The sequence below is a fragment of the Sphaerodactylus townsendi genome, linkage group LG02, assembly GCF_021028975.2.
Source record: "Sphaerodactylus townsendi isolate TG3544 linkage group LG02, MPM_Stown_v2.3, whole genome shotgun sequence".
Classification (NCBI taxonomy): Eukaryota; Metazoa; Chordata; class Lepidosauria; order Squamata; family Sphaerodactylidae; genus Sphaerodactylus; species Sphaerodactylus townsendi.
In genome coordinates, this window is record NC_059426.1 from 132,429,197 (window position 1) to 132,573,375 (window position 144,179).

Below are 144,179 nucleotides of genomic sequence, written 5' to 3' on the forward strand. Positions count from 1 at the left end.
GATCTTCCTGCTTTCTAAGCAGAAAATCATTTATGAAGTGTTCAGTTTGGATCAGAGATACAAAACTTGGGAGTGAACATTAACGCTGTGCTCTTGTAGTGTTTCTTGGTGCAAATATCTCTCTCTCTCTCTCTCTCTCTCTCTCTCTCTCTCTCTCTCTCTCTCACACACACACACACACACACACACACACATACACACACATACACACACATACACAAACAAACATATTTTTGTATCTTTTTGGAAAAACAGACAACAAACAGGTACTTATATGGTTTTACCCTTCATGGGGTAAATAGCAATACTAGATTGTGTGTGATGTAAGTTGGGAACATGTTATTGGAGGGGAGGACACACTCTGCTCTCCTATACTGTTTCCATTCAAAATTGAGAACCTGCAAAGCTAGTTCTGATCATTCATGTGTATATATACAGTGGTGGGATTCACAGGTTTGCACCACTTCGGCAGAACTGGTTGTTAAAATGGTGCTTGTAAACAACCAGTTGTTAAATTATTTGAATCCCACCACCAGAATCAGTTGTTAAATTATTTGAATCCCACCCCTCTGTGTGTGTATGTATGTGTGTGTGTGTGTGTGTGTGTGTGTATACACACACACACACACCATTTCCTGCTGTTGTCCTCCCAGTTCTTCAAATTGAATAAAAATTCCAGTGGCTGCCTTTGGCTACTGTCAGTGATTGATGTGGTTCATTTATATCCTGACACTATGAAATGTACGTACCTTCTAACTGAAGCTCCGTTGTAATCCCCTTTATGTTAAAAGCAAATATTGTTTTCTCTCACTGGTTTTCTCACATCCTACCACTGGTCATCCCTTCATATATGTAGAATGAAGCATGCACATTCAATGTATACATGTACCTCATGTGCTTTACAAATGAAGACTGCAGAAGGACTTAGCAAGATGATTTATAAACAGGCAAAGAAATAGGATCTGCTTATCTGAGTCTTCTGAATTAGTGGGCTTACATGATCAGAACTGTTTTCCTAATTTAGAAAACAAAGCAAAGGTTAAGTCTCTTCGTTCTTCCCCACATAGCCCCAAGGCAAACTGGGGCTAAAATTTGCATTTTATATATCAGTGATATTCAGTGACTCAGGAACTGTCTTTGGCTCTTTCCTGATGTAGCACCTGTGGCATGTTCAAGAAAAGTGAGCATGAGTGGTGCAACTTGTGGTTGGCAGGGGTTGTTTCCGCATAGCAAAATTATACCTGTGTACCACCAGTTTTTTTTTAACCTGGGTCTATTTTATCCCGGGGTGTCCATTCACATGGCTGCCCATTTTTTGAAGGAATCCAGTGAAGACTGGGAAGAAATACTCCAGCTTGTTTCGCACGAACCTAATGCTCCTCTTGGGAACCTAATGATCCACCTAGTTCTGCCCCCAAGGCACTAGGACCCAAATGGGGCATTCTAGAACAAAAAAGTTCTAGGAAATGGTGGATTAATTCACAAATGTCCTATCATCTTTCAGTAAGAAAGAGTATATCAGATTGTTTCCTACTAAGAACAGTTATAATTCTGAGATGAAACAACCTGATACAAGTTTTTAATTTTTTAAAAACTGAATCTCCCCCTTTTTTTGCAGATCCTTAGTATCTCTCCATGTACACACATACACCCTTCCAATATTCTATAGGTATACTCATAATGTCTCTGTCCCTCTCTTAGGCTGATTCCGCATGGGCCAAAAACAGTGGTGTGAAAATAGTGTGAAAACAGTATAAACCCTTTTACACCCTTTTACACCGTTTTACACCATTTTCACACCATTTTCACACTGCTGTTTTTGGCCCATGCAGAATCAGCCTTAGAGTCTTTAAAGACAATATGGTTCTAAAATATTCATTCAAAAATGTCTTGTCAAAAGGATCTTTTTTTTCACATGCTCATTCAGAACCTATGGCAATTGCACATTTTAGGGAAATGTGTTTCAATTGTCTGTCTCTGAGCCAATACAGTGGAATAGCTGCTGAAGCAGGGTAATTATGTTAAAAGTATGGTAAGAGAATGAAAGCCTTTCATGACAGCTAATCAGCATCTTGAATGTGTCTATGGATACAGAATGGTCAAGAACAATCTGCTGAACTCCTGGCCTTTAATTATCATTATCTTAGCTTCTTAGCTAAGTATATAGAGCTCTTTTAGTGTAGTCACCTTACACTGTCTAGATTGCTGTAAAACTTAACTGCATTGAAATGTGTTATTTCAGTTTATTTTTATTCTAGTCACAGAAGTGAAACAATCAATGCAATATTCTATCATTTCTGTCCCCCTCCTCCTTGGAAAAAATAAGGTGAAAATAAACATAACCCTTGTTAGAACTGATTTCCAAAATATATCTATCTCCTACAGGGTCAAGCTCTGGAAAAACAGGTTCTATAACATATGGAATGACTGGCTAGAACTTGAGAGTACCAAGAAAATTCCTCCTTAAACTCAAAGGAGTTTTCCACAGAAAATATATATTCTTAAAAGCTATTTATAAAGAAATATATTTTATTCATTTGAAATAAATATGTATAGCCAGCTGAAAGAAAAAAACTCAGCAGCTGACAACAAAAGGAAAAGCATTAAATTATAATAACAATAGATATGGTCAGTAAAACAGAAAGCCAGAACAAGTAGGGAAATGTTACCACTATTAGCAACTAAATACATGAAAGGACACAAAGTTGTTTAAAAATATAAAAAGTCAGTACATTTGAAACATGAGGTGAGGACAAGAGTGATGGCTCATCCACTGTTCCATTTGCTGATACTAGTAATACTCTTGCTGGTTCAGGTCACTTGCTGGTTCAAGTCACATCCTTTTCACTGGTCATGAACCAGTTTTCTGTGATCAGTTTGTTGATCACATCCCATCAACTAACTATAGTCAACCAATTTAAGTTGCATCATAACTTTTTCATTCAAATTCCATTTTCTTGTTAACAAGAAAATCCACGTCTAATATTGCTATGCTTCAAAAGTCTTGGACTCGAGTACCCATGTCAGTGGATGGATTCTCCACATATGAACTATTTGGCTCTGCTGCAGGGAGAAAAGGCAGACCAAGGGCCACAGTAGAAGAATTAGAACCAAATGCTCAATATTCACAGACTGCAGCCATACAGTTCAACATATTTGGTCTTTTGGTTATTAATGTATACATAGCCCCTCTTGATAAACTCAGGTTGCAGGAAATTCTGGGCAGTCTTGAAGTATCGAACTAGTCTTCCAACAAAAGTTTCCTGGTGCTTTTCTTTTAGTAGCTGGCAGTTTTAATGCCAAAGCTGACCTCTTGGATGTGTTATTGCATTTAAACAACTCTGCTGCCCCTCACCCCAGTGGATATCAGCATTTCTTTTGCCTCCTAGACAATTCAAAACCGCTATATTAAACTGTAAAAAGGGTTTCATTTGTCAGCTAGCAGATTAGATTTGTTTATTTTGAATGATTCAGTCAAGGGTGAAATTCCTGATGAGTATACATTTTGGTCAAACTGAGGAGCTAGCATTATTGATGATGATGTGAGTGTTACTGCTACCGTGTTTCCCTGAAAATAAGACCTACCCTGAAAATAAGCCCCATCATGATTTTTCATGATTTTTGGAGGAGGCTTAAAATATAAGCCCTACTTTAAAAATAAGCCCTACTGGTAGTCACAGATCAGGATGGTGTGATCCAGCAGGGGGCTCCCTGCCAATGAGGATGGGGCTGCCGAGAGCCCGACTTAATTAATTGTGAAGGTACCATATTTCCCCTAAAATAAGCCCTACCCCAAAAATAAGCCCTAATGTATCTTTTGGTGCAAAAATTAATATACGACCCCATCTTATTTTAGGGAAAACATGGTATGTGGGTAGGAGAGGACATGGTGCTTTTTTGAAATATAAGATCACTTTGCACATAGCAGTAACACAAAAAAAATGCACTGGCAAATTTGAGTAGTCAAAGAATTTGTACAAGTTTTCCAGTACTCTGGATGGCAGTTGTATGACTTTTAATTAACAATCAAAACATTAGGATTATAGCATCCTTGTACCGAGGCCTTGGTTTTAGCCTAAATACATGTGTGTTTGTTCCCTGTAAAGGGACACTTTTGCACTTTACAGTCCTGTATGTATTGATTTCGGTAACATTGCTGGAATCAACAAAGCCTGAAATATCCTTCTTGGAGAAATTCATGGAAGGTCTCAGGACTGTTTACAGCATAGGAATACATCAGAAAAAATGTATTCTGATTCAACCAATTCTGAAAACAAGGTTTGATCTGATAACTCCATGCCATTAACAGTAGTTCTTCTGGGGCAAGGAGACTTCTATTGGTTCTACTATTGTTGTGTTGGTGGACATCTCCTTGCACTGGAGGAAAGTACTGGCATTAGTGGAATGAAGTTGCAGGATTCTGTTGAATTTCCCCCCCCTTTTTAAATAGAACTGTTAGTGCCAACTTATTAAACCTTACACCCACCCTTTAAACCATGCCATTTAAACATCAGTGGAGGACTATCATAGGTACCTGTATTACATTTTCAACTCTAGTTCTTTGGAGGAATTGTGAGAACAAATTCTCCCAGAGGGAAGAAAAGAAGCCAAAGCAATGTTTTTGAAATCTTCCGAAGGAAAAGTATTGTGCAGTTTCTTTCTACTTGACTAGGTTTTTTTCTTAATTAATATCACTGACAATTGTTCAGGATGAAACATGTCTCTTTGCGAAAACTCCTGGGAGAAGAAAAGTGGGAAAAATTGTTCACCTGATATAATCTTCCCTGAAACATCCCTGAGCTGAGTTAATTATCTTTAATGTTGAGTTTAGAAACTTTATTGAAATTCCTTTCAACTCTGAAAACTGAAAGCCAGCAGCCTGAGTCCCATCTCCATGAGCCATCAAGCTGTTCCTGTGGTTTCAAAGCCACTTAAGACCTAACTTTTGATCCGTTATGTAATGAGCTCAGTGATATAGATCTGAAATGAAACTGGACAAAGAAACTACCAAAAATAAGTAATCAATTAGCAAGGCTTTACTTCAATAATATTTCCAAACCATCACAAACTTAATGTTTTTAATTCGGTTATTAAAATTAAGGGTGCTTCTGAGGCCCTTTCTGCACGGGCCATTTACAGTGCTTAGGGATGGCAAAAATGCAGTCCCTAGGGAGCTGTTCGCATGGGGGGCGCAGCTGCATCGCAGCCGCGCCACCCTCGCTCCCCCCCAGCGGTGCGAAGCCGCCATTTTCCCATCTCGCTTCCCGAGCGAGGTTTTTGGAAAACAGTGGCTGCCGTGCAAATGGCAGCGGCTGGAAGGCGCCATCCCCCCTTTCCCGATTGACTACCTTCTGTGCGACCTTCCGGCACATCGCCCTGGCCTGGGGACACGCCTTCCCTGCCCTGCGACACCAGAGTGGTCGCGCAGGGCAGGGGGGCGTGTCCCCTGGCCTGGGCGACGTGCCGGAAGGTCGCAGGGAAGATACGCTGATCGGGCGACGGTGCAGCACTGCTCTGTCTTCCCTGCCTTTACCGGGACCGTTCATGCGAACGGTCGTATACGCCGATGCACCCCCCAGCATGGCTGTGCGGAAGCGGCCTGAGTTCCACACAGCAGAGTGTATGGAATACTATGTGGGGAGGAGGCCTGGAACTATGATGGGTGAGGTGATGGGATTTGCTCCACCGCATGGGTTTCATTTATATTAGCATAGTAAGATTAGTATATTACTACGTTGTATATGCTTTACCAAGGTAAGTTTTGTTGCTCAGGTAAAGAGGACTATTAAGGCAGCTTGTGGTAATTTCCATATTTAGCAAAGGTGCTATTGGAATGAGCACTGAAAGATAGTCTAAAGCAGGATTGTCTAGCTAAAAGAATAAGAGAGGGTGGATTGAGAAGCACTGAAGGCAGTCTTCTCTGAAGGCCAAAGCTTGCTTTACAAGCCTTGGAGCTGAAAAAGGACAGAGCACAAAATGAAAGTTGTTAGGTGGAAGAACTGAACTATCTTTTTGTGAACTGCAGTACCTGGGAAGAGCTGAGTGATCCTTCTTCAGAGCAGCAGTAACTGGAAAGAGGAAGGAACAACACAGTTTTATTAACCACTATTGTATAGTAGAGCCCTTTTCACAATCTCTTGCAGACAACACTATGGCCGTTTCCGCATGGCGACAATCGGGCTTGGGTCGGCGTATTCCACGCCGACCCAACCCCCCCTGGGACCGTTCGCACGAACGGTCCCAGAAACAGCCGGGAAGACGGCGTCGCGGAGCGCCGTCGCCCGGCCAATCCCAGCCGTAGTAGAAAGACCAGGAAGCCGCTGGTGTCTGGGGATATGCCTCCTACCGGCTATGCGACGGCTCCACCATCGCAGGGCAGGGGGCGTGTCCCCAGGCCTCGGCAACGCGCCGGACGGCCACAGATACAGTAGGTGAACAGTGGAGAGGGGCGAGGGAGGGCGCCTTGGAGCCGCTCCAAGCCGCCATTTTCCGAAAACCTCACTTCCCAAGCGAGGTCGGAAAACGGCGGCTTCGCGCCAGTCGGGCGGAGCGAGGGCGGCGCGGCTGCGAATGGCTCCCTGGGGACGGCGTTTTTGCCATCCCCAGGGCGCCATATTCCGCCCGTGCGGAAGGGGCCTATGTTCTTCCTGAGACTGGAGCAGAATCACACAAAAAATTATTCTTGCTACAGCAGGAACTCTTTCTGGAAAGACACCGGACAAGACTTCCAGCTTGGTAGTTGCCCTAGGAGCAGGTTTTTTTTCTCCTGGCAGGACAAAGTGGGGCAGCTGTGTACTAGAATACTTTAGCGTAGTTCTTCAAGAGTCAGCTATGGCAAGTCCAGATATCTTTGGGAATGTTTTCATTGTTGGGAATGTTTTTGTTGTAGTTTAATAAATTGGATTTTTATTTTGAGTTCATTAGAATTACTCTAAACTTTGAACCTGGACCTTGAGGATTCAAAGTGTTGCAGATGAGTATTAAGGCATATATATGTAGATTAACATGAAAGCCCCATGAACTCATGCAAATATCCTTCTGAGTTAACATGCACAGGATTGTGTTGCCTATTTTTTAGACCTGGTTTGCATTACAATTTTTATTGGTATTATGCTTTTCATGCATGCTGCATTTAGCATTAAATCCCAGCCTAGAATTTCCAGCAATAAAAATAAAAGTAGGACACGATTTAAACATTTGAACTTAAAGATTCATACAACTTTAATATCAGGTCTGTATTTCTATAGGCATAATGGAAAAACTGGCAGACAACAATTTTCAGACTGAATCTAAAAATTTTCCTCCCCACAAAATATGTTTACCTTTTAAAATATGGCAATCCAGTGCGGCAAATATGACAAATAACAAATCAGAATCAAACCTGATTTAAGGAGGCAGCTGTTGGCCACCAGATTTAATTGCAGATAGAATAAGAAGATATGGTTTTTATACCACCCTTTTCTCTACGTTTAAGGAGTCTTCAAGCAGCTTACAATCACTGGGGTGTTGTGTGGTTTCTGGGCTGTATGGTCATGTTCTAGTAGCATTTTCTCCTGATGTTTTGCCTGCATCTGTGGCTGGCATCTTCAGAGGATCAATCAGCTTCCCTTCCCCCAAAAGACACCTTGTGAGGTAGGAGATGCTGAGAGAAATTCAAGAAAACCATGACTAGCCTAAGGTGGCCCAGGATGTTTCACGTATAAAAGTGGGAAAACAAACCTGGTTCTCCAGACTGGAGTCCACCACTCATATCAAGGAGTAGAAATCAAACCAGGTTCTCCAGATTCTCCCACTGCTCCTAACCACTATACCATGCCACCAGGTATGGGTGAAATCTGTATATTTATTATTTAATTTAATTTATTTTTAAATTTATATCCTGCCCTATCCTTGCAGGGTGGGTCTTAACATAATATCATTATACAATCCTTAAAACATTAAAAAAATATAAATAACAGTACAATATTAAAAGCAATGACATTTCAATGTCAAAACAGATGGTAAAAACAGATGGCAGTAGACAAAAGAAGTAAAGATCCTCTCCACCACATGCCCGCCTTTTATTTGTGACTTAAGTGACATTCAATTATAATTGTGTATATTTAATAGGTAGCAGTGCCTTAAACTTTAGGAACCTTTGACCTAGCATGTTATCTGTGAAATCAACTGGGCTGGGAGATGGACAGCGATAATATGACTGTTAATTCTCCTGGACCTTTCAAAGGCTTTCAAATCATCAATCATGGAATCCTTCTGGACAAGTGCTAGACCTCGGAGGGATTATTTAGTTGTGGTTTTGGTCCTGTCTTGAAGATAGATTTCAGAATGTTGAGGAACTGTTGCTCAGTCCCTTGCCCTGTGGCATGAGTCCTACAAGGTTCCAGCTAGTTCCCATGGTTTTCATCATTTACGTGACATTTCTGGGAGAGGTCATCTAGGGATTTGAGTTGAGTTGCCAACAATACATGGTTGACATTGAGCTCTGTTTTGTGCTTGAAAACCCATAAATAGATGCCTAGAGGCAATTTTGGGATTGATGAGGGCTACCAAGCAGAAGTTTAATCCTATAAAAACAGAATTACTATTGGGGATAGGATGGTTTGACCCAGGAACTGGAATGTCTCCTGTTCTGGCAGAGGCATATCAGGGGAAAATGGCACCCAGGGACAACACTATGCCCCCTGACCCCCCCTGATTGATCTATCTATCTATCTATCTATCTATCTATCTATCTATCTATCTATCTATCTATCTATCTATCTATCTATCTATCTATCTATCTATCTATCTATCTGTCTGTCTGTCTGTCTGTCTGTCTGTCTGTCTGTCTGTCTGTCTGTCTGTCTGTCTGTCGGTCGATCATCTGAAGCTTGGCCCAGAGACTTATAGTTTTTAGTTTCTTCTGCACTTAAGATTACTTTGATCAATTTAGCTTAGATATTAGTTTCACAGATGGTTCACAGTTTGCACACTTCCTTTGCTTAGATGTTTTGGCTTATGGTTATTCACATACAAAGTCCTAACACTGGCTTGGTGCTTTTTCACTGTACACTCACACAGCCCTCTGTTAGGTAAAACCATCAAAACAAACGATAAACTCTCTACTGAGGTAAACTTAAAGAAAATGCCCATGTCCCAGACCTACTAGTACACTAGAACTCTCCCCTCAGAATTTAGTTTATCACAGTTAAGGCAGGCAGCACTTAACATCAGCCACACAGAATGTACTAACAAGGGAGGTAGCCTCCTCTCCCCTCTGTATCATGAAGTTACTTGCCCAATCAGAGTGCAGAAGGCCACAGCCAATCAGTTAGGCCTTTTAGTGCCTCATTCTAGAGATAAACAATATTATGCTTTGACAAAACTGCACTTTAAAAATACACATTTCTCTGCAGTCTGTTACAAAGGACTTCCCAGCAGTGGGGAGTCTTTTTTTGTACATATGCCTAGAAGCCTTCCTGGAGGTGGTGGGGCAGTGCCAAGCAGTGTTGTGGCATGCCACCACAGGCTCTGGATTGGGCTGAAAGAAAGTCTATAAGAGAGGAGTGGCACAAGTGAGACAATTTGCCCACAAGTGAGACAATTTGCCCACCAATTGCTTTGGCTTCTTTAGCTGATGAAAACAGGTTTGAGTTGCTCAACAATCAGCAATGATCTCAAAACACAGCTGTGTGCATCTCCTGCTCACATTGTATGAAGAGCTACTAATTTTCAGTGTCAGTCATAGTGACATGAGTAATGTTACTGCATGGAACCATGAAGAAGCATAATCAAGAATAATGTGACATACACTTGAAGCTGCTGTCACTGATGATTGCTTTAAAAATCTGATCAGAGCTGTTGATTCTGATGTTGTAGTCTTCACCAAATTGTTGTTTCTATAGTTTCCACAGGTGGATGGAATTGGATACTAGGCAGAACTTTAAAGAAGGAATTTAAAGAAGGGACTAAGTTTCAGAAAGTAATGACATGAAACTTTGGACACTGCAGCTCTTTTCTTCTTTCACTGGTTATTGTGTCACCATTTGTTCAAAAAGGGAACATATATTTAAAATCTTCCAAGGCTCCATACACACTCATGTTCCTTACTGAAAAGGAACTCTAGCAGTGTTTACACAACATGGAATTCCAGTGTATGACATCAATGATGGACACATGTCAAAATGAAAAGTGGGAAATGGCTTTTTCTTTTCTAAAACAGATCAACTGAAAATTTCCTTTAACAAAAGCTGCATTGTGATGCCATACTATATATGCCATCTACTAGGCTGCAGGGAAAATCAACAGTGAATAAGAAGATACTTCCACATCCATCAGCATTTCAATCAAAGTAACTTGGTGGAAACCATGTTGGATTATTGTTTAAAGTTTCAGTTTTCTTGCAATAAACTGATTAATAACAATCTATTCTGGAAATATCTTTTCAGAAGAATAACTTGCAATTCACATGTCTGTTTTCATGTACATACTAATTAGAGATGCTATCATGTTTCTCATACTTGTTGACTGGATTCAGATATCTGCATTTGCATTTCACTTTTCTCTTGCATACATTGAAACTGAGTTTTAAATATCATGTCATGTTCAATTCTTGAATTTTCCTGCTAAAATTGTTCACTTACTCCAGTCAACAACCAGGCTATAGCATTCTGTACCAAATGAAGTTTTTTAAAAAATTAATGGGCAGCCCACTATAAAGTATTTTGGAGACATTTAATCTGAGTGTTATCAGGGAATGTATCAAAGTGACCAGATTTTTCCTATCCAGGAAAGTCTGCAGTTGGCTAAGCGGTCGAAGCTGATAAAAAGCACACCTGGCCACAGTTGCCTGCTTATTGAACAATGAGCTTGAGTCCAGAACCTCACCGAAAAATAACTTGTGCTTTCAACAGGAGTGCAACCTCATTGAGAACAAGTGACATCCTAAATCACAGAAACTGAGTACAGTGTATGAACACAACCAGTTAACAAGCCATCGTACCAGGCTGCTGCCAATATACAGACAAGATCAAAACCTTAGTGAAAGTGTTTTAATAAAACAAAAAAGTGCAAATTGGTGCAATAAACTGGAACCGTGCAGAACATTGTATACAAACAGCACTAAATTTAAGGGAAAACCTAATAAATATCACTAAAAAAACTCAATGTAAATATCCAGTTCTGCAGTCCAGAAAATACACGTTCCTTTTAAATTCAATGATGTTCTAAGGACCCTAGTTTTTATTAAGTTTTCCTCTGAATTTAGGGCTATTCAGAGGTGGGATCCAGCAGGTTCTCACAGGTTCCTGAGAGTAGGTTACTAATTATTTGTGTGTGCCGAGAGGGGGTTACTAATTGGTGATTTTGCCACGTGATTTTTTCCTTAGTTACGGCCCTCCTCTCAGCAGTAGCGCACAGAACTTGAAGCAGTCTATCAGGAGGTGCACCGGCGTGCATGGCAGCCTGCACCTGCGTGCATTCGTTTCCCACCCAAGGACTGGCGCAGCAGCTGCATCCTTGCCACAGCCCCATCCAGGAATGCCCCGCCCCAGGAATGCCCGGCAACGCCCCTGTCATGCCCTGCCCAGCCCCATTGGCGCTATGCCACAGTTTGAATCCCGCCACCATGGGAACCTGTTACTAAAATTTTTGGATCCCACCACTGGGGCTATTTGCTGTTTGAATATAATATGCTGTGCATTTTGCACTTTATTGCACTAGTTTGCACTTTTTTGCTTTATTAAACCACTTGCACTAATGTTTTGATCTTGTCTGTATATCCTAAACCACAGTTCAGATCTTCTGCTCACCAATAGCACTTCCCTCAGGATAAATCTTCAGTTAATTAACCCACATCCACCTCAAAACAGCCTCCATGTACCAGTTCAGAGTTCTACAGTCTCCCTGGTTCTGCTGAAAGTGTGAAATAGAACTGAGTGCATATAGGTGCATTTGTAATCTATTTTCCTACAGCTTAATAAAACACTTTCCAGCATATTAGAACTACTCATTCTGTTTCACACTTTCTACTTCTGGTGATTACTATAAGAAATCATTCAAAATCTGTCCCCCACACATGCAATCATTTTAATAAATGTCTGATACCATTAAACAAAACTGAATTAAAGTTGGCCTCAAGTTCTCTTCTGAGTTGCTTGAAAAACTTTGTATTTTAACTCAATTTCATGCTTCTACTACTATATTGTAATTATTTTGGAAGAGACATTTCCAAGTATTTTGGAGACTGCAGCCTAAAAGTATGGATACCTGGTTCTAGTTCATAATAAAAGGAGCTTCTAAATGGAATTCTCTGTCATTTTCTTGTAGATATGTGCTTTAATGAGGGGCTTATGTGACAAAAAGATAGATCAATTTTTTTGACAGATTCCAGCAGGCTACAGTTTTGGACTTACCTTATTGTCGATCTAACTTCTAAGAATGTTCACAGTAAATGTAGCTTTTCTAGTGTAACAGTTGAACAGATATTGTAGAATAGAATGTCAATAGCTTTTGGAAACAACTGAACCATTTCAAGGTGACCATTGCTTAACACTGATACTGAACTAAGTGAGTTGGGCAAGGAAAGTGCCTAAATAACTTTTTTAAGGCCTTTCTTCTTCATAGGCTTTGTAGAACAGAAATATCTAATATATTATTTTCCTTGCTGGGTCATATCACTGTGGGAACACATTATTGACAAATATGTTCTACACTGTTCAGCTACGATAAAGGCTGTGCCCTTTGTATCATATCTCTGAAATATTTAGTCTGCATTATGCAAATATCCTTTACAACATCAGGATGTCATTACTCTCTACTTGAATTTTGAAACTGAAAAAGTCTAGCTTTACTACGTAACAGTTGAATGAATAAGCTGCAGGGTAGAATCACAATGGCTTTTGAAGACACAGTTGAGAGGACTTCTATCTTGCAAGTGTTTGCATTTTATTTTTTCAGCCCTTCAACTGGAATCTGCCCAAATGAGATTTCGATTGTATCAGGCCTCTTGGCATTTCTAAACTTTCTGTTTCATAAGGTGCATGAAGGCTGATTTTTCACTGTAAAAATACTCTGTTGTTAGCACGGAGAATACTCCGGTGCAGCTGATATTTGTCACGGCTCCAGGTGCTGCAGCGTGTCTGTCATGCTGGGCCTTTCCCCACTTCCCTTAAGCCCCGCACTACTCGAGGAGAGTAGCGCGGGGTTCCTCAACACTCCCCACTGAGAGGGGCGGCGACAGCGCAGCCGCCCCGAAGCTGCTGCTGTCGTGCCCCTCAACGCGCAGCATCCCAGGCGCTCTTCTCAACGGCGCCTTTTGATGACCCTGCACAGAGCACGGGGTCGTGGGGACGGCCAGGCGCGCGCCTGGGATGCTGCGCGCTGAGAGCAGCGCGCAGCATAGAGGGGAAGGACGAAAATGGGGAAAGGCCCGCTGTTGCCCTGGTGCCGCTCTGCAGCATTGGCTTTGCACTGCAAATTTCCAAAACCGCCAAATTTGAGGTTCTTTTGAAATGCCCCTTTGTTGTTTCGGTGGCTTCCACTGCCATGAAAAACTCTACAGCAGCAGAACTGGGGCTATTTTCCCCACCTTGCCACTCTGGCCCGCCTCACTAATGAACAGGCTGAGAATTGCCACCTTTCCCTTGCAGTGGAAAAAAAGCCCGGCAGGAGAAACCTTGGTTTTTAGACAGAAAAGTGGCATGTGCAGGCACCACAAACGAGAGGGCAGCAATTCTCTCAGACACGCAAGAATTAGACAGAGGGTGTGGAGGATGGTGATTCTCTTGCAAACACAAGGATTTTAGACAGGGGGGCCGAGGGTGCCAATACTTAGTGCCTGTTTTGTGTTCAGAGTAATTTAAAACTAAAATAGTGAAAGTGAGTGGGTGGAGATTCAGCCAATAAGAATGTGGGAAAGGGAGGTTATCCGCCCATGTGTGGAAGACATTTTGGAAGAGCTCGTGGTGCAAATGGAGAAGCAGCGGGCTTGTGAAGAAACAGTTGAGGCATAATGCACTGACTCTCCCTTGAATCCCAGGACGAACTGGGGAGCAGTGAAGAGTCTGAAGCAGGGCAAAAGGTGCTGCAGCAAGTACACTCCAGGATCAACCATGGGGCATTTTGAATGTGAAAAATCAGCCGAAATCAACTCCAGGAAATAAAGGGTGAAATCTGGAAATTACGAAATGATAATGATACAAATTGCAAAAAGAAAAAGAAATAAAGTTATTTGTAGTTGTCCTTGACAAGTGTGGCAGCCTTAAGACCAACCCCCCCCAGTAATTACTATATTACTATTATGCAAATATCCTTGCATATATCATTGCACCTGCATACCTGCAGGACCATGTCTCTCCATATTGCCCCTCCAGGGCCCTCTGCTCTTTAGAGGAGTACCTGCTGGAAGTCCCCAGCCCCAGACACATCTGGCTGGCCTCTACAAGGGCCAGGGCTTTTACAACCTTGGCCCCCAAGTGGTGGAACAGGCTACCTAGGGAGGTTAGGGCCCTGCAGGACCTACAGGAATTTTGCAGGGCCTATAAGACAACCTTGTTCCATCAAGTGTTACCACCTGACCAGCTGGGAAGATAAATAAGATCGCCTCGGCTTTCCTATGGGTTCGGAGGGGAGGGGGTGGGTTTTGTTGCCATCTGTTTTACTAATTAGAATGTTTTACTGGTTTTATGATTTTATGCTGTTTAAAATGTTGTACGTTACCCTGAGCCCTTCGGGGGAGGGCAGGTTATAAATATGAAGAATCTATATATATAAAAAGCTAACAGTGACTTTGTTAGTCACGCCCTAACGCCGAAATGGCTGGACAGATTGCCCCCAAATTTTCACATGACGTTCCTCCCTGTTCTGGGCAGGTAATCAGACCTTCAAAATGCCCAAAGTCCATACCTGAGCAGGTAAAACATCTTTTTCCTGGCACACCAGGCCATGAAGCTGGCTGTGTTTAACTGTCACCCTTAGAATGTTCGTGCAGCATGTTTGTGGCCTGAAGGCTTGGTATGAGAGCTTAGAATGTTTGTGCAGATAGGCAGAGATGAGCAGTGAAAACAGTAAATAGGTAATACTGTTAGGAAGTGGAAGTGAAATACATACACACTTTGCCATGTGTGACGTCAGGTGGGGTTCCCCCCTCACACACAGGTAACTTTCACTCTCTGTGCCTCACCCACTGCTACCACACAATACACATCCAGCTCATCCTCACACACCTCACTCTGCCCTCCCTCACAACCAACCACCACTTACTCACTTCCTCACCCATATTTGACACAGCTCTCTTTTACTAAAAGCGAGCTGGAGTTTGCCTTTTTCTTCTAAGAAAATCCACAGGGTGGGGGCGAACCAACACTACTGGCTCCGCTTCTTTTGCACATGGCCCTTTAAGAACCCAGAGAGCTGGCCTCGATCTGAGCGCCTCACCACCCTGCCTCTGCTGCCTGACTGGGATAGCCTCCTTGCCCCAGTTCTGCCTTACCCAAGCCAGGACTCTGCGTGTCAACCAGCCTCATGGACAGCGGGATTCGCACTCTGGACAGTTCGGTTGTGGAATGGAAAGGGTTACATTATACTAAAAAACAAGACAGCACCATATAACAATGTGAATTGAAAAGGGAAAGAGGGATTCCATTTGACCACCCCAAAAGGCTATGCTGTGGATCATTGGACTTGCATGGACATCTGTGTGGGTTGTGGACTGTGATGAGAAGGACAATTGCCACAGCAACGCGTGGCCAGGCCCCGCTAGTAAATAAAAATAAAATAAAATATGCAAGCAGTAATACATTAAGCATGAAAGGAACACCAAAACTTCTGATATAAAGTTTGTGATGAGTCTATTCCCACACTTGTTGACCAAAAAAACTAGGGCCAACAGATCCAAGATTTATCATCACAAATAAACATTTTGTATCACGTGCTCTTTATTAAAACAGAAGACACAAATCTGGAGTCATTAAGAATTAACTGATTACAGACCAAGTAGTATACTTGCTTTATTTGAACAAGTATAAAAATTCTCAGTAGCATGAACAAAACATATGGTTTAATCAATCAGGTTTACACATCTCAACCATTAACTACTTGCATTTCATAATTTGCTCCTGAACTGACATTAGACATGTCCATCTGGTAGCAAAACTCAGAAGCACTCTCTTTCTTGGGGGATAAATTTCCCTTGTCACAGTTCCACTGTATAACTTATGTGATTTTAATCCACATATCATTTTTTTCAGTTTTCTGCCCATCCTTAATTTCTGGCTATACATTTAATATGAAAGAAGAGTTCACTTTATCTAATTTACCTTTTTATCTCACAGTTCAAAAACTCTTTCAAATTCTATTAATCATTTTGTGTGATTTATCATTTTTATTTAATCAAAGCCATAATGGTACATAAATTATCTATCTGATCTTTTAATCCAATACATTTTTGGCCCTGAATTGTCCTACTTACAGCCAATTTGAACAAAATAGATTTTAAGTCCTGACTTTATGTTGTTTGTCATCAGAAATTGTGACTTCTGCTGAGACTGCGGTGATACAGTACCACAAGTAATATCTAATAGCAAGTTTCTGTAAACACTCTGGAAGTCCCTTTTAATACTGACAGATAACTTTCTTAAAGGGAGGGTCTTGTTTGTAGCATGTGTAAATGGGTTTTAACAACATAAGACCCCTTACAGGAGCTCAGTTGTATTCTAGCTTTTTTACTGTGTTTTGCGAGATTGTTTCTGTAACTTTAGGACAATTTGTGGATTCAGCAGAAGGATCCCAAAACTGGTGTGTCAACTGGAGCATTAACTTTGCCAACTGAGTTAAGATAAACAACTGCTGAGATGCCATAAGTGCCAGATTTTACAGGACTGGATTCTATGCAAATGGGGGACAGAACTCTCCCCCCAACTGTTGTCACAATCATAGTATAGAAGAATACCTTTCCTTAAATCTCTAACATGAAACTTGTCATTGGAAGTCCCCAGGATGCACTGCCAGTTGCTGAAGAAGCAAAAAAGTTCCCAGGACACAGATGTACATATGCTACTCTGACAAACAGGACCTGTCTCATGATCTGAAACAAAAGCTAAGAGCAGTATATTGTTTTGGAACAATGGAAAGATGTTTCAGGTATGGGGTTTTCTAGTTTGCAGGTGCAAAAGTAAATAATTAATAAAGAGAAAATCAAGTCCATTCCTCTTGCTCTACCTCTGAAGGATGGGGTGCTGTCAAGGAAATTGCAGAAAAGTCTAGGAGAAATTCAGGCTTGGAAGCAAATTCTCTTTTTATGCAGAAGTGTTACCTAGCTTAACAGTTAGAATATATTTTTAAAGTAGCAATGGGGAATAACTCAGCTTGGCAGTGGAAGAGGCAGGCTAGGTGGGATTTTTTAGACAGCTATACCAGAATTGGCTTTTGAAACATTCCACAGAGAATACAAAAAGACCAAATTGAATTTAAATATTTTTATAAGTTTTTGGTGCAAACATTCATACATGGAGACATAGAAAAGCATATACACAATTCCTAAGTGATATAAGCAGGGAGGAAAAATAGGTTTGGATGATAGATTGGGAAGAGGAGGAATGGGGACTAAACGTTACCTAAGTTCAGCTGAAGAAGTCTTGAAGAAGGCAAGGATTCCTATGCCAGCATCTAGAGCGGGGGCCAGCAGCAGCTGAAGCCAGCAGCAGCTGGAGTCAATCTGGAGAGACAGCTTGGAGAGACAGCCTGAAGAGCTTGGAGAGACAGCTTGTAGAGCCAGCATTGAGAACCTAGAGAGCTTGGGGTGTGCTGTATTTTTATACCCTTTAGCATAGTTTGGGGCGGGAGTAAGTAAATTTCTATTCCTGGATTTTTAAGTAAGTTTCTATTCCTGGAATTTCTGGGTTTCCAGGCTGGGATTACTGGGCTGAGCTGATTAGTAGCTCATTGATTGTTTTTCTAAATACCAGGATAATAGAGCCAATTTACTTTTGATTGTATCAGGGAAGCCTTGAATGGCTTTGAGCAGAGTGTCTTCTAAAAGTCTCTGCCCAGGTATTCAGATTTGTCTGAGGCTTTGAGTGGATCAGGGAAGGATCAGTTAAGGAAATGGTTCTAAAAGGCAGAGGAAATGTAAAGTCTGGTATCAGGGAGTTCTCAAGGTTCTTTGTGTTAGCGAACTTCTTTGGCGGGGTGTGGTAATCAAGATACAGTCCATGAGACTTCCAGCCTTAGTTATCTGGAATAACTCAATCAGTGTTTTAATTCTTCCAGGAGGCATTTCTGCACTTGGTCTGTTTTTGGTTTGGACTTCTGCTACACATACACACAAATATGAGAGTTAGCATCTGCCAGTACATATTGCAGGAATAATAATATGAAATCCATATTTCAATAAAGTGGGGTATGAAGGGTAGGGCAACAGAAGCAACCTTTTCTGGTATAGCTTTTCTTTTGGGACAGCAGTAGTCTTTTCTGTTTAGAGTCTGCCTGCTTTGAGGATGTCTGGGGGCCAATGAAGGTCTCCCCTCCCCCTCCCTTCCTCTTATGAGTCTAAGGGCTGAGAGGCACACAAGCCTGTGAGCGTTCTGCCTCTTCCAAGATCTTGGATAGATAGCTATGAAACTGCATCAGTCTGCTTGCTGGGACTCTAAGCTATAACTAGAAATGTGGTAAAGTAGCAATTAATGGTTTAATGTTTAGATTTAGATTAACGAATATGTGTTAAGTTTGCTGTTATGTTTGCAACTTTTTATTCCAGCTATATTACAATGCTTAGTGGTATATGATTCATCTCTGCAATCTAGTGTGTCCTATATTGGAGACTGGTTTAGAATGATGCTATAGATTCATGTCTTACCTACTCATGCTTATCTATTTCATATTATTTGCTGTAGCCACTGATACAGTTTTCAGTTTGCAATTGCTTTCGTAGTGCATTGTGCAGTAATGCCTTCCAATAAACCACATAATTCATATTAACACTTTGGAGTCTATGTCTTCCTATTAATGGTTACCCATTGGGTAATAAAAATTGGTAAAAATAGTGGACTTCTGCTTACATGGTCTGAATCAACATGTTCCCCTGCCAAATAGGACTTCCCCTGATATTCTAATTCATTAGTCTATCAGAATGCTCATGGTAGAGGCATGATATTACCTTACAATAATTGCCATGCAGTCTGGTATCTGCAAAGTTTTGGACTTTATACAGGGTTATTTATGACTCCAGATAATCTTGTTACACATTTTAAATTATTTCTCTATTTTTTTTTTAAAAAAAATTAAATCCTGCCTCTCCAAACACTTGGCTGAAGTATTTCACAAATTAAATGTAATACAGATAAAATAGCAAAAATTATCTTTAAGGTCGATTCCACATGGTACAAATAAAATGGGTTGATGAAGAGAAATATCCCAGTTTGGGCAAGAACTTTGTATGGGTCCCTTTCTCAAAGTGGGATTGACCCATGAGTTTCCCTCAACCTGGTTTTTCAAAAAAATGCCAACATTGTGATCTTTTTTTTAAAAAAAATCCCAGGTTGAACCCACTTCTGTGGGAGCAGCATGGGCGCCAAACCACTTTATTTTTTCCCACCCAGCCACCTGCTCTCTTGCTTTACATCATGTCTGTTTCATTTCTTCTGAGCTGCAAACTGGTGTGTTAGCCCACCATTTCAGAAATGTTCCCCAAGCTGGTTTTCTCCCCTTGGCAGTAAGAACATAAGAACATAAGAACAAGCCAGCTGGATCAGACCACAGTCCATCTAGTCCAGCTCTCTGCTACTCACAGTGGCCCACCAGGTGCCATTGGGAGCTCATATGCAGGATGTGAAACCAATGGCCTTCTGCGGCTGTTGCTCCCAAGCACCTGGACTGTTAAGGCATTTGCAATCTCAGATCAAAGAGGATCAAGATTGGTAGCCATAAATTGACTTCTCCTCCATAAATCTGTCCAAGCCCCTTTTAAAGCTATCCAGATTAGTGGCCATCACCACCTCCTGTGGCGGCATATTCCAAACACCAATCACACGTTGCGTGAAGAAATGTTTCCTTTTATTAGTCCTAATTCTTCCCCCCAGCATTTTCAATGGATGCCCCCTGGTTCTAGTATTGTGAGAAAGAGAGAAAAATTTCTCTCTGTCAACATTTTCTACCCCATGCATAATTTTATAGACTTCAATCATATCCCCCCTCAGACGTCTCCTCTCCAAACTAAAGAGTCTCAAACGCTGCAGCCTCTCCTCATAAGGAAGGTGCTCCAGTCCCTCAATCATCCTCGTTGCTCTTCTCTGCACTTTTTCTATCTCTTCAATATCTTTTTTGAGATGTGGCAGTGACTGTGAGCACCATTTCACCCAAATGTGTTACAGCCATTGCAAGCAATGGCCCTGTTTTCTTTCCTTTTTTATTTTGTTGAGTGCTCAGAGCACGTAGCTAGGCAGATGCACACCTTTGGATATGGATGGGATGTATTGCTTTGCTCCCTTTTGGGACATATTTTATTATTTTGTATGTCACAATGTTAAGGGAGGGGGTTGCATGCTTCATGTTTACATGTTTCATGGTTTCAAAGCCCAAAACTTTTTTTGCATGCTTGAGAAATGGGCTCCTGCTTGGGCTGCTGGGGTTACTGTAGATTCTCCGCCAATCAGAAGCATTCCCCTAGCAGAGGGTGGGAGCAGGTGGAAGGGTGGCTTTGGTGGTGAAACAGCCAATCAGAATGCAGGAAAAATGGGATGGTCATGCCAGCATATTTGCATTGAAAAAAAAGCAGGTTTGTGCAAAGGGGCAGAAAGAAAATGGATTGTTTCCTTTGCAGAAAATGAGAATCCATGAGAAGGACAAAAATGAAATAAAATAGACCCAGATTAAAAAATAATGGATGTAACCTGTTATTATGTAACAGTGAATGGATATGAGTTGTTCAAGATAAAATAAAATCATCAAAGATGAGGTGGAATAGCACTGTATGACTGGAGGAAGACATCAGACGTGGTTTAGCTAGTAGAAGCCATAAAACAAGGAAAATTAAATAAATCTCTGGGGCCAGATGGATTGCCAGCCATTTTCTATAGAGTTTTTGCAGATGCATTGATGGAACTACTTCTAGCAATGATGAATGGGATTTTACAATCTGGGCAACTTTTGGAATCCTGGAGAGAGGCAAATATTGCATTAATCTCAAAGGAAGACCAGGATACAACTAAGGTTACAAATTACAGACCAATTTCACTACTAAATAATGGTTACAAATTATTTGCAGCTATTTTAGCAAGAAGATTAAAGAGGATCCTAAGAACATTTATTCATGAAGACCAAAGCAGATTCCTGCCTAAAAGACACTTAAGAGAAAATGTTAGAACAATACTAGATGTTGGGGAGTATTATGAGAACAACACGACAAGCAAGTTGCATTGTTTTGGATGCAGAGAAGGCATTCGATAATGTTTCTTGGAGGTTTATGTTAAAGTTATTAAAGTGGATTTGGGAACAACTTTTCAAAAGGGATAGAGGCTATATTTATACTAAACAAAATGCCAAAATAATTGTAAATGGAGAAATGTCTGGAAAATGTGATATTTTTAAAGAAACAAGACAAGGTTGTCCACTTTCACCATTGCTTTTTATACTTACATTAGAAATCTTAAACAGAATTATTAGAAGCAATGACCAAATCAGAAGTTTGAATGTAGGTAAACGATCCTATAAAGTGAGAGCTTTTGCAGAATAATATTAGAAGATCCAGTGCAAAATGTGGAAAAATTGTTAAATAAAATACAAGAATTTAGTGAATTAGCAGGATTCAAGTTAAATAAGAGTAAAACAAAAATCTTAACAAAAACATGTCCGAAGAATTACAGAACAAACCATCTTAGCTGTTGGGATTCACAGTGGTTAAAAACGTTAAATATTTCAGAGTGTGGTTGAAGTAAAGAAAGATCCATTGAGATGGAATAGAATGAATTTATCTTTGCTGGGGAGAATATCTGTGATAAAAATTAATGAGCTTCCAAGAATGTTATTTCTCTTCCATGTGTTCCAATAATTAATACCACAACATGCTTTACATAATGGCAAAAAGATGTAAGCAATTTTGTTTGGCAAGGAAAGAAATCAAGAATAAAATATTTAAAAATTGCAAGATGCAAAAGAGAGAAAAGGTTTAGCATTGCAAATCTAAAATTGTATTTTGAAGCAACTGGATTTTGAAAGTCACAGAATATGCAGAGATGGCAAGACTGACAGCATTTATAAGAGAAAAGAATATGGCTAATTTTCTTTAAGACTGGAAATCCTTTGCAGACTACTTATTGAAAACATATATAAATACAGAAATAATGGCAGGATTCGAGACTTAAATGAAAACAGTGTCTTGGTCTAAAGTAGTTTTACCAGAAAGACTAAAAGTGAAAAAATGCAGATATTAACTATAAGCATGGAACTAGATTCGCATTTGGATCCATAGTGAGGTAGATGGAAGTCACCATATATATGTTTAGGTGTGTGTGTGTGTGTGTGTGTGTGTGTGTGTGTGTGTGTGTGTGTGTGTTTTCTTTTATTATTATTACTGTAGGGAGTGAGGGGAACCAGATTTGGACTTTTTTCTTTTTCTGTACTTGTTTTCCATATGTGCAAAAAAACAACAACCAAAACCTAGCATATTTTCAGACACTCTGAGAAAACGTTCAGAAGTGGAAAAGTATTGGAAAGATGTTTGTCAGCACTTCACAACAATCCAGTGATAGTTTGTGTGCTTATACAGCATCTCATTGCTGAATGCTAGACCTGATAGACCTGATACAATTGAAGCAGAACTTATTTTGCCAGCAGAGAGAGGAGTGCTGCACACAGTTTTACATGTCATCTGAACCAATTATCAAAGTTACTCCTCTCAGCAGGGGTGGAGTGAGGTGGAACTGTTCCCAGGGCATGCATGCTCACCTCAGGGAGCAGCCGTCGGGTAGTGGTTAAGAGCAGGTGTACTCTAATCTGGAGGAACGGGGTTTGATTCTCCGCTCTGCCGCCTGAGCTGTGGAGGCTTATCTGGGGAATTCAGATTAGCTTGTATACTCCAAAACACACAAGCTGGGTGACCTTGGGCTAGTCACAGCTCTTCTGAGCTCTCTCAGCCCCACCTACCTTGTTGTGAGGGGGGAAAGGGAAGGAGTTTGTAAGCCCCTTTGAGGCCCCCTTAGGAGAGAAAGGGAGGATATAAATTCAACTCTTCTTCTTCTTCTTCTTCTTCTTCTTCTTCTTCTTCTTCTTCTTCTTCTTCTTCTTCTTCTTCTTCTTCTTCTTCTTCTTCTTCTCATATTGTGCAAAATTTTAGATGGATGATTGGTCAGTCCAAGGAAGTGTTTTGACTGACTGAAAGACAGCCTCTATGAATGTAGAAAAATCATGGAACACAGCTTTTGGGATTCATCTATGAGAGATGCAGTCATCATCACCCACCCCAACCATAAGATTCAGCATAGCAGTTTCATGCAGCACTTCATTTTCTTATGAAAGGATGACTGATTGATTTCAGAGGGATCACTGAATGAGATAAAAGCTGTAAAACCGGGACTCCTCTAAAATCGATATATTATACAGCTGAAGGAATGCACTGTATCTTTTATTAAACATGCAACTGAAATCAGTTATGGCTTTGGAGAATTACTAACATTTGGCAAATTTCCCAGATCTTGTTATAACTATATTTAAACAATCAGCATTGCTAGGCTGTTTGAGTATAACATCATTAACTTTGACTGTCTAGTAAGTTTTATTTATGGTATTCATTTAATTTTTCCAATTCTGGGAATAGAATTGCACTGCCCGTCTAAATATATAGTTATACTGCTATGCTTGCTGTGTTTGGTAGTTTTGCATCCACCTTTATTGCAAGCAAAGCAAATCACAGCTCAAGTAACAGCATGGTCTAATGCATGAAAACACTCATTAATGGATAGTGTAGATCACGTTTTGACAATAGTATGCACATTTGTCATTAGGGGTTTTTGACACTTTGGGAACAGAGAACTGGAATATTAACAGCAACCTTGCTGAGTTTGGTGTGAAGGCAAAATGCTTTAAGTATAGATTCCTCACCAAAGCAACCACTAAACAAAAGCCATATGAAATGCACACACAAAATGAAGCAAATGTAGCTCACACAGAGGTACACAACTTCACTATAGGTGCTTCACCAGAAAATAATATAACATATTGTACAATTGAAGAAGTTCACCTAATGAAAATCAGTGAAATGGACTGAGAATGTTCTGTTAAAAATAAAGATCAAAAGGCAAGAACAGCTGAAAGTGGAGCAATTATTGCTTTCAGTCATTAAAGGGTCTGACAATTCTTTAAACTAAACTTGTAACAGCTGTAGGCCATAGGATTTGCAGGGTCCGGTGGTAGGTCCCAGGTATCTGTTCATCTATTGTATGCATTGAATATTGTTTTTTCTACTTCAGGCTATTCAAGGTCATATTGTTACTCTATATTTTTTGTTGTTAGTCGTTCTGCAAGGCTAATCTGTCTTGGATTTCTTTATTTTATAAAAGTTCTGTTCACATATTACAGATATCACATATCACATATTCTATAAAAGTTCTGTTCACATATTACAGAGAACACATGTACATCCTGCCTATACGTGCATACATCATGTGGAAGAAAGAGACCATGCATATTTAAATGAAACCGAGGACTAGTACCTGGATAATTGTGGAGTTTGTATCATATATTCAGTTGGACATTGCTTGACTGTGATCTTTTCAGTCAAGACCAGCAACTGGTCCCCTATATTTCTTACCATATCTTGACAGTAACCCAACATGTTTGAGCATCTCACGCTTGAGCTGCCTGATTAAAAAAAACAACTGAGTTGTAGCTTATAACCACTGAACAGAACATGAGCTGAACTTGTGGATGCTTGAGCATCCCTAGACTTCATCTGTCAAAAATGGACAAGGCTGGAATATGATAGGGACGAGGCACAAAGTTTCCCTATCCTTTCCCAACAGAAGATTCAACACAGCTATGGAAAACACCTCTTTTGTCAGTTAATAATATTTTCATTCTGATGGGATTGGCAGACAGTGGGGATAGCCTCTGAAAAGTAGTTTGAGAATGAGAATTTTCCACTCATTTGTAGTACAACTGCAAGTGTTCAATTACAAGTGACCCTTTTTAAATAGTGCTTTGGGTGTTGCTTGCAATTTGTCATAAAACAAATTCTGACATCATGTTGCAAATGCACAAAAGTATTCACCATTCTGTGATATTTTGGTTGGTCCAAGGCAATATGTCTCTTCCTTTTTTTAAAAAAAACCCCCTGCAGTGTCATTCAAGGTGGAGGAACAAATGAAACTGATGACCAGTACAATATGCATTGGTGAACACAGACACATTTCCTGCTTTCCTCCTTAACTCAGCAACTCTTTGCAACCTCTCAAAAGCTACTGCTGGGACATTTTAGATGAAAGGCTGTGCAGCCAAGGGGGATACAATCAGGAGAGGGCATTGATGGACACTACTCTTGCACCAATGTGATTGAATGTGTAACCCTGGGTCCACTAGTTGGGGGTTAAGCAACCCACATCGCCGTCAGGGCATTCACATGCCTCTAAACAGGCAGGAAATGGACCCTGTGGATGCAATGCAGGTTCCCATTGCGCCTTCGGATGGAGACACATTTTTTTCACTCACCTCCCTCTACTGCATAACTACGAAGCCAGGCAGGCATGAACCTCCACAGCTATGCTGCCATCCCTCTGCCCTTCTGACTCATCAGCTATGCAGCTCCACAACCCTCTGCTCCTGTGCCTCCACAGCTATGCAGCAGAGAGGTGGGGACTGAAACAAAGGTGAGCACAGGCAAGTAACGTGCTTCCTGGGGCAACTGTTCACTCAGCTGCAGCTGCAATTCACCTTAAAACTAAAGAACCACTGATTCTTGAAAAACCCAGGTTATGGGGGGGGGTAGTGTGGAGCAGACTTACAATAGGACCAGGATCCATGTGAAGTTTCCCCCAACACAGGTTTTATACCATGGTTAGCCTGTGTTTATTGGCCCATGTGGGAGGAGCCTTAAGCTTTATAATAAGAGAAATCTAATTAGTAATTAGTGTCTTCTGAAAAATCAAAGTTGTAAAATTAACAAATTGCATTTTTCTTTTTTCCACAACAGAATGGACCGTACACTGAGATAAGATTGCTATATCTCTGTAACTTCTTAGTGTATAGTTTTTTTTAAAAAATGACAAAAATGAAGCCATTCCTACTATATTCCATTTTAGTGTGAGACACCTAATTTATATTCTACTTAGTACTTCACAGCGGTGTTTAAAATCATATTGAACTTTAAAATGTGTAGCATGTATAATGAAGGACTTACAGCCCAGTCCAGATGAGGAGGCCAAATTGTCCTGTCCTGTGGTGGTGGTGTGGGCTGTACTGGCAGATTTGCCCTTCCTTGGGCAATTCTAGGCAGAGGGGCAGAGGGGCAAACACACCAGTGAGTGTCCACTGTGCCCCTCTAGGATGTGCAGATAAAGGGCTGAGCACTGCATCAGTGATCCTGCATCACCGCCAGTCCCTTTGGCACAGAGGGGGCATGTCAGGAACATTCCTGGTGGTGGAGCCAACATGTTGGGTTCCACCCTGGCTTTGTGGGGAAGCCAACAGTGGCCCAGGCCTTGGACATATGCCACACTTTTGGGTGGCAGAAGTCCATTGAGCTCTATGGAGGGTTTCCTGGCAGTGGGCAGGTTTTTGGGGTTTTACTCTCTCCTTGTGCTGCTGGAAAGCCCTCTGGACAAGGTGGGGTGGTGCCACAGTGGCACTGTCCCCAGTCACCCAGGGCTCTGGAATGGTCTTCCAGTAAGAAATTGTATCTCTGGATTTTAAGTCCAGTTCTCTTGTAAAACTGACTGCATCCTCTGAATTGGATTCACTTGGATGACCCAGTATTTGAAACATATTTTTTTTACTTGCATTAAAATTACTTTAGTTTGTTTTTCTGTTTTCTGTGTCAAAAAGAAGAGAATAAGTGGGCTCCATCATAAATCTGATTTTCTTAAAAGCAATATGTAGCCTCCAGGAATCAAAGCTCAGAGTTCCATCTATGCTTACTTGGATTCATCTCCCACTAAACCTATTTACTTTGTACTGTTACTTTGGATTTATATTTGTGAATAAAAATGCACAGCATTGAACAGCATGTTAATATGGACATTTATTGTCTTCCTTAGATTTCAGGTTATTATATTAATTTTCTCAGGGAATATTTATTTAAACTATTTATATGCATGCCTTCTCCCAGGCATCCCAGGAGTAAAGGTGATAACAACAATGCAAAAACAACAGAACAATTTAATTAAAAATAGTTTTAAATAGAAAAGGTAAAGGTAGTCCCCAGTGAAGCACTGGATCATTACTGGCCCAACACATTAAAAACACAGTGTAAATCTTACAAATTGTAAACGTTTCATATCTAGCAAAGGATTTTTTGAAACTAATGGGGAAAGTGTGTGTGTGTGTATGTTTAAAAGCTGCTTCTTATGCCCTTTTACTTGCACTGTTTTTCCATTGAACCTTCAAGAACTTCAGCTGTCTCAACAAGCTTCCCATCCCTCTCATCAATCACTAAGGATGAAAGAAAAAAAATTCAAAGGATTGGGTTATAAATCCTGCAGTTCCATCATCTTTCAAAACTCTTCTCTAACAATCAAGCCTGTGCATTCCACTTTGATGTTTTTTACTTGTTTGCTACTAAATGCAATATAAGGCTCTTCTCATACAGAGTCCTAGGTCTGCATTCTGGGCTTTTTTCTTTCTTTTAGTAGCTGCCACTTTTTTTTTCTGATGACGAGAAACAGTTAAAAAATATGTGTGTGAAAGTAAAGACAATTACTATTCAAGCTGCTTTTGCACAGGTTGAAAGGCATCCAAGAAGATTCTAAATGTCACTGAAATTTCCATTTGTATAATAATAGTGTCAAAAAGAAATGCATTTATAATATTATTCAATTGCTTTGGTACATTACATTGTCACAAGTAATAGAATTTCACAGGGATAAATGGATTAGTGCTTTTTGGATTGAAGCCGTACTAAAATGGGTTGTGCCCATCATATTGCTCAGCTGCCTTTCTCTGGAGCAAGCAGCCTTCCTCTGATGGAAAAGACAAACTTTTGTTTAGTGGCTCTTACTTCAGAGAAAAGCACTGTCACTAGCTGAGTAGACCAGTAGAATACAACCCGACTTTCCCCTTAAATAGCCTTACTAAAATCCCTCAGAAATATTTTAATTCATTTCTAACCGATCTTCTATGACATTATTTTTATCTTCTCAAAAGTATGAAAGATCTATTTAAGGAAGATCCCTAAAATACAGGTCTGCTGCTATTGTTCTCTTAAAATTGACTTCTAAAAATATTTCCTAGCATATGGCATAATAATCTTTTACACATGAGACAGGAGCAGCCCAATCCACAGGGCTGAGGCAGTTGGGGCTGATGCTGCCTGCACACCACCTTCAGAGGGTTTTCAGGCAGCATGGAGAGGCAGCAACAAAGAAAAATCCCCTGGCCTCCCCGAAAGCCCTCCATAGTCTGAAATGGAGGTATGCCACCTTTTTGTGTGGCATAACTCCAAGTGCTGTGCTGTGGTGTTCCCAGCTGTAAAGCCAGGGCAGAAGCTGACTAAAGCTGGCTCTACCCCCAGGAATGCTCTGACGTGCCCCCCTGCAGCAGTGTCCACTTAGATGCTCTGTGGCAGTGCCCACTTTCAGGTTTCACCACTGCCGAGCTGTGGAGTGCCCATTTGCTATTACCTGTGCCCTTTCCATCGGTGAGGGTGCCCCTTACACAAAGAGGGGGCAAAGACTCTGGTGCAGCCCTCTGCCACTCCCTGAAGCTTCAGCTTCCCCCTGGACTGAGCTGTAAGGTCCCTTTCTAATGAATCTGTGGAAATGAAGCAATAGGTAGGCCCAAACAAAAAAAAAATAAGGCATGGGAGTCAATTTAGCTGAAGAAGGTTTCCCTTCAGTGAAAGACAAGGGAAATGATACATTGTCTTCTGTAGTGGGTAGAATGTGGCTAGTTTGAGCAAGGAGTGAATTCTCTCTTGACAGGAAGTATAGCAGACAGTCATAATGGATTGTATTGAAGAACAGTCAACTTTGAATTGTAATTCAGTTTCTATTTTGGGAACAAAAGGTGTTTTAAAGAGTGACAAAACATCAAATATGTAGTAAAAGAGAAAGGCTTGGATTCAGACTAGAATGAACACAGCCCAGCAAGAGGATCAGACTTTTTCTCCTCACCCTCTCCTCCTGTAGTCTGCAGATCCCTATGAATTGCTTCTCCCAAGAATCAGTGAACAACAACATGGGAGATGTGTGTGCAGTGGTGTACCAGGCCTAAATAGTGCCTGGGGGCATGACCGGCTCCCTGCGCCCCCCCCTATGCACCTGGCTCCCCGCACCCCACTTATGGGAGCCTGCAGGGAGGCTGGGAGGGAGGCTCAAATGGACACCGCAGTGGCAGGCTGGCTCTAGGGCTCCCAGGAGCTGGCCTGCCATAGCAATGCCCACCTGACCTGCTTGACCAGGCAACCCATCAGGGTCGCCCCCCCTTGGCCATGCCCCTGGCCTCCCTGCAGGCTGACTTCTGCCCTCCCCAGGCCCTGGGCTTCCCCCAGAGGCCTGGGGAGGACAGGAACCAGCCTTCAGGGAGGCCAGAGAGGATGGAGCTTGCAGGGAGGATGGGGGGATGGGGCTAAGCAGACTCCTGCCCTCCCCAGCCTCTGGGGGGGAGCCAGGCTGTGATGAGCAGCATCCCGGCATGGGGGGAGCTGCCAGGTGCCAGCCAGGTTGCCATGCTGCAGGAGAGGCTGGGCACAGTGACCCAGCCAGTGCCCAGCGCCTCCCCACATGATGAAATGGCATGCACCCAGGGACATGGGATATCTCATGTCCTCATGGGCAGTATGCCCTTCTCTCTCTCTGTGTGTGTGGGTGGATGGGTCCATAGTGGGAAGAACCATTAGTAAAAACACTGCTTTCTTTGTTGGTTTCAGTGTATTTCTGACAGCAAAACTAAGGTCTGAATGCAAGTCAATATCTTTTCATCTCAATAAACTCTTTACTATATGCTATCACCTATGTGATATATATGTGTGGGGCTTCCCCTTCCCATCTGGGGCTCTCGGGCTGTGGTGCCTTCCCTCCCTCCCTGTCCTGGGGGTTGGTCTCCCCAGAGATGGTCTTTTCCAATTGGCCTGAGGGGCCAAGAACAGTGTAGCCCACAGGGTGCCTGTTGGCGTTGGCAGCCCGTCCCAGGCCTCGCAGCCTTCTCTTCCCGCCCCTGTTACTGAACCGGTTGGGCTGCAGGGCTAGGGTCTGCCGCAGTTGCCTCACTGATGGTGGGACCCAGGGCTCAAAGAGGTGGCGCACCCTGCCCAGTTGCTTCACTGGGGTGAGAGCCAGCTACCTGGGGTGCTTAGCTTTCTCCCCCCTTCCCTCCTTGACTGTAGAAATGCCTGTCCACCCCCTGCAGCACTTTGCCCTTCTCTCTCTCCTGTTCCGTCGTTCCCCCTTCCAGATCCCCACTGCAGTGGCAGCTCCCGAATGCTGTTACTTCCCCCATATGTCCCTTTCCGACCTCTATATTCCTCCCCCTCCCCAGCTGAATCCTCTTCGCGTCCTCTCGTCCTTGCCCAGCTGAGACCCAAGCGCAGCCGAGCCTATGGCTCTGCCCCGCCTCCCCCGATCAGTCAGGTCTCCTCCCGATCCTGCCGATGCTGCTTCAACCGGGATGCACCGTGTCCCGTCCCATGATCCACCCCTGACCGCAGTGATGTCCGTGCCAGCCGGCGAGATCCCCGGCAGACGGTCCAAATGTGTAAGTCTGGGCTCGGTGGCGGGAGCCACAGCCGTGCCCGGACAATATGACTCTTTTTTCCTTTTATTTCCCATCCCTCTTTCTCAAATGTGACTTGGTTTTAAAATCATTTTTTTGTGTTCTATTTTTTAAATGTGTATAATGTATAATAATTTTAAGTACAATCATAATATATCTGCATAATTAGATATAAACAATACTAACAACAAAATAAATATAAACTGAATGCAATAAATCAAGAACTTATTTATATCTTCGCTGATAATTATCTAGCAGCCCCATCCATGGGGTAGATGGGGGTAGATGGGCAGCGGATGGGGATTGTATAACTGCGCTGCCTCCTAAGAAGAATGCAGAGAAGTGGCAAAGTTAAAAAAAAAGAAAGAAAAATTACTAACTGACCTGAATGCCAGCAAAAAAAGGTCATTCCCAGGTTGAAAGGCCTGAGGAAGCTGACAAAGGTCAGCTCCATCCCAGGAACACCAGCATAAGTGTGTTCCAACACCAGACTTCAACACCATAGTAGCGCTGGTGCAGTGGCATCATAGGTCCCCATGAGACATAAGGTTGAATGGTTCCCCAGTGCTGGCATAAGTGCCCCCTGCACTAATGTGGATGCCACTTATGTCATGTGGACTGGTAATGACGTCAAGGTCAGGCCAGCTACACAGCCCTTTTGCCCCCTGTAGATTGCATTGCCAGATTCTCAAGTATGACTAATTTACAGCAAATGATAAAATACTTTTCTAAAACATATTGGACTACATAACTGACATGTAAGGTGTACATGTATAATATTCAAAACAGTTCAAATTTACAAAAGGATCTCAGCACACACACTTTTTTTTACCCTTTTGTTGACTCTGATCCTCTGAATCTTCAAGACTGGACTAAAATATCATGTTCATTTTCATAACTGGGAGATAGGACCAGGACCCAAAGGTCATGCATGGGTCTTTAGACTTATGATTTTTGAAGAGCAGCCATACATCATTATGCTTTGGAACCTTACGACAGGTTTTACTATAATCTACTTTGAATGGGTTAAAATCTAAACAAGTGAACAAACCACTTAAGAGTGTATATATCAGTAATTATCTTCTCTCATCTAAATTTCTGAGGACAGACAGAAGAACAAACCTCTGACAAATGAGCATGGCTAATGAAATCTCTCTGTAGTCCCTCCCATGAGTTGGGTTTTTCTGCTGATCCTTTGCAATGGCTGACCTTTGAAACTGACAGAACATTCACCAGTGATGCTTTTTTAAAAAGACATCTATCTTGACTGTGCAGGGGGGGGGGGGGCAGACATCCAAGACCCACTTATATTTATATGTGAATCAAACTGTCATTTTTGTTCTGCTAGTGTCTGTTATCACATCTGGACAAGCAATCATTTTCTAGGTTAGCTTAAAACAACCTTGAATTTTTAGGAAAGTCCTTGAGAGCTAATGCAGCTGCTTTATGTAGACTGTTCATGAACGTAAGAACGCTTATTCAGAAATCTTGGCACATAGGACTGCTAATAAACATTTAATTTACAACCCATAGAATTCTTTTAGCTTAGCAAAGTACTTCATGCATCCATCTGTTTCTTCTGATTTATTAAAATCCCTGTTTATCTCTTTATTGCTGGGAGGCAGGAAAGTAGGCATAATCATAGACAAGCCAGGGTTAGTGTATAAATATGTTCATGATTCAACAGTGGGAAATCCAAATTTTCATTATACTCTTATTTTAGGATTATAGATTGATTCAGTAAGTACAGAAAGAAGCAATTGCCTTCCTCTAATTTATTGCACATAATGAATAAGAAGCAGGAAGTCATTCCATTACTGTGTGCAGAAGAGATTTAAAAAGACCATTTCTACCTGAAGCACTGGGCCAAGGCAGAAAAGGCCAGGCTAAAAAACCTACATGGCATTAAATACATTAAAGGCATAATTCATAACAAAGGGGCCACTGCATATCACAATTAACTCTGAGTGCAATGTATTCTTGTGAATGCCTTAGGTTGAAAGCCAGAAAACAATCCCAGAACCACTTTAATAAGGCATAGGGAACCTAGTCCTATAATATCTTATGCTGGTTAAAACAGCAAACAATATTAAACTCCTTTTGGAGTTAAAGCTGGTGAACATAGTAATGGGGGTAATTAAATGATGCTGTCATATAATATATATTGCTTATCATATATGGCTGTTTATATGATAATGGAATTCAAAAGTTTGGTCATGGAAGCTTTAGTGGTCTAAAGTGGAATATTTACTCTGGAATGTATCAAGCTAGTTTTTCTACTGATGAAAAAGGGAGAAAGGGTCTCCTCTGATGTCCTGACGGGTTGTCCAGATGAGGTTGTGGCAGTCTTGGTTGCTTTTGGGAAGCCCTCTACGAGATAGTCCTATTCAGCCAAATAGGCTAGATGTGTTGGTAGGGTGGAATCTCATGGCCTAAATCCCTACTTCTGCCTTCCTGACAAGGTGTTTTTTTAATACCTACTGTCCCTAAAAAGCATTGGCTTAGCTAACTCTTCTGTTAAAGTATATTTCACAACAATATCTACTTTTCATGATGGGGTGGCATCTGCTCACTATTTTCTCTATCTCTCTCAAAGAGGTTTCTTGGGGGGCTCAATAACATGTACCAAACAGTTAAACCCCCTGTGACTAAGTGGAGGTTTACACTAGAATTAAACCATCTCACTCCATTTAAACCCACAGCTTTATGCCTATTAAGGTTTTGCCTTACAAAATAGCCTTCCTGGTTGTTATTAATTCTTTGCACAGAGTCAACAACTTAAGGGTCCCATGCTGCAACCATCCAGTCGCACAGTTTTTCCTGGACAAAGTAGTCCTAAGGCCTAGCCTTGAACATTTACCTAAGAGGGTACGTGTTCTCCAGCAAAGTGAACATGTCAGTCACTGGGAACTTGTTGATCACTCTTGGAACACCTTCTCCAAATAAAATGGGTGCAGGGACCATTTCAACTGGGTCAAAATCCTGACTGAGGGTGTCTGCCAGTGTATTCTTGAGATCCACAATATGGATAGCTGACAGTTGTACATTGCAAGTGATGGCCCAAGTCCGGATGATGGAAGCTTGCAGGCACAATCGGAGGGAGGATATGCCTTCCTGCTTCAGGATATAGTATTTTGCAGTAGAGTTGTCCATGTGTATCAGAACTTTACAACCTCTTAGGTGATCTGTAAAGGAAATAAGAGCATTCCTTATAGCCCTTAATTTTAGCAAGTTAACATAAGAAGACTGTTCAAATTGCGACCAGGGACCTTGCATGTATAAATGCTCACATTGGGGAGTAGCTCCTTTGGTTCTTGCTTTGGGAGACAAGCATTGGGGCTTGACTCTGTGCCCTAGGAGGTCTTTATCTAGCCCGTCTTCTGTTGGGGATATCCCTGGGGACTCTGACCTTCCCCAGTGACAACATTGGGGTTCCTATGGCCATCTCTCCATCAAATGACCTGCATCTGTTTTATTTTTTATTTTTATTTATATCTCGCCCTCCCTAGCAGGGCTCAGGGTGGCAACAACACAGAATTCATATACAGTAGTAAATAACAATAATATAGTGATTAAAACAGCAAAACCAACCACAGATGGCTAAAATATTCCTCCCTTACTGCACCCATGCGAGCCTGCAGTTTAAAGCTGGACCCAGCTAGCTGAGGCCAGCAGCAAATGGCCACTCCAAACTCCACATGGAGATCAGGGCAGGGCACCAAAATCCCAATGGCATTTGGGGATGGGGCCAGTCAGGCTGGCCTCGCTGGCCAACTGCACCCCACAGGTGCAGCTGGAGGGAGGTGCAGTGCCCAGGGTGAGCCTGGGCACTGGTTTAGTAAGCTACACCCCTGCATTCAGTCCTCTGGAAGAGCATTTTAGTCTCAATAGATATTCTGATGCCAACCCACAAAATTTCCACTCTTATTTATTTGTTTATTACATTTATATCTCACTTTTTGATCATGAGGATCTCAAAGTGGCTTGCAACATTTTAAAAATGCAATGTTAATTACTTCATCTACTCTCCTCATTCCCAACGTATTAGATCCCTACAATTTTGCCTTAAGTTCTGTTTCATTAGTGGGTTCAGAATTGCTGTAGCTTGTGTGTGTTCTGATCACTTTGTGACAGGGCCAGAGATTTTTAACAACCAAGGAGCCAAGCAGAGAGAAGCAAAGGAACTCCAATATTAAATCACTGAATTAAAATGTATCAGGAAGTTGAACAGATTTACAAATGCTTGAATGAAGACAAAATATTTCTCACACATGATGAGTGTTAAATGAGCTTAGAAAAACTAGAGCGATTATATTATCACAGGTTACTACTGTTGTGGACTGACATGGTGCTTAAATATCACAGTTCCAAAGACATGTCACAGCCAGTATCACTTTCAATTTAGTGGCCTCTTAACCCTACTGTTCAAAATTCTCTACATCTCTGTGTATATGTTTATTTGTCAATCTTTCACCGTTATTAAGGTTACATTGTAGTTACTCAAAAGGAAAACCAATTTTTCCTAGGTCTGTTGTATTTGCATTAAAGTCACAGTTAAATGCAGTATTAAAAACCTTTTGTAAATAACATATATTGGGGGATCATCTTACATTCAAAGTAATCTCTTCAAAACAATATGGTACATTAAGTGGGTTTTAGTTCTTGAAGGGTTCCTATGGTAACTCTGTCACAATGCCATTTTGAGCAGTTTCACCTTTCTACATCCACTGAATTCAATGGATTTAGAAAGGTGCTGTTCTGCCCCACTTTCCTGGAATGAAGCCCCAGTCAGAAGCGTAGCTAGGGAAAATGGAGCCCAGTGCAAAATCTGACTTTTGTGCCCCCACCCCCATCCATGGGCGGCTGCAGTGCTGCTGAAATCCACCCCCAAAACAGCATCACTTTCAATGGTGTTTAAACTAGGGAGCCCAGATTTTACTTTTAAATCCACCTTAAAGGGAGAATCTGGGGTTCCCAGTTTAAACATTGAAAGTGAGGCTGTTTTGGGGTGCATTATCCCCCAACATGAAACAGCATCACTTTCAGTGTTTAAACTGGGGACCTCAGATTCTCCCTTTAAATCCATGCCAAAGGGGTGGATTTTAAAGGAGAATCTGGGGAAATTGGGGGGGGGGGTGTCTGCTGTCAGGGGTGCAATTGTTAAGCTAGCAGCACCAAACTTTCAGGGTATCTTGTCTGTGAAGCTACTTTTGAAGATGGTTTGGAAGCTTCAGTTAGAGCAGAATGCCACTGCTAAATTGCTGATTGACAGTAGTTACAGAGAGGACATCTTACCAGTTCTACACATCTGTGCTGGCTGCTTATCCAGTTCTGGGGCCAATTCAAAGTGCTTTAGGATATCTAAATGACCATTGCATACCATATATACAATTAAGATTTTCGTCAGAAGCCCTTTCCACATACCTCTTTTTTTAGAGGTGAAATAAACTATTATAAAAGACAGATCCTCTGAATTTTTTGAGTCTGATCAAAACATTTATTTTCCCAGATTTTTTGTCATTTTTTTCTCACACCTCTTAAAAAAAATTATCTGTGGGTTTCTTTGCTTTTCTTTGATCTTACAGTGCCTAACCTGATGGGTTTTCTCTGTCACATTTTAAGGAGACAACACTGCAATGTATGGAGAACCCATGCTGTTGGTGTGTGTGTGTGTGTGTGTGTGTGTGTGTGTGTGTGTAAACATTATAGACATTGTTAAATTGAGCACTATTCCAGACTCCATGCAATTATTTCATTTTAGGAGTGCACACACCAGCAAGGAATGGCAGGGAGCTAAGATGAAGGTGGTATCCACTCCGTGTTGTTTGCAAAAGAAATGAAATTAAGTTTGGGCATAAATAAACAGGAAAAATAACTGGTTGCATCTTACCAATTAAAAATAAACAAATAATTCACAAAGAATAACGTATTCCACAAATTTCTGTGGAAACGCCGTCCCTGGGAGAGCGTTCGGACAGGATGTGTTGCTACTGCACAACAGCGCTGTCCTGGCTTTCCCTGGGCAGCATGAATCTGCCCCTGAAAACCTCGCTCAATGAGCGAGGTTATTGATAAACAGCGTCTTTTCGGTGGCGCGGTGTGAACTGCACCGCCAGGAAGCTGCTGCTTTCCCTGTTGGCTCCACTCACCTTCTTATGCAGCGTTCCTCTGGAGGGCTGCAGAGACCCACCCACACTGCCCTGCGACCTCTGGAGGTTGCAGAGCAGCGTGGGCAGGTCCCTGCAGTCCTCCAGAGGGACACTGCACAAGAAGGTGAGTGGAGGGGGACCACTGAGAGGTGGCTCTGCGCAGCTCCGCCTCTCCAGCTGCAGGGGTAGTCAGGGCTGTGTGCACACTAGCGTGTGAATGGTTCCTGACCCTCCACCGGCATACTTCATGCCGGTGGAGGTGCGTTTCCACGTGTGTGCGGAAAGGGCCCTGGATTCAAGTTCAGCAACTGCTTAGAGAGGGCATTGGATCTCAAAAGCACACTGTGGCTTTTTCAGAGCAGAAAATATCAGGCCACTGTAGTGCATGCTCTGGTTACATTTAAAATAGATTACTACAGTACGTTCTTGAAAAGTGTACAAAGAGTTAGCTGGATACAGAATGTTGCAGCCAAGATGCCAACTGGAATGAATCATAGGGACTATATCACTTCAGTCCTGGGCCATGTTTCCCAGTTTTTTCTAGGCCCAGTTCAAGGTGCTAGTGTTGAATTTCAAAGCCCTACATGGTTTGGGACTAAGATACCTGAAGGATTGCCTAACCCTCTATAAACCTGTCCAACCACTATGATCATTGTCAGAGAATCTGGTTTGCATGCCTCCTCTTTCTCAGATTAGTTGGGTGGCAAGCTGATAGAAGCCCTTCCACCAAAGTTCTGGAATTATTTCCCCAGGATAATTTGCCTGTCCTCTTCTGCCAGCAAATAACATTTTTGTTTGTTTGTTTCATTTGGCATTCCCTCAGTGATCCTTCTTTCTTAACCAACGTGTTACGTTTTATATGTGTTTTGGTTTTTTAAATAATTTAATATTTAATAATAAATAATATTTAATAATAAATTAACAATAATTTAAATGATAAGTGTTTGGGAGGGGGGTTGATTTTAATGGTTATAAAATATAATAGTATAATGTATGTTTTGAATTGTTAGGTGTCTTAGTAGCCATTGTAAGGACAGTTGGCACCACCCCTGGAATGCTCTGATCTGCCCCCCCACCTCCATGCCAGTGTTCAAGTGGACCACAATGCTCTGTGGTAGCCTGGACATCTGGCTTTTGACACCATGGAGCTGAGGGGTGGCTGGCCACTAAAGCCTCTGACCCCTCTGTTGGCAGGGGTGCCCCTTGTACTAGTGGAGGTAGCAAACATGTTGGTGTGGCCCTCTGCTGCTCCCTGTGAACATTTAGCCCTTCCCATCTGAATTGGGCTACCTGTGTTGCACTGGTACTGCTGAATTTTCTCTATCTGCTTATTCTCAATCTCAAGTATACTTGTGACTACATGAAGACCTTCTCACATGAACCAAAAATACAGCATACTTTTTTCATTACTGTCAATATCATGAAAATAGTTCAATGTACTCCTGGTTTACAATTATGATTACATATGAGCTCAAGTTTGACTGCCTGAAGGGAAGTCAGTTGTTCTGCCGTAGCTCTTATTGGTAATATGTTAGCTTAAATCATCTGGCCTTAAATGACAATATTTACTGTGACTAATTTCTTGAGGAGCAAGCTGAAGTAATAAATGACTTGGAATTAGCTTTTTAGCTGGTTTAATTCTTGTTCAATTTTAATTTTCTGACTAATAATCATTATTTCCCTTCATGAACTTTAAAGCTACTCCAGTAGCTTCTGTGAAAAGCTATCAAAGATATATGTCACATCTTGTGTGCTGTGCATCAACCCCATGGTGAAATGTCAGAGAAGGAAATGCCTGTCCTTGTCATCTGTAAAGAAGTCCTCATTACATTTCAAAACAATTGCAACAGAGTGATGAGATGTGGAATCACTTTGTTCAATTTGAACTTAAGTCTCTCCATGGTGGTAGGGGAGCCCATAAGGTCTATGAGGTTTTCCTATGTGTGCTGTATTTTTAAAAATGTCTGAGGAAAGGAGAGACTGAAAAACTTCCTCCTTGGGTTGTGTTTTTATGTGTGCAGAGCAGCTGAGAGAATATTCAGACATTATAGTTAGATAAAATAATGTAGAAGTATAATTATTCATTAACAGTTCATACAGGTCAACATAATTTATTCTGTCATGTTAAAGAGTTATTGATTTTATATATATATCACATCATATGTGTGATATATATATATATATATATATATATAATCACATATATGTGTGGTATATATCACATATATGTGTGTGTGTGTATACACACACACACACACACACATATATGTGATATATCTACATATATAAAAAGCAAACAGTAACTTTGTTAGTCACTCCCTAACGCCGAAACGGCTGGACGGATTGCCCCCAAATTTTCACATGACGTTTCTCCCTGTTGCAGGCAGGTAATCGGACCTTCAAATCGCCAAAAGTCCATACCTGAGCCAGGTAAAACGTCTTTTTCCTGGCGCACCAGGCCATGAAGCTGTTTGTGTTTAACTGTCACCCTTAGAATGTTCATGCAGCCTGTCTGTCTGTGGCCTGAGGGCTTAGAATGTTCGTGCAGATGGGCAGAAATGAGCAGTCAAAACAGTAAATAGGTAACACTGTTAGGTAATACGACTGGAACTGAAACACAGATGCACTTTGCCATGTGAGACACCAGGTGGGATCCCCCCCCTCACACGCTGGTAACTTCCACTCTCTGTGCCTCACCCGCTGCTACCACACAATACACATGCAGCTCATCCTCACACACATCACTCTGACCTCCCTAACATCCAACCACCACTTACTCACTTCCTCACCCATATTCGCCACAGCTCTCTTTTACTAAAAGCGAGCTGGAGTTTGCCTTTTTCTTCTAAGAAAATCCGCGGGGTGGGGGTGAACCAACACTACTGGCTCCGCTTCTTTTGCACATGGCCCTTTAAGAACCCAGGGAGCTGGCCTCGATCTGAGCGCCTCTCACCACCCTGCCTCTGCTGCCTGACTGGGATAGCCCTCCCTTGGTTCCCAGTTCACCGCCCACTTTACTCCAAGCCAGGACTGTTCAGGTCACCCAGCGTCATGTACAGTGGGATTCGCGACTCTTGGACCCGGTCTCGGGTTGTGGAATGGAAAGGGTTACCTTATACTAAAAAACAAGACAGCACCATGTAACAATGTGAATTGAAAAGGGAAAGAGGTATTCCATTTGACCACTCCAAAAGGCTATGCTGCGGATCATTGGACCTGCATGGACATCTGTGTGGGTTACGGACTGTGATGAGAAGGACAATTGCCACAGCAATGCGTGGCCGGGCCCCGCTAGTGTGTGTGTGTAATGCCCCCCTATATATATATATTTAGGGGGGCATCATTTTGCACTTTTGCCTTCTTTAAAAAAAGATTACCTGTAGATCCATTCCTGGTTTCATGCAGATTGCTCTTGCTGAACTGCATAATTTGTCTTTAATTATTCCTAGGCAGCTTTGTTCTCAATCCCTTATTAATGGACTGTAGACATTGTAATTGGCCAGCTGTGATGTGGAACTTCATCAAAAAGCCTTTTATTAAAACATTAAGCCATTAAAAATAGATTTCTGATCAGCAAATATGATCTTCAAATTTTAAGGAATTTCAGGACCAATCAATAATTGCTCAAATATGAATAAAATGTTGAGTCTTTCCATCCATATAAAAAAATCTGATCCTCTAATAATGTCACTTAACAAGTACTCAGCTCAGAGTTTTGCATGTAATGGAACTATCAGCATATCACTTAAAGTAAATTTGTATTATTAATTGATAGCATGTAAAAATAGTTAAACTTTTAAAAAGGCAAAGGAGTTTTAGCAATAACTGATGGGATCTCTGCCTTTGACTGAAACAATAATACTGTTACTTTGTAAAAATTATTTTATTTATTTCTGTAAATTTATTTTCCACCCATCCCCAGAGTCCCTGAGTGGGGTACAAGACACAATTATTAAATACAATTGTAAAAAATATTTTTTTAAATTATATAAAACCCAATTATAAAATATATTTAAAAACCAGGAATGAGCTGGTACAGGTCTCCAAAACAGGGGGAGGGGGGAAGTGGAGACACCACCCAGAAGGGGTATGCCCAGGTGGTCTTAGCTAGGTATCTAAACTCCTGCAGAGTTGGTGCCTGGCAGACCTCAGGGGGGGTGAGTGTTCCAAAGTGCAGGAAAGTGTTCTCCAGGGGGACAGTGTTCTGCCACCACAGAAAAGGGCCTCCTTGCTGTCTCCCCACCCTAATCTCAGAAAATGAACCCTAGTTGGCATTAAAAATATAGAGGAAAACAGTACAGCAAAAAGGAAAATAGCAATACATGTGGAGGTAGATATATGCAAACTTTAATATACTTCAAAAAAGAAAATAAGGCAGAGCTGAGCCAATTTAAATTATGTTTTAAGTTTAAACTACTGTATAGCTTACCTGCTTGAATCACTGCAATTTGAAGTGCTTAATTTTGTCGAGTTCAGTTAATAGCTAAATAGGGGTTTGAACTAGGAAGGTCAGGCTTCCTGTTTTGGTGAGAGAGCTCCTGATTCCCACCAGTTACGCCTGCCACTGCTCAGTTGATGAGAAATGGAGGGGGAATCAGTGCTGTTCTAATAATCTGACAACACTTCTGGAAATGATACTTGGGGAGAGCAGCAGCCGGCCTCCAGGGATGTGCAACAGGGTGGCACTCGGCCCCCTTCCCACCTGCAGCCGGGCTTCTGCCCTCCCCAGAGTTTGGGGAGAGCAGCAGCCCAGCTGGCCTTCACAGACGTGCTTTTAAAAGCCCAGAGGCCAGGGGTGGGGCTTGGTGCTTTTAAAAGCTTGTCCCTGGAGGCCAGCTCGGCTCCTGCTCTCCCAGGTTCTGTAGAGAACCCGGGGCGGGGCCCAGGGGAGTGCCCCACCCCCTGAGCCCCAACACCAGGGGGGCAGGGGGACACCTGGAAAAGGAGATGTCTCCAGGTTCCATTTTTCCCCCGTATGCCTCTGGTATTAGTACCTGAACTATTAGTTGCCTAGCTTTGTCAGGCTTTAGGAAAATTGATCACTCTGGGATATTTCATCATATTACTCAAAATGGTACTACTAGATGAGGCAAAGAAACACAACTGAGTTATTCCTTCATGAAAAAAAAGGTTCAGGTAGCAGGTTCACTTTCAGGAGGCAAACCCAGTAAGCAAATGTCAGGATTCTGCAATTGTCGCTGTACACAGTCTAATTCCTGTAACAGATAATAAGATTGTGATGTTTGACTTCTCAGTGTCTTTTCTAACTTTTTAATCTGCCACTTTGTATCCTGACATGCTATTCTAAATTATAAATGTCACAAAATATCCATTTTAATATGGCTTTTTGGAACTAAGAGGTACTCACCCCAAAATTTTTATTCAGAGAGGTGAACTCTTATTTAATTATGTATGCTGTGCAAGGATGTACTGCCAATATATTTTAGCTAACACATGTTCTGGGATTTTGCTGAGACATAGCCATTCAGAATATATTGTTCCCTTACTGTGCCCTGTGAAGTCCCAAAGCCCATATGATTTGAAGTCATCAGAATATCCTAATGAGGTTGCCAGAGGTGCTAAATCTCAAAATGAAAAAGGAGACTGTCTGAGTGCCGAGGAAGAAGCAGAAGGATATTGTATATCCTGACCTTGTAAAAGTTTTATGTTTGGGCCTCAGCTAAAAGTAGATCCTTATTTTCCTGAACCTGTCTGCTCATCCTGTGATGACGCATGGGCTAGGTATATGGTGCAGTCAAGACAGATATATGATGGGGAAGCTGTTCCAAAAGTAAGTGTTTACCATTAAAAGTAATAGATTAAGGAGAGTCAGAAAACTAAGTGTGTGGAACATTACATTACAGATGATGGATAGAAGGGAATAAAACAGTGAAGGACAAGGCTGTTTGTTTCAGCACATTCTATGGGGTGAGATAATACCATCAGTGAGAAGACTGACTGTACAGGTATGGAATACAGAGGAGGGGGGAAAATAACAATCAACATGCTCACTGTTTTTCTTTTTAAAAAAGAATGTATCAAGAAAATTATTGATTTTAATTCAGCAGCATAATTTCCTTCATTTTCTCTTAAGACCCACAAAAGAGTTCCTCTTTCCCCCTTCACTTCAAAGGTCATGAGGCCGTGCCATGGCTCTACTTACTCTTTGGGTAGACCTTCATATATGAAGCAACACATGCAGAACATTTTCCTATGAGTAAGCCACACTGAATAAACCTGAGTGGGATTTTGAGGAGACCTATTTAGGATTCCTCTCTCAGTTTGCTATTACAGTATAACAAAATTATTAACAGCAATAAAAATTGCCTTGAAAAGCAAACACCTATGAAGTTCAACATATGCTGACAGTAATTAAAGTACATCCCAGACAGATGAGAGCAAAGCAAAATAAGCCTTGTGGCTAGAAGAAGGAAATCAGTCAACTTCATATAAGATGCAGCAGTGTGAGTATACATGAGAGATTAAAGCAGACCAGAGAGCAATGACTAAAAGAAAAGTTATAGCCTATACCAGGGCAGTGGTTTATCTCAGAATGTTGAGAGGAGTATGTTAGAACAGTAAGAACAGATAATGCATTCACATTGTCAAATAAACCCTCCATATATTATCCTGTGTGACACAATAACAGTGCAATGTCCAAATGACAGGAAGGAGAGTCTCTCAATGAGCAGCCGTAAGACAATGATCACATAAACAGAGTTTACATACATACTGTGTGCATGAGTAGGCTCCATACAGACACTTGGCAAGATAGGAAGATGGTGCAGTCTCCATTTCTGTCCTCCTTGCATCAATTCTCCTCCCCCTTCTCTGTTATAGTTGCCCTACCCTCCCTCTCTCTTTTTCTCCATTTTCTATTGATTTTCTCTCAACCCCTTCTTTCCTCACTCATTCTGTGTCAGATTCTCCTTCCTGCTTGATGCATTCTGTACTTCATAGTAACAGGTTGCAGCCATTATTTTTGAATCTTGGTCCCTTCCCTCACTCCTTTGCATGGGTTCTCATTTCCCATGAAGGAATCAAGTTGAGGTCAAGGGAAATAATCCATTTTCTTTCTGCCCCTTTTCATGAACCCACTATTTTTTTTTTTACAATGCATACATGGAATGCAGGCTCAAACATCCAATTTTTCCTGCATTCTGATTGGCAGTTCCTGTTTGGCCACACCTTGATTGTTTCCAGCTTCCTGTGCCTCCTGTGTTTTTGATTGGTCAGTGGTGACCTGGGCCATTCTACTTGGCTTCTGTCCTCCTCTCTCCCTGGCCACCATTATACCTGCTTTTCCATGACACATATAAACTTGAAACATGTAAAAACCCCTCATTAATGCTGTGATATACAAAATAATATTGTCCAAAAAGGGGCAAAGCAATATGTCCCATTCACATTCAAAGGTGTGAATCTGCATAACTACTTATTTTGAGCACCAATAAATAAATAAATAACAAAAAATGCATTCTGCCCCACCACCTTCTCTAGCCATTCTCTTACCCCTCTTCTCTCACTTTTTGAATGTCAATCTCCCTCGTACCCCCAGTCCTTCTCAATGCTCCCTTCCTTTCCCATCCCTTTTCAGTCTGCTCCTCTCTACCCTGTCTTTCACCTCTCAGAAATTTCTCAACTCTTCTTGCAGTCTAGGAAGTGGTCAAGCACTTACTCCTTGGTCATTCCTAGACCCACTTTTCAAAAGGTTTCCTGGGAAAGGGACATCCCTGGCTTTCCCTTCTCCCTCTAGGCCAGGGGCTAGGCTCTATAGACTGTCAGGAGCCACAGCCAATAGGTCTTCCCCCTAGTACATGCTGCCTCACTTCCTGACCTCTATTAATGGAGCTTGCTTTCAGCCTGCTTGGGCTTAGTGAAGTTGGGACTGTCTTTTCTTTTTCCACACCCAGCATGTTCTCTCCACTGGACCAGAGTTTATTATCTGGGACTTCCTTGAATTGGGCTGAGTTCCACCTGTCTTCCTTGCTTTGGGGTCCATCAGTCCTGGCTCAGTCCTGGGTGAAGTGCTGAACTGCTCTCCTGGCTGCGAACCAACCAGCAAGCTTGGCTGCTCCCTAACTTTCCTTGCTCATGGTGGTAAATGTGAGGACAGGGAATCTGCCATTGGATAACACTTCTAAAACAGGGAATCTGCCATTGAACAACAGCCCTAAAATAAATTCCTTAATTGGTTTTGCTTTTAGAAGTTGTATTTATAAACGTTGTCTATATAAATTCAAGTACAAAATTCAAGTTGTCTATATAAATTCAAAAATCAAAGATTATTTGATTTTTTTGGATTTCTTTTCTGTTTAGTCAAGAATATGGTGACCTGAGGTCAATGGGTACCATATTTTCCTTGCACTGTAGAAGTTTGAGATTTTGTCAAAATGAATGCTTGTTGGCTTAGCAACATTGCTTAGTGAATTGTACACTAAGTGTATTAAGGGTACATTAAAAAGTTGGATCCAAATTTGGTTCCTGATTCACATACTTCAGTACACCTGATACTTTAATGATATAATTAAATATCAGAATTAAGTATCAGAACTGAACTTTAATATTTGGAAATCTATCCAGTTCTTATTTCTTTAGCATTCAATGGGAAGTACATTAATTGGAACAACTTTTTACACCAATTGGGATGAAATTCTCAAGGACTGCATTCCTACCTTAATAGGCCTTCCCTTCCAAACCTCAAACAGATAGTAAAACAAATTTCTTATTTGTAGGGCAAGAACAGGAAGGGAGGAATTGGCATATTAGTAGGCTATTCCATCTTTTTATGGAATCTTGAAGCTGCAGGTAATGTATTTTTTATTTTTCAAAAGAAAAATTTGCAGGTGAGGAAAAGTAAATCTTCTCACCTTCTTGAACCCAGCCACAACAAAATATGTCTCAAACAGTGGAGTGCGGCAATGTAAGAAGATAAGTGGAGCACCTTGCCCATGCACTCAGTATTTGTAAATCAAACAAGCATTTGAAAGATCAGAGATCCTGAATTATTCACCCTCACTTAGGTAATAATGCTTTAAAGTTCACAAATTATGTGTTGAAATCAAACTCCCTCTTCATATTTCCTTTACCTCTCTTGACTCCAGGTGATTTGTGCCCAAAAGAACAATAATAAATAACTCACACAATTACAGAACTCATGTTTATATTCAGCAAGCCCTTCTAAATTCAGACACATCGACCAATGATTGGCAGATGTTGAAATGCTGTCCACAGAAATACCAGTTGAAAGAAACTTATTGGATGGAATAATTGGCTAGCTCTTCTGGCTCAATGATATCACTGTTAGGCATAAAATTGCTGAGTCAGTCATTCCCCTCAACACACCTTCCACTGCAAAGAAAGAAAAAACCAGATAGTATGATGCCAGAATAATTTTCATTTGGATTGAAGCATTTATTACATTTACAAAAGGGTGTCAGAGTCAAATCTCAACCAGGGGTGCTAGAACACCACCAGTTTACTTCATGTTTTGTTTGCAAATCATGAACCTAGAGCTGATTTTTTTTTTGGTAATAAGTTGACTGTTCTTTGACTCTTTCATGGCTGTTTTCAGGTTGCTTTGCTGTATTCCTTCCTAGTCATGCAGTATAATGCACTTGGATTTCAGCCATGTACATTCTAACACACCCTGAGTTCTTGTTAATGGTTTATCATCCTCTTGGAGAAAAGTGAGAAGTGGAGTGTCTCAAGGATCCTTCCTGAATCCTGTGTTTTTCAACCTCTTTATAATTGACTTGGATGAACAGATAGAGGGGATGATCATTGAATGTGCAGACTGATGGGTGGGGGTGATTAGAAAATACAGTAGGAGACAGAATGAAGATTCAGGATGATTTTGACAAGCTGGACAATTGGGCTAAAACTGACAAAATTAATTTCAACATATATGTAAATTTCTGCATTTAGTAGAGTGCACTTGGATTTCACCATGTGCATTCTAACACAGCCTTGAGTTCTTGTTACATAGGAAAAATCGAGTGCATAATTACAGGATGGGGAAATCTATCTTGGTAGTAGCACAAAAGGATCTAGGGGTCTTAATAGACCATTCACTGAACTGCTAAAACCACCAATGCACTATTGTCATCTGGCATCGCCCTTTCTGTTAATTTTTCCCCATGGTCAGACAATGGGGGTCACAATTGAAATAAGTTGAAATTTAGGCTGCAGTTTTACCATCTGAATTTTGGTTAGAAGTTGATGATTTTATAAATAATTTTTATAGAATGTTTTAAAGTACGTTTGTACGCCACCCTGATCCCAGCCTTGGTCAGGAACAGCAGGATATAAATTTAACAAATAAAAATATAAAATAAAAAGCATATGTGGTTTTGAGACACATCAACAGAAGTATAGTATCGGATCACATAAAGTGATTGCTCTGGTTAGACCTCATTGAGAGTACTGTATTCAGTTTTGGGCACCACAGTTTAAGAAGGACGTAGGCTAGAAAAGTGCACGGCTCTGTTAACCCAGTCAATAATTTAGATTCAAGAATAGTTCAAGGGCTTTACTGAATGGTTGAACTGTCGGGGGCCCCAGTGGTTGCAGGCTGTGAGGGGACCCTCCTTGAAATCTCGGCCATGCCATCTCAGTGTCACTGCCAGTCATGACTTTTGGAGCCCCAGGGAGGAGTAGCCGCAGTCCCACCCATAAGCCATAGCCAGGGTTTCTAGGCCATGCTCTTGGACTGAGGTGGCCACCATTTCAATAGATGGCGGCTTGGTCTTCTGACCCATTTGGTCGAGGAGAGCCCCATCATGGCTGTCCAAGCCACTGTCTGAAGTTGTTCCTCCCCTTCGACCCAGCCATAATGGTAGTAGATCTGGGCATAAGCATGGGGATCCTGCAGCTTTGGCTTAATGTAAGGCTCTGTCACTCCACTCAATAATTTAGACTCAAGAAGGGTTCAAAAGCTTTATTGAACTATGTCAAGATCCTTGCTGCACAAAGCCAGAGCTGAAGGGCCTGGCTTTTGCAGCTACATTTTCCTCCAGGTTTTCCCGCTTCTTTGGATTCCCCCCTACCCCCTTTTCTCACAATAGAGCGAATAACAGAATAGTAAGGCAAAGTCAGTATTGTAATGTGTCCCAAGCTTCAAGGATGAGTGATGGATTCAATCCAACCCCAGGGGGAAGGGGGGCAGGAACGAGGGAGGCCTATTTCACTAGTTGCAAAGCACAGCAATTGAAACAGAAAGAAAGACCTATTAACATACACAGATAACAGCAAGTGCAGGTGTGACCCTGGCGCCATCCACCTGATGACAGGCGAGGCGAGAGCCAGGCCTGACAAACATGTCCAGAGGAGAGCAATGAAGATAGTGAGGCATCTGGAAACCCAAGTTCTAAAAGGAAAGGGTAAAGGAGCTGGATCAAGGATGTAGGTAAGGGTTCTCGGGTTCAACCCCCTCAATTGCATGTCCAAAGCTCCTCCCTCCATTCGTGGTTTTTTTGGTAATTTTTTAGTGTTTTTGGGTTTTGGCCTGCAGGGGGCGCAGTTTTTAGGATACCAGCACCAAACTTTCAGGGATTGTTCGGGAGACTCTCCTGATGATACTACCCATGTTTGGTGAGGTTTGGTTTGGGGGTCCAAAACTATGGACTCCCAAAGGGGTGCCCCATCCCCCATTGTTTCCAATGGAAGCTAATAGAAGATGGGGGCTACATCTTTAAGGGTCCATAACTTTGGACCCCCTGAACCAAATTCCACCAAACCTGGAAGGTATCATCAGGAGAGTCTCTTAAAGATATCCTGAAAGTTTGGTGCTGCTAGCTTAACAATTACACCCCTGACAGCAGGCACCCCCCAAATTTCCTCAGATTCTCCTTTTAAATCCACCCCCTTCTGCATGGATTTAAAGGGAGAATGTGAGGTTCCAAGTTTAAACATTGAAAGTGATGCTGTTTCAGGCTGGGGGAGAATCCACCCCCAAAGAGCATCACTTTTAATATTTTTTTAACTGGGGACCCCAGATTCTCCCTTTAAGGTGGATTTAAAAGGAGAATTTGGTCTCTCTAGTTCAGGGGTAGGGAACCTGCGGCTCTCCAGATGTTCAGGAACTACAATTCCCATCAGCCTCTGTCAGCATGGCCAATTGGCCATGCTGGTAGGAAACTTTGATGAAGTGGAGTGGATCCCAATTCCCTGGAAAACTCTAGGCTGGAGGATCCTGCTCTAGTTTAAACACCATTGAAAGTGATGCTGTTTGGGGGTGGATTCCAGCATCACAGTGGCCACCCGGGGGGGGGCACAAAACTCAGATTTTGCACCGGGCTCCACTTTTCCTAGTTATGCCTCTGTCCAGAGGGGAGGGCAGAAGGGACTGCTGGCTGCTGACTGGGAACCCAGCTGGTGGGGGGCGGGGCAGGGCAGGGCAGGGGAGTCTGCTGTCCCAAGCCTCAGAGAGCTGCCTTTATAAACACTGGTGCTGGGGGCGGGGCTCGGGGAGGCATGGCCATGCCCCAGGGTGGGTGGGAATGTAGCCCTGCCCCCTGAACCCCCCATAAAAAATCTATACCTACGCCCCTGAGCTGGATATGTTTAGGCCAGAAAAAAGTTGATTGAGAGGTGATATGATGAATATCTTCAAGTATTTGAAGGGCTGTCATACAGAGGATGGAGCAGAATTGTTTTCTGTTGCAGCAGAAGATTGGGGGAGAACGAACAGGTTTAAATTATTTCACAAAAGTTTGTGGCTAAATATTAGGAAGAACTTCCTGACAGAATGGTTTCTTTGAGGAACAGGCTTCCTCAAAAAGTGGTGGGCTCTCCTTCTTTTGAAGTTTTAAAGCAGAGGCTAGATGATCATCTGACAACAATGCTGATTCTAGGAGTCACTGTGAATTTAGGCAGATCTTGAGAAGTAGGACAGAAAGAGGGAAGCCACTGTGTGACTCTTGGGCCCTTTCTTATATGACCAGGTAACACCAATCACCACTTTAGGGTGATGAAGAAATTTTCCTCCAGGTCAGCTTGGCCTAGAGAGGTTTTTTGCCATCTGTTGGTCACAGAATGGGGACCACTAGCTGTTGGGGTGGGATACCTATGAATTTCCTGCCTTGTGCAGGGTGCTGGACTGGATGAGCCTTGGGGTACCTTCCAGCTCTATGTTTCTGTATTTCTGCTACAACTTTATGGTTGCTTTTCTGTTCTGGTCTGCAGACAGCTGTTTAAATAGCCAAATCAGACATAAATAAATGCTTTGTTTTGGTACAATTCCACTCTTGTACATTTTTCTAAGCAGTCCTTCATTGGCTGCTACTCAGTTTGAATCAACAACATCTTTGATTATGACCAGTTTTTCAAAAACCTGATGCATTCACACCTGTTCAACTTCCAACACGTTCATAGCAACATTTGTGGTATATGCAATCTTGATTGTTAAATTTTGGACTGCAAATCCCTCAGTCTTCTATGTCAATTTTCACATTCTGCCCTAGTTCCACCTTCCCAGCTAATCAGTGTTTGTGAGAACTTTGAAATGTTGTAAAAAGAGAAATCCCCAGTGCTCCTGAAGTGAAAAGAACAGACTTAGACCCATGTGTTAATTAAATGATTGCCTTCCACTTCTGTTTGTGATTTTAAAAACTAAAGTATTTCTGCTTCTTTTCTTTTCTTTTCTTTTCTGATCTTTTCTTAATGTAGAGCATTCTGGTCTCATTATTTAGATGATCTATTCATCAGTGTATTTTTAAAGTAATTGAATGGATCGTACATGCTTCGTCCTTACAAGACAGAAAAAACCAACATGAATTCATCATGAACACTGTAGCTGAGAGTGAAGGACCAGTGCACTTTAACTCTGCTGCTGAGTCTTATTGCCTCATTGAGAAAACTCCTGAACCACAGAGCTGGATCCTAGATGTCATCACATGAACCTGATTCTGTCTAGGCCACTAGTACTCATACTACCTGGGCCTCCTGGTCCCTGCTCCCCAGCAGGGACAATAGATCAGGCAATAGCTCTTCAATAGGGCAAGTTGGAGCTCTACTTTTTGAAGACTTACCATTCTTCAGGGAGAGTCAAAAAAGAAGTAACTAGAGTTCACTCAGCTATGCTCCTTTGTTGGAACTAGTTACATGCTTTCCCCCACGATGCATCTTGAGGAACAGAACCTTTGCTGTTGATTACTCTTGCTCCAATTCATATGTGAATAGCATTGCTGACCTTGGGTGACACATTACTCCTGTCTTATCTGGCTCTTTTCCACTGATAGCTCAACTCTCAGCAATGCTGGACTCAACGTGCCAGGACCAGACAGACTGTGCTCAGAAGAATGTGATATATTTAACAGAATATTCCTTACAAACTAATTGTGTGTTGGGTCATCTTTCAAAAGCTTTTATTGACAAATTAGTACTGTGTTAGCATTCAACTTTTATTTTGTTTGAGATGCTTTTGATTTTTTTAACATATATGACTTCATTTGAATTTTGTTCACATATATTATTATGATGGCTTTGACCTATTTTAAACAATAATAGTTTAATAGTTGATGACTAAGTGAGCACATTAAAATGTCTTGGTTCTAATGTAGGTTGACTGGAGCAGTTACTAGAAATACATCATAAGCCTAAGAACACTTCCCCAGGAGTTCACTTGAATAAATAAAATGGGACTTACTTTGATGTAGACCTGCTTGGGGTTGCATAGAATGGAATGAGAGAAAAAACAAAGATTCAACCCATGCACCTGAATATGTCAAATATACAGCACATTTTCAATCTTATTTTAAATCAGATGACCAGGAGGAAGGTAGCAGCATTTGTTATGATTTTTAACACAAGAGCACCATGCAAGTAAAGTCTTGTCCTTGATTCCTCACTCAATAATTGTACCAATTCTAACACAGACACAGTGGTCTTGTGGACATTTCATTTTTCGTACATTACTGTTGTGATGGATTATGGCATACTTTTGTAACAGACATATACACAGTAGCCAATCTAAAGAGAAATATTTTTAAAAAATCATATAGTACTATTTATTTTATTATTTTACTGCACAAAGGTACGCCCATAATAACTGGGCTGGCAGGTGATCAAGAATGTCTGCGATAATCAGCTAAGTGAACTATATATTTAAAACACAAGGTTGTGCCACCTGTCTACTCTGTTTTCTCAGGATTCCAGTTCTACCAACCTCACATCAGGGTTTGCCCTTTCTCCCTAATCTGTTGCAGAATCCATCATATATGAAATGTGTAAACCCTACCCCATCAGCCAAACCAACACATTGCTCTGCTCTCTGGTTGTCTTACAAGTGGTTGTGCCTCTTGGTAAGGTATGTACTCTTCTTTACCGTCCTCCCTCATGGCTGGCAGCCTGCCTTACCATTCACTGTTTTCATGCTGGCTAACCTGAGAGGACAAGTGTACCTGGCCCACCTCCACCCTGGCACTGCCTCCCTTGGGCCTACAAGGGTAGAGGTTGCTACCACTGGCAGCTTCATGGCCTCTAAGATTGAGGATGTCAATGTTCCTCTTGCTGCTGTCCCCTCCATTTCCTGGTAAGACCCCTGGGTCTGCTGGAGACACCAATTTGTGCCCAGACTTCTGCAGTCTCCTTTTCTACTGGGCAAGATCAAAGGAATGTTGGAACCAGCATTCTATGTCCAGGGCTAGCACTGTTGCTGCTGCCACTCCTCCTTCCTGGGGCTCCAGGAGCAGAGGGAGGCGGAGCAACAAGGCCAGGTCTAGGGCTGCCTTCAGACAAGAAAATAAAATGACAGAGCAGGAATGGCAAGCTGTCTCACAGGCAAGAAAGCATACAGGAAAGGAAGGAACCAGCAGAATTTTTTTCTGCATTGCATTGCATTCTATGCATTTTCATTCCACCTCAAGATAGCATCTATGGGAAACTGCTGTGGATTGCACTGTAAACCAACTTAAAGTCTGCTTCATCTGCACCTAGTGAACAGAAAGTTTTCTGTGTCTGCATTATTTCCAGCTGTGTTACTGGCAACCAACATCTAACAACGGTTAGCATGATGTATCTGTAGCTTCAACTTTTGCCCAGGCATCTTGGTAGCAAAAGGAGCAAATGCATTGGATTTGGTGAAAGGATAAAAACAAAGAAGAATCATGTGACATTGTATTGATGCATCATCAGTATATTTAATTTTCTACATGGTTCCCTCTGTAGATAATTAAATCTGGAATTCGGGGCCATGGAGAGACAATCCTGAGAAAAACCTCAGTTTTCAGAAAAATCTATTATCCAAACAAACAAATAAATTAAAAAAAATAAATTTGGGGAATCAAAACCTTGCAAAATAATAAAAGGAACACTTGTCACTTTAAAAAACAGATTTCCTCAGTGCCCATTGCTACACAAAAATCATGATGATCTGTGTTTTTCAAGCAGGATTTTGTGCCACTGTGGCACCAGTGATTGTTTTGTACTGCCTGTAGACTAAGTTTCTATAGTTCTATAGTTTCATTTCATTCCAATGCAAAAATTGTATGAATTCATGAGGATCTGTTTAAAATAATCTGGAACCGGCTTTTACCTGTGAGTTGGGACATGTTCTATAATGTGATGGTGACTTTGAGATGACCTGGTGCAAAAAAGCCCCACTTTGTTTGGTCATGGGCAGCCACCCATAAGGAGGGGGGGTGCATGTGGGAAACTCGAATTTTGCCACAGGCTCCATTTTCCCTAGCTACGCCTCTGCAAAAATCCTGCAGTAAATTTCCTGTCTGCTGTTAACCTCTCAGAATATACCATTTCAGAACATGCCAATGGTTACAAATATATGACTCTTTAAATGCACTGGGTGGGCAGCTTTTTCCCTATAGCATTCTGTCATAAGATCAGCGCACTAACTATGAACCAATAGTTAAGCATTTTATATGATAAGATAGGTAGAACACTTTATTTCTCTAATACATCAAGCAGAGTTAAGAGGTCACAAAACAGCCACCAATTGTAATGTTTTTCAGCAACTGCTAACCTGAGGCTTAAAATGAACTATTGGCCTGTATGTAAAATGAAATCCAGTTATCATTTTGTTCTGAAACTTTTAGGCAATGTATCTTCTATTTTTATGTATTTCTATACAAAATCCAAGAATCTAAGAAATACATGTGTCAAAGTTAGATTTAAACAAATGCAAAGAGATCTGCAAGAAAGCTTGACACTTCCATGGTTAATCTCCCAAAGTCAAAACAAGAAGCAATTCTGTAAGGGCTATTAAGTAAACACCACAAGTATGCAAAACATAGTGTTTACTATAATCAGTGTATGATTACAAAGATCACCAAAGCAATTCTCTGGAATACAATCATACGCAAACAATACTTTGTAAGTTGTGTTCTGTGGTTAATTGCCTTTTGTGGTTAGGATCACCAAGCAATTGTCTGATATACGTCCAGACAGTATTGCACTCATGAAATAAATAGTTATTTGCAAACAATTCATTGTAAGTTGTGTTCTGTGGTTAGTTGTCTTCTGTGGCTTAAAGGGTCCCCCGGCTTCTGACCATGTTTTTGTAACCAACACCTTCAGAACTTCACAAATGCAACAAATGCAAAGAGATTTCCACAAGGAAAGTTTTGTCTACATTGCACACTGCCACTCACACAGCTTACCTCACTAATGCTGTTTCAGATATTTGTTTCTGGGTTATGTACTAGACAGGCTTAGCTTTTCTGTTATTTCTCTGAACTTCATAATTCAGCTTCAGAGGAAGGACTGTGGACAAAGCTATTGGCCTGCCTCTATGGGATATTCTAGTACAGTAAAAAAAAGTGCAGCTATGAAATGACAATAGACCTATGTGTAGAGATGATGTTCACCAAATATGACAACCCACCGATTTTTTTTTAAAAACTATCTTTTGGAACCTTTTCAGCCCACTTGAGCAGCCAGTGGGAGAGAGCATTCCAAACATCCAAACACCTTCTCATGAATGCATCTGAAATAGAAAGTGGTTGATCCTACGTACAGAAGGGCAGGACAGGAAACAAGGCATTCAGTGAACAATGCTGAGTATGAATATCAATAAGATCTGCCTGACTCACACATACCTTCCAACTGTAATACAATTGTATGCAGCTTTATTTTGACTATTATTCTGAACAGAGAATCTCTTGTGACAAGGTACAGTAATTCAGAGAGCTGGTCAGTGACCTTTTTATCTTTCTACCATGGTTCAGTTGCAGCCCTACTCAAAATGATGGAAAAACAAATCAGCAATTGTTGTAAAAGGTTCCAGGTCCATTTATGGTGTTATGTCAGGTCAGATGAGCTTGCTTCCACCTCACTGCACATGAGAGAGCTTGCATGAAGCAAAAGCCAGTTCAGTACAAGAGGTGCAGTCACCTGAGACTCCAGATTAAGAGAAAGTGATAACTTTGACTTCTTTCAGAAACAATGGTTAATTACACCTTTGTTAGCAAGTCAGAAATACACACAGCTGATAATTATACCCATCAGTGGTACAAGTATGAGAACCAGACTAGTAATATAGGAATATTTTATGAAAAGGTATTTTGTAGGGAGTGAGCTAAGAATAAACTTGTCATGTGAAATGCTTGGCACAAAAATGTTTCACATCAACCCAAGCAGCCAAACTTTTTAAGGTTACTGTGATACTCCCTTGTCCCCAGGGCAGTCTCCCAACCCTCTATGATTTCCCCAGGCCAAAGTGAAATAAGGGGGCAATTGCTGGGAGTTCAGAATTGGGAAAGAGAAAATATTCTGACACCCTGATCTTCATTCCTTGAGTGGCTCACTCTGGACTTCTACCTCTCTCTCCTCCCTTTCTAGGAGATTAAACTTTTCCCTGACTGGGTGTGGTGGCTATGAGATTCTCTGGCCCCATCTCTACCTGGCCAGTATCCAATCCCCTTCCACTTATTCCATCTGAGAGGTTATGAAAGGAAAAAGGAGCTTTCCCTGTCTCTTCACCCTGCTGTTTGTCTGCCTGCCTTGCTACTTCCCTGGCTGCTTAGGGGTTGCCTCTCAACCTTTCTCACCCTGGTCTTCCCCAAGTCCCGGCCCAGCTTTGCCTTCTGACCACTCCTCTCCCCATTGCTGCCTGGCCCAAGGCCTGGTTCTCAACTGTGTTGGAGTGATGTGCCTGGCTCCCAACCACCTCCATCTTCCAGCCTTCTTTGCATGGGTAAATCAGGTGGAGCAGCCGGGTGGGGGTGGGGGTCAAGTCAGGGCCAGGGATTAGCTCCCAACAGTTGCAAATCATTCTTTGCTTTTACCATGAAATATATATTTTTATTTATTTATAATCACATTTATTATACCGTCCCACTCCCGAAGGGCTCTGGGTGGTGTACAAACAACAATAAAAACATCATAAAACAGCTTAAAACATACTAAAATAAAACAACACCCAACAACAAACTTCTCCAGATGGCGACATAACCCAACTTCCTGGATGGCTCATCCTAGGTCCGTACAGGGGATGGCACACATCAGCGGCTGTCTCCCCCAAAAGCCCAGTGAAATATCTTCCACTTATTTTATTTTTATTTATTTTATTTCATTAGGGTTGCTATCCTACTCTTTCTCAGCCAGAGCTGGGCTCAGGACAGCTAACACACATAATGATGCTATACAATTTAACATAAAACATAGCAAGCAAGTAAAAAAAATTAAACTACAAAAATCCAGCATTATATTTCTAAAGATGGTGTCAGCAAAATTACATTCCTTCAGAATCCTTATCAGGCCCTGAAAAGGCCCCAAATCCCTCTCCTCCCCACCATAAATAAAATAGAGGCAGAAGGGGAGAAGGAGGGGATGGGTCGAAAGGCCAGCAACTGCTTCAACCAAAGGGCTGGTAGAACATCTCTGTTTTGCTGGCCCTGCGGAACTGACTAAGATCTAAGAACTTAGAGTTCATTATGAGCTTGAATGACCTGAATCTTTGCTCCAGACTAATTTTAAAAAACATAGTATTATGCAACTATCAATGATGCTGTACCAGGAGTAGGTAGGTAAAGGGAGGATGGTATAAATAAACTACTGGAGACCATCCAACTCACAGCTGTTTCACAATTAAGCCCAATTAAGTCAATGACACATCAAGTAAGGGCATAAAACCAAAGATCAAAACTTGCAGAATGTAAAAAGGTCCTTGACTGGATCTCCACATTTTTCTGGTTAAATAGCAGCCACTGAGCCACCACCTGATCTGGACCATGACCATGGCACAGGCATTACATTATTTCCCTACATTATGTTTTTATAACTTCACACACCGTCCCACAGCAGCTATTTTCCTTAGTGGTACAAATACAAGATAGGTGAACTCTCAATGGAGAAAACAGAAACTTGGGCGTGATATCTGAGTCAGAAAAACCATGTGGAGGGAAAGTCTTGAATTCTTTGTCCCCTAAACCACAACAGCACTCTCAGCCAGAGTCCTTGGCTCCTTGGCAGTTGAGTGTCAAGGAAAATCTGCAAGAAATCCATTCATGGCTCCTCTAATGTCTAATGTGGTTTGATGCCAAGTATACAGTGAATTGTAGCAAGTGCATATATATAAATGTTGCTAATGTTTTACTTCTTGATGCTACTGAAAATTAATCTTGAAGTTGGGCTCATCTATACAACCCTTACCTAGGTGACTGAACATGCTTGTTTAATGCTTAATGTTAAATGATTTCTACAGGGATTAAAATATTATAATTTTTGTTATTACTGGAGTGATATTGTTGAACATTATGACTGTAAAATATTTCTATTGACATTATTAATAGTGAAAATAGAATGAACATTACAGACAGCAGGTGCTTCAGCCTATGTATGGTTCCCTCTGACAGATCCCACTAGAAAATATGTTTCCTAGACATCAGAGGATAACCAGAAGCTGAAGCATCTTCTATCTAAATTGAACCTTAGCAATGTAAAGAAAATGGAATAGAAATAAACTAGGGCTAAGCCAAAAGGGAACACTTTCCATGAACATTTTGACTGGGTAGAAAGGTACTTCCTCTTCCAGTGCTTTTTTTGGTTGTGGATGTAACATATTTGCCAATTGAGAAAACTCTTGCTGTAAGTGAAGTCACTTGGCTGAATCTGATTGTCTAAGTAGAATAACGGTGCCAAGTCATTCACTAAGTGATTCCTTGTATGGCTTAGATCATTCATGTGATTATTTCCAGGAAGAAGGCCTGTTATTGTAAGGGAAAGGGTGGGAAGAGCACTGCAATAGAAGTAGACTGGAGAAACAATGGCAATGTATAGAACTGGGGGAAGTGGACATTTGCAAAGTTTAGGGTTGGGTAAAAATATTTCACTGCTCTTGAAAATGTTACTTTTGATGTGTCTGTTGCAATGGGAGGATGTGCGTCCCCATTCTCGTTAACACCTCAATACTGCAGTAAATATCTTCTTTCTTCTGTAAGGCCACAATCCTTTGTATGCTTATCTGGAAATGACTCCTACTGAAATCATGGGAATTTACTTCTAAATAGACATATTTGCCATAAGCCTGCAAACTGGTGATGAAGACTTATAGCCCAAATCTAAACAAGTTTACTCAGAACAGCCATTTATGTCAATGGTGCTGGCAGCCAAGTAAACGTGAACAGAATCACTACTTTTATTTAATAATGTCCCATTTGCAAAAACTGAACATTCTTGGATTTTGCTGCTTCAAGAGGGATACAGAAAAACACCCATATGAAAAAGTCTTTGTGGATCAGAATTGATACATCTCTATATGGAAGCAATGCAAATCAATTAAAATAATTGTTAGGTGTTTTGTAATGATTTCTTCCTGCAGTATGGTTTGTACAAAGAAGAAGAAGAAGAGTTGGATTTATATCCCCCCTTTCTTTCCTGTAAGGAGACTCAAAGGGACTTACAAACTCCCTTCCCTTCCCCCTCACAACAAACACCCTGTAAGGTAGGTGGGGCTGAGAGAGCTCAGAAGAACTGTAACTAGCCTAAGGTCACCCAGCTGGTGTGTGTTGGAGTGCACAGGTTAATCTGAATTCCCCAGAAAACCACCACAGCTCAAATGGCAGAGCAGGGAATCAAACCAGTTCCTCCAGATTAGAATACCGCATATACTCGTGTATAAGTCGACCTGCATATAATTCGAGGCATCTAATTTTACCACAAAAAAACTGGGAAAACTTATTGACTCGCGTATAAATCGAGGGTGGGAAATGCAGTAGCTACTGGTAAATTTCAAAAATAAAAATAGATACCAATAAATTATATTAATTGAGTCATCAGTAGATTAACTGTTTTTGAATATTTATTTCAAAGAAAAACAATAAACTAGCTCTCTAAGTAGAAAAGAGGGTCAACAAAAATAATATGTTCTCAACAATAACTTTAAAAGTACAAAAAACGTAGCTCAATCAGCAACCTAGCTAAAACACAAGAGTTAAAATCCTTCAAAACTAGATTTTTGGTCAGGGGAGGAATGTTTATGTTAGAAGTACTAGCATTTCAGAGTATCTTTAGGAGACCCTCCTGATGATACCACCCAGGTTTGGTGAAGTTTGGTTCAGGGGGTCCAAAGTTATGGACCCTCAAAAGGGTAACCCCATCTACTATTAGCTTCCATTGGAAACAATGGGGGATTGGAGCACCCACTTTGGGGATCCATAACTTTGGACTCCATGAACCAAACATCACCAAACCTGGCTGATATCAACAAGAGATTATCCTGATGATACCACCCAGGTTTAGTGAAGTTTGGTTCAGGGGGTCCAAAGTTATTGACCCTCAAAATGTAGCCTCATTTACTATTAGCTCCCTTTGGAAACAATGGGGGATGGGGCACCAAACTTTACCAAACTTGGGTGGTATCATCAGGGGAGTCTCTTGAAAAATCCCTGAAATTTTGGTGCTGCTAACCTAAAAACTGGGCCCCCTGGCGGCCGACAAACTAAAAAAATGTAAAATATTTAAATTTAAATTTAAAACATCACACGCGTATAAGTCGAGGGGGGCTTTTTCAGCACAAAAAAATGTGCTGAAAAATTCGACTTATATGCAATTATATACGGTACACCTGCTCTTAACCACTACACCACTGCTGCTCCTGGTATGTGAAAGCTAGTTATAACAAACATGTTCAGTAGGTAAATGTACTACGGTACTTTTGACAGCTGTCATCAACTATGAACCAAGCCTTCATCTTCTCATACTGCAGCTATCTGACTTGAGTATCTGCTGGACAGCTTTGCAGTTGTACAGTGATTTTGTTAGTGGAGTTTCATTTCCTTTTCACCCTGTGACTGCTTTTCTATCTCCACAGTATGTGAAATTTTCTCTCCTTCAGGGTCATGATTGGTCAGACCGGTTAGTTTATTGGTGGAAGGGGGGGGGGGAACCATGACTCCCATAATGATGTGTAAAAATGTGCATGCACTAAATCATAACATACATGTGTGCAAACACAAAAATGTAATAAAACTCAGCAATTGCCTTGTAGCATGCATCAATTAAAGGGGCAATAAAATTATCATCAAACTATTTGAAAACATAAAGGCTTGAAATATTGCTGAATGGGCTTCACTGTACTCTTTAAAATGTGGGGAATAAGCCACTGAACAGGCTCAAGCTGTTCAAGAAAGCCAAACTACTTGATGAATAATTGGCTCACTGCTTATAATGGGAAAGCAGAATAGGAGCATTACCAGTTAAAATAGTGATGTGGAATACATTGAGCTAAGTAGCTCCTGCGGAGCTGGCACAGGTCTTCCTATTTCAGACTTGAGCTTTGGTAACAATGAGAAAACTACCCTTATTGTCACTATGACCTGGGTTCAAACTGAGCAGACCACGCAGCACTGCCAGGAACCACTTGACTCAGCTTGGTTTTTGCTATCATTATGACAAATGATCTCAACAAAAGACCACTTTAAAAAGCCTCTGTGACTGCCACAAGAAAAAGGATTTTTTAGACACAAGTTAACAATTAGGACCAAGGCAGCTGGGAAGAGGACAAGAAACATACTGAACCTCACCCCCTACCCCATAATATAGCCAACATTCGCAAGGATTATCCTTGTGCCTTCTGGTTTCTCTGCTTGAAGAAGAAAATGGAGGTGTACCTATGCATACCATCTTATGACACAGACTAGCTAATCCATTCTTTCTTTCAAATGTGTAGATTAGAAAGGAAAGAAATCACTCATATGATAAGTGAAATATGAGTGTCAAAATTTTGAATGAATGCATAGACTCCTAAATTTTTTCATCTATACAACTCTGGAATAGAGAGTCTTTTCACATATTTCTCATTATTTTCATGATGACTATCAAACAATTATAATATGAACATACAAGTGATGAACACTGTATATGGTATCAGTCCCACAGAAATTATGAAGGGTTGAAGGGCTCATAAGAACAGTATTTCTTGTGAGACTTCCTTATTTCCAATCAGGCCAGAAATGTCTCGAGAATAGCCTGTCTTGCTCATGTTATTTTGCAGCTGCTGACAACTATTATCAGAAAGGGCAGGCATGTCAAAGTAAAAATTCATGAGGAAAACGATAGACAAAGTGTTTCTTTTTAAAAAAAAACAAACTCCCAGCCTGTGCTGAGGTTCAATTTGAATTCAGCTCAGGCTTTGGATGAAAATTTAGACTTGTGGTCTCTGAAGTATTTCACTCAGTTCTTTCTACAATAAGGCCAGTGATAAAAAGACAGAATGGGAGGGAGGACCAGAAAATCACAAACAATAAATTGGAGAATATTGACTGTGTGTCTCACGTCTGCAAGTTAGAAATGGAAGTTAAAGGGGCACATGGTTTCCCTTACAGCTGTCATTTTCTTCACTTCTGAGCATATCACTGGGGTGACACAATTTCCCTGGGAGTGTTCTTATTATAAAGCTCTCATCGCTTTCAGAAAAATATTGTATGCATTTCTGAAAAGGAAAAAGGCAAGGACCATTGCTTGCCGACAGTTTAGGCTAGAAATGAAGAGTAACCTGTTCTGAGACAGTCAGTGAGCTCCAAAAGGCCTACAAAAGAACAGTCTTCTTGAAAAATAGAAATAGTTAATGAGGAGCCATGACCTATGCATTGAAAAAGATCCATTCCTTTTCTAACATTACACCACACTGTTTGGCCCCTTCCGCACACGCAAAATAATGCGTTTTCAAACCACTTTCACAACTGTTTGCAAGTGAATTTTGCTATTCCGCACAGCTTCAAAGAGCACTGAAAGCAGTTTGCAAGTGCATTATTTTGCATGTGCGGAATGAGCCTTAGCCAGCATGGCATACTGCTTAAGAGTGGCAAACTCTAAACTGGAGAACCAGGTTTGATTCTCCATCCCTCCACATGAGCGGTAGACTCTAATTTGGTAAACTAGGTTTGTTAAAAAGCCAGTTCTCCACATGAAGCCTGCTGGGTGACCTTGGACTTGACACAGTCCTCTCAAAACATTCTCAGCCCCAGTTACCTCACAAGATGTCGGTTGTGGAAAGGGGAAGGAAAGGTAATTGTAAGCCACTCTGAGGATCCTTAAAGATAGAGAAAAGCAGTGTGTAAAAACCAACCCTTCTTAGTTACAGTTTCAGAATGTAGTCTGTTGATTCTGGGAGGCATTCTGAAAAGGGATTTTAGACTTGATTAGCAATTGCACTCTTCTCCCATGCAGAATAAAAAGAGTTGGTTTTTTACCCTACTTTTCTCAACCTTTAAAGAGTCTCAAAGCGGGGAGAGTTTTGCATGCATCCCTTCAGAAGATCTCAGAAATTAACGAAGAAATTAACGAAGGCTGAAGTTGGGTCTTGGGTGGCCAATTGATAAGGGGAAACATTATATGAAAGAGTCCTGCCTCCAATTTGAAAGCATTCATCAGAACATCAAATCCATCCTTCACCACTTTTCAACATGACAGTACAAGATTAGCTAATCATGTATGCGTAGGGCTGAAACTTTTGAGATGTGTATCATATTTGTCTCTGTGATCTCTTTCTTTTTGGCATGTTCAGTGCAATCTTAGGGGAAGGTATCTTCTTGGCTTAGACATTGAATTGTCTAGTCAAGTTTTATCAGGGTCATAGGGGTTATGAGATAGAGGGCCTTTCCCCACTCCCTTCCATCCCCCCTATGCCGCACGCTGCTCTCAGTGCGCAGCATCCCAGGCGCCCTCCCAGGCGTCCCCACGACCCCGCGCTGTGTGCGGGGTCATCAAAAGGCGCCGTTCGGAAGAGCGCCTGGGATGCCACGCGCTAAGGGGGCGCGACAGCGGCAGCGTCAGGGCAGCTGCGCATTGGCTGCCCCTGCCGTGAGGAGGGAGGAGGAACCCCGCGCTACTCTCCTCAAGTAGCGCGGGGCTTACGGTAAGTGGGGAAAGGCCCAGAGATTCGGGTTCAACTTGTTATGTGAAGAAGTTTCACTATCCTAAGGAGGTCTGCTCAAGATCCTATTAAATGGCATTTCCCCACTCTAAAAATAATGTGGAGACTTACCAGTTTTGTCTGCTGCGGGACCTTTTCAGCGCGGGGTCATGTTCCCCACCGCAGCTTCTGCCCCTTCTTGAATTGAGCGCTGGCAGCCGCGCAGCAGCCAGGCAGGACTCCCCATGATCCGTTCAGGGGGTGTCCTGATTGGCTGCTGTGTTCGCAATTTTCCCGCCGCCTGATGACGTGGACCCTCCCGTCCAATCAGGGCATGACAGAGCGTTTGCAATGCTCTGGGATTTTTTAAATTTTTAACTGGACGAATCCACGAAAGGAGGTTGCTGATGAACCACTTTCCTGTCTCCCACTCAGTTCACTTTCCCAAGGCTATCCACTCACCCCAGCCCTGTGCACCATCAGCACCACTAAATTATCAGGGGCCCCAAATTAAAGCCCTTGGCCTCTTTGGCTTTCAAACTTCCCCTTGTGGCTCTTCCCTATTTATTTACTCAACTCTTTGTCATTTTTTCTCTTTCATACAAGCTGGGTTTTCCCTGTGGATCCTCTACCACCTTCTCCTTTACACTGGTCTACTTTCCTTCCTCCTTACCTCTGAGTTTCCAGGTAAGTATTGCTAGAGGGTATAGGATAGCCTTCTGAGGGGCCACCCCGCTCCATTCCTTGTCCAGGCTTCCTTCTTACCTAGTATACTCAACCTCTTCTCTGCCTGGCTCCTCAGCTCCTTCTGACCCTAGATTGCCAGCCTCCAGGCAGTTGCTGGAGATCTCCAACTCTGGTCGAATCCCCACTTGAAATTTGCATGCAGATCCAAACCTGTTTGTTGTGAAACCGTGTCCTCTTCATCGAAGTTTCTTCCTCCCCACCGCAGTGAGCACACAGCAGACACACCCGGTTGCAGAACTGTTAGCAATCCCCACTACCAGGCGAGCTCACTTCGCCGGTCTCCCCTGATTGGCTGGCATGCCTTGAAAGGGTGGGACCTTTTCCCACTGTGGAAATGTACATTGTAGGGGCGTGATTAAAAAAAAGCATGTAAAAGTTTAACATTTAACTGTTTAACTGTGCAAACAGTTAATCGTTACCTGTGTAAATCATTAACGATTCAAAGTTATACATTTGAATGTTTAACACTTGCGTCCCCTTCTGCTGGCCGATCACAAAAGCAGAAACGAAACCAAGGATAGGCTGCACGCGCATCGCAGCACTGATTGGTTGCCCGAATTCCGCATCACACTCCAGGGCGGGAAACGAGTCAGGGTTTCAACCCTCATCCCTCCCCTTGGATCAGCTCTGAACCGTGTTAATGGGGTCTATGCCACTTGCAACCAGGTCCTGCTGGAACGCAGATTAATGGGGAGAATGAGCACCAGAAATGGAATCTGCCAGGCAAGCAATGGGGAGGCCTTCCCTCAAACCTGGTTAGTTTGTGTTCTGAAACCTGGCTAAGGTGGTAGTGGGGATTTGATCTATTACAACTGATTTACAGGCAAAAGGTATCAATTTATCAGGAGAAAATAGCCATTTTGCACAATGGATCAAAGTTCTGCCTTCTTCATTCTCCACCTCCAAAATCTCCAGGTATTTCCCAACTGAGACCTGGCAGTCTTATTTGACCTCGTGGTTTGAAGGCCTGCACTTCTACTAGCAGTCTCACAACTATGTTGGGCCTCACAGGACTGACCCACCACCCATGCCAATATTGTGTTTCATGTTTATATTCCATGGTACATCACCAAAATCTACTGAGTGGCAAATATCATGTTGCCACATCTTACAACTCCACCCACTTGCCTGCTTGTTCTCCAGATATCTTCTTCTCTAGTCTACAAAATGTTGCTATGCTTTTTGTTCTGGTTCAGGGTTCTTTTCAGGTTATGGAATGGAGGATTGGAGATCAGTACTGGAGCACGTGGCTTGCATGCATGAATTCCTATGCTGAAGCTGCAGTAATATCCCAAGGAATAATACTGGGCTAGATTAATTAATAGTTGGATACTGTGAAAAATAGTTAAGGAATAGTCAAACTTTCCCTCTATTGTAATGGAATGAATGGTTCCAGCAGAACAATATTTAAAGAGAATACTGCAAGATTCATGAGAGTAGGAAGCCATACTGATCCAAAATTGAACAATATGAGGGGGATTCTCCAGTTCTTGAATGAAAGGTCTTCTAAACTTTTTTTCCAATTGTAGAAATATAAGATTTTGATACCTCAAAGGAAAACCAAAAGTATATTTCAGCAAAAATTTGTTTTACTTAGGAAATGTTTTGATTAATATATAACAGATACTGCCCCCAGATAGGATACCCTCTTCCATTGGAACAAAACAATAAATCCTCAGATTTCAGGCTGAGAGGAATTATTTTCCCATTATGAACAGCATTTAAATGACAAATTGCCCACCTTCTAGGAAGAAGCAAGATAGATCAGTCTGTACATACCTTGAATTAGATCTGGAGTATGGGTCATAGAAACTGACAGTGTGTGTCTTGCTATGATCAGGGATAATTCCAGAGCAGTACATGTGGGATCTCAAAACCAATTCCAGGTTAGATCAGAAAGGGAAAGAGTTAAAACCAGTGGTGGGAGTCAAATAATTTAACAACTGGTTGTTTGCAAGCATCATTTTAACAAATGGTTCAGCCGAAGTGGTGCAAACCTGCTGAATCCCACCACTGCTTAAAACATTTTACATATTCTGTGCACAAGCCAGGGAACAGTGACTGGGGAGAAATGGAGTGAAGTCTGGCTTGGCTAATATTTGTTTCAAAGTCTCTGCTAATGTTTTGTTATGAGCTCCTTAGGTTTCCATGCTGCTATAAATTAGACCTGTTCATTAGTAAATAAAAATCTCTTTGAGAGCCAGCATGGTGCTGTCAAGTGCATGCTAATCTAGAGACCCAGGTTTGATTCCCCACTCTTCCACATGACGCCTGCTAGGTGACCTTGGACCAGTGATAATTCTCTCAGAATTCTCTCAGCCCCACCTACCTCACAAGGTGCCTGTTGTGGGAAGGGAAGCTGCTTTGAGACTTCTTATGGTAGAGAAAACTGACGATAGAGAGGGAAGGATAGAGTTTGAGTCGTGGCACCCTACCCTATATGATAGGATGGAGGGGAAAAGTGCGTAAGCCTCCTCACAGGCAAAGAGACCAGAGATATATCACAAGATTTATTTCATTTTAATATTTCATTTACTTCTAAGCTTTCTTAATTGGTTGGTAATGCTCACCTTAGATTTTGTTAATATATCTTCCATTATTTTGATTGATGAATTATCCATAGTTCAAACCTGATTATTTTTTTCCCAAACTACTCTGTTCTTAGCATATACCAGCTGATTTAATATATCATTTCCCCCAGTACAGTTTGTGGAGTGTCACTCATGATTTAGCAATTCATTTTTCATGCTCATGGAAGTCATGTTATTTTTCTATGTCTTTGACTGAATTTCAACATTTACAAGGAATGCAAAATAAATAAAGGAATATCATCCTATACTAAGAAATTGTAAATTAACAAGACTGTGTATTGCTGTTTGTTGAATATCAGACGAGACTGTAGAAAAATATATATAAATTCTAAGTATCTTTTTAAGTACTCTTGAATCTCACAGCAGTTCTAATGCTGGCCTTTTGGGGGGAGGGGGATGAAACCATACTTATTTCAATGGGTCTATTTTTTAGTCAGTGTCTACAGCAAAATCTCTAGAATTAACATAATCAGTATAAAATATAACAGTTAATGTATGCAGGAAATGAAATACAGTTGTTCAGTTCTGGCATGGCGAAAAATGCTGCAGAAGAGATGACATTTTCAGTGCTATATATGTAATGTTTATCTAAACCAATCACAGCCTGACACCCACAGCCCTGGGAACAATATAAACTCCTATGACTTGGCAGAACATGAACTTAACAGATGGATATAAGGGTTAGTAGCCAAAAAGCTTGTACTCTATGTACATTTAGGGTGATGGCTGATGACAGGATTCCCAGACAGGAATTTCCAAACAGCTGTCAATCCTGAATCTATAAACCTGTTTTTAAAGAGATGTGTCATTGCTAAGCCTACTCTGAAATGATTTCATTTATAAAGACAGTTGCTGTTAGCTGAAGCCCAGGAAACTGTATAAGCCTATAAGGAATGTTCCCCACTGAATTTTTTTGAAGTTTTACATTCCCTCCCCCCCCCCCCAAAAAAAAAAAGTATGATTTCCTTTTAGGCTAACAAAATGTTTGATTTAAAAATGAGAAAATAGTTGATAGCACATCACAAATATAGTAGAGCTCCAGAACCCAGATTCTATTGCTTGCCCTTTCTGGATCTGACCACTTAAGATTCCTCTTGGCTCAAAGTAGATTTTAATGAGCACTATCACATCATCATGTCTAAGTGATCCTGATTTCTTTCTGCTGGATCTCTCACCATGCAAACATACTAGCCTAAGGGAAATCAGTCATTTAAAGAAAATGATCTTTGTAAGTAGGTGAAAAACTGGACATAAATAGAACTGTTCTTATACAGCATGTCTAATATGCAGAGATGCTTAGACAACATAGTTATGTATGCTTCTGTGATTTATTTTCCGCATGTTTCTTAGAGCCCCAATGGAAATGTGGCAGCTTCAACTAGTGAGGAATGCTAGCTATGAATGTGCTGCAATGTTTTGGACAGTTCTGAGACTAGGGAAAGGATATGTGTGAAAACAACATGTGAGGAGAACAAGCCATATTCACCCAATCATCAATTATATAGCAAGGATATGATACTGGAGCAGAAAGTAAGTGCTATCTTTCACATATGAACTTTCTCTTGAGACCTTGCCCAGAGGCATACATTAACAGTAATTCTATTGACCTAATAGATGCCTATAGTATAGCCTATGATTATACTGGTGCTGCAAAGCTGGCTTTTTGCACAGTTTGTGCCGAAATCCCACACAGGATTTTTTTTGAAAAAATGTGCATTAATTATTTAGTGAAGTAATTTTTGGAAGGATGTCAGAAGAATTTTTGTGACAAATGAATTGGGATTAACTAAAAGGGAAATTATTTGGGGGCATTTAGAAGGAAATAAAATGTTTTAGGGAAAATCATTTTGGAAGAAATTAACTGAAATGATTTGTGAGCTACCCAGGAGGACAAGAAACATTTTGGGGAAATGCATTGAAGAAAATGAATTAAAGTGGAAGTTATCTGGGGAGAACCTGGAAGGGAAAAAAATGCCAATAGAAGCCAGACAGATATATCTGGACATTATTAAACAGAGTGTGAAGGGGAAAGGTTTCTTTTCATTTTTTTCTCCTTCCTTTAATATTCTAATGTTTTATGCCTGTGACCATGGAGGGCCTGTTTAGCTAGCATAGCTACTTGTAGTTGTTACAGCCTATCTGAAGAAGTGGCTGTGTTGAAGTGGGTCTCACATGAACCTATTTCAGTGAATGAGGAAGTTAGGCTCATTCCACACATGCAGAATAATGCACTTTCAAACTGCTTTCAGTGCTCTTTGAAGCTGTGCGGAATGGCAAAATCCACTTGCAAACAGTTGTGAAAGTGGTTTGAAAACGCATTATTTTGCGTGTGCGGAAGGGGCCTTAGTCAACTCGAATCTCTGGCAGGAATGCCAGCCTTCAAGTAGTAGCTGGAGATCTCCCAGTATTACAAGTATCTTCAGGTTATAGAGATCAGTACACCTGAAGAAAATAGCCACTTTGGAAGGTGGCCCCTATGGCATTATAACTCATAAAAGTTCCTAACTCTTCAAACCCTATCCTCCTCAGGTGCCACCCCCCCAAGCCCCCCCCCCATCCAGATATTTCCCTACTCAGTTGAAAACCCTAGTATCCAGATTTGAGACTCCTAATTCAGGATCCTCTCTTTAAGACTATAGCATTGATTTTGGGTCTTCCCCTTTCAATTCCAGGTAAGTGTGGAGTAAATGGGGTGTAACGTGGTCCACAGAGGGAGAATTTAAAATGAAAACATAAATAACTACACTAATGACCCCATCCAAAGGGGTTTTTTTGAATTTGCCCATGGGAGCAGTGCATGGCCACGCCAGCAGATCTGCTCTCCCAGGGGCACTTGCCCCAGCAGAGGGGTGAATCTGCTGACGTAGAGCTGCCACAGCCCTCCTTGGTGCTGGGATATTGTGCTGGATGTCACACCAGCAGCACAGCACCCCGCCGCCAGCATGGTGGGGGTGGGCTGAGGGCATAGCCAGAGGAGGAGCCAATGTTAGCTGGCTTCCTCCTGGCCATTTTCTGCCTTATGCTGGTGGCTGGCACTTTAGACATGCCACCAAAAAGGTAGTGTAAGTCCATTGAGCCCCACAGGGGACCTTTGGTGGCAGGAAAGTTTTTTCACTTTGCAAGCCTCCCCACGCTACTGGGAAGCCTCTATGGGAGCAGTGGGGGGCACGGCTGAGACATTGTTGTCACCTGCCTGCCTCTTGGATAGGGCTGTAAACTACACAATGCATAAATAAACACAACAGACAGAGAAAGGGTTAGGGTTAGAGTTAGGAATAAACACATCCTCTGGAACAGAAATAAACACATCCTCTGTATCCCTAGCATACACTTATGTCCTCAGATGGTAACAAGAGATAGGCTAATCAATCCTTTAGACTTATTTTTTACCTTGGTTTCAATGACTGGGGATCATCCTTTTTCTTTGTCAGGACTATACACTCATGGCTGCTCTCTTGAGTTAAGATGGATTCTTTCCTGCTCCTGAATTTGTATAAAATGTCTCTTTATTCAACAAACTATAGTTTTATTATCTGCCTCCCTCTCCCACTCCCCCAGACTCTTTTTCTTTGCATGTGTCAGTTCTCACCTGGGTATTCCATTCTGTGGTTTAGGTGTCACTCAGAATGCCCACTGTGCTCCTTTGTCCTGGACATTTCTATCATAGTGAAAGGTTGTGCACTAGGGAAATAACTCATCTTTGCTTGTTTCTCTGAATTTTTTTACAGCCTCTGAGTTGGCACAGATTGCAACCCCAACAATTATCCCTTGGGGTTGCAAACTTTAGCACAAATAATGAAATAGAAGGCATTTCACCATACCTGCCAGTGGCCAGTAGAATTCTGGCAACCCTAGCATAGTGGCCATCAACATGTTTTGCAACAGAGAATTCACAAGTTAATTATATGTTACCTAATGAAGTGATGTCTGCAGCTCAGGTTACACAATGCCAGCAACTATTGGGCACTCAGGGCAATCTGAATATCAATTGCTTTAGACACTCTGTTGGTTATGGATCAGTTATCAGGTTCCAGTCAACGTTCTAGACATTGCCTACAAAGACTTAAAGGCATTGAATGTACATACCTACAGGATTGCTTCTCTCTGCCCATGGATATTATCTGTAGTGATTCCTACAAAGAGTCTGCCTAAGGCTACTAGGAAGGCCACCCTGCTTCTATCATTTCACAAAATGAGTAAAACAAAATTGTTCAGTAGGGCACTCTGGCAAAGCTAATGGATCACCTTAAAAGGTGACTTTTATTAGGGATAAAATTCCTCCTACACTGATTTTCTTTGCTTTGAAGAGATTTGTTTGTATGTGTTAGTCCCCCTCCCCACAGTTCTACTCTTTTGGCCTAACTGAATTGTTTTCTCTTATTAGGAATCTTTGTTGTTAGATGTTGTTACAATATCGTATCTGCTTATTAATTGATTGATGTTCATCTTTTCTAATCCACTTACTGACTGAAAAGTTTTTAATGTTCTTGTAATGTGCCTTGAGTCTCAGTGGGAAAGGTGGATTATAAATGAACTAGCAGTAAAGTCCACTGAATAAAAAATACAATGGGTGCTATAAAAGTTTGTGGGTTAAGTGCACCCACTGAGGGGAGCAACCCCTCCTGCCTTTCTTTCCCCTGTCCCCCTAGTGCCAGCTGCAACCCCCTGGGCTCCTATCCTCCCCAGGCTCCTACTCCCCTCGGCTCTCCCACTAACTGCCCCCCCCCCACAGCCAACCTGCCTGGAAAACTGGCACCCTTGAATCCACCATGCTGTGGCGATGGACAGTGGGCTGGTGGCCTCATAGAGCCTCACCTCCTGCAGAAGGGCCAATCACCATGCAGGACTTACTTCCATGCACAACTTGGCTGGAACTAAGTCCTGGTTGGAAGTGAGTCATTGCCACACATTTCACCCTTAGGCAATTATGTCTTAAGTTATAATAACAATGATCATAAAATAATAATATGGCTTCCTTTGGAAGGCTGCCTGAATTTGTCTTTATTATAAGTGCTGAAATACTGCACATGATAAATCATTCAGAGAATGGAACACCATGCTGTAAATTCAAGAACAAACTAGTGGTTTAGAGATTCAGATCCTCTCTCTGCCTTGAACATAGCTTGCACACTTGACCAAGTCACTTGTCACTTAGGGCCAAACAAGACGTTTTTCTTAAGTCAAATTTACAATTTAGGGCTGCAATGAGTTGTGCAGAAAGGGTATCAAACTTTTTACCTAAGCACAGTTTTGATCATAGAAACTGCATCCTTCATGCTGTTTATTATACTTTAAGAAAAAAAAGATAAAGCAGTCATCAGCAACATTGTGGATTAGTGAAACCTTTCCCTTCTTTCTGTGGCTCTATCTGAAATGCAGCAATGCACAACTGTGTTTCATCTTGAGAAGATAGACATCCATGATCTACATGTTGTCTAATTTGACCCTACTGCTTTCTGTAAAATGAATGCTCCAGCAAGATGTAGTCTAGCACACCATTTTCACCAAATGCCTCTGGAAAGCTTCTAAGCAGGGCATGAAGGCAATGACTTCGCCATTTTTCCTGCCTAGTACCTGTGAATATGACTTATTAACAGGATAGTTCCATTTACATAAAATGTTTAGGTAAACTAGTACAAGTTCTTTATGTGGAGCTGAGGGAAGGCATGGTGGGGGTGGCTTTGCTGGGTGGGATTTATGTTCCCCTTAACTACAGCATGGAATTGTCCATCTCTCTTCACTGAATGAACTATACAATGTGATTCAGGGACTAGCCCACTCATTTAGGTCATGGCAGCAACTGGCTGAAACTGAAAACTGTTTTTTTCTGTGCTGACAGAGTGCTGCAAACTGCTACACAGGTGCCATAAACCAACTGCTGAAAAAGCACTGCTTGCTTCACATGGATGTTAGGCTTAATTAATGTTTCAAAAATAATATTAAGGGGCTGTGAAAGTACAAACGACTGTTACTGTCAAGGTGAAACGCGTGTTACATTTTTTATCCACTTGATGGCAGTGATATGTAATGGAAGTCTGCCTCTTTTATAAATACAGCTTGTGACAGAAATTGAAAGTAATCTCAATGACTATTCTTTCAGTATGACAGCATCTTCGTAATACTTACAATTATAGCAGCCACCACAAGCACTTCATGACAGAACACCTCTTAGATAAGCTCAGGTAGCCTACAGTTGTCTGTATTTATTCACCACCAATGCAATTTTAAATAGCAATAGTTTTCTTCTCATAGAAGAAACTAGAAAGGAACAGGCAACCTCAAAGTATACTGAAAATGTTGCTATCTGTGTAAAATTCTGGCAAGAGAGTTTAATGTGTGGCAGTTGCAAGGCCTGACACAAAATATTAGTGCTGTCTTTGTGCAACTTCAGCAAAGTATTTTAAACAATGACTTTAAAGAATCCTGGCATGGAGAAAACACAGTTGAATAAGAAAAGAGAAGAATGTGCACCAAGTTGATGTATGGCAGTCAATATATTAATGCAGGTTATAAAAGGAAGTGGCATATATTTTGAATATATATTGGATTTGAAAGCCAGCATGATGGGGTGGTCAAGATGTCAGCCTAGGATCTGGGAAACCCAGGTTCAAATCTCCGCTCATGGCATGGAAGCTTGCTGGGTGACCTTTGGTCAGTCACACACTCTCACTCTCAACCCTGGCTATCACTTGAATGGGAAACATTCAAGGAATAACAGGAACATAACACAACGGCAAACCACCTTCAAATGTCCCGTGCCTTGAAAACCCAAGGGGGGTTGCCATAGGTCTGCTGTGACTTGATGGCAAAAAAAATGTTCAATTTGTTGAGAATTAGAGTTTGAAATGTGTATTACTCATTAAATAACTGATTCACAGAACTATTTTTGAGGTTGAAAGGTCATAATAAGGTGACCTTATAAGGGGGGGGGGGGGCTTTTAATTAACAATAAAAAATCCAAGGCTATAGCTTTGGTGCTGAAAAAGTCAAACATGATTCAGCTTTTTTGACTGAGAGGGGGAAAGAGCTTCAACTGAATGCTGGATTCCAGCATTCAATTGAATCTTTTCCCACTATTTCTTAGTCCCACATAGACTTGGGAAATGGCAGCAGGGAGAGGAGAGCTTCACCTGAATGCTGGACTGGAAGGCAGAATTCAGTCTAAGCTCTCCTCACTGCAGTTTCCAAGGTCTAAGACTTGGGAAATGGCGGCAGGGAGTGCAGAGTTCAGTTCTCGCTCTCCCTCACCAAGTTTTCCAGGTCTACATAGACTTGGGAAACCACAGAGGGGAAAGAAAAGTTCTAAATGAATGCTGGATGGAAGTCCCACATTCAGTTGAAGCTCTCTCCACCATCCCTCACTGCCATTTGCTAAATCCCAAAAACTGAATAAAGATTCAGCTTTACCAAAAAAAAATGGGTTTTTAAAACTTGAATCAGAAATTTTCCAAACGAAAAAGATTGTGCTCACGCCGAGGTCACTTTCCCTTCAGTTTTTTCATCCTGTAGAAATCTTACCCAGCCTCCCTCTCTTTCATATTTGCAAACAATTGAATTGTGACCAAACAAAAGAGCTCACTTTGCATTCCACAGTAGAAGGTAAGTCACTTTGGTTGGCCTTTTCAGAAGAAAACAGTATGTGTGAACCAGCTCTACAGTTTTTTGTGTGGCCCTGTATGATATAAAATAGTTGTCATGTTGAAGGAGCCCCCTGTCTAAACAGGTACTAAAGAGCACAATGTCCTAGTCTATATTTTGGCATCTTGCCTGCCAATTCTGTCTGCTTCATTTTTTCCCTTCTGTATTGACAGTGACATCAGTACTGATGGATGCCAACCATGTTTCTAACATACCTTACTGTGAGAATTCTGTTTGCCGTGCTAGGGAAGATTAAGTTTCCACAGTGCAAGTACTTCTCATATATGTTATGCACCCCTTTGTAATTAGAATCCTGAAAAATATATTGGGCAAAAAGCAGTAGTAATTAAAAAAGGACAAAGGGGGTAAAAAACACCCAGAGAAGACAAATTAGGTAAAGAAAAAGGGGTAAGGGAGCGACAATTCTAATACATCTATATAAAATCAGTCAGATGTCTTTAATAAATCAACCCCTCATCCCAGAAAAATCTGAATTCTGCCCTCCATAAACAGTCAAGTTCAAAACGAACATAAAATACTGCAGCGTATCACATATAAATATAACACTACACATTGTAAAAATATGCAAAAATGTGTATCATAAAAGAACCAACATTGTTCTTGTTCTTCTCTCTCACCTAACACATACACATACCATGAAAGCCATACTCATTTTGGCAATTATGGTAGTCTTCCTCACATAATTTCTAAAAGTAATATTTTCATAAACACTATAATACATAGGAGAGGGACCTGACCTCTACCACCACCCCACCACCAAGGTGGCAGCATTGCAGGTGAGCAGGGAATGATGATGCTCACCTTTTCTAACACCCAGGCCTCCAGTGTCAGCTCAGACACTGATGCCTCTCACCTTGATATGGCTGATCTGGCCACCTAAATTCACAATAATATCAAGACTAGGCTACTGTACATTAATCCTCAAGGTCAGTTCAGAAACTCCAACTGATAGAGAATGCTGTGGATTGGTTATTATTGGGAGCTAGACAGTGTATGCATATTACTCCCATTCTGCAGACATTCTATTGGCTGCTCATTTGTTACTGGGCTCAATTTAAGCTATTGGCTGTCACATACAAATCTTTTCGTGGCTGTAGTCCCTCCTGACTGTGGAATTACCTCTCCCACAATGCTCTGCCAAGTCATTTTCACTCATGCCAGCAGGGTCTGCTGTGATGGCAACCTATAAATGAGCAAAATCAACTGCTGCCTGTATACATGTTTTCTTCATTGTGGCTTCCATCTTATGGGATAGCCTGCCTGAGGAAATCAGAATGGTTCCCACTCTCCTTGCTTTCTGGAAACTATGCAAAACTGAATTATTTAAGAGGGATCTTCTGCACAGGTAACAGGGTTGAATAGCCCAGGCTAACCTCATCTCATCAAATCTCAGATCAATGGGAGATGACCAAGGAAGTCTAGGGTTGTGATGCAGAGGCAGGCAAACTGTCTCTTGCCTTGAAAACCAGAAGTAAGCTCTGTTTTGACAACAAAAGAAAATAGGGTTAGAACTGCAGAAAATGGATCACAAATTTATACAAATTATTAGGAACATTGGTCTATACTGCTGTGCATCTCTTACTGTAAGTAGGATCTGATGTAATGTTCATGATGATTAATGTACAAGTAAGCATATTTATGCTATGTTTCAGTTCTGTCGGGTTAGTTCTAGACTTCTACAGTCTTAATGCACTGTTTATTAAATGTCCCATTTTGCTGATTGTATTGACTCACTATTTATAATCCACCTTGAGTCTAGAGGCGTAGCTAGGCCAAACTACGCCTGGTGAGCATTCTCCATTTTCTGCCCCCCCCCCACGGCACCCCCTCCCCCCTTACCACACTTACCTTAGTTCCTTTCCTTTTTCAGAACTTTTTCAGGCTGCAAAAGGCCTGTTGTCAGTAAAAACTGCCTGAGGAACTATACTTCCCAGGAGACCTTGTGAGCCCCAAGGTCTCCTGGGAACTGTAGTTGCTCAGGCCGTTTTCACTGAGAACAGACCTTTTGCAGCCTGAAAAAGTTTTGAAAAAGGAAAGGAACTAAGGTAAGTGTGGGAAGGGGGTGGGGGAAGGGGGTGGGGTTCAGGGGGGAAAGGGGGAGGGGCCTGGGGTGATTTTTGTGCCCCCCAGGCATGCGCCCGGTGCACGGCACACCCCCGCCCCCTTGTAGCTCCGTGACTGCTTGAGTCTGCATGGGAAAGATGGGCTATAAGTAATGTAAACAAATAAATAAATCATAACTATCATCCAGTATTTCCCACATAGCCAGGCATCCAGACGATTTCTTTATTTAGTCCATAAGGAACTATTGTCCACAAAGTGAAAGTCCAACACCCCGCTCATTTTTAATCAAATGCAACTGAAGTGCTGGAGCAGTTATATTCTAATCAGAATCTTAGTTTATTATCTGTACACTTCAAGGTCAACAAGTGTTTGTCCAAATGAACTTGTAATCTCCCCTATCTGATGCAGCTTTTATATTTGCAGATTCTTGTTTTAATTGTTTTTCTTGTCATACCAAATAACCTCGTGTGACATAAGCATTTGATAGCATAAATCACCTTTAATACTACAATTCACAAAATAATTATTTTAAAAAATCATTTAAAGAGTGGTTGAACACATTGCTTTTTAAACAGTTAGTAGAAACCCTGCAATTCTCACTTGGGAAACTCCTTTAAGGGCTTCTCATCTCTAATATTTGGGATATATCTGAAGCTGCCCAAGGTACTTTGCTGTGAGCTAAAATATCCCCTATTTTTTTCCATGTCTAAAAATAAACAAGGGTTTCAACCTACACTGAGAAATGTAAGTGAGTATGTGCCAAGTTTTCTTCAATATCTCTGACAGATTGATAAACCCCATTATACTTTAAATCATAGGTGTCAAACTCGCGGCCCTCCAGATGTTATGGACTACAGTTCCTATCATCCCCTGCCAGCATCATGCTGGCATGGAGATGATGGGAACTGTAGTCCATAACATCTGGAGGGCTGTGAGTTTGACACCTGTACTTTAAATGAATAGCCATTCTCTCTGTCTGTCCTTTACCTCAGGTGTTAATAGTGTTCCTAACCTTAAAAAAAGGTTGCTTAAGGATTCTAGAGGAATAACCTCTAACCTTAAATTATTCTATTAAAATGTGCAACTATCTGTAAAATCAGGGCTGTTATTACACACTAGACGTCCTTCAGGAGAATAGTATATTTAGGGATAAGATTATTTTAAATAGGAGATATTTGGTTGATATCTTCATAATATGGAGTGGTTTAGAGGAATCACTTGAATCATTTGGAAATTTTATTAATACCATACATGAGACCATAAAATTTGAGATGACATCTGATGTAGTAAAATTAATTTTCTTGATGTTGAAATTAGAAAAGGATTAAATATCCACACATCCATGAATGCTAATTCCCTTTTGGCATGTGATAGCTTCCATCCATATCACCTTGAGAAAAAGTTGGCATACTCATAATTTTGTGATTGAGAAGAAATGGTAGTAGTGGTTTTTTGTAGGTGTTGCATTTGAATGCAATGCATTGAATCAGACCTTTGCAGCTTTGTGTTATTTTTATACTTTACACCAGAATTCTGTGTTTGTAGGGTACACATGAGACTTTTTTTGGATATACAAGTGTTATTGTGATTTATTTAAAAAACCTGTCTGGTCTCACATAAATATTTAAATATTTTACTATGTTGCTGTGTTTTTCTTTTTCTCAAACGTTTGGTTAACTAAAAACAGTTGTACCACATTAATCTTTTCAACCCTCTTGTAGTTTGTATGTAATGGGATTCCATTCAGTTTCTTGCACACTTTCCAATGCAATGAGAACCATTTTCCTAATACTCCAGTCTCTTACGTAGCGATGTCTTGCTTCTCCTTTGTATGTCATAAATGGTGTAGGTGTGTGGCAAGGCAGAGGATTATATAAATTTTTATCAAATACAAAGTCCGTTTTCTGGAAATTGTTCCATACTTTACAACCTATTTATTTACACATTTTGTCTTCAAAATATCTTGGTCTGAGCCTAGTGGAGTCAGAATAAACTAGAAGGGAATGGACAGAAATCATCAACAACCTGTCATGGCTATTGCAGTGACATTATTTTTTATCTGATGCTTTAAATTGTTAATTGCTGAAGTTGTTTCTTTAATGGTTACTGTTTGTCATAATAAAGGGAGAGAATCAGATATGAAATGAGAAGCTGTAGGTTTGTTGCACTGTAAGATGCACTGGAAACAGCTTACTCCCTGAGCTTACAGCATTATTTGTTGTCCAGAAACTGATCCTGTCACAAACTGTTATGAAGAGCAGTTGTCAACATACCTATCCCCCAGTCCAAAAGCCTACTAATGGTGTAGAAAATGAGTGGCAGATAGTAGTACAGGTTGCTTTGGCAACAGGATGTAATCTCAAATCATCTGTTTCAGTCCAACAGTGATTTCTGTGTATGGAAGAAATTTCCATATTATGGAGGACAACTTCCTTCTTCTCTTGCTGCTGCAATCTCAAATCTTTCTAATATGTTGCTCCTGGAAGATAAAGAACCACCAGGAACCAGGGACAAAACTCTGTTGTGAGAGCAGAAAACTGGTAGAAATCACTCCTTTATTCTGTCCACAGAAATCCTCCATGAAATCCAACTCATTGTTAGGAGGGAGACAGTAGAGCCACTTTGTAGCAAGTAGATAGCTTCAGAGGGTAGCCATATTGGTCCAGTAAAATACTTAGTTTTGAGTCTGGTAGGACTTCAGCGACCAAAAGATTTTTGGGGTCTAAGATTTCAAGAATCAAAATTCCCTTCAACAAATCTAATTCAGCCTCTGTTAAAAAACCTCCAAAGAAGGAGATTCCACAACTCTCCGAGGCAGTGAATTTGAACAGCCCTGAATGTTGAACAGCCCTGATGGTCAGGAAGTTCTTCCTAATGTTTAGGTGAAATCTCTTTTCTTGCACCTTGAATCAGTGGCGTAGTGCCAATGGGACGGGGGGGGGTACAACACCCCAAGTGTGTGTCAGTGTGGGGGTGTGGCCTGGGCATGGCGGGGGCATTCCGAGGCGAGGGGTGCTGCGGCAGGGGCACAGGGCATGCACGTGCCCCAGGCACAGTTCCCCCTTGTTCCATCCCTGCCTTGAATCCACTATGTCCTAGTATCTGAGGCAGCAGAAAACAAGCTTGCTCTCTCTTTGACATGGCATCCCTTTAAATATTTAAACATAGCTATCATGTTTCCCCTTAACCTTTGCTTCTCCAGACTAAACATCCCCAGCTCCCCAAGCCTATCTTTGTAGGGCATGGATTCCAGACCTTTTATCATTTTTGTTGCCCTCCTCTGGACCCGTTCCAGCTTGTCAATATCCTTCTTGAATTGTGGTGCCAGAACTGGCAATATTCCAGATGAGGTTTAACCAATGCAGAACAGAGAGGTACAATTACATCCCTCGATCTTGACCCTATATGCCTATTGATACAGCCCAAAATCACATTGGCCTTCTTGGCCACAGCATCACACTGCTGACTCATGTTTAGTTTATGGACTACTAAGACTCCCAGATCCCTTTTGCATGTAGTGTTGTCAAGCCAGGTGTCACCCATCCTACATCTGTGCATTTCATTTTTTTCTGCCTACCTATAGTATCTTATGTTTATCGCTGTTGAAATTCATTTTGTTTGTTTTGGCCCAGCTCTGTAATTTGTCCTGGTCATTTTGAATTCTGACTCTGTCCTCTAGGGTATTAGCTACTCCTTCTAATGTGGTGTCATCTGCAACTTTGATTAGCATGCCCTCTATTCCATCATCCAAGTCATTGATAAAAATATTGAATAGCACTGGGCCCAGAACAGAATCCTATGGCACCCCACTAGGAAGAGGAGCACTAGTCACCCAAAAAGAGTTTCCCTTACCGCTTAGCCAAGCTCCTGCTTTCTCCACTCCAAGGACAAGACCTAATGGTTGAAACCCTGGCCCCTTGTCCAAATTCCAACATACCTTCTACTATTCCTCAAAAGATACATCCTTATTGAGTAAAACAACTGCATGTGCCATTACTCCTCTCCACTGCTTCCAGAGAGTGAGCAACAGAGCTAATAGTACTCACTGTAGCTCCACCTCTCAACAAGCCCCATCTCTCAGAAGTGGGGAGCTAGCACGTGGCCAGAACAAAGAAAAGTAGGGGGAAAACATACTGTTAAGAACACACTGTTAAAAGATTTGGCTTTCAGAAAAGCTCCCCAAAAAGAAAACCAGAGCTCACCTAGTGCTTTCTGTCCCACTCCTCTTCTCCACTGCTACTCCTCTACATTGCTTCCAGAGAATGAGCAACAGAGCTAATAGCAAGCCCCACCTCTTAGCAAGCCCCCCTCTCAGAAGCCTGGGGCAAGCACACAGCCAGAGCAAAGGGGGAAAAACCCTGTTTAAAACACACTGTTAAAAGATTTGGCTTTGAGAAAAGCCCTCCAAAAAGAAAACCAGAGCTGTACCCGACATCATTTTTTTCTGCATCCAATGTAGCTTTGGACAATGCCTCATTAGATTTTCATCTTCTGAATCTGGTAAATATCACCCTATCCTGCAATGACTTCTGCTATTACCATCTATCCTTCACCTCTGTATAACTCTTAGGCTTCTTGAAATTCTCTCTGTGTTGCTAACTTGCAAAAGTTAATTATTTTGCGTTTTCAATAAATCCACTCCTCTTCTCTACTGCTACTCCTCTCCACTGCTTCCAGAGAGTGAGCAACAGAGCTAGTAGCAATCTTCACCTTTCAGCAAGCCCCACCTCTCAGAAGCCTAGTACTTTCTGTCCTACTCCTCTTCTCCACTGCTACTCCTCTCCACATCTTCCAGAGAGTCGTACATGGAGGGTAGACTGTTTTGTACTCACTGTAGCTCAAGGACTGAGAACATGATGGCTCTGATCCATGTGTGGAGTATTTCCAAACATTACTTTTCAAAGGGATCAGTTGCCAGAAAAGGCCATTTTGCTGGTATTACTGTGGCAAATCTAAGAGATGACTGATTCTCAATGAAGCATTTTAAAGATGAATCATACAGTTTGCAAGAGGGACTTACATGAACCAGAGATATTTTTTGGAATCCCACAGGCATTGTAGTTAGCATGGACACATAGAAGACTATGGGATTTCAGTGATGGGCAGGAAATAAGTTAGGAAAATTAAATAAATAGAAAAATGTGAGTTATTCTGCCCTCACAATAAAAAAGTATCTGAAAATAAACAAGGGATTTTCTCGTCTCTTGCCCAATTGCCATTCTCTGTGAAGAAGGCCACAAGGAACTAGGTCTCTTTAAAAGATAGATCAGTCCTGGTGAAAACAGAAATTTCAATTTGAACATCTCCTAATTACCATCATTGTTGCATATGGTGCCTTCAGAAAGATTGCACAAAACATCCATGCAAATGCCATTTTGTCCCATAGATGGGGTTAGCAGTGAAAGGACCTTTCAAAAAGATAGAGAAATTATTTGGGAGAAAGATTCTGTATGCAGAACCCATCTGTATCCAAGGTAAAAAACAATATTTCCAGAGGAGATGTTAAGCAGACAAGCCTAAACATGTTGGGAGGGTGATATGGGTGGGTGGGGAATCCTATATGCCACTATGAGGTTTGTGAAAGCAGGATAGGGTAAAAATGTATGAGATAAACAGAAATTAAGTATGTTCAAGGTTGTAAGGTTTCAGCTCTCTTGAAGGTACCTAATAGCATCACATTTTAATTGAATGCACAGGATCATGTTGTGATTAAAACTACTTGATCAATAATTCTGCTGCTAACCCAAGGACAGTTCTATTGAATCAGCCCCATCTAAATTTTAGGGACTTGCATCCAAGAATACATGTTTAGAATTGAGGTGAAATATGAATGAAAAGAGGACATGAACACATGATGATAAGCACATAATCTGTGAAACTATTAATGAGATCATTATTAATTATTAGTGAGACACATTTCTTTGCAGTTAAAATAGACTTACAAGGATTTATTTGAAAATTATCTTAAATTTCTAAGCTTAGCATAGGCAAACATGCTATCTAATGAAATTAAAAGTGTTCCCTAATGATAATTCAGCTTCTAACTGCAGTGCCTAACTAGTTCCAAACTCAAGTTGACTGAAGCTTTGCAGTTGATTTACCATCTTTTTCGATTAATAATTCCTCAATATGAAAAAACTGCTTTCCTCAGTACTTAATTTTTTGCACTAAAATAAATAAATATAAGCAAAGAATTGTGCTTCTTTATAGGATTTTCTGTTCTCATGCTGTTTTAAAAAACTCATTAAACTCTGGACAGCCACTGGTATTTTCAGCTGTGTGGGTGGTCACAGTAAATGTGGTTGCTGAACATCAGTGCTGTCAAGACCAAGCATCTATACATCTTCAATTTAGAATTATTAGTTTCATGGCAATGGCATAATTTTCAGCTTTTCACAAAATGGGGAAATTATGTATTGTTCTTGTGCTGTGCAATTATACATACATCATCCAGAGAAGAAGTTGGAATGGACAAAAGGTAGCTTGGAGGGGAGAAAAGAGAGTAGCCATATGCATGTATATGTGAGACAGATAGACCTTCCATGTGTGTAAGAGAAAGACTGCAGGGAGGGAAAGAGCTGCATTAATTTTCAAATCAGGTGTTAATAGCCAAGGAGAATCTTTCTAAAAAACAAAACAGCCTGCAGAGTTACTGTCTGGCCCAAATGGTTCTTTTACAAAGTGAAACTTTTCTTGAAACATTAAATGGGAACATCAAACCTCTTGGGTTAGATTAATGTTCATTCATGTTCTATTTTCTTTTCCCAATCATAGTGCTCACTAAAGACTCAGATGAACTGTGCATTAGTACAAAGCAACAATTGATTTCTTACCTTTGGCTATTCAAAGTTCTGTCATAAAATTACATGGATAAGTTATAGTTACTGGCTCTAGAAGAGGCTTAAGAATGGGAAAGAAAATAAATGCCCATTAAAAATTGATCCATTTCCAAGATTTAAGTATTTCTCAGTTTTTGTTCACCCAAGAAAATTAGATTCAAAAATGAGATTAAAAGATGGTCAAATATGTGCTAATCATGATCTGCCTTTTAGTACATATAGTCGCACAAGGTAACTGACAATAAACGTAAAACTGCAGCACAACATTCCCTAAAGAAAAACAAGCAACAATGCAAAACAACAGCAGTGCAGTTCTGAAAATCCTTTAATTAAGTATTTTAATTTTTTAAAAAAATTCTAAGTTGACATACCCAGATCAAAAACGCTTTGAAAGAATGTGGTCAACTTTATGTCTAGATGCTAGTAGATATAATGTTGTCACTGGCATTATATCTGATTGTAGGGAGGTTCCAGTGGGGTACCACAGGACTCAGACTAGGCCTTGTAAATTCAATATTTGTATAAATGATCCTAATGAGGTGGTGGAGGGAGTACATATAAAATTTTTCTGATGACACCACATTGGGAAGAGTAATGATCTGATCTGAACCCTCTGGAAAAGTGGGCAGGTGTGAGCAAGATACAGTTCAACAAGGGCAAGTGCAGAGTTCTACATTTGGATAATGAAAATGATAAGTATGCATACTTGATGAGGGATACACTTCTGGGTAGCAGTGTGTGTGAACAAAATTTCGGGGCACAGTAGACTGTAAGTTAATTATGCAAAAAAGGCTAATATAGTCTTGGAGAGTATGTGAAGGGACATAACCTCCAAACTGCCAGATGTGGAATTGGCTTCCTTGGGAGGTGGTGGTGGTTCACTGGCAGTCTTCAAGCAGTGGCTGGACAAACCCTTGCCAAGGATGCTTCAGGCTGATCTTGCAATGAGCAGGGGGTTGGACTAGGATGCCTGTATGGCCCTTTCTAATTCTATGATTCAAGAAGAAGTAGAGGAGGAGGAGTTTGGATTTATGCCCCACCTTTCTGTCCTGTAAGAAGTCCCAAAGTGGCTTACAAACTCCTTCTCTTCCTCTCCCCACAACTGGCACCTTGTGAGGGAGTTTAGGCTTAGAAAGTTCTGAAGAACTATGACTAGCCCAAGATCACCCAGCAGATTTCATGTGGAGGAGTGGGGGAACACCAGATAAGAGTCCACCACTCACATGGAGGAATGGGGAATCAAACTTGGTTCTCCAGTATAGAGTTCACTATTTTTAACCACTAGCCCTTTGATAGTAGTGGTTGGAAGGGAATTCATGGCTGTTTCTCAGCACAATATGCATGTTTAATGGGAGTACCTACTACAAAATGAACTGAGAGCATTCTAATTCCTTCATGCGTTGTTTCTTACAACAATGACAAAATGCGGTCTTGGGTGGTGATGTCTCTAGAGAACCTTCATACCTGTTAAAACCCATATGGGGGAAGTATTCATATATGCCACTGATATCTATAGTATTGTATGGAGATCATACACTGGATACATTGTAGGTTCCATAGATAAGGCAAAAAGGAAGAATGATGCTTCCTTTCCACAAAGTATGCAAGATTACTAATGTATTATGCCAGCAGGAAAGTTAACATATTAAGTGTGTGCCATTGAATAGTGCTGATTCTCAAAGTTATCTGACTTTCCTGACTTTGGATCAGACAGGCAGTATCTGACTCAGCAAAAGTTTTCCTTGTAGTTTCCCAAACCCAGATAATTTTCATTTGCTAATTATCCAAAAGAGCCAGAATTAGACTGGGAAGCTTCTTTGTCCACAGTTAGTTTGTGGACTAAGAGCTTGGACTCTTGCGCTGGACTCTTGCCTGGATTACAGACTGATCTGATTTGTTTTTATTATTATTAGTATGTAGCTTTTCCTTTTCCCCTAGGGTGTTAGTTACAAATGAGATGCACTTTGTGGGACAAAAGAATGGGGCAAAGTGAAACTTGCTTTGTTGTTATTAATATACCATTCTTATTTTAATTGTTGTTAATTTGTTTTGATTATTTTGGGGGGAGGAAATGCAATTTAGTTAAAAATAGCTGCTGCAGAAATCTTTTTCTTCATATGGAAAAAGATGGCTGGGCCACCTTCTTCAGAGGTATGCAAAATTAGATTCTTTCCCCCCCAATTATCTTAAGTCTTGGGGGTGTTTATTAGAGGAGGAACAGAAGTGTCACTGAAATTCCTGTCGTTTTTGGAGAAGAAACAAGCACTCTGGAAAACCTTCCATTGCCCTGCCATTTAACCCATTGGGAACAATGGAAAGAGGATTACTAGGAGAATCTTGTTCAGGGGGCTGTGAAATCAGACACCTTTTCCCAATTTGCTTGGCAATTGAGAGGTTGATTTAATAGAGAGGTGGGATTTGTGCTGAAATTTTAGGGCCAATTTATTTAAAAAGACTGCTCCAGAAAACCTGCCACCCCCCACAATAGGAAATAATGGGCAGACATCTGATCCAACATTAATTAAAACAGAAATTTCCCCCATTATGATTTTCTAATACAAATAAATACACTCCTGATATTTAATGTAAACAATAGTGCCTTCTCTGAAACAGTGATACAGACTTTAAACTTCATTTTTTTCAGATGCACAGATCTACAACCTATAGATTCTGTTGAAATTCTGTTGAAATATGCATATCTATCGCTGTGAAACAGATGAACCTGAACAGTGTTATATGACTGCTGTGTTTTATTTAAAGATAGAAAATCAGCAGATAGTGAATCATTTGTTAGTACAAGTAATGATTGTTTTTCCTTTAACAGCCTACACAAACTCTTCCAGAAAAGATTCAGCTTTTCCTTGCCTCACTAGTTTGAGAGGTTTTCTGAGGTATCCTTAAAAGTTACACTAATGCTGTGAAAGGATTTTTTCTTTGGTTCATCCGATAGCATGAGGGCAACATTTAATGGTCTGGCTATGTGGTTATGAGCATTTTAATGCTATAGTAGTACCATGGGATTGACTCAGAAAAGTGTACATTTATTGTACTCCTGTAATGTTTAAAGGGCACCTGAAATAGCATTAGGAATGGTTCCCAAGTGCTGAACTCATCAATGTTCTTGGAGAGAAGAAAAACAGTCATTTCCCTTACAGTTTTGGAAAACAATTTTCCAATGCTTTCAGAAAACCATAATGAAATTGAACAGTTTTCTGACAAGGTTTTGCAGGATCGAATGAAATAGTGGCACAACAGCCATACATTAATTCCCAGAGGGGAAAGGTGATTCATTCTTGAGATGTTTGCAACATGTTTCTGAAACTGTTTCAGGAGCAGCAAAGAGTCTTGTGACACTCTACACATTAACTAATTCATTGTGACATAAGTGTACATGGGCAAGAACAGACTTCATAAGCTGCATAAAGAGACTACCCAATGGTCAAACTAGATATAATGCTAGGAATCCATGAATGGATCACCAGACTTATAATTCATGCCATCAGAAGCAGTGATGGGCAGTGTCTGGACCAGTGTCATGGTACAGGAGAAGATAGATTTGACTTTTTCCCTGTATCATTTCCCCAATCAGAAACTGAGAACAAGGAAATGTTCTGCATAGAACATTTAAAATGTTTTGCAAATATTTTAAAAAGAACCATTTTGGCTTTTTTTGTCTGCATAGAGAAGGAAAATAAAGCATTTCTGGTGACAACTGTTCTTTTCAGGGTTTTTTGTTTGTTTTTGTAACCTATCTTTGAAGCTACAGAGATACAGAGATTCAAAATCTGTGCATATTGTTGATTCTCAGATCATGTCTCCATGTGTTCAAAGATAACTCACAGAAAACAAACAAAAAAGGAAAAAAATGACACATTCCCAGAATTGGCAGGCAATACTGAGTTTATTCATATGCTTATTCAGGCTGTTTATTCATGTGCAGGTCAGCAATGGATCGGTCTCGAGCTTCATAATCAGAGGGCGCTCTCACCATTCAAATGCACCTCGTGCCCTTTTCCTCTCCAATGGGTACATGACAACAGCATAGTGCCCTCCTTTCAGTTCCGCCTAAAGCCACCGAAGTTCTGACATGAGAACTTTCAGCAGGGCAGGTGGGAGGAATGTGTGTCTGCGCTGAAGACATCAAGGAGCAGAAGTTACAGATAAGTGCAACCCTGTCCTCTCCATTGGTCTTCTGTGCAGGCCACACATTGGGATTCTAGCAATCTGCACACACAGTAATTGAAAGAGTTCTCAACAAATTAATTTAAATAAAGAATATAACACAGTCTTTCCAACTGTTGACTCATTTCTCACTTGAAGGTCCGGTGCATAATGTTTAATAAAAGTGTCAGCAGATGGCCAACTCACTGCCTTGCAAACTTCCTGAATCAGCACAATTTGTAGAAAAGTAGTGGACAACCCCTGCGACCAAGTTGAATGTGCCCTGACACCCAATGGGTTCTGCACCCCTGCTCTTTCAAAACACTCTTTAATGGTTGAAACAATCCACCTGGAGAAAGTCTGCACTGAAGGTTTCTTCCCTTTACCAGGATCTGCATACTTAATAAATAATGCATCCTCCTTTCTGAAATGCATTGTTCTATTTAAATAACAATGCTCTTTTTTCATGTAATGTGTACAATCTTCTTTCCCCTTTAGACTGTGGATTAAGGAAGAATTCAGGTAAAATTAATTCCTGAGCTAAATGGAATTTTGAGACAACCTTTGGTAAAAAAGGCATACTTGTCTTAAGCACCACCTTCTACTAAAAAAATTGCATAAAGGGAGGGTGAATGCATAACGCCGAGAGCCTATTCACTCTTCACTCTGAAGTCACTGCAACTAAAAAGAACATTTTCAGTGACAAATTTCTTCAAGAAACGATTGACAAGGATTCAAATGGTGCATCCACCAAAGACATTAGAACCAATGACATAGGCCATTGAGGAACCACAACTGGTGGATACATACATCTTCAAGGAGGAAAATGCTAACCCCTCCTGCTTAAAACTTAACAAATAATCAAAAATTAATAGTAAACTTTTTTCTGCTATGTGGATAGCCTTCGAGCACACTTCAGGTTCTATGGCCCAAGTCCATATTGCAGTTGCCTCCAAACACAAGAGTCCACAGCCAGTGCCCCCTTGCTTGTTTAGATTGTACATCATAGCGGTATTCTCTATCTATATCAAAACCGACTTGTCTTGCAAGAGGTCTCTGAAATAAATTAGGGCAAGTTTAACAGCTTTTCACTCAAGAACATTAATACATAACTTCTGCTATTCCTCTGTCCAAATTCCCAAAGTATGGTGCAGGCAATGTGCCCTCCAACCTTGTAATGAGCCATCAGATGTTACCACTATGTCATGGGTTCTGATGCCAAAATGCACCCCTTCAAGCAGAAATGACTCATCAGTCCACTTCAGGAGGGCTCTGGAGACCTTCCTTGGTATTCATATAAGGAGAATGTATGGTAGGCCTAAATTTAGCTATGAACCATAGTTGTAAAGCCCTGATAAATACCCTTGCTAAAGGACACACCACTGTTGTTGATGCCATTAGACCTAACAACCATTGAATCTGTTTAGCCCCTTGGTTTCTACATCACAAAAAATCATTAGCCATTGAAGATATCCACTCCACCCTTTCCCTTGATAGAAAGGTTTCCCCATCAAAGCATCCAACATAGCTCCTTCAAATTGTACTGAGCCATCTCTATTTTGATTTCTTCCAGTTAACGTAAAGAACCAACTCCTTGCATGTCTGCAGTACCTTACTGATATCCTTACACAGCTGTTTTCTGTTGCCTCCTGAGCTTACCAAGTCAGTCCCTGCAAATACATCAGTTCCATGGCAGATGCCCTTGCCATCCTTATCATTGGTTTACTATGTAACTTTGAATTCTCCAAAGGAGAAGGGTGTATGGGATTTGTAACTTTATCATCAGGTGATAATCTCAGAGTCACCAATAGCACTCTCATTCCCATATGGATCTGATGCATCACCCCCCCTCACATGGCACATGATCATCTATCATACCTGCAGGGTCTGAATACAGTCACAGATTAGCCATAAGAATCGAGGAAACCAGCTTGTCCAAACTCTGATGCACCATCAGAAAGACTAGCAACTGTAAAAGATTTCTCAACACATCAGACTGAACCAGCACCGGCTGATTCTGCTGTGGAACTGATATATTTACAGGAACTGACTTGGTAACCTCTGGAGGCAATGATCCAAAAGGAGACAGTGATATTACTGATAAAATCCTAGTCCCTGGAACCAATGAACCATGCTCTCCCAAACATCCTCTAACTTCCTCTTGTGTAGAACTACAAGCAAGCATTACCTCTGGTTTGCAATGCTTTGTCTTCTTTTTAGCTTTGTTTGCCTTTGGTTCTGACTCACTCCTCTTCTCTGCTGGGGACCTTTCTCAAGTGCAATGCTGAGTAGAAGACTGTGTAGAAGATGCAGCTGGAAACTTTGCACTTTCTCCTTCTTTCAGCAATCAGCAATCAGAGGGCCTTTCCCCACTTACCTTAATCCCCCCTATGCCGTGTGCTGCTCTCAGCGCGCGGTATCCCTGGCACACGCCTGGGCGTCCCCACGACCCCGCGCTCTGCGCAGGGTCATCACAAGGCACCATTTAAAAGAGCGCCAGGGATGCCGTGCACTGAGGGGGCGCGACAGCGGCAGCGTCGGGGCGGCTGCGCTGTCGCCGCCCCTGTTGTGGAGAGTTCCGGGGGACCCCGCACTACTTTTGGAGAGTAGCGCGGGGCTTAAGGTAAGTGGGGAAAGGCCCAGAGACTTCATCCTTTAACTTTGATACTCACTCTGTGGAACTATGGTGACCACTAATACGTTAGCTTTCATTGAAGTTGAGAAAGATAGTATTATGAGAAGACAGTTATTGACCTATTGGGTGAGGTAAGTCCTAGGTGCGAATTCTTATTATACTTAGCCTCAAGCACTCTTCCCCCTTTTTATTGTGATTGAGACTAAATCACTGAAATGGCAAGCAGCTGTGATGCCAGCTGAGGAAACATCTGTGGGAAACATTCAGCAAATGATGGACATATGGAGAATGTTCTGCGGGGGCATGACAGAGAATCCTGAAGTGGCAGAAAATGGTGGGCGTGAGTGGTGGAGAAAACAAAAGTAAAAGCATTAAACTCAAGATGCAAAAATAAAATGCAGAGCAAGCATGAAATGTTTTGAAGTTATTTCAGGAAAAAAGATTGCTAGTTTACATTTTCAAAAAAATCCATTTGGGGCTGAAATAACCATTTTCGAAATGTTTTGTGGAAAAAGCTGTGCAGAATTCCTCCCTAAAATGCTTCTTTTTCCATTCTGAAAACATTTATTTGTGTTGTGCAAAAAGGGCCCCCATCTTGCTCAGTACTGTTACCCTGATCAATATTAGACCCACCCCCCATACACCCAGCTGCTTTTGAAACTAGTTTGCATAACAGAGCATTCAAATACATATCCTCAGTATCATTTGAAATGTGGCCCTAAGTGGTCAGTTATATGAACCCCTGTTCAAAGAAAAGGGAAGAGGATGGCGGATTGAAGGGAACCCACCATCTTGAACACCATGTTGTGCTATTTATCCCTTTTCTCTAGAAGCAGTTTGTATATATATGTGATGCCTCTTTTTGTCTATGCTAGGAACTTCTCTTTCTGTGCCTTTGCTCTGTCTCATGATCAGATATGTAGGTTGTGACTCGATCAACTGACAAGCAGGACATCAACCCATGAAACCGTGCATAACAATAATTGCATTGGCCTTTAACATTCTTTTCATTGTTCTTGCTGCAACATCTTACCATTCTGCAATTTATTTCAAGACAACCACTCCTAGGACTGGTGAAAATATTAAGTGATGGCATAAATTTGCATTAAGTGCAAATATGGCTGGTCTGTACTACTGCCACAAGACTACAACCTCTTCACAGCTACACCCTTTAATTTTATGCTATGATATTTACTTTAAAACAGAAAAAAATACAACCCGCAGCTGCAGATGCACACAAACATATGTAAAATGTGTTTTGCTTGTTCCAAAGAGCCCCTTGGGGAATGCTTTTGCAAGGAATAGTTAGCAGAACTAGCCATCCATTGCAAAATCTAGCTCCCTGGCATTTCATCACCATGCCATAGAGAAGCTTCTTCAAAGTGAGAATGTATTGACTTAAAGCAACAGTAGATACCAAATCATCCTAAAAGCTTTTCAGAGCTGTTAAACAATAACTCAGAACAAAGTCACAGGGAATGCATATTTCTCCTGCAACTAGATGATTAAAAGGAAAACATTTGTTCACACTTCATTTGCATATATTAAAATGTTAGGGTAGCTGCTCATCTATAGAGTGGGTATATTCAGGATAAATAAATTAAATCTAAGAAATTAATTAGTTCTAATTATACATATTCTTGTATAAATTAATAAACTCCAAGCTAACACAGAAAAATGTATATTCCTTTGCATCTCTAATTATCTGCATAGAGAGCATTAATAAATCATGACAATGAGGATGCAGAGGAAACTAATTTCATTTTTGGAAACAGGAGATAAACTTTTGAATGATGCATCACAAGAACATCAGTTTCTGACACTGGGCAAAGTAAAGTGTAGTTAGACTGTTAAAGCATATAGAGCATAGTTTTCATGATCAGGACTGGAAGTATAACAGCATTTATGTCAGTTACGTCATGGGCCAATAGATATCCTATGAATGGTTTTGGGCTTGTCATATTTTCAAAGCCATCTGTGACATTTCAACAGAGTGGCTCAGTAGTTCATGCATAATACAAAACTTTGTTTTATTTTTAGTGTGGCTAGTTTGTGAAACCAGGATTTGTTTCACAGAGGATCATTCAGTTGTGGCTTGTCTTGTCAAATGCTGGTTTCAATGCTTTCATCATTTATTCAGTTTTTATCCCAGCCTGCATTGTGGCACCTGATTAAGGCAAAACATTCCCACATCACCAACTTGCTTAGCATTAGCTGGCAACTCTGCAAGTGCAGGGAAATTGAACATTTGCTTTTTCTCAGCACAGCAAACAACAACTGATCCAACCTGCTCTTGTTCAGGACTCAGGGAGGAAGTTGCACAGATGTTCATATGAACCGATTTTCTATACCAGATGCAAGTAAGCCAATCTACTACTACCAATTAGAGTGCATGACCTATACGTTGGAAGTCTCCCATGAGTCCAGCAATTAATTACCCCCACCATCATTCCACCACTGACAATCTAACTCTACCCAAAGAGAGAACTGCAGAAAGCCTTGAATTAGCAGCCTGATCCCCACCACCATCCAGAGTCTTTTTCTTTATGGAACTGTAAATAAAGTGTTTATGTAAATAACCTGGTTGCTGAAACACAGATAATTAACTCATTGATTGGGAGTACTCCCCCTGCCCCAATACATACATGGTAGGAACACAGTAGCATTTTTGGCCTTTATGATACTACAGGCAAAGATGGCAAAATTAAGGTTGTTGCAAGACAGAATATGAATGAATAATATTCAGCAGTCACCAGGGTAACCAAGGAAGTGGTCAAAGTCACTGCTAGCATAAGGTGGTGAAAGATTAAAGAGGTTTCAGCTTTAAGTTATTTTAGACAGACATGTCTGTATCAGTATAGTAGTATGTAAAGCTGTGCTGGACAGCAAGTCAGAATTATGGTAGGATGTCCACATTAGCACATTACAGGAAATATTATGGTTAAGATTAACTGTTGTTAATAGACTGACTTCATACCATGGGTTCACATCCTGATTTGAATTTTTGAATGAACAATTAATCAGAAATTAGATGCACCTGAATAACCAGGGGCAGCCATTGCTGCCGGGGTGAGCAACGCAGCAAAATAGGGGCATGCATGGCCTGGCGGCATGCTGCAGAACTGGGTGCAATGATTGGCTCCCAGCAAAAAAGGCGGGAGGAGCCTGGGTATATTAAGACGCCTTCCCCGGTCCGCGCCCTTCCCAGCGGCGAGAACCATCAAGGCGTGGTCGTGTGGTTGGTGTCTCGCGTAAGGCCTGGAAGGAGACAGGTCACGGCCTCTTAGCTGATTTTCCTTCCTTTTTTCTCTGGCTCTCTTCGCTTCTTTCGCTACAACTTTTTCTTCTTTTCATCGTTTTCTGGGTCATGACTGGTCTCACAGCCGCCATGGGGCCAAAACGGGCCAAGAGCAGGGAGCCTTCTACAGGGGCGGCGGCACCATCGGGCACAGCTCGTGCTCTGCTGAACAGGGTCAGGGCCCAGACTGGCCCTGGGACGTCGGACGACAGCCCCGTTGTTGGGCGGATCGGGGCAGTGGTGAGGGCGGCCGCGGGCTTGGGCTTGTCCCCCATCGGCAGGGGCAGGCCGGTGGGCCTGGCGGGACAGTCTCCTTTGGGGGGTCCTCCCCGCGGTCCCGGGGGGGTGCCGGCCCGCCATCCTCTCGGCCCGAACTTGCCGGCGAGACAGGCCCTGATCCCGCCTTGGTCCACAACCTGGCGGACACGCTGATGCACCTTTCCCAGGACCTCGGTGGGGCGGCTGGTGAGCCTGATCCCACATCGGAGGTCGGGGGCCCTGAGCCCACCGCGTCGGCGGCGGCCGGTGCGGCGCGGGAGGGCGTCGCGAGCGGAGCAGCGGTGGAGCTGCACTTTTCGCCACCGGTCAGCGCGTCCACATCGGTGGATGCATCCGTCGGCCCCTCAGAGCGCGAGGGCAGGAGGAGGAAGCGTTCGTCTAGGCGCTCCCGTTCCTCCAGGCGATCTCCCAGCTCTTCATCATCGGGTGAGTCCACCGAGGACGATGACGCGCAAGCTACCGGGGAATTTTGGGTGCGGGGGGAGAGGGTGCCTGCTCTCCCACCGTGGCTTGCAAAGCGCAGGCGTTTGGGGGGTGGGGAAGCGCCATCCCTTGGCCCGGCCCAAGACGACCGCGGCAACCCGCCCAGGTCCCATCTCCCCAGGAAGCTCCGGGAGTGGGAGCTGGATGGGTATTACGTGGACATCTTTAAGTTCCTGCGGTGGGAGGGGGAGTTGGGCCTGTCGGGGGGGAAGGCCGACAAAAAGCGAAAGGACCCGGCGGCAGCCGAGCGGAATTTCCATAACTGGCTGCAGGGTTTCACTGAATTCCTGGCCCTCATCGGAGCCGCGTGTCCCCTGCGGGCTTGGCACCTGGCAGCCCACATGGCGCATGTGCTGCGGGCTTGGGCGCTGGCCGGGGAAACTGCGGCCATCGCTTACGACGAGGCCATCCGCAAGAACGCTTTGCACAAGTGCCATTTCCGTTGGGATCTCATTCACGACCAAACTTGGATGGTCGTGGTCCAGCCCGCCATGGGAGGGGCGGCGGAACCATTTGTCCCAGGGAAACCCGGCAGAGCCTACCCGGGGCGGGCGGGGGCAAAGGGGCTGTGCTGGGAATTTAACAGAGGCGCTTGCCAGCGGCCAAAATGCAGATTTGAGCACGTTTGCTCCAACTGTTCCGGCAGCCACAGCAGGGTCGGCTGCCCCAAGCCGGCCGGACGCTCCCCCTTTCGGCAGGCTCGGTCGCCCGGTGCCGGGCCCACCCAAAAAGAAGCCGGTGGCCAGGGCAGCGCTCCCGCCCCCGCAAAACACTGAGTTGCACGCTCAGCAGCAGTCTTTGGCTCCTACACCCGTTCAGCTGGGGGTGCTAATGGAGTGGCTTCAGCGGTATCCCGATAGGAGGGCTGCGCGCATGCTGGGGGATGGCTTCTCTTCCGGCTTCCGTATCCCATATCAAGGCCCGAGGAGGGCTCACCAAGCGAGCAATTTAAAATCAGTCCGTGATCTCCCTGGCGTGTTGGCTGACAAGCTTAACAAGGAAGTCAGGGCCGGCCGCATTGCTGGCCCTTATAGCCACCCGCCCCTCCCTAACCTCAAGGTCTCTCCCATTGGCGTTGTGCCAAAGAAAGCCCCGGGGGAATTTCGCTTAATTCAACACCTCTCCCAACCCCGGGGCGATTCCGTGAACCATTTCATTGACCCCGAGGTCTGTTCGGTCCGGTATGCCACCCTGGACGAGGCCATCCTTTTTATCAGGCAGGCGGGTCCAGGTGCCTACCTAGCAAAGTGTGACATACAGTCCGCCTTCCGGCTCCTGCCCATTTCCCCCCTCGATTTTGAGCTGCTGGGCATCCACTTCCAAGGAAATTGGTACGTGGACAAGGCCATGCCCATGGGCTGCTCCTTTGCCTGTGCTGCTTTTGAGACTTTCAGCACTTTCCTAGAATGGGCTTTCAGGCAGAGGGTGCCCTCCGGGCTGGTGACCCATTATCTTGACGATTTCTTGTTCATCGGCAGGCAGGGCACCAGGGAGTGTGATCTTGCCCTGCAGGCTTTTCAGGCCCTGGCCGCCGAGCTGGGGGTTCCCTTGGCTCCCAACAAGATGGAGGGGCCTTCCACTGCCCTCAGCTACCTGGGCATCCACCTGGACACGGATCTAGGCACATCATCACTCCCGGCAGACAAACTTTCAGCCCTTTCTGCCCTGCTCCAGTCCGTTCTCCTCCTTCGGAAATGCACGGTGCACCTGGTGCAGTCCTTACTCGGCCACCTCAATTTCGCCTGCAGGGTGGTGGCCCCAGGTAGGGCTTTCTGCTCCCGGCTGGCGAGGTCCTTGTCGGGCTGCAAGTCCCCTGACCATCACATCAGGGTCTCCCGGGGCATGAAAGAAGACCTGCAGGTCTGGCTGTCCTTCATCCGAAGCTTCAACGGCATCTCTCTGTGGCAGTCATCTTTGGAACCTGGCCTGGAGTTGCAGGTGCACTCTGATGCCTCTGGGGCCTTTGGTTTCGGTGTGTACTTCCAGGGTCAGTGGGGGCAGGGCCTCTGGCTGCCAGACTGGCACGCGCAGGGCATCACCAGGGATCTCACCTTTCTGGAGCTGTTTCCCATCCTGGTGGCGGTGCACATCTGGCACAACCTCTGGCTTAACAAAAGGGTGCTTTTCTGGTGCGACAACCAGGCAGTGGTTCGCGTGGTGAACAGACAGTCGAGCAAATCGGCACGGGTCATGCGCTTGGTTCGCAATTTGGTTCTTACCTGCCTCACTTATAATACTTCCTTCAAAGCTGCTTTCGTTCCAGGTTTACAGAATGAGATTGCTGATGCCTTATCTTGCCAGCAGGTGGATCGTTTCCGGCGCCTGGCCCCCGGGGCGGAGCTGTTCCCGGCGACAGTGCCGGCGTCCCTCTGGAACCTTGGCAATGAGACGTCATCACAGGTGTTTTGAACTCGTTGGCACCGGCCACGTGCAGGCAGTACGACGGAGCCGTGCGCAACTTCCTGAGCTTCGCTGCGACCTCCGGGCGCCCGGTCTGCGGCGGGGTGGACACTGGCCTCCTCCTCGAGTATCTGGTCCTGCTCCATGGGCAGGGGATGCACCCGCGCACCATGGGGGTGCACCTGGCGGGCATCACCTTTTATTGCAGAGTTTCGGGTTTCCCTGATGTGACCAAGGCGTTCGTAGTCCGCCGCCTTGTGGCTGGGTGGCGGCGGGTGGGCACCAGGCAGAGGGATCTCAGGCGCCCAGTCACCAAGGAAGTGTTGAGGGCGGTTACTGGAGTGTTAAGGCAGGTGTGCGCTTTGCGCTATGAGCGCTTGCTCTTCGCAGCCACCTTCCACCTGGCACACCACGGGGCCTTCAGGCCTGGGGAACTGGTCGCCCCTACCAGGGATCGACCTTCCAGCACCACGCTGCAAATGGAGCACCTCGTCCTGTCGGGGGACATGGTCTACGCATGGCTGGCCCATTCAAAAACCGACCAAGAGGGCCGCGGGGCCTGGGTGTAAAGATCTCAGTGGTGCTGAATCTCTTCACAGCCGTTTGGCCTTGACTGAGTTCCCTGGCACGGGCGACGGGCCAGAATCCGCAGCAACCACACTGTTAGAGGGCTTATCTCATAGAGTGAGATGAGAATTCCGTTCCCATGAGAATGGGACTGGAGACACCGGGAGGGGGATGGGACAAGGGGGTTATATTCTGTAGTTTAAGCGGGAGGCCCCATTCCAGTCATGCCGTGTGTATGAGCTTTCTAAGATGTCTGAATAAATGGTCTTTCAACCAAAAGCCTTTTATTTCTGCCTCGTTGGAATTCCTTACATTATGACTGGAATCTATCTTTATTTTTCTTTTTAACACTCAGTGGATCTCTGGTGTTTTAACATGCAGAGATTGAATATTCCTGAAACTGTGGAAGGCGCGGTAGCCCCCATAGAGGGTTCCGAGCCTTCCCTTCCTGATTCTGAGGAACCAGTGGGGGAACGGATCTCGCTGGTGACTCTCTCCCGTCCTCATTCCAGCATGAGTCTTCCCCTACTTCGTTGGGATGAGGGATGCGGATGTGACCATGTGGATTTGCATGAGTCGTTTGGGGCGCTGTCTATGGATCGAGCGCCTGTGGATCGGATCTCTACCCGTTTCCGTGTGGATTACAAACCCCAGATGCAACCTGTTTCGGAAGAGATGGGTCTGACTACACTTCATGCAGCCACCCAGGAGTCAATTGAACGATTCCTTGACTCATACTTCGATGATGCTCCCAAGGATCCCCAGTGGCATAGCACCGGGGCCGGCCCCAAGTCCACAGTCGAAACCGGGACGTTGGACGAGATCAGGATCGGTGATCGGGGGGGTTTCCGTGCGGTTCCCAATCCGGATTTCCAGCCCCTGGGCCTGTAGCAGTTGATGTGCCAGAGGCGCCCCATGGAGCCGTCGGAGCCGTCGGAGGACTGGAGGAGTTACCATCCGGAGAGGAGGAATCCGAAGAAGACCTGACTCCCCATCCAGATTTATTTCCCCTCCCGTCCAAAGAAAGTTGGGACGATGAAGTGGCTGTGGACTGCGCAATGCTAAAGAGGCATGGGACCGGGAACGCCATGACTCTGGGAGGAGGAACGCGAACAGCTGCAAAAAGATCGTGAATGCCTGCAAAGGGACCGAGAACAACAACGCAAGGGCGATCCAACTTCGAGCTGAACCGGGTCAAAGAAGCGTTGCAACGGCAGTATCAGCAGAACTTATCGGTCCATGACAAGGTCTTGGATCACTCCAAGCTGGATCTGGAACGCCAGCGCGAAAGCATTAGGGCCATCCAAACGCAGAGCGAGTTGACTGCGGCCATTCAACGTGATGAACAAGCAAAACTGGATCGTGAAAAATGGCCTTTACATGCGCATCAAGATGCCTTAACTTCGCCAAAGAAAAGAGAATTGGCTGCCTTGGAGCAAGAGCTGAAGAGGCAGCGGGATACGATGGCAAGAACCCGGGTCGGTGCTTACACCTTTACCAGAGCGCCTACCACCGCTCCCCCTGCCATGGGGTTGACGCTGCAAGGTCCTACTTCAATCCCGGCTGCCTCCTTTCTCGCAGGAGGAACGACGGTGCAAGGTCCCGCTCTACCTCCTCAACCGGCGGTAACTCAGCCGGCCCCTGCTCTCCCAGCCCCACCGCCCCAGCCGTTGCAACCACAGCCCCAGCGGGCTCCAAGAGCTGTTGAAAGAGGATATTATAGGCCCCCCATCCCTGCCCGTTTCGACGGGACCGCCTCTAAACTCCCCTACTTCATCCTGCAACTGGACGCACATATGGAGGAATTTAATGATTTGTATCGTTCTGAACGTGAAAAGATACGGGACATCGGGTCCGTCTTGGATGGGGTGGCTGCTGAATGGTTTGTGACTCTTTATGAATTGCAAGCTGATGATACTCGCACAGTGGCCGGATTTCTCCAAGCCTTACGTGCCCGTTTCCAAGATCCGGATGCTGAAAACGAAGCCATTCGTACCATAAAGCCCATTCAGCAGGGCAACCGTTCTTTTGCTGAATTTGCCCGTGAATTTCGTGCGGCGGCTACTAAACTTCCTCCTGACTGGCCTGAACGCATGAAATGTGAATACTTCTTCGAGGCTATGAATACCAAACTTCGGGAGACAGTTCTCCTCATCCGCATCCCGTGCACCGTCGCTGAGTGGATCGATCTGGGATCACAAGTAGCAGCCCGTCTAGAGTACGCTCGTGCCGGGGGACGCCCACGTCCGAAAACCACCACGGTTGCCCCAACAACTTGCAAACCAAGCCCAGCCGTCTCCACGGAGACCACATCTGACCGCCGCCGTCGTTTGGGATTATGCCTCTATTGCGGTGGTCCTGGCCATCTGGCTGCCAACTGCCCCCCAAAACAGAAGCCCGCCGTTCCGGTCTCACGCACCCCCTCTGCCAAGCCTCCACGGAAGTCTGGGCCTCCCCCCCAGGCTCGTCCAAAGCCGCTATCGAGGAGGGGGAAGTGGCGGTTTGCCTATCTTCGGCGCCCATGGACATGGGTCCTACTCCAGATTCGGTGAGTGAAGGCAGCGCGCCCATTACTATTCAAGCCTCTTTAGCCAACCCTGCCAAGCATACACGTATTATAGCCTCCGCCCTCGTTGATTCTGGCTGCTCCCACTGTTTAATGCGGCCGCAGGTAGCTGAGGAACTTGGCTTAGACCGAATTCCCCTAGTGAAGCCCATTCCGTTTACTCAAATGGATGGCAGCCCACTTGGAGCGGAAGGCCCGGCCCGATTCAAAACGCAACCTGTTTTGCTCCGTTGCGCTGACCATTGGGAAAAAATTAGTTTCGTTCTTGCTCCAGTGGCCAAACACTCCATTGTCTTGGGCATGCCATGGTTGTTATTACATGAGCCAAATATTATTTGGAAAGAGCGAATTCTAGAATTCACTGACCCCCCCTGCGGGGAGCACATGAAGTGGGGGGAAAACCCGCCTCCAAATGACATTGAACCGCTGGCTTCCACCGCCTTACACACGCCGGTGACTTCTAATCCCACCGATATCCCACAAGCTTATAAAGATCTGGCCAGGGTGTTTCAGGAGCAAGAATGCGATCAGTTGCCCCCTCATAGGGATACCGATTGCAAAATCATTTTGCAGCCCGGAGCTCAACTGCCCAAGGGTAGAATCTATCGCATGAGCCCCACAGAAGAAAAGGAGCTCCGTGCTTTCTTCGATAAGAACCTGGCTCGCGGATTAATACGACGAACCACCAAACACACCCACGCCCACCCTGTTCTGTTTGTAAAGAAAAAAAGATGGCTCCTTGAGACTTTGTACTGATTACCGTGGGATTAAATGCTGTTTCCATGTCCAATAAATATCCTTTGACCTTAATCAAGGACCTCTTAGATGCACTGGGCAAGGGCGGATTTTACTAAGTTGGATTTGAGAGAGGCCTATTACAGGGTCAGAATTGCGGAAGGCTATGAACATTTAACAGCGTTTAATACTAAATTTGGACAATATGAATACTTAATAATGCCATTCGGTTTGGCTGGAGCCCCCGGAGCTTTTATGGCCCTAATCAATGAGGTTTTGCAAGATTTATTGTATAAAGGGGTGGTCGTGTACTTAGATGATGTCTTGATTTATTCACAAACTATGGAAGAGCATGAAGCCCTGGTTCGAGAGGTGTTACAACGTTTACTTGACAACTCTCTCTTCGCAAAATTGTCAAAGTGCTGTTTTCATCAGTCCTCCATAGACTATTTAGGCTATCGGATCTCACCCGACGGCTTAAAAATGGATCCTGCAAAAGTAGACGCGGTACTTCAATGGCCGGCCCCCACCAACAGAAAAGAATTGCAATCCTTCCTTGGTTTTGCCAATTTCTATCGTGATTTTATACCCCAATTTGCTAAACTGGCCCTTCCGCTCACAGATCTCTTACGCACCAAAGGCAAGGATTCACAGGCTGCTAAGCTCGGGGCTCCCCTCCCTTGGTCTCAGGAATGTCAATCGGCATTCCAGCATCTGAAATCAGCTTTCACTACCAAACCCATTCTGAAACACCCCGACCCCGACCTTCCTTTCGTAGTTCACGTGGATGCATCGGACAAGGCGCTCGGCGCAGCCCTCTTGCAGAGAAATAAAGATGGTAAACTTGTGCCGTGTGCTTACTTATCCAAAAAGTTTTCTGGCCCTGAGCTCAACTGGACCGTAGGGGATAAAGAGACTGCTGCTATCAAGGTGGCGCTATGCACCTGGCGTCACTGGCTTGAGGGGGCTAAACACCCCTTCCAAGTTTGGTCGGATCATAAAAATTTGGCCGCCCTCTCAACCCCCCTCAAAATGTCCGCGAAGCAGCTACGTTGGGCTGATTTTTTCTCCCGCTTCTCCTTCACCGTCCATTTTTTCCCTGGAAAAACCAATAAACTGGCTGATGCGCTGTCTCGCCTTCCCGGGGAGGGGGGCGGTTCTTCATTACGAGATATCCCACGCACCGTGCTCTCCCCCTCCCAGCTGGGTATGGCTGTCACTAGGTCACAGACCTCCGCTCCTCCTCCCCCTTCGCCCATTCCGAGTATCGTCTCCCCCTTCCTGCGGGAACTCGAGGAGGCGGGGCTCCGCGAACTTCCAGAGGAGGAAGGAGACTCTAGAATACAGCTTTGAGTGGGGATGGCTGTTTGGGAAATGTCTGGGGGGGATGTTGAGTACGTGCCTCCCCCTCCGCAAGCATGGTTCTTCGAAGCCTGCCAATGGCATGCCACAGGTCGGGCTTGAGACATTTTGGCTTCCTCAAAACGCTACATCTGGCCCGTGCAGCCAGTCTTCCTTGGTGGCGCGCCATGCGCCAAAGTTATCATTGGAGAAAACTATATCAAGGGGATGTTCGGTCTAAGGCTTGGAGGCCAAAGATCCATTCCGGGAAAAACCCCACGGCCTTTTAAAACCTCTCCCTGTTGCCTCCCGTCCCTGGGAGGAGTTATTTCAATGGATTTTTATTACTGGTTGACACGGAAAGCCAGGGGAAACACTTGTTTTATGGGTAGTGGTGGACCTGTTCTCCAAACAAGCACATTTTATCCCCTGCACCACCTATTCCCTCCGCCCCTAAATTGGCGCGATTGTGTTATTCAACATATCTATCGCCTACACTCTGCCCCCTCCAAGGTGGTGTCTGGACCAATGGGCCTCCTAATTAGATCTCCAAATTTTGGAAGGCTTTCCTGGGCTTGTTGGGGAACCACCTCAAGGTTGCCGCCACTCTCACCACGTTCAAAGTGACGGTGAATCAGAGAGGACCGAGAACAGAACTCCTAGGAGCGAGAGTATTTATGCGTTGTTACACTAACTACCATCAAAGACCACCATTGGTGCGTAGTTAATCCCACATTTCTGCAGAGTACGGCTATACAATAACAATGCCATTCATATAGTAGCACACAGAAAACCCCCCTTTGAAATTGTGGTTCTGCCGATTTCTTCTTCCCACCACTGCCCCAACTGCACCATCGGAGGCGCTACATGATCCCTCCAGGAGTTCGAACAATGGGATTACATCCTCTGGGCTGAGGGGGTGAAGACATTGTCCAGACTGCTCCTGCAACAAGCCAAGGACTCACAAAAGTTTCAGAGGCGGATAAACATCGCTCTGACTCTCCCTTTACGTGTGGGGGGCTTGGGTTTATTTTGTCTACTAAGAATCTTAGAGATCGCTTCACAAATATTCAAAACTGGGCAAGAAATTCGTGGAGAATCCATTGAAATTACAAAAGTGATCAATGATGTTACTGCTCGTTTTAAGAACTGGGCTCTAATTCCTTAAGTAATATCCATCCCGTCTTTCATTCCAGTTTGTCTTCAAGCTGAGGCTCCGCTTCCGATGCCTGTTTCACAACGACCTCCTGAGAGACCCCCGCCGACCATAATTGATGGGCCACAAGCATCTATGGAAATTGGACGCTTATTCTGGACTCTCGCTTTAATCGCCAATCGCTTGCAATACTTAAGTTTTCCTGGGTGGGATATTCCTCCGGCCATAATCAATGGGTCTATCTCGAAATAATTGATCAATGCCCCCTCCTTATTTCTGCCTTTTCATCGAGTGCTTCTTCCACCGGGTAAACCAGAAGCGGTTCTTTCTTAGGAGAGGTAGAGAGTGTAAAGCATCTCAGTGGTGCTGAATCTTCTTCACAGCCGTTTGGCTCTTGACTGAGTTCCTGGCAACGGGCGACGGGCCAGAACTCCACTTAGCAACCATTAACTGTTAGAGGGCTTAACTCATAGAGTGAGATGAGAATTCCGTTCCCATGAGAATGGGACTGGAGACACCGGGAGGGGGATGGGACAAGGGGGTTATATTCTGTAGTTTAAGCGGGAGGCCCCATTCCAGTCATGCCGTGAGTATGAGCTTTCTAAGATGTCTTTCAACCAAAAGCCTTTTATTTCTGCCTCGTTGGAATTCCTTACACTGGGTCACCATGCCAGTTCTACCGGGCGAAGCTACCTGCCCCTTCCCCCCCCTTATTGAGTGGCTACGGCACAGGCCTCGGGTGGGTGGCATGCTCCTGGTGCACGAGGATGGGTCCCCCCTCACCAGGTTCCAGATGCTGGTGGTGTTTAGGGCATGTTTGGCCCGGGCCGGGCTACCAGCTGCTGAGTTCGGCTTGCACTCTTTCAGAATAGGGGCCGCCACGACCGCGGCACAAGAGTGCAGGGCCCAGGAGGACATCCGCCCAACTTTGGGCAGGTGGCGGTGGCGTGGAGGCCCTTTCGGGCGCATTAGCACCCACATCCCTGGACCTATGTTGATTTCCCTCCACACCCGGGTGCCCTCCAGGGATGCCGTAGGGAGCTGTCTATGTCGGCAGGTGTGGGTCGGTGGGGCACAACCTGCATCAACAGAAAGTCGGGGACTACGCCTTGCAATTTCGAATGGGGCCGGCATCTCGGACTCAGCGCATGTAAGAAATCTTGCCTGGATGGGGCAGGGGCACATGCTTTGGCATGAGCTGGAGCTCCAAGCTCATAGAGTTACATTTTCCAGCTGGCCACGCCGACCTCTTGGTCATCCACCTCTAGGGAGGAGGATCTCCCTGCCAGAGTCGGGCCCCTTTGACCTCAGCGTTTCGCTATGTGGCCGCCATGCGCTCAGGAGCTTTGCCAGGCATGTCGGCCTCCAATATGACCTTTGGTCTGGTCCGGAGGATGGTGCAGCGGGCTCCATTGGAGTGGAAGCCGGTTTTGTGGATCCCTATGCTGTGGACAGGGCCTGCAGGAGGAAGTAAATAAGGCGGCTGCCAAGGTGGTGCTTTCCCTCGAGGGGAGCGCTGATGCAGAACACTCCCAAAATCACCCGGGACATAACGGACCTTTTCCAGCCGGGATGGCTGTCCCTCGCCTTTGTCCCAATGGGAAGCATGGACTTGTGGGTTCAGTCGGTACAGTTGTACTCTTCGCCGCTGGTTGGATTACTTAAAAGGTAGAGACAGGCTCAGGGTTGAGGAGCTAAGGCGGTGAGCTGCCGCAAGCAAGTGGGCAGCTCGTAGGGCGGTTTGCAAACGGTGTCAGCATTAATCTGGGGAGAGAACGAGCCTTCCGGCTGGGGCTCCCAGGCTTGCGCCCTGTGGTAGGGCCAGGGGGTGGGGCAGGCAGGCTGGCAGGCCGGCAGGCTGGGCCGCTGCCCAACACCCTAGGGAGTGGGGTTGGGTTGGGCCGACAGGCGGCCATGGAGGCTTAGCCGGTGGCCCCGACACTCCCAGCAAGCACGGGGAGTGAAGACGGGCTGTGGGGCGGCCTTGGGGCTCAGCCGGTGCCCGTCTCCTCAGCATGGGCGGGAAGTGTGGAAGCAAGCAGGAGTGTGATCTCTGGGGCTTCCCTTCCCGCCAGTTTCCCATGTCATTGGGATGTGATGTGCGACCCGTTTGCCGCCCAGCTGTGATGTAAATAGTTCTTGTTGATATGTTTGATGTTTAATAAACGGGCTGCGGCCCATTCCTTTCCAGCCTGTCGTTGTGGTGTGATTATTGAGCGAAGGGGGTCTCACCATCTGCAGCAATTAGTTTAAGTGAACCATAGCTTCTCAAGTAAGCAGAAGGTCTCTGTGGTAGTTGTGTGGAAGTATGTGCCACGTTTCTCACCAGTGCAGATTTCACCCACCTCAATTTGACACAACTAATAATGCACAAGAGCCCTTCCACAGTTGTACTTGGATCTGAATCCCTAACGTCCATATTCTAATATGCATAATCAAAAAAACTTCATAAGCTTTACTAAAGTGGTGTTTATAGCTGTGGTCTTAATGAATCCTGGAGCAGGGGTCCCCAAACTTGTTGACCCTGTTGGCACCTGTGAAATTCTGACAGTTTTATGAACACAGCCATAAAATGGTTTGCCACAAGAGGGTGAACCAACAAGATAATTTCAGACAGAAGCTCTATTTTACAAGATGCATTTTAAAATGAACATATGGTTTGAAAGGATTTTTTTTTTGCATACACACAGCTTACATTTTGTAGAGATTCTTGTGCTGTAGCGGCAGCTGCTGCCAAAGCAACATTTTAAAATTCTGTACAACAAATCAGAAACCTTGCTGTTCAAAAACTCCCTCTGACCTGGCCAGTTTTCTCTAAACACTTGCCAGATGCCATGAAAGTAATGGTGCATGTAATGGGACTCATGGGCACCATGTTCAGAACCCTTATCCTAGGAACACTGCTCAGAAAGGACATCACTTTTTCCAAATCTTCACCAAGGAGTGATATCACAATCTCCATGATTCTCTAAGGCCGTTTCATGCATCGAGAGCGAAGTAACAGCCGGTCGGGCGGCTATTTTATGACACCCGGTAACCCGACGACGCTGGGACCGGCCCGGCATGGACCCGAAGTCACTGGGAACAGCCGGGCAGCCGGCCCCACGGAGCGCCGGCACCCGGCCGACCCGGCATGTCCCTGGGCCTGCGGCGCGTCACCGAGGCCTGGGAACACACACCCCTGGCCCTGCGTGCCTGCTCCAGCGGCGCAGGGCAGGGGGGCGTGTCCCCAGGCCCTCGGCGACGCCCGGAGACCCGGGGACAAGGCGTAAGTGCCGGAGTGGGGAGGCGGCGATGAAGCCGCTGCCGCTTCGGCTTCGGCAGCGAAGCTATCACGGATGCGCTTCAAAAAGCGCTGGGAAGCGCTCTGGGGAAACGCCGGCTTCAGGCCGGGAGGGCGGCGCGAGGGCGGCACGGCTGCGTTGCAGCTGCGCCCCCCGTGCGAATGGCGGCCTGGAGACGGCGTTTTTACCGTCTCCAGGTCGCCATTCATTGCCCGTGCGGAAACGGCCTAAGAATTTCCCTAGTCTCTATAGTCTTTCCCTAGTCTCTATAGAGATTTGGGAAATTCCTAGAATGTTATGGAGGATTTGAAGCACCATTCTCTTCATACACCACCCCAAAATCTCCCAGCATTTGCTGGGGCAAGGCAGCAATCCTATGTCGCATGTGTATAATACACATGATTTTTCCCATCTATGAAACATGTTGAGTTTGAATAATCTCAACTATTTTCCTTATTTAGATGCCAAACTGGATTTGTTCTTTGTGCATACATAGTTCCTATTCCATGCTTCCTTAGCAAATGGGCAAATCAAAGATAGGAAGTACTTACTGGGGAGAAATGGTGGATGGAAGGGAGTGGTACTGTGTCAGTGGATTTTTCCTGCAAATGCCCACTCCCAACTGTTTTTCTCCTCAAAGAAGACTTACTTTCAGTTTTGAAGTTGGGCTTAAAAAAGCTTAAAAGCTACTTCAAAACGAACATATGAAGGTGAAAATTAATAGGAAGGGGAAAAGTCAAGCATGCCTTCCTATCTACCACATTTCTTGCCAAATAAGTCACTCTTGCCATTTTGGTTACACCTTTTCATTATATGAGGAATATAATTTGAAAAGTCCTGGCAATATTATCATATTAAGTGAATTCTTGTTACTTAGGGCCACCACCTGTTTGACCAACGGATATTGTTAGCTTTCCTAGCAGCTGACTGAAACTGAACTTTAAAACTTAAGCTGATACTTTGCTATCATAACTTGTGAAAAATGAGCCTTTCCCATTAAAAAACAACTCAGATAATTTCGTTTTGGAGAAGTCTTGGTATTTTAATTTTGGAGGAGTCTTGATATTTTAATTTAGCTTAGAACTAATAGGACAACCATCTTCCTACTAACAGCAATGCATGCCTGTCTATCAAAGTTACCTTTATATTTGGGTTCTCCTTCTCAAAACCATTTTGAATTTATTTTAGGAACTTGGGTATATGAATGCACTGAACACTGTCAGCCAGTGGGAGAAAAATTAAGTACCACACGATTGTTGGCATGATGGTGTGCTCAAGGAACTGCCAAAAACTCTATGGAAGCTCTAGGAATTACCAGAAATTCATGCTAACAGTGGCTCTCAATGTCCCTACTTCCCATGTCTCACTGATTGGCATTTGATTGGCATCCCTATAGCTTATGCAAAGAACCCTTACGTGGGTACAGTAGAACCTCGGTTTTCATTGGTAATCCGAAAGAATCAATGAAAAGTCCGAAATGAAAGTCCGAAAAGAATCAATGAAAACCGAAACCAATGAAAACTGAGACAAACTTTTTCATAGGAATCAATGTAAATCCAATTAATCCGTTCTAGGCACTCCAAAAAACATACCAAAAACACATTTTAAGTGAATAAACATAGTGTTTAATGCTGAAAACAGTAACAAACAATAACACTAGGACCAGCTTCAGAGCCAGTGGACCAATGTCACACCAGAAAGCTGTCCATAGAGGTCTGTTTCTGATGCCTCTTTAAGATTTGTCTGAAATGGGACAAGATATTGCCATTAAACAAGATGCAGACACGGCTTGCAAGAGCTTTGTTCGGGTGATTTTACTCCACAAACCCCTGCACCTTACTGCAAATCAATGAAAACCAAAACCGATAAAAACCAAAGGCAATGAAAACCAAGGTTCCACTGTACTTGTTTTTAGACATGTTCATTAACATGCACATGATAAAGTTTTTCAAAGTGTGCTTTTCTAAGAAGGAGTTCCACAGTGGCAGAAAAAGCTACCAAGTACAGCAGTGTCTCCATTCACAAGCATGAATGACACTGACAAACGTCATTTTGTCAAATCCTGTTCCTGAAGAATCAAAATGGAAAATAAGCACATTGAGGAAGAGTCTTTTCCCTAGCCATATACAGACTCTAACAAATAAAGGAGTCAAAATGAGCTGAGTCATCCAGATAGAAATCCTGAGTCTATCATGCTAGATTCGAAGAAGCCATATCCAGAAGCCAAAAGATTTGGCCAGTGTACCTTAACAGGATCATTCACTTTAGGAAAATGAGAACAAGGCTCGCTCCAATGACTGGTTTACTCATCAGTTCTCCCAGTAATAGTAAACACATATTGAAGTATGGAAGCAGGTCTCAGTATTGTAGTGCTTACCACTTCCACTTATAGGAAACCTTGTAAAATCATGCCAAGTCCATCCAATTTACAATCTCTGTCAGTTACTATAGAGAACAGAATGGAAAGGACTGCAGAAACCAGGTGAAACTCAAGATCTTCTGTAACAGATCACAGGCATACATAATTATGTATTCTGACTTTTTTGGGCAAGCTCATGTAGGTTATTATTACCAGGAAGAGAAATGTCTGAATTGACTCTTAAGTCATAAATTGATTGTATAAAGGAAAATAGACCCCTCAAAGACCCCTCTGAATTGTACTTAAATAATTTTAAAAACAGAATTTCTAGGACAAGATGTACATAAGAGGCATTTTGAACCTTCTCAAGTGCTCTTTAAAATATAAACACTCACAGTGCCGGAGCGAGGGCTGGTGGGTGGCTAGGACTTTGCCCAAATATTGTGTTAAGTATTTATTGAGTCTTCTGAAACAGCTGAATGTTTTTTCCCTTTATGCTGTCATTTATCATCTACTAAGTTCTTTTACCTGTAAGTATATAAGCATTTATACTGTTTTTCTTGTTGCCTGTGAGAGATCTGCAGTTTATCTGTGTTATCTGTTTTATGTACCATTCCGTGGAGAAGTGCTTTAAAAGTGGGGGCAGGGGATAAAAATGAATGGGGGAATGTTTTGCACAGTGATTCCAACACTCTGATCTGACCACAGTGATCCACGCTCTACTTACATCCATATTTGATTGCTGCACTACATTATATGTGGGAGTTGCCTTTTAAAATGGTCTGGATATTTCAGTTAGTCCAAAATGTGGCAGCCAGGCTGCTGTCAGGGGGACACAATTTGTTTCTGGACACAATTCAGAGTGTGAGTTCTTACTTTTACAATCCTAAATGGTCTTGGGCCAGGGTATCTGAGGGTCTTCCTCCTCCCAAATTGTCCATCTGTCCAGTTAAGAGCTGCCTCACAAGCCCTGCTCACCTTCAGAGATGAGGCAGATGGTAACCAGAGATGGGACTTTTTCAGAAGTGGCATCTACCCTATGAAATGTCCTTCCCCTTGAGGCTTGCCTGGCACCTATACTATTTTCTTTCAGGCACCATGAAAAAAGTTTCTGTTTACCCAGGCTTTGGAATAAGGATTTGGTTTTTTAACATCAATTTATGGTGAGCTTTTAATCCAGAATGTGTTAAACTAATTTTAAACTGCTCAGTGTTCTTATGCTTTGGCTAGGTTTCTAATGTTGAGTTTTAGAAGAGTTGAAAAATTTGGATTGATACCCTGCTTTTCTCCCCTGTAAGGATACTCAAGATGGCTTACAAACTCCTTTCCCTTCCTCTCCCCACAACAGACACCTTAGGAGATAGGTGAGGCTGAGAGTGTTCTGAATAAATTGTGACTAGCCCAAGGCCACCCAGCAGGAATGTAGGAGTGAAGAAACAAATCTAGTTCAGCAGATAAGAGTCCAACATTCATGTGGAGGAACGGGGAATCAAACCTGGTTCTCCAAATTAGAGTCCACCTGCTTTTAACCATTACACCACACTGGCTTAATTAACAACTTTTAATGATTTACGTATTTAGAATGTTTTAGTTTATAAACTGCCTTGGGCAGGTTCCCTGGAGAAGTGGAACCAGTTTTTTTCCTAAATAAATAAATAAAATGTCAGAAAATGGGGAGGAACTGGACAAGCCTGAAAGAAGAAAACAGATTAGACAGCTTGCTTCTGTTCTTTTCTTTTTGCTTACCCTGGTTGTCATGTCAGAAAATGACTGGGCCTGAATATGCTGTTGTTGAATTCTGGACAATGAACCACCTGCTGACATCTAGAATTTAATCTTGCATTAGCACACTGACATGCTTCACTGAAACTTGGTTAGATGAAGCTGCGAACACAATCTGTCTTTGTTGCATCCCTCAAGTTTCTCAAAACAGAACCAGACCAGACCCAGTGACTATAACATGATCATGATTCTTTCTGCCACACAAGGTACCCAGTCCAACTGATTTACAAGTTAAAGTATTTGTGTCTGAAGATGGATTCTCAGTTTAGGACTACAGGATAACCAACAAAATTATCTCATTTATATAAACTGGGCTCCTGCCTGCCCCTTGTCTCCTTTGTTTCCAGATCTACAAAGAAAATATTTTCTTTATACATCCTGCCTGCTTGCCCCATAACTGGGCACTTCCTGAAAATGTACTTTTGCCCGTTGTAGGCCTTTGCTCTGTCCAGACTAGGAAGAACATATGTAGCCAGTTGTAGCACTGAGTGAAAAGCAGTGGCGTACTGCCCATAGGGACATAGGGTAACCCATGTCCCGGGCCCACACCTTTTGATCATGTGGGGGCCACCAGGCACCAGGTGGTTCCCTGTGCCCGGCCTCTTCTGTGGCACGGCAACCTAGCTGGCACCCAAGTGACTCCCCCCCATACCAGGGCACACAGCCAGGAGGCCTCTCCCCTGCCAGGTATCTGCCGCAGTGCCCTGCAGGCTGGCTTCTGCCCTCCCCAGTGCCTGGGGAGTAAAGGAGATGGCTTTCATGGAGGCAGAAGGGCTCGGATGAGCACTGCAGCAGCAGGCCGGCTCAGGAGCCAACCTGCTACTGCGATGCCCATCTGAGCCACCCCCAAACCTTGCCCCCGAGCACGGGGGGCACCCAGAGCAGGTGGAATGGAATATACCCTGCATTTTTAATCTTGCAATCTCTCAAACAGAACAAAAGACAAAGGACATTAACATTATACAATAGATAGGTTTGAGTTGTGTCAGACATTGGCTGTCAAGATACAGTGAGGTTGGCTTCTGGTTGTGATACTGCATTTTGGAGTGTTTCATATATCCCTAAGATGAAACAAAACTAGTAATTTTGGGTTTATTTTTAGCTTGGGAATGTCCAAGTGACAAGTCACAAAATAAAAAGAGGTAGGGGGGAAAAGTAGGGAAAACAGAATATGAATGTGGATAACTTCAAAACAAACATGATTGACAGTTGAACTTACAGTGATTGAACTGTTTACAAGTGAGTCAGGCCCCTCAGCGAATTATCTCTTGTTTGTTCGAAGTTTGAATTGACTACCATGCCGAACATCTTTGGGCCTGCAAAATAGCTTCTTCTACATGCTTTTCCAAATATGTTATTTTGAATTCTACCTGTTCATGGGCCTATGAAGGCAATCAATCAATACAGCCTTTCATGACATCACAAGATGAAAGCCACGTGGTTGGTTAGGGAATTATAGATCTTTGCCCCCTCCCCAAAACTACAATTCCCGACAGTGTGAGAATTAGCATGTGCAAATTATTCCTAATCAGAACAGTGTGCCTGCTTTTTTAAAAAAATTAACAAACAGCAATTCATTTGAGCATGATGGATGAACGAAATGAAAAATAAAACCATGCATTCCTAACACACCTCTTTCTTTTTAAGTCAAAGAAGTTTCAGCGACAAGAATGTGACAGACACAACATGTTTTAAAATCCCTATAATTCTAATGAATTAGTGCAAAATTGCACATGGGTGAACTGATTCACTTCTAGAGAGTTTTCCTGCCTTTCCTATTAAAGTTCACTGACTGAGGACCAATTACCTCACAGCTGCCATAAAGAAGCTAATGCCATTTTAAAGAGATTTTTAGCATGTCAGGCTGAAGTGCTTTTGTTTTTCGGCTGTGCCTTATCAAGTGCCCAAATGGCCACACCTCCATGGCTATTTTGTACTTTAAAAGGTGTGGAGGGAGGAAAAACAACATATTGTGGACCCCATTAGAACTGGACTATCATGGTATTTTTGAGTGACTCTGAAAGTCTGGTTTGGCCCTGAGTCTGGAAGGAGCTACAGACAGAGAGGGATTCCTTACAATTGTATGTCACTGGGAATTATTCAAGTTTTGGGGAAGTAGTAATGGGGAACAAGAGGGAAGTTTTGTATTTCACCCAGCATGTCCACACCTAACATGGATGCCTGTCTCTCATCTGCCTCAATTGTGTCTGTTAACACCAGGGGGCGGTATTCTTGTGGGGAAATGATATAAATCACCACATTCACTGTAGTCCTCGTCCAGAGAACTCTTCATAACAGTATTCAAAAATGTATCTGGTGACCAGAGATCTCCCAAATATTGTACAGTTTAACTATTTGTTAGATGCTATGTGACAATGAATTCTATAAAGCAATTATTAACTGTTATGTAACCATTACCTCATATTGCTTGTCACATTTGGGAAGTCCCTGTAGAAAGTATGTAGAAATGACTGAACAATGCATCCTGTTCCCTTACAATGCAATCCTAGGCAGAGTTATCCCAGTCTAAACCAAAGGAAATAAATGGGCTTATACTGGAAGAACTCTGTATTGGTATCTTTGTTTTTGTATGTTATTGTAACCCACCACCCCCCGCCAACCATTTTCTTAAGTGGTTTTCAGATATATTGGTAGGGGAGGACAATTGATCATACTAGCAATCCCAAAAACAGTACTCATTAATGCATTTCATGGCACTCACTAGGTATACCCAGATCTCCTAATTTGGTGGGAGACTAGAGGCGTAGCTAGGGAAAATGGAGCCCTGTGCAAAATCTGAGTTTTGCTGCCCCCCCCCCCCCCCGGATGTTCGCTTGTGTTTTTTGTATTTTTAGTGTTTTTTCAGTTTTCAGCCTGAAGGGCGTGCAGTTTTTAGGCTAGCAGCATCAACATTTCAGGGTATCTTTAGGAGACTATCCTGATGATACCAGACAGGTTTGGTAAAGTTTGGTTCAGGGGGTCCAAAGTTATGGACTGTCAAAGGTGTAGCCCCCATCTCCTATTAGCTCCTATTGGAAACAATGGGGGATGGGGCACCCCCTTTGGGAGTCCATAACTTTGGACCCCCTGAACCAAACCTCACCTAACTTGGGTGGTATCATCAGGAGAGTCCTCCAAAAAATCCCTAAAATTTTGGTGCAGCTAGCCTAAAAACTGCTCCCCCTGCAGGCCAAAAACAGAAAAACACTAAAAATACAAAAAAGAAATCTGACATTTTTGCTGCCCCCCCCAGGCGCGTGCCCGGTGCAACGTGCACCCCCCATCCCCCTTGTAGCTCCGCCTCTGTGGGAGACCTTTTGGTGGAAAACCAATGCCCTGCGACTGCTTACTAGAGTGGTGTTGGAAAAATACTGGGATATGTGGGAGGAAATATAGTTTAGGGCAATATGCTCAACTATCACCCTGACACACTGATGTCACTGCTAGTCTATGCTGGAAGTGATGTCATGATGTCAGGAGATGCAAGATAGGCCACCATCCCCAAACTATCATGCTGGTTCCCAGGCCCTAGGCAAGTAGTCATGGCACCCAATTACTTCTTAAATAAAGAAGTTTGTTTCAGAATGCCTGGGAGAAAGACATAAATAAAAGTCAGTTTGAGCCTGGAAAAGGAAAAAAAGACGAGGAGGAAAAGGAAGCCTTGAGACACACCTTGCTAACTGATCAACCAGCAAAATACTGAGCTTGTCTCAGGAGAGGCCTGTTTAAAAGATGCTTCTTTCACTTCTTAAAATCAGTGATCCTTGCTGTCCACTCTTCAGAATAACTATTGAAACTCTGGGTCATTGATCTGTTTAGTGGAATTGTCTGCACAGCTCCCTTCTAGATCTTCAAATTGGAGTTACAACATGGAATAATTATATTCTACAGAAAATAATGGAGTTGCAATCAAAGCTTTGTATAAATTGGAAGCCATTTCAAGGTAAATGAAGTTATCTAAATATGTCATCGGAATGTTTCTATTTTCCTACAGTACTACAAAATTAAAGGGTCAAATCTTGGATCTGTATCAAAGCTGTCATCAACCCAAAGACAGTGTGCATTTTTAAAGCAAAGGAAATCGCTTTTTCCCCTCCTTGCAGTATTTTCAGAATATAGGTTTTGTTTTCCATGCTACATCCTCTTTTGTTTCAAACTAAACTAGAACCAGGCTGCTTATTTCTCTGCAGCCTCCCCCTCCCCGGTCTTGCCCCACACTTTTCATGTGCCCAGCTAAAGCACTGAGCACTCAGTTGCCATGGAAACAAAAAGGACAGAAACAGTTTATGTATTTCAAAAGCTGAGAGCTTCTATGCTGTGGATTTTGATAACTGAACCTAAACATTAGCCGTCCCTTTTTAAAAGACAGCTGTTATGTTTATTTCTCTTTATTGCTGAGGGAAATGAGGCATCTATTTATTTGGCTTTCATCTGCTGTATAAATAGTTCAAGATTTACTGTTAATTTTTTTCTCCTTTACAAGTGTTTATTAAGTCAGGATGGAAACAAACAAATAGAAAGTAGGCAAACATTACAAGCTCCCCTATAGTTAAATCAAAGCAAATTGTGCTTCTAATCTTCAAGGAAAACCTTGATACAATGTTTTCTTCTAAATTCTGTCTAATGATTAAATGTGTAAACTAAAACATTCAGAACTCCAGCTGTACAGGTTCCATTGACTTCTTCAATTATATGGGTGAGGACACAGTTCAGTGGCAGTTTACAGGTTTGTATTACCCAAAAAAAATCAGTCATAGAATATGGGGCAGTTGTCACCAGTGACACACTGATATCACTTCTGGTATGTGACAGAAGTGACATCATCATATCATGGCAACACTTTGGTATTTGGGCTAAAACTCTACGGTAGAAGCTATTATCATCACAGAGTTTTTGCCCAATTCCAGAGCATTGCTGCAATGCCAGCAATGCACTGATGTCACTTCTGGGTGCATGTTGGACACAATGTTGCCACATCATTGGAGACATGGCCTAGGTCTCCCTACTGTTCCTGGTAAGACCCCACACTCCCCACCAGTTTCCAGGAGAGACCTGGTGACCTTATGGCTAAATTAACACTTAATAAGCAAAAATGGAAGTTTAGAGTTTAAACAATTACCTCCTTGGGTGAATGAGCATCTGAAGATAGTGTGCAAATAGATTTCAAAAGAATACAAACCACAAAAATGCAACCACCACAGAATAAGGAATATGTTTAATAAGTTCAAGATTGAGATGCTCATTGGTGGGACTAGGGTTGTATTCTGATGCAATTTTAGGTTCTATTTGTGTGTACGGTCTGAATCTGAGCTGCCATAAGATAGTTCAAAGTTGCTATGGTAAATGGTACCTGCGGATGTATGGAAGAGTATTCCCAGTTCTTCCACTAACCAATTATTTTTATTTTAAACTCAATTATTCTCATGTTTATGATAAAACAACTAACAAAGACTGAGAGGCCTGTTGAATTTTCAGGAAGTAGAGAAGGTAGCACAACTCTCCTAACAGGGGTAACAGTACAATGAGGTTAAGGTTGGAATTTGATCCCTATGTATTCACTTACCCTCCCCCTGTAGCTAATATAAGAATATATACCCCATATAGCCCCCTCAGAGCCAACATGGTATAGTAGTTAAGGTGTTGGACCAGGATCTGGGAAATCCAGGCTTGAATCCCCAAGCTACCATTGAAACCTGTTGGGTGACCTTGAATCAGTTAACATCTACCCAGCAACATTTGAATGGGAGACCTCCAAAGAATACTAGGCAATGTTAACCCTCCTCAGAACATCTCTTGCCTTGAATACCCTACAGGGGTTGTCAAAAATCAGCTGTGCCTTGATCGGAAAAAAGGGGTCTCTGAACAGTGTTCTGTATTTGCTTCTGTTTCTGCTATCTTTTTAAGTGTGTGTGTGGTGGGGGGATGACACTTTTGACACTTTTTAAAAGCCTGGCTCTTGAAAGCTGAACAAAGTATGTGAAATGATCCAAAATATGTGAAATGTTTCCAATCTGCATAATTTCTACTAGAACATTTGGGGCACGGATGTATTGGCACGCTGTAAACACAGCTCTGAAATGATGCCCCATAAAGTGAGGAAAATTATTGCCTTCTTCACAGCTAAGTTAATAACCATGCAAGGTATTGTTGCCATATACATTTCATGAGTCAGGCGACAGATGTCATAGTATTGAACTGAAATGGTAATACAAGAATAGAAAACAGTTAATCTTTTGGCTATGATAGCAAAAGAACACTACATCCAAAAATAGACCTTTTACTTCAGTGGAGAAAACCATGCAGGATGTATGGGAGGGCATCATCTTTGGTTATGTAGCAATAAATACTGCATGTTAATAATTCCAGCCATAACTGTGAATCTCTCTCCAGGGTGTCTTCAAATGTCCATCAGAAAAGCAATGTGTAAGCTCTGTGTGAGAACTGCTGGTCTCCAGAAGACTGTGGGTGAGCCAGTTTGAAAATGAAGAATCTTACAACTAATAGGTGAGGAAACAAAAGTAAACCAGATGAACAAAGAAAGGAAAAAGAGTGCTTTCTCTCAAAATCAAATATGTCAGGGAGAATGTCCTTATCATTCTGTTCCAGTCCCAGTTGTGATGAGGAGGGAGGAAAAACAACAACTATTCAGGGCGGTGTGGTGTGTTAATCACAAGCTCATAACTGGCAGTAAAGCTGAAAGAACCACGTCTGCTGTGGTGAATAATTTCCATGCCGAGGCCCCGAACAGGCAAGACATGTCATTTGTAACATCTGCCTCATGAAATGCCAGCCAAAATGAGCTAGTTAGAAAGTTTACATTGCTGCTTTTTTAATCCAGGAACACTGGTTTCTAAAGGCCCAGAGGGATTTGACATCCTGAAGCATTTTATCAAACAGATTAAATGGGATGACTTGAATGGTAAAAAAGAAAAGAAATTTCTGTGTCTGTGCCTTTATCAGACTATCTTACTTTTATTAGACAAATAAATTGTTTTCTTAAAGATACTCCATTAAAAGCTATATGATTTGCAGTTGATTTAGATTTGGCACCACTTGATTTTCAACTCAACAAAAATTATGTGAAAGTAATAGCTTTACTACCATCAGATCCTCTGAAGATGCCAGCCACAGAGGCAGGTGAAATGTCAGGAGAAAATACTACTGGAACACAGCCATACAACCCTGAAAACCCACAACACCCTAGTAAAATAAAAGTTTTAAAACCAGTAATTCTTGTATGTCTCACACTGCTTTTAAGCATATGTAGAACACACATGTGCATATCGTTCTATTACATTTGAAATCTATTAATGTGTAATATTTATTAACATATTTATTACTGTATTTATAATTGTGTATATTAGCATAGGTGGTTTAGTAATAATTATTCACTTACTACTAGAGCCCTGAAGTAAACCTGGCAGGACAAGTGTGAACATTGAGGAAGGTTTTTCTCCCCAAAACTGCTTATCCTGAGTTATGTTCTGCAGTTTTGCTGTTTACTCAGCATATTCTGCACATTGGTGTCAATTTCACCAAGAGTGCACTATGGGTCCCAGCAGAACAGGAAACAAATTTTGGAGCAGAGGTCCATCTGCCTCCCCACACACACCAAGTTCCCTAGTAGAATCAAGCCCTTTCAGAGTTTTAAAACGCAGTTCCTCCCAGTTGCTGTGCAGCTGCAGGGAAAGTAACTTGCTAGAAACCACACTGTGTAGCTTGACCCTTAATTTGCTTTAATCTGCCTTAAATAGTAACGTTTCAATTTTTTATCCTGAAGTAGAAACAGAAGATACCCTGGTGGCATAAATTGAAACAATGTAACCTAACCAATATACAATTTATGGACTAAGTACTATATCTGTCATCATAAAACCTGTCCTTCTGGATCCTTTACATTACCCTTCTAAGCAGAATTACTAAACAGTAACTTTGCTTAGGATGGAATTGTTAATCCAGTACAGGTAGCTACATGGACAGAAACATTTAGGACTCTGGTATAAAACATTCCTGCCTACATGTCCGTGTGTGTGTGCACATGTGTACATAGATGTGAGCTCAAACGTAATGATCTACTCTTGTTTCTTACCTCAATAGGTCTTCGGTCATTTCATTAAAATGTTATATAACCACTGAGAAACACAGCATCACTTCATGCTGAAGCCAGCCCGTCATCTTCTGAAGTACATTAGCCCTAAACATATCTCCCCTGTCATTTATAATAATCTCTGCAATGTCAAAGATTCACTGAGTTGCAATCATTAGACTTTCATTTTTCAACTAGAATTCATCTTTGTTATCATTAGTCAGGCTAGAGCTCTTTTGCTAATTTGGTTTTTTCTATTATAAATATTCTTGCTTATCAATAAACATGAATTTCTAAGATCTTAAGATATTTAGAGATCCTTAATCAAGTAGGAAGTCTACATTAGTTAATCAGAAAGTCCTTCAGATTTTCAGCTTAAATAAAATATGTCCTTGCCCTGGTTAGCTTGTGTAGTATTTTGTGCAAAAAAAAGAGGAAAATCACTTCATCTTATATAAGATGTTAATTAAATGCAGTAATTAAATTTTGCATGGATTTCTGTGTAACTTTCCCCTCTCTGCATTCAGTTTGACTCAACAGGGTGATATCAAGCTGATTTGACACTGGTAGTTTAAAAAAAATAAACGACAATTAGAATAAAATAAGAAATCAACATCACTATTTTATTATTAAAGAGATAATGCAGATGGTGTCTCAACAGTGCATTGACTTCCTGATAGGGTTTGCGTGAACATATCCCATTCTACCCCATATGTCCCAAATCGATCTCTGTGCTCAGCAGAGGCCAATTTACTGGTGATCCCTGGCCCTTCAGTGATGCGGCTGGCCTCCACCCAGCCAGAGCCTTTACAGCTCTGGCCCCTGCCTGGTGGAACGCTCTTCCTCCAGCTGTCCGGGCCCTGCGGGATCTTACTGAGTTCTGCAGGGCCTGCAAGACTGAGCTGTTCTGCCAGGCCTTTGGGGAGACTAGCCGCTGAGGGGCCCTCCCTCCTTATAATATCAAATGGATCCTCTCGCCCCTTCCTTCTCGTTTTTAAAGGGGATTTGATAGTAGATGCCATCTTTTATGTGGATTTAATAATGCTGCATTAATGGGGTGGGTTTATTTTATTAGAGCCTATATTATTTGATACTGAACAGATTTTAAAGTTGACATATGTGCTCTATTTTATTGTTCACCGCCCTGAGACCTCCGGGGGAGGGCGGTATATAAACTTAACCAATAAACAATAATAATAATAATACAAGGCCAGGGATGCTACAACAAGAATACATGTTTTGATATCATTTGTAATAGCTCTTACAACAGCTGATGGCACCACCTTCCATGATATAAAGTTCAAATTGTCAATGATAAACATCTTCCTTATGGGAAGCACATACCTCAGAAAATGGCCAAAACTAAAAACCACACCCTACTACTCTGTTTTACATACCAGCACTAAGTTTAGTGTTACTGGTGAGCAATTGCGACAGGGTTTACTTAATAATGGCCCCAGGCTTAGGAACTCCCTGCCCATGAAACCCAGTTGGATCCCCTGCAGACTGGTAGATGGCTTCTAGTATCCTACTGTTGGAAACTAAATTAAGATGTACTTATTGACATTTACATCAATGGCTGTTTTGATCTTTGTCTTTAATGCTATGCTTGACTTCAATTGAGTAGTTTTGTAGTTTGACTTCAATTTATTATTTTTCTAGCTTGGATATTTTATTGCTGTTTTAATATAATTGTTCTTTTATCAGTACTTCAGTGTTTGTGTGTGTGAGTGGGAGGGTTGTGCTGCTTTTTATTCCCACTATGTTTTTACATTGTGATGTAGTTCACTGTGATAGTTGTAAATTTAATTGTTTGCTCTAAATGTGATGTTGGCAGAAGTACAGGGTTACAATATCCAAAATAAGCAAATCAGTCTCCGGTAACTGCAATCAATGGAGTTTCAATGTGCTTAACTTTGGCTGTACTGCTGTAGTCCCTTTGCTGCCAACCAATTAATTAAAAAAAAGACCTCTTGTCATTGCTATGAATAGCACTACACTGATTAAAGGTTTCAGTCCAGTCTTCTTGCCCAGTTTAAGTTTGAGTGTGTGAGGTCCTTTAAACAGCAGCAAACTTGACACTTGGAACAATGAAAAAAAGTTACATGTTTTTTTAAAAAAAAACTAGAGAAAAGTCAGTGCATATGTGTGTGTGTGTCCAAATGGCATGCATTTGATAAGAATGTAATTCAAATTGTACCCTTAAGAATGTGTATTTTTCTCCATTGTTAACCAAAGCTTTGCATTATATGTGTAGCATAACAAACCATTGCTGCCTGAGGGGAGAAAGTGGTCCAAGGGTGCAGAAGGAGACACAGAAAAACCCATTGTGTGGGTAAAATTTGGCCACAGCTGTTTTATTGGTGTGCTGGCAAAAGGAAGCAGAGGCACAGCATAGGGGACAGATCCAGCACTGGGCAGCATTTTCTGTCCCTCAGTAATAACTTTCCCCCAGCCTGTGCATGGGGAAAAACACCAACGCCCAGAGTAGCAAGATAGTGGGAGCCATCTGGGTGCTGGCCTCTGGATGAACTCCCCTTGCTGCCAGGGGTCGCAAGCCACCAACACTCCCCCACCAGGGCTTGTGGTTCACAGGCTCGCTCCATCACTCCCAGGCCTCTTATGGGGCCCGCCACCAAATGGGGAGGGCTGGCATGCAGGCTTCTCCTCCCCTAAATGGATCAGTCCCCACGCGCAACCCCTCAAAGAACAAGGCCACCTTGCTCCTGCCATACTTCCTAAGCCAACACAAAGCAGATCTGATGCTGTGCAGCAGTCATTCCGATACAGTGTCAGAAGGCAAAACAAAATGTTCCAGTGGGCGACACGCCTGCCCCCTAGAGATTGCATAAGGCGTGCCACTGTCTTATTGGTCCTGTGTCTGGCCAGGTCCACTTTCTCTGGGGCTAATGCTCCATGCCATACTTGATGCTCCAATAGGTGTGACCAGAAAATAGTAGTCCCTTGCAACCAGCGCATCATGAATTCAAAGCTCAACACCATGCGGCAAGCCAGCAATACACTCTTTTATGTAGGCAGAAGAAGAAGAAGGAGGAGGAGGAGGAGGAGGAGGAGAAGAAGGAGAAGAAGAAGAGGAAGAGGAGGAGGAGGAGGAGTTTGGATTTATATCCCCCCTTTCTCTCCTGCAGGAGACTCAAAGGGGCTTACAATCTCCTTGCCCTTCCGCCCTCACAACAAACACCCTGTGAGGTAGGTGGGGCTGAGAGAGCTCTGAGAAGCTGTGACTAGCCCAAGGTCACCCAGCTGGCATGTGTGGGAGTGTACAGGCTAATCAGGCTAATCTGAATTTCCCAGATAAGCCTCGACAGCTCAGGAGGCAGGGCTGGGAATCAAACCCGGTTCCTCCAGATTAGATACACGAGCTCTTAACCTCCTACGCCACTGCTAGATGATCAAAGTGTGAGGTGGTCCATCCCTTGCAACTGATCCATCCAACTGGTTATATTGAAGTTTAAACTCTGCCGGCTAGTTTCGATTGTAATACTTTCATTTTGCTCTTTGCTTGCTTTGCTCTAAATGCTATGCTTCCATTGTTTTATCATGTTGTTTTAACCTTGGATTATTCCTTCCTATTATTTCGTTTATTGAGAAGGTGCGGCTCTCAATCCCCCCCCCATTTTTATTTAAAATGTCTGCCTCTGAGTTTTTGTTGTGCATTTCAAAATCCTGACCCACGTTTTTGAGAAGTGGCAGTCCGCCTCTTTCTCTACAAGGTCTCTCAACGCATCCCTCTCTGTCCCATCCAAAACGTAGCCATGTGGCTGGCGAGGCCAAGGTCTCTCCCCCAATCAGAAGGTGAGGCATACTTGGCTGCCCAATGGACAATGCTGTGGCCGACAATCCAGATAGTCCTGTGATGGCCTGAAAGAACTGAAAGATGAAAAAACATTAGTTCTCAAGCCAGGGGTGAACATATCCCTTGAATGCCAGGGAGCGCCAGCACCCGATGGTGTGGATCTGCTCCTTGGGCAAACCCAGGTGTGCTGTGGTGGTAACAGCACTGATATGGAAGGATTGGGAGACAAACTCTGATGCCAGGAACCCCATGTGGCCTAAACAAGTCTGAAGAATGCTGGCCGTTTCTGCACGGGCAATTCATGGCGGCCTGGAGACGGTAAAAACACCGTCTCCAGGCCGCTTCTCGCTACCGCTGCTGGCCGGCCTGAAGGCGGCGTTTCCCCAGAGCGCTTCCCAGCGCTCTTTTTGGGGAAACGCCGGCATGAAGCCGCTGCCGAGCGAACGGCAGCGGCTTCATGCCGCCTCCCCCACCCGCACCACCTTCTCCCTCGGGCCTGGCGTTGTCGCCGGTGTTTGGGGATGCCTGGCCCTGCGCCGACTGCTTCAGGTGCGCAGGGCCAGCGTGTCCCCAGGCCTCGGCGACGCGCCAGAGGCCCGGGGACAGGCCGGGTCGGCTGCGCCGGCGCTCCGCGGCGCCGGCTGCCCAGCTGCTTCAAGGACCGTCCATGCAGACGGTCCCAGCGTCTTCAGGTCGGCGCGCAATGCGCCGACCTCGCCGTTTCCGCCGCCGTGCGGAAACGGCCGCTGATAAATTGGAATTATGATAAGCAAGTGCCATCAGAATGTATAAGGAAGGGGCCCTGGGTTGGTGGCCAGACAGAAAGGAGTCGGCTATGTCTCTGACTGGACAGGGTAATCCTGAGTGGAAGTCCCAAGGACCACCATAGTCCCATGCACATGGTGATCTGTCTTGGACTGAAGTCGGATACGCATCTCAAAGCAACTCGCCCATAGGTCCAACAACATGAGGGCCCTGCTGCTATGGACAACATGAGATGCAGGCACCAATTTGCTGCAGTGAAAAGCCACAAAGAAGGCCAAGGAGAAGGCTGCACAGAACAGCTTTAATTCGAACAGGGATGAGCAGATACTCAACATGGGTCAGCTACAGCCAGTGCCTTGCAATAAAAGGAAATGGCAGCTAGGTGTATGTGCAAGGTCTTGGAAGCCCAGCCCTGACCCCAAAGGTGTGCCAGGTACTGAAGGACCACCCCTTCTGTGAAGGGGGTAAAAACATTAGGGACAGAGGGGGCCAAGAAGGCCAGGAAGGCAGACACAGCCCATTGGTATGCCTGCCCGTGTTGTAGGGGCCAGGGACCCAAGAACTCCCTGAATGATCAGGTGCTGCCAAGGCTCCACAGGTCCAATGGAAACACATTGGGGTGTGTTCTTCTGTCAGGGGCCTGGGTTCAGAACCTCTCTTCTGGATGATGAGCTGCTGTGGGATCAACGGCAAGAGTGGCAGCACAACCTTTTGTGCTTCCAGTGATGATCATGAGCTTTGGCAGGAGCCTTGAACCCAAACCTGCTAATGGGCAAGGGATCTCACTGCTATCTAAAGGACCCTCCCCCATGCCCAGGCCAGCATCCTGCCCCAGTTGCTGTGGAGCCCCCTCTTGATTTTCTCTCAGGGTTGGGGGTCCATGCTGGCCCATGCACTGTGAGAGCTGCATTAGAGTCCTGGCAATGCCCTGTAAGAAGACATTGTTAGCATTGCCTATTGCAGAATCTGGTGCTGCCATGTTGATAGTGGATCGGTGTGAAAGAGGCCAACCTGCCCCATGGGGCATAGAGGTAATTCTGGCTATGAGCCCCATGCCAGGAGGGGAGTGAGGGTTGGAACCCTCCCTGGCTTCTCATTCCCTTCCTGTTGGCATGCGAGCTGTGGCATGCTGGGTAAGAGCTGGCTCAGGCATGCTGGCCCATCCATCTGCCCTGCTGCTTGCCGTATTGCCAGGGGGCCCAAAGCCCACCCCCAGTGGGTGCTTGGGGTGGGGCCTGTTGCTCCAGTTCCCCCCAGATGCTTCTGGAAAAGCCCCCAACTGTTATCTTGGTTGCTGGGGGCCGCCCCATAACTGAACACCAGGCACCTGGGGCCAAACATCTTGGAGCTGGCTGATGATTGCCGACTGATCCTACCCCAAGATCTCTGACCAGTGGCAGCTCGTGGGGGCACCACTGGAGCTTGGAGGTCCGGGAAACCTTTGCTGGGGCCCCTCCCTTCTGATCCAGCTGGGGGCTCGCACCATGGGGGCCTGTGTAGAGCCACAGGTTTGGAATGTTGGTCAGTTACAGATTGCCACCTGTTCTGCTGTTTTACTGTTTGTCTTATCTATTAGTTCTTGGCACTTCTCCCAGACTGGTCTGCTAGCCTGTGAAAGTTTGTATGGGGGTTGGACTGGAGTTCTCTTGGTTACTTTCTTTTCGCTTTGTAGTCATTGCTCGCAAGCCCTTGAATGGACTGTAAGCCTTTTAATAAAGATCTCATTTTTTAATAGAGATTCTGATTGTCTGGACTCAGTTCGTTACATAATGTCAGGACCAAGACTTCATGCAAGCTACTTAATATTCATTATTTACTTAAGTATTAATATCCTTCCTTTCTCCCTGAGGGGAAACAAAGTACCTTACAAAAACAACAAATACAGTATAGATAAACCTGAGGCAAGTAATAAGGCAAGAAATGACAGCCAATTCTGATTCCCGAGTAATATGAGGTTGAAAACATGTATTTATGCCCTTTTAGGTGTGTAAAGAAATCAAGTATACCTCCATAATTTAACACATGAAGTAACCTTGGGAGGACTGGCAATAACTACATTAAAATAATACCATGAATTAAACTTCATACCCTCTAGCAATGGATTTACTGTTCTAAATATGAAAAAAACACAACCTTAAAATTTATCTGGGTATTAATCTGTCCCAAGAATAAAGAATTAAAAATGAAAATTGATATTTAAGATGGGAAGAATAGGGGATGACTTACATGATCAGAAAAATGAAATGTGAGTTCACACTATGAATGATGTATGTGACAAGGAAAGTTGTATTGCTGTAACCTGAACTGGGTTGGGAAATAGGTGGATTCCCAAAATGTAATTTTCATTGAAGTAGGGAGGGGGGCGGGGAAATATGAAACTGGGATATATAGATATTGTCTGTCTTTTCTCTGAGATAAAGAAATTATATTTGTTGAGAGTTGGCAATGCTCAGATTCTCAGAGGGAGGGAGGGAGAGAGTATGCCCTCAATTTCACTGCTGTACACTGGTGTTCATTCAGCTGATGAAGTTCTCAACTCAAAGGGCAACATACACTTTGTTCTAAGTTCCTACCAGAATGGAAAAGCTGACAGGGGAAAACTTACACAAAGGATATTGTGCTGTGAAAGTTTGTTCAAAGCGACACTTGTCAGATCTCTTTGAAATGAAATTGAAAAGGAAAAACCAATTTTCTTTGAGGACAAAGTTCATCTCATTTGGTGTGCTTCACCTGTCTAATTTTCTTTCATGTAAGGAAATCTTGACTAGGAAAATTTGAAAACATAGTTTATACTACTGCAGGTATATATCAGAATGTTTAATTCAGCCCAGCCTAACATTTTCAGACAATAAATAAAAATGAATCTTCTTCTGTTTGATGCTGTGATAAATACTCTGTTGGATAGAAATTATTGGGCTTTTATTCTTCTCTCTCCCTAAATGTCACTTAAGGGCAACAACTTATAAAAATCATACATTTCCGGGACGGGGAGGTTTATGTTTTCTGTAGCTGCCTTATCAGTAATGTCAATGGGAATGAAATACAGAATAAAATGCAGGGTATCAAACTGAATCACCAGATGTAAATAGGGTTCTTTTAAACAACTTTGAGAAATACATAGTGTATATGCATGTATTTGTACAGACCTCAAGACTGCAGTTGCCTTGAATATAGCACTTTGAGGAAAAGTGAAAAATTGAAAAAAACATTGCCCCCCCCCCTTTTTAGTATAGTTTGCTATTCAGTCAGCAGCTTATTTGGTGCCATTTGTTTCTATATAGTCCCAGCTATATAGTCCCAGCCAACCAGTGACCATACAACCATATAATGACGCCAGAACATCGTGAGATTGTCCTATAGCCAATCTGATTAGCAATGTGTTGAAAGTAGAAATCCAGTTCAGAGTGAGAATATCACTTCCTGCCTTTGGTCTGATTGTATAAAGACTTTCACCTTTAACTGTAGTTTCCCACTAAATTCACCAAAAGATAGTTCACTTACTGTACTGCTTTTCATTTGAGCTGTATTTTTTTAGACTAGTTATTCTGATCACATTAGCTCTTATTAAATTTGTACTCTTTCATACAGTAGTATTAGGATTTTATAGAATTGGTACACACTTTACAAGAGAACAATATTTATCTTATTTTGCACTTTGTGTTTATCTGAGCCGAATATATTTGTTTATTTGGCCTCTATAATCCAATTTTCCTTTAAAATGTATTTTCAATATTTACTCATTGTGTGTATATATATATATGTGTGTGTGTGTGTATATTTTGCACATGTAAATAACATATTTGCACATGTAAATAACATATAAATAGCATATATAACTGCACAATACAAAAGGATAAGAGACAGCAAAGGGCAGAGAGCTGAATCCATTCACGAAATATAACAAACTTAAAAAACAAATGAAACAGCATTCATTCATCCATGCTGGTCACAAAACAGGAAAATTCAAGAAAGCCTTATCTTATTTTAGAAAAGGGCTATATGTGGTGGTGACAACTCACTTCCAGCCATTTGCCATGCCCCACATTCATTGGGGGTGGGGCTTACACAGAATGGGTAAAAAAACAACACAAACAAAACAGCGAAATGTGATAGTTACTCTCTTCCAGTGGTGGGATTCAGCAGATTCGCACCACTTCAACAGAATCAATTGTTAAAATGGTGCTTGTAATCAACCAGTTGTTAAATTATTTGAATCCCACCTCTGCTCCCTTCCATGCTTTCCCTTCTCTCTCACTGCTGAATAAGCAGGAGAAATCACCCCCCTCAGTGGGTACCATTAATCTTTGCATATCAATGCAAGTGTTCAGGAAGAGGAGGAGGACAAGAAGTAAGTTGTTTATGCTGGACCAAGGAGAAGGAAAGATAGGAGTGGTGGACCTTTTTAATGAGTGCCAGTAAGCCACCAATGTTTTTCTAGAGCCCACTGTATTTGTTCATACAAGAGATTTTACTGCTAGTTGATAACAATGGCTGTGTCATCATAAGAAAACCGTCATATGGCAGTTCAGGATAATGATGACAGGAGAATGGTGAATTCATCCACCATTTCCTGGACAGTTTTTGTTCTAGAATGCTCTGCTTGGGTACCAGTGCCTATCTAGTTCAGTCCCCAAGGCACTAGGATCCAAGCAGAGCATTCTAGAACAAAAACGGTTCAGGAAATGGCAGATGAATTCACCATTCTCCTGTCATCTTTATTTTATTTATTTATTTATTTATTTATTTCTTAGCTTTCTGTATCGCCCCATCCCCGAAGGGCTCTGGGCAATGTACAGCATGTAAGAAAACAATATAAGACAGTTAAAACATTAAAAGCAGCGGTAAACCATAGTAATGAAATCCGATAATTATACAACAAATCGCAATAAGATGGAATATAAGTGGCATCCAGTATTCCAATGTTAAACTTCCCTCTTCCCCAGAAAGAAAAAGGGGGGAGGAATGGTAGGTCCCCTTGGATGGCAAACGGCCCAGATGCCAAGGACCAGGGGAGGGGGGCACAGTCAGCGGCTGGTTTCTCCAAAGGCCCGGAGGAACAACTCCGTCTTGCAGGCCCTGCGGAACTTGCTAAGGTCCCGCAGGGCCCAGACAGCTGGAGGGAGAGTGTTCCACCAGGCTGGGGCCAGAGCCGTGAAGGCCCTGGCCCTCATGGAGGCCAGCCACATCGCCGAAGGGCCAGGGACCACTAGTAGATTGGCCTCAGTTGATCAGAGAGGCCGTACAGGGACATATGGGGTGATGCTTTACCCTGAACAGGGTATACAAAAGTTATGCCATTGGGTTCAGTTACATAGACTTATGCTTCTGTCATTGTTCTTGGGCTTAGATATCCACTATGGACCCAGGACTATGAGTTACATGCTATTTGGTTAATTGTGTGCCTGTACTGCATTATTTGTCTTTTTTAGAAAAGAAAACTTTTATGAGCTCTTTTCTACACATGCAGAAAATAAAAAACAACACAGTACAGAACGGGCACACAACTGACAGAAATAAAATGTGTAGAAAAACCGTAAGAGAGGCAATGGCAAATAATTCAGTTCATTTTACAGTTCAATCCTAAGAACACTTTCCTGAGAAAATCTGTTTAGGATTGCTTTTATTTTATTTGTTTTAGCCAATGGCGGTAATGATAAATATGTAAAGTGGTTAGAGAGTAGCATAATTACAACTGACTGAGCAGATAACTTTAAAAGACCATCTGGCAAATAGAAGAAGAATAAATCTTGCTGACAATCGATACCATGGACATAAAAATATTTTTGGTCAGCATTTTGATTCTACAAGAATACAAGTAGTCATCAACTGAGTAATTCCTTTATTATTGTTGACTAGTAAAATAATTCATTTTTGTGAAAACAGCTAATAGGTCAAACTAAAAATGGCAGGTTACTGTTGAACCGTTCATCTGTTCTTGTTCAGGGATTTTACATAGCTAGGATATAACTGAAAAACACAGAGACAATGTAATTTAATTTGGTTGAAAAGTCAATGTTCCAAACTTTGATCTAACATAGGCGCACAAAGCTACTTATTTAACTACTTATTAATAATGAAGCAAAAAAAGGGTGTCAGGGGGTGAATCAACATTTATGATGCCAAAACAACACCAGCCATAAAAAAGAAAAGAAAATGTTCAGTGGTGGGCTTCAGTTACTCCGGGGGAGGGCGGTATAAAAATCCAATAATAAATCTCTCTCTATATAAAGCTAACAGTGTTTTTGTTGATGACAGTATACCTCAGTACCTGCTGGGCAAATTCCTCTGAAAATTCCCAGCCACTATAGTCAGCCAGGCGAGAGTGTTTTTAGATGTTCACATACCTGAAATTTCACACCTGGCCCAGGTAAAATGCCTTTTTCCTGGCGCTCCCTGGTGAAGGACATGCAACTGCCTGTGTGTAACTGTCACCCTTAGAATGTTCGTGCTGCTTAGAATGTTCACTCAGATGGCCAAATATGAGCAGTGGAAACAATACACAGGCAGTAACTCAAGTGGAAGTGAAACACATATACACACATACACACGAGGGAGAGGGAGGGAGGGAGGGAGGGGTGGCATGCAAGGGAAGAGAGGGAGGGAGAGGAAAGGGACGGAGTGGGAGGCATGCAAGGGAAGAGAAGTGAGAGAGGGGAGACAGTGAGGGGTGGCATGCAAAGGAGGGGAGGCAGGGGGCCCAGCATCTTGATATGACCCACCCACCCTAGCGGAGGGACAGGGAAGGGAAGGAGGGGGAGGGGTGGCATGCAATGGAAGAGAAGTGAGGGAGGGAGGGAGGGAAGAGAGTGAGGGGCGACATGCAAGGGATGGGAGGGAGGGGCCAGGCACCCTAGATTCCCTGAATATTGCGGTTACAGTTAAAAAAACCAGGCACGCATTACTCAGGAGTAAGCTCGGTACAGCAACTGTGACATACTTTGAATGGCTGTGTCGCGCCCCTCAGAGGATTTCCTCAGAAGCAACACCCATTGCCACCACCCAAACTTACTCCCAGGTAAAGGATCATGACCAGCCAGCCTAGATGTGTGGGAGGGGTGCCTTTCCATTCCCCCCCCCCCAGGAATGCGGGCACACACATCGATGACATTGCACAGTATCAGGCTGCGTGTTTGCATGAGCACGTACTGCTGGCCTCTGCAATTGATTTACTGCTACTGTTCCTTTCCCATTTCACCACAAGAAGCCACAGCAACGCGTGGCCGGGCCCCACTAGTAAATAAATAAGTATTATCCAGCATCATAGGTAGGGTTGCCAGACAGTCTGGTGAAAATATTATTTACCAGGTGACATTATTTTACTATTATACCATCAAAAAGTTTTAACTTCCCATTTCCACACATTAACAGTGCAATGGTGGGGGGGGGGGGAGTGCTGTGGCACTGGTGACCCCATCGCTGAGGTAGATGCCACTCCACATGGCATACATAGCATCTACATCTGTAATGGGGCCACTTACACCAGCATTGGGGTGCCACACAACTCCCTAGCACCTGGACATAATTTTGATATCTATAGTAGTGCTCCTCTGGTGCAGGAGTCTGTTGATGGAGCCAATTTAAGTCATCTTCCTGAGGGCTTTCAGTCTGAGAATGTTCCTTTTTGTTTTCAGTGAGTTACACCACTTAAAAGTCAGGTGCAGCCCATTTGGCTATATAGGGGGCCTGCAGCTCCACTATTAACATTTTTTCTCATTTTAGTGTCCTGCACCACTGGGAAATACTTTGAGGCAGTGAGTCTGCACTGTGCCTGGCCACTGCAAAACTATCCACCTTCTGCACTGGGTTATAAGGTACAACTGAGTGGTACTCACTGACCAGAGGTGGAGCTTGCTGGGGGGGGGGGCGGGGGCAGAGTCAGCAGTATTAAGCTAGAGGCTCCAGAGCACATGAGGGCAGTCTGAACCTGACTGAAGTCAAGCTTCAATCAAGCTTCCAGTCTGCAACTTATAGCTCAATCCAAGCCTGGCCTCAAAGCAGGTTCAAATGGGCCCTTGCTGCCCCCACCTGCACATGGAGATGCGGGGTGAGGACAAGCCTGGCTGGAGTTTAAACATGAGGTGAACCCTGCTCACTGGTATGCAACTGTACCCTGCTCAGAGTTTGGGGTCTGGGGTAGCTGTGGGGAAGGGACTGGAGTAAGCCCTGGGTTCCATTTTATGAAGCTACACCACTGCCCCTGACCACAGCTGCCACCTGCTTATCTAAGCAGAAGGCCTGGATCCAAGAGCACCCCAGACTACAAATCTGTTCCTTCCAAGTGAGTGCAATCCCTTTCAGAATGAAAGACACCATAAGAATGTAAGAAAGAGCCTGCTGGATCAGACCAGGGTCCATCTAGTCCAGCACTCTGCTACTCACAGTGGCCCATCAGATGCCTGTGGGAGCTCACATGCAGGATGTGAAAGCAATGGCCTTCTGCTGCTGCTGCTCCTGAGCACCTGGTCTGCTAAGGCATTTGCAATCTCAGATCAAGGGGGATCAAGATTGGTAGCCATAGATCGACTTCTCCTCCATAAATCTGTCCAAGCCCCTTTTAAAGCTGTCCAGGTTAGTGGCCATCACCACCTCCTGTGGCAGCATATTCCAAACACCAATCATGCGTTGCGTGAAGAAACGTTTTATTTTATTAGTCCTAATTCTTCCCCCCAGCATTTTCAATGTAGACCCCCTGGATTCCGCACAGCATAATTGTATTGTCTTGCAAATGTTATGTTCCCACAGTGCAAGAGAAGCCAAGTGTTGACAGCCAAAATGGATCTCTTTTCCTGCCTGCTTCACAGAGCTCATCAGTTTCACAGTCACGCCCACTATTTTGTGTGCTGCAGCAGATTCTCTGTGAAGATTCCCCATGAAGGTTTCCTTGGCTTGCAGCTTGTCCGTGTGCAATTTTGCTGTAAAAAGTAGATGAATAAAGTTTGTGTTTCCTAGTGGTCTTGTGCACATGTTTTTTTCTTGTTTTTTGTTTTGAGGAAGATGCTTGTGAGCTTACAGACACATGATTAGAGAAGCTGCAATATGCACATATTTGTGTCTCTGTAGCTTTGCAGACATCCCCCTCAAAACAAAAAAGGAAAAATGACACATACATGAGATTGCTAGGCAACACGAATTATTCATCTACTTTTTACAGCAAAATTGCACACGGATGAGCTGCAAGCAGAGGAAATGCTCATGGGGAATCTTCACAGAGAATCTGCCGCAGCACACAAAATGGTGGGTGCAAGCAGCAGAAATTAAAGGTTTGGATGGGAGAAATAAAGCATTTCCTGCCTGCTTGTGTTCACACAACAGGGAAGAAATGTCTTCAACCTGGGGGGGGGGGGGAGATCACTAGTTTAGCAATTTTTGGAAAACTTGGGTTAAGAGGAATAAAATGGGCTGAAGCCATTTTGGGGAAGAGAGCTGTGTGAAGTTCTTCCCCAAAACACTTTTTATAATGTCCTACAGACACTATATTTATGCTGTGTGGAATCCACCAAGGTCTATCCAATGAAACAATTGTACTGATGCAATTTTGAATTATAAACAAATTTGAATTATAACTATTTTGAATTACCGGTATAAACAAATTATTGATCCATTTATTTTGGGGGGGATGGGGAAAGCTTGATTCTGGAAAAAAAACCCAGATATTAGAAGTAAATTCAATTTCTGGAGGGGCTATTTTTTAAACAGTGTGAAGGCAAGTCATGGTGCAGTTGACATGAATGGCACAAGTTTGTTCTGAGTTTGTTCTTGGGAACACAGCGGTTGACAACAGATGATGTTTAATCATTAGATATTCAAGTGTTTTGGAGGACATACATTCAAAAAGTCACCATAAGCTGGAAACAGTTTGACGGCATTTAATACACATATATTCAAGCATTAGAACCAGCTTGTCACTAGAGAAAGGAATTACTGCTCAGTGCAAACAAAGCTTAACTTAAGTATTCTACAAACTTTGGCATGAATTTAGTCACCAGGCCAAGTGTCTCAGTTACACAAAAGGTGAGTTTCTGACTGGTTCACTTTTATGTTCTCTGTCTGACCAGTTTGTCATGAGATCAGTATTATGCTAACCGGCTTTATGCCTTTGTAGTGGTCATTGATCATTGCAGCTTGAAAGTGTTATTTCCCCATTGAAGAACTGAATCATCTCATTTACCATAGAAGAAGCAGTATGCTTCAAAGTCATGATTGTTCCGATCATTAACTTGAATGACTTATTTAAAGCATGAAATGGCTTCCAGTTGTCCTTTGTGCTTTGATTAATCCTTTAACTGTGCGGCCCTGAGCAGAAGTCAGTGGGATTTGAATGGTATAATTCTGCATAGGATTGCACAGTACATGGCCGACAATGGATGGACCACATTGCCTGCTTTTAGATCCTGTGCAGTTGGTTGTGTCTATTTATAAACACATTGCAAGAACTGATAAGAAGCTTAACTGTCTTCCCAGGCAGATGCTGAAGGCGCACAAACACTAAGTAGTAAGCCTCAACTCAAAAATATTGTGTGTTTTTTCTATTTTACTATTTTTACTATGTGCCTTTCTAAAATTTAGTGGCAGCTGCAGTGGTCCATGGATGTTAGAGACTACTGGCAAAGAAATCTTCTCATGTATGAAAACCATAACAGTCAAGCATACTGACACTCTAGATTCATTCAGACATATCAAAACAGCCCATCATGTGATCATTTCCTTGCTTGTGACAGGTAAGCAGAACATGAGCTGAATCTGCAATGTTGAAGAAGAGGAAGAGGAGGAGGAATTGGGATTTATACCCTCCTTTCTCTCCAGTAATGAGACTTCAAGGGGCTTGCAAACTCCTTTCCTTCCTTTCCCCACTGTTACCCAGCTTAACAGTTTACGAACGTATTTTTAAGGAATCTCCACCAGCTGCTAAGGGTGTAACAGCACACAAATATCTTTAAAATGGCGATGGGGAAAATAGCTCACTTGGCAATGTGAGAGGCAGACTGGGAGGGGATCTTTTAGACTATGTATATGGGGAAATATAGCATGGAGTGTTCCGCCGAGTAACACAAGAAGTCCAAATTGAGTTTTAAATGTTTATATAAATTTGGTTTCAAACACACATACAGGAAGATATGGAGGCAGATACACACAAGTTCCTAGAGATATTAAAAGGTGAGAAAAATAAATTTGGATGATAGAGAGGGAATTGGAGGCAGTAGGGTGATACGTTAACTAATGGTTCCAATGCAGCAGACGAAGTAGAAGGCAGGAACTGTAAGCCAGCACAGAGATCCCGGAGAAGGATGATATTGTGTCTCACACCAACTTGACCAAGGGAGGTTCAAGTTAGAGATGAGCAATGAGCTTAAGCTGGGCAGGGCTTTTATAGGGTGGATCGCTCGTTTGGAGGGAGAAGGAACCCTTTGCATTAGGTTTCATTTCTTACAGCTGTGCTGGGTTGCAGGGGCTGAGCTAATCAGCAGCTCTATCTATTGTCCTAAACCCAGGGGTTGGTAGCCAATTGTTTCCTTGATTACATTAGCAACACCTCGAATAGGTGGTCAGAAGAGCATGTCTCTGACTATTGTAATTTAGCTGAGGCAGCAAGATTAAATCAGGGATGTGTTAGCCTTGCCCTTGACACCCCAATATATACTATTTCATAATATTTTCCAGTTAAACTACATAGGCAGAAGCCACCTGTCATATTTTTGTGTGGTTAGCAGAGTGTCCAAGCTGAAAGCAGGCCCCAGGCAAAAGGTCTGTTTGCAAGATTAAATCAATGGATGAGTTACTCCTGCATAACCTGGACGTCTCATTTTGTTTGTGGGCATGATCTTGATTACCACACCTTGCAAAGATACTGTTAAGACAAAGAATATGGAAAGGCACTTTAGCATCAGTTGCTGAATTTCACTATCTCTTCTAGCAACAGATGGTTGCTTCCTTGCATTTCCCCAACCTCTAGATATGATCTCCCTAACAACAAGATCCCATCCTGAATCAATCAAGCCTCATTCAAATCTGAATACTGAAGGCAGAGACTGTAAGAGTTACTTTGCATAAAGCCATTCTGTGCTTCCTGATATAATCTAGGACCAATTGACTCCCATTGTCCCAAGGTGTAGAACAATAGAAGAGTCACTAATTAGCGCAGCCCAGCAAGCCCAGCATGGGAAATTCCAGAGAATTTAGAAAAATGAAACTTAAAACTCACTTGTTCCTACCCCTACCTGGGCAAAAGGGTATAAAAGTTTAGTTCACCCCAACACCAGTGCTCAATACTAGCCTGTACCTCCCTTGGTCTGGTCAGTTTGAGACACGATATCGTCCTTTGCCTGGATTCAGATGCTGGTCATTTGAATCCTTGCCTTCTACAAGATCTTCTTCAGCTGAATTTAGGTAATGTATTACCCTAAAAACCCCCCTCCATTTCTATCCTCCCATCTATGCTTTAACACCTTTTTATATACCAGGAACTTGAATGTATGTGCTCTTGTGCCTTACTGTGTGTGTGTATTTTTGAACAAATTTATATAAAACGTTTAAACTTAATTTGGACTCTTTCATTACTCTGTGGAATATTCATTGCCAGAATTCCTTCCCTGTATTATACAGTCTAAAAGATCTCCTCTTGGCCCCTCTTGCTGCCAACGTGAGTGCTCATTCCCCTTTGCTATTTTTAAAACCATATGTGTGCTGTTACACTCTTAGCAGCTGGTGGAGATTCCCTTTAATAAAGCCCTTACCCCTGTTAGGCCAGTAACAGATGGGAGCACTTAGGAGCTTTTAGGAACAGCTGAAGGGAAGGAAGGGTGCAGCATCTCAATTCAAGGGATAGTTCACATTTACAATTCTATTGACTGTAGTTCTAGCTTGGGTGTGGACATCAAGGAGCAAATGAGTAGATTTATTTTCTACTGACTGTTTACTATTCCTTAGGCTTGCTGTTAGCCCATTTTATCCTGTGCCACACCATATATATTTGTTAGCCTTAATATAACTCAGAAATATATCTCACATATACCTTGTATTTATAAATATCCCGGCTTGGATGCGTGTTTTAAGGTGTGTGGTGGAAGGGGTACATAACACCACAATAGACAACTTGTGAAGTAGGTGGGGCTGAGAGAGTTCTGAAGAACTGTGACTAACATAAGGTCACCCAGTGGGAATGTGTAGGAGTCGGGAAACAAACCTGGTTCACCAGATAAGAGTCTGCTGCTAATGTGGAGGGCTGGGGAATCAAACCACTTTTCCAGATTAGAGTCTACCTGCTCTTAACCACTGCATCACATTGGCTCTCTAGTGTGACAAATTCTCAGACCACTGACTCATTTAGGATCCAAGATAGGGACTCTCTTTGCTTTTTATGAGAAGTTTCTTGTTCCATTTTGACAAATCATGGATGTCCTTTTCTTGTTGTCCAAAGGTGGCTTTTGACTTCCATACTACTTAAACGGATCAAAGGTCAAATGAGGATAGTGATTTTCAAATGGAGTTCAGTAATAGTGAAACGAATGCAGATTTGCAGTTGGACACAGTCAAAATTAAATTGCATTCAGTTGTTCCCAGTCTACTAAAAATCTCTCTGTCTTATAAACACAATGCAACCATGTTCAAAATCTGAGCTTGGTTGTTTTCCCTATTAGTAACTGTTACTATGCATGGTGATGACAGCAGCAGAGGCTAAAAATTTTCAATCTCTGCACAAAATAAATAGGTTTGTCACAAAGATATTTTTGCCTCCCAACGAAATAAAATGGATGTACACAGGGTTGAGAGAGGAGGTTAATTGCATGCAAACATCTATGAAGCATCTGTGCAGTTCATAATGATGCTGTTAACAGTATGTTACACTAAAGCAAAAATCTGCTGCAAAAAACTGGAATGGGACTAAAAAAGTTCTCTTGGTTCTTACAAAACTTAGATTCAGGGTTACAGCTGACCAATGCACTGCACACCATGCAATGGCCTTCTGTTCTTTCCTTAAATGATGTTCAGAATGATTTTGGAGCACAAGAGCAGGACGTCACTTCATCACATGCCCACTTTTGAGTATTTGTGTAAGGGAGTGGTATCAATACCACAATCTGTTAGCTTCCATTCATTAGAGCAGTTGAACTGACTAGGAAAACTGACACAATCTGTGCCCTGTGTTGTGCAGCAGCATTTGGAGACCTGATTTACATCCCATCAGCCTTTGGAGAACAGCTGCATTTCTGTTTTAATTATCTAAAGGCTATCTGCACAATTCCTTGCCTCAGGATTTCCCCACTCCACATTTAAAATATAATAGCTGATTCTATCAAAGCACAAATATTTCTCTTTTCAAGGTAATTGCACCTCTTGGATGCACAGTGCACTTGCTTAGGGGAGGAGGAGGAGTTTGTGGGGCAGTCACAACTATAAGGAATTTGCTGATTCTCAGTATCACTCCTTTGTACTTGAAGAGTTTTATTTTGATGAGGAGGTGTTTGGGTGAACTGAAAGAAAACTAGCTGGAAACAAAAGCAACGCTAAAGCAGCCATGCTCCCTACTAGGAAGTTAGCAAAATGTTACACTTGTTCTAATTTCAGTGCATAATGCTATAGTTGGTTCATCTCCTGGCTTGTGTTGCAGCAAAAATGTCAGCAAACTGGCATAACTGGCCCCCGCCTGGTGGAACACTCTTTTTCCAGCTGTCCGGGCCCTGCGGGATCTTGGTGAGTTCCGCAGGGCCTGTAAGACAAAGTTGTTCCCCCGGGTTTTTGGAGTGTCCAGTCGTTGATAGGTGCCCCCTCCTCTTCCTCTTCTTCACTTCTGGGTCTCTTATCACCTATGGGACCCGTTTCTCCCCCCTTTTGGGAGGGTTTTAATGAGGGCTATTGTGGACATTGTTTGTTACTGATCGCTGCGTTTTAAATTGTTTTAATGTATTTAAGGGTTATTGTATATATGTGATTTATGTTGTTCACCGCCCAGAGCCCTTTGGGGGTAGGGCGGTATACAAAACCCAATAATTAATAAATAAATAAATAACAGGAAGTAGGTTAAGCCTCTGTTTAGTCTGCAGACTGGCAAACAGAGGAAGATCATTGGTATTTCAATTATTGGTGATCCCTGTGGGCATGAAAGAAACAGAAACGTGCTCAGCCTTGGAAAGCACAGTGGCATTACAGAATTTGCTCTGAATTGTTTCATGGTTGAAAGGATTTGTGATGGAACTGAAGTTTTTTTGGAACCGGGTTTTTTTCTTCCCTTATGGACCATGCACAAAATATGTCACCTTTCTAAAGACATTTAAAAACGTTTTCCTGCTCTTACTTTGCCTTAGCTAATATTTAATCTCTTCTCACAAAATTTTCTCAGTCCCATGTTCCTGGTGGAATGTTTTGTTGCATGAGATCAGGGCCCTGAAGGCCCTGTCTATGTTCTGCAGAGCCTGTACGATACAAGTCCGTGGTTGAAGACAGCAACATTTTGTTATAGCTGCCCTCTTAACACCTGTTCCTGATATGATTTCTTTTGCCTTTCCTTTTCCCTGTTTCCCTTCCCATTACCCCCCTTCCCATCAAATTGCCCCCATTCCACTTAACTGGAATATTTTATTGAACCATTCACATTTCTTAGTTGAACAGGGTTTTTAATTGGTTTTTCTGTAAGCCTTGAGCACATTTTGTGAAAGGGCAGCATATAAGTAAAATAATAAATTAATAAATAAAACAGGTATTATATAGTTTATTAAGATCTTGTAAATGGCCTGGTTCCAACATATCTCCATGAAAGGGAGAGCTCTTGTAACTGGCCTGGTTTCAGCATTATCTCCATGCAGGGGAGAGGCTATGGCTGAGTAATAGAACATCTGCTTGGCAAGTAAATGGTCCCAGGCTCTGTCCTTGGCATCTCTAGTTAAAAGATCAGGTAATAAGTGATTTGAAAGACTTCTCTCTGGCCGTTTCCACACAGCCAGGACTGATCGCATAGACAGTCCCGGTAGGGATGCAGGCGAAGGTGCAGTCTTCACACAGGCTGCACCTTCCCCAGCCGGGTACCTTCTCCTGCTGGCTGCCATCTGTTGTGGAGGCCAGGGGACACGCCCCCCTGGCTTGAGCAACAGCTCTGGAGATGGATGCCAGGGGGCGTGTCCCCTGGCCTCCACAACACGATGGCAGCCAGCAGGAGAAGGTAAGCCGGCTGGGGAAGGCAGGAGGGAAACACCACCTTCCATCTGCTGCTGTTCACATGGCAGCGGGTAGAAGGTGCCACTTTTGAAAAACCTTGCTCATGTGAAAACTCCTGCTGTGTGAACTCCTCCCCAGGGACGGCGTATTCCACCCATGTGGAAACAGCCTCTATCTGAGACCCTGGAGAGTTGCTGCCAGTCTGAGAAAACAGTACTGACCTTGAGAACCAATGGTCTGATCTACTATAAGACAGTTTCAGATGTCTGTGTGTTTTTCTCAGAGGTGAAGTCAGAGGTGAAGTCAGATCTAAGTGCTAGTATTTTAGAGCCTGCAGCAATTTCATAGATAACTGCTTGAAGTCCCCAGGAAGTCCCCAGGAACTGCTTGAAGTCCCCAGGAACCAATTGTGGTTCCCTGCTTAATATATGCTAGTTGCGCCAGCTCACCAGGCATTAACTACAACCTTTCTCTTGAGCCAGCTCTACTATCAGATCCTCTGAAGATATCAACCACAGAGGCAGGCGAAACATCAGGAGAGAATGCTGCTAGAACACGGCCATACAGCCTGGAAACCACACAGCACCCCACTACATGACCTAGTTTGTTCATGCAACATCTCATAGCATTTCCCTATAAGTGCCCTGGTACATAAGAAAGTCTTCATAAAATGTTCAGTACACATACTTACCTCTATGACCTTTAGATGAAATTTAACTCCTGAGAAATAGTTCTGAAACATATATAAACAGTGAATTTCAAACTTTGCACATGCGTGGATTTTTTAAATTCTACTTCTGAGAGAAAATGTTCTGACCGAATCTTATACTTTTTTGTTTCATATGCCAATAAAGGCTTATTGAATTGAAAATTGAATTGAGAAAATGTTCTGCATGTACATTTGTGTTTCCTATTGGGTCCAGAATTAGTGACTGAAAAATTATGCTGATTGCCTTAGGATAACTTTCTTTCAATGTTCATGCACCAATTAAAGAGGCTTGAGGACAACCTCCCCAGCCAGTTGCTTTGTTATGTTATTGCTTCCTTGTGCTGATTCACTCTTGCCCCACTATATATTGACAACCTGGGCAGATGTCATGAATTTCTGCTACTGAACAACATATATAAAATCATAGAATCTAATGCTTTCTGTATATGTACATAAATATTCACATATACACATGTGTATGAGAATGTGTGTGTGTGAGAGAGAGAGAGTGTATGGTGTGGGGGGTAATCTTCCATTAGAGTGAGTTTTGCTGTTTGAAACTTAAAATATTCGGGTACCCTCCACTTTGGAAAGTGTTTCATTTTCTTTGACAGCATGACAGGTGAACACAGTGATGCCCCCTTTTCCTCACAGCATTTGAATTCATTAAGCGAATTTGACAAGTGTCAGAAAGCTGTTGTGTTTTCACACTGAGATGTGATAGAACTGAATGGGCAACCCTACTGAGGAAAATGTGAGCTGTGCAGCCTACAGGCCACAGAAGTGGAATACTCTGCCATTTCAGCATCTCACACACTGTTAGTTTGACAATCAATTGAAAGAGAGAAGCCTTTGTGGGCCAATTATGCCAACAAGACTCAAGAAAGCCAGAAGATGAACAGGAGTAAGCATCACCAATTGCTGCATGCCATAATTCAGCACAAGTTTAGGCATGCTGAAGCACTGTCCTGTGGACCAAATCAATTTTATTTGTCCACAATCCATGGTCATTTCCCTGCTCTCTTTGCCTTGTCATGACTGTAGACCCAGGAGGCACTTTAGGGCAGTCAGGCCTGGCAATCATTCTTTCTGGCCTAGGTTTAGAGCTGGTTGGCCAGTTCCTGTGGGAAATATCCATGTGCTGAAGGAAGAAAGCCATTTTTTTACATTTATTAAAAATACAATCCAATTAATACTACACACACACACACACACAGAGAGAGAGAGAGAGAGAGAGAGAGACATTGAGATTATTATATATAACAATCATCCATGAGATTCATTGGTAGAAAAAGAGCATAAATATTCTAAATGAATGAATGGTTACATAAACATTGTAATACTATATTTTAATACTGCAGAAGTATATCCAAATATGAGGCCAAATCCCAATATCCAGCACCATTCTTTGAATTGCTTTTGACCATAAAAGGTCTATATTGTTTGTGTCTTTATTTTTCTGATATGGTGTTAACATAACCAAAATATAAATCTCCATTATTTTTAACAATCAGGAAGGCAATTTTAGCTGATTCTTACTTGCTGAGGCAGCCCTTCAATACCTCCCCATGATGTTCCTGGGAATGTTCCCCAGGAGCAGTATTTCAGGGGCATTTTATGCTCCATTGGGATGAGGAAAAGCAGAGTGGTCATGGTTCTGTGCATGGAATTTATGGTGGAATTCAAATTCACATTTATTTTTTTGTGTAGTGGCAAATTGCAAGTGTTGGTTTGGTGTTTTGACTGTTGTACCTGCATTTTACCCTGATCTTCATAGCCCAGGCTAGCCTGCTCTTGTCAGATGTCTGAGAATCTGCCTTGCTTAGTACTTGGATGGGATGCCACCAAGAATGTCCAGGTCACAACACAGAGGCAAGTAAACTACTTCATTTCTTGCCCTGACAACTCTACAGGGTCATCATAAGTTGGCAGCAACTTGATAGCACTTTACACATACACACACACCTGCATAATTTTACCGCAGCAGTTCATGGGTTGAATCCACTGGAACAGTTCATGAAGGTATCTATGTAGTCATAAATGTGTGGAGAAAACAATGGGACGGGCCTGTTGGTTCCTCCTCCTATTCTACATGAACCCCATCTCTGAACAGAGTCTTCATATATACTATTGTACACACTATTATATTCTGCTCAAAGACTCAAGAGACTATGTGTAGATTTCCAGAAGTAGTCAGCATCATGTTCGATCCTCCTCATGTCCATTCCTTCTTGGATAATACAAAGTCCTAAATTCTCTATCCATTGGAGTTACATTTGCTTCTATCTAAAGTACACTTCTCGAATCTCCTGATGCTTGTTTATAAGAATATATAATTGTAAACAGAGCATGGAATTATAGCTTAGCTTGTAAGGCTATCTTCAGAAGCACCCATCAAAATCACAGAAACACTATTGAGTGGGAAGGTAAGTTGGAAAAGGAGAATAGAATTTTGCTCCAGAGTACAGAAACAAGCATAATACAATGTAAACGCAGTCTAGCATTACAAGTCAATTTGCATAATAATTTAAAGAATCATAGGAAAGAAATCCTTTTGTCTCTTCTATTGCACAGCATACCACTACAGTACTGTGCTTCTTTTCTTACTGTCCCTTAGTTACAGTGTAGTCCTATTATTTTTATAAAGATACCCTGTTGAGCAAATCTGTTTAACAGTTTGTGAAATGACAGTAGAAGAAGAAGAAGAAGAAGAAGAAGAAGAAGAAGAAGAAGAAGAAGAAGAAGAAGAAGAAGAAGAAGAAGAAGAGGAGGAGGAGGAGGAGGAGGTGGTGGTGGAGGAGGTGGAGGAGGAGTTTGGATTTATATCCCCCCTTTCCTGTAGGAGACTCAAAGGGGCTTACAATCTCCTTGCTCTTTCCCCCTCACAACAAACACCCTGTGAGGTAGGTGGGGCTGAGAGTTGGAGTAATGTTGGAGTCTTCCTCATTTCCTCAGGTAGGTCACTCCACAAGGTAGGAGCTACTACAGAGAAAAATGTGTATGGGAAATTGTTTACCTTGCCCATTGCAGGATGGCACTTTCAGAAGGCCCTTCTCAGATGAGCACAGCTGACATGGTGGAACATAGCAAGAGTGGTAGTTCTGTAGATGTGAAGGTCCAAGGCCATGCAAGGCTATCACCACTTTTATTTATTACAGTTATTGAAGTATTATTAAGAAAAAAAAATGAGGATGAAATAATAACAGTCTGAAACATAAAGGAAACTGCTACAGGTTAAACGCTAATGAAGATGATGTCGTAATTTTCCTAGATGACCCTGTAAATAAAATAAACAGACTATTAAAATAATTCTAGAATTTGGGAAGGTAGCAGGTTTTAAACTAAACTATGCTAAAACCAACTTGTTGGCAAAGAATCTAACTAAAAAGGAAGAATTGCTGTTAATAACAAACCATAAACTAAAAATAGAAAAAAAGTGAAATATTTGGGGATCCTACTAATAACAATCAGACTCTAATTCACAATAATTATGATAAAACTTGGAATGAAATAAAGATTTAACCAAATGGAAGAATTTGAACTTTCTCTGTTAGGTAGAATTAAGATGATCAAGATGTCAGTTTTGCCAAGATTAGTGTACCTATTTCAGAATGTTCATTTTATAACATCAGGGAAGATCTTTAAAACATGGAGAACAGCAGTGGCATAACTAGGCAAACTGGAGCCCTGGGCAAAACCTGAGTTTGATGCCCCCCCAGGTACATGCCTGGTGCAACGTGCATCCCCGGTCCCCTTGTAGCTACACGCAATGGCGTATCTAGGCAAACTGGAGTTTGGTGCCCAGCCCCCATGGGCAGCCGCCCTCCCGCACCATGACCAAGCAATGATTTTTTACACCAGGTCGTTTCAAAGTCACCATCACATTATAGAACATCCCCCAACTCACAAATCTGAACACAGCAATAGGCCATGCCACACAGCAGAAATATTTTTTGAAAACATTTTCAAAATGCTTTCAAAATGTTTTATTACTGCTGTGAAAACATTTTATGGTGCTATATCCAGTCCCCCAATTGGGGGAAACAGCATCACTTTCAGTGTTGTTTAAACTGGGAACCCCAGATTCTCCCTTTAAGGTAGATTTAAAAGGAGAATCTGGGCTCCCTAGTTTAAACAAGTGATGCTGGAATCCACCCCCAAACAGCATCATTGTCAATGGTGTTTCAACTAGGGAGCCCAGATTCTCCTTTTAAATCCACCTTAAAGGGAGAATCTGGGGTCCCCAGTTTAAACAACATTGAAAGTGATGCTGTTTTGGGGTGGATCTCCCCCACCCTGAAACAGCATCACTTTCAATGTTTAAACTGGGGGCCTCAGATTATCCCTTTAAATCAATGCCAAAGG